Raw genomic sequence first — 133839 nt, 5'->3', positions numbered from 1 at the left:
TTAAGCGAGTTTAGGATATTGATCTGACGCAAATGTCGATAGTCGCATCTATCATCACTGCTTATGACTTTCCAGTTTGGGTTATTTTGGAAGGAAAACGAAAATAAAGGCGTCCGGATATTTTGTCCGTCATCAGACTGACTTTTGAGGCATATAATAAAGCCTTCCGTTCAAGACAGTTTTAAAATTACACATAATTTTCTTCAATACCAGGGGACAGGACAATTATTTTCGCGTCTTCCTATAAACAATGCGTCATACATATACTAGTACTATAAAGTATATTATAAATAAAGTGTATTTACTATCAATTCCAATAGTTTACTTTCCAAGGCGGTAACTGCTTTAATATTATATAGCGAGTCTCTATAAAATATATCAGTGACCGTTTATAGTATTTATAGTACATGTATGTTCATAGTATACAGAAAGCGAAACAAATATCGGTCTTTGGAATAAAGGGCTTAAAAAATTGTTCTGTTCCCAAGTACCTATGAATTTTAATACCTTTCTTGAAATTCTCCAGTTGTGTTTTTTTACAAACAATTATCCAACAACAGTTTACATACGCTCTATCTGCCCTCGATTTTATGGGTGTGTTCTAGTAAAATATTAAATATGAAAACTAAACATTAAAAAAAGATAAACGGAAGATATCAAAGTATAGTCAAACGCATACGTCGAAAACAAACTGACACTGCCATGCCAAATATCGAAAAACGACTAACAGACAAACAATATTCTACAAAACTCGACAAAGAAAACTTAAGACTGAGTAACACTTAACTCATCAAAAACAGTAGTTGATCACTCAACAGTAAGCAGATCTTGCTGCATATGTGACACATGTTGTGTTGCCCTTTGAAAATTAAATGATTAATTTGGAAAGAAAGTCGAAGAAAAGAGGATGGGTCTGTGAACTCGACAATTGGAACAAATCCGTCGTCATCTGTTTAACAGATATTTCATAACAGTCAACCGACTAATGATGGCCTCCGTAAAATGTTTAAAATGCTTTCAACATAGTCATGAAACTTGAATTTTGAAAGGACACCATCTATATAGTGGAAGTGAAGTTAAATAATAATCTACCTCCATCTCATATTTCTTTAGAATATCTTGTATAGCGTTGTCCTCATACGAATAAGGTGACAATTCTTCAATAAGAGAAGCACAGTTAGTTCCCATGGAAATGTCGATTGCATTTGAATCCTCTGAACGTAAGTAATATATTGTGAGTCGAGGAAAAAAGCATCTTGATAATGTCAAATTCAAGGAATGTGTGTTTTTTTATCATACAAAGATCACATGGTTGATCCCACACTTTCTCATGGATTTTTATGTACTAGTATTTCATCATGCATTGATTTGTTTCGAATGAAATTGCACAAGAAATCCAAGCAAACAAAAATAAATGTTGAGTTCACATTAAAAGTTCGCATTTCATGTAATATAAGGCGATTGTTTTGAACAGACTGGGAAGTCATAGCTAGTCTTGAGGCGAGTCTGTTTTTGTATTTCAATCAATACATAGCGATTTTTATAAGAAGACGAGTATCTTTTTACTTCACATTCCACTCTCATTTCATGAATCAGTATGTTGTCTAAATTTATCACAATGAACTTAATAGCAAAAAGAGTTACATCTTGTCTTTAACCTAGAAATTGATGGGATTCGGTTGAGAACTAAACATTAGCACACAAGCGATGATCTATGTTTTGTATTTGTCAACTTTCCTTTAATTTTCCTATATCAACATTACAGCCCCTGTAGAATATGAACTGGATATGTTCCCGTTGAGACGGTATTTCAATGCTAGAATTTCCCATTATGTCTTCCTTTAAAAGAGGATTGCAGCTTTCAAGGAACATAATGAACGAAAACGTCCTAGTTTTAATGCAGAAGTTTTCCCTTCGAAAAAAGTAAAATAAAAAAAATACTGAACTTAGAGGAAAATCAATTTGGAAAGTCCATAATCACATGGCAATATCAAATAACAAAACGCACCAAAAACGAATGGACATGGACAAGAACTGTCATATTCCTGACTTGGTACAGGCATTTTCAAATGTAGAAAATGGTGGATTAAATCTGCTTTTATAGCGCTAACCCTCTCACTTTGATGACAGTCTCATCAAATTCCATTTTTATTTATAAAGTATTTTTAGATTTTGTTGACCGTTAATGAATATCTGTTTCACAGATTACCACGGATATTCCATTTCACTTGATATATCTACTTCTTGTCAACTTTTCCGCGATCGACTTCACAGAGAGATACTTATAATCGACTTTGTATATACCATTATCAATTCGATGGGTGCTACTTACATGGTCTGCTTATCCATCTGAACCTCCTGAGTCCCAAAACGGGTTTTATGGGGTTGATTGTTAATTCTTTCATTTTCTGTGTTTGTTTTGAAGACAGTACATTGTCATTTTGACTTTTTTTTAGATTTTTTTCACTTGTGGTTTCTGTTGCTCCCTTGGTATCGCCATAATTTCGGCCGATATGTATGCAACCTATCAATTACAGCCGGCAATATTAATGCATACTTATTTATAACAACCTTGACCTAAAATGTTTTACTTTTATAAATAGTGACTTGGATGGAGAGTTGTCTCATTGGCACTCATATCACATCTTTCTATATATATTTACCTAGGGTTTTTATTGAAAGAGATATAACCAACTCACTCACAACTGGAATTTTATGCGACTGTCATACATGTGAGAGGTTTATCTAGCTATAAAATCAGGTTTAATCCACCATTTTCTACATAAGATAATGACTGTACCAAGTCAGAAACATAACCTTTGTTATCTATTCATTTGATGTGTTTTAGCTTTTGATTTTTCCATTTACTTAGGGACTTCCTGTTTAGAATTGTCGGGGTTTTTTTTTTGTTATTTTACTCACTTTTTTCGTTATTATTCATTGAATCAGAATAACAATTCAGAACGATTATTTAAGATCATCTGTTGAATCGATATTGAGTTGACTACATATATTGACTATATCAAGTAACCATTATTGTATCTAGAACTTTAAAAATAGTAATGACTATATCTTGTAGTGCATGTAATTTATTCCATGAACCCTGTCATAAAACTAAAAAGACATCAACATTCATTCAAAAAAGTACAAGATGATTTATTCAAATACACATTCGGCTGAAAAAATTTCATTCAAGAGAGCACGTTAAATAAGTGTGTTCGCCATTGCGATATGTTTATGAGAACACTCAATCTTTATTGCTGTCCTACCATTTTCATCCATCGAACCTAATTTACAACGTAGTTACCAAAATCTACTCCGACTGAGATAAATCAACTTATCAGGAATTACAACATTATTATCAGATTACACACTATCCGTATCGCCAGACTAACAGGCACATTCAAAGTAAATCGGGTATTATGGCACCAAATCGGAAAACAACATTGTGAGTCAAATTCATGTTACTATATTTAAATAAGTATAGATGTGAATGAATTGAGAGGCATCAATTGTTTTATCTGCTTCGATATTGTAGATTTATAAACTACATGTACAAAAAATATACTAGAATTCGCCTTGTAACTAGTAGTAAAGTCATGTTTGAGACAGATTAGTAATATTTGTAAAATTATTTTTTAGCATTGGGGTATACTTAAGTGACACAACAACCAAAAGCATACAAAAAATCGAGATTAGTAAAGTAGTGACTAAATTTAGTAGATACGATAAAAGCGCTTTTATTGACACCAAATTTCCTCAAGTGACAAAACATGCTGCGATAAATAAAGGCAACAGTAGTGTACCGGTGTTCAAAGGTTATAAATTGATTTAGATAAACAACCCCGGTCTACAAACTAAATTCAAGGGAAACACATCTACTATAAAAGGAAAATAAAGGAACAACATGAACAACAGGAACACTGAAGTGCAACAAAAATAAACACCAATATACATAGAAACGAACAATTTGATAACAATTTCCATATTCCTGACTTGGATGGTACAGGACATTTTAAGCAAAAATGGTGGGTTGAACCTGGTGTAATAGCTAGTCAAACCTCCAACTTTATGACAGTGTTAAATGAAATGACAACACTACGCGACAGAAATACAGCACAAACACACGCAAGAACATTCATCACAGAGAAATGCACAAACAAATGATATCATATTTGACACAATTTGCAAAACGCAGAATAACAACGAAAATATTCCATCAACGACAAACACAACAGGATATCAAAACAGTGACACACTTACGTAATTAACATTTAATTTCGAACTTTATACAATATTTTCCCAATACTCTTCAAAACAATGTTCATGACAATGGTGTTATTGAAAGGCAATTTTATAATTATTTGGACTACAAACGATAAAACATAACAGATTATTCAACAGAAACCATAACAAAAACATCAAAAATAAATACATGGATGTTTGTTGTACAAAATACAGAGACACGTGGTAAAGCAATGCAAATTCACGCTCGAACAATCATATTCGGAAAAAGGCAAAAAAAAAAAAATTGTCGACCAGAAGGGGTGCACAATTAGTAACAATTGAAATTCCGATTGTCTGTTGAAATGTCAATCCTCCCAATTCAACAAATATGTTGTCTATTAAAAAGTCCAGCATTTTGATAATATCATCTTTACGGTATTTTCTGATAGAATCAGTGTGGTTCTTCACAAAATAAGATTTATTAAGACCCAAAACAAGAAATTTATAACCACGATTCCCATTTTTATACAAAAAGCTCTGTTTAATGAGATATTGAAGTCAATCTTTGAATTGAGCATGGGGAATAGTAGTGTAAAGCGTAGAAAAACCAAAGGTCTTAATGTTACTGCAAAATTGCAGAGATTGTGATCTGAAATTTAGTAGTAGATCATTAGAATTTTTGAGAATCAACATCTGATTGACACCACTGGTCGAATATATCTCATCACATGTTTGAAGGCCATCTTTTACTGCAGAAAGAATAGTAGTCAACACTTTAGAAAAATTTTAGTCGAAAATCTTGATAAGTTATGTATCGTTCTTTATACGAAGTTTTGTACAGTTTTTGGTATCCAGTATAATGACGATAGATTTTCTTCGTTTTCTTTGATATTGTTAATACCAAATGAAAAAAAAAAATCATCCTTTGTAAGTGATATTAAAGGATATGTAGGATTGCTAGTTGTGGTGTTTTTACCAAGCTCTTTTGTGAGACATTGCAAATAATGTTGTTTTTTTACATATGAAGACAATATTATTGGAGGCTTTATCAGCTGGAACAACGACATACTTGTCATGCAAAGAGGAAACAGCATCCACAACCTCCGAGTTCTTAAATGGGTTAAAACCCCTTGTGTTCATAGAACATTGTAGTTTCTGAATTCGCTTCTGAAAGCATGATTGAATAGCTTTGATCCATTCAAAAAAGCGTCCAGTTCTGGTTCGTCTGGTACACGCTTTACCCATTTTCTAGCATAGTCCTCATTTGCGTACTTCAGTTACCTGAAGCTCAATTTCCAGTTGATGGGCTGGGGAATTCTGGTCCATTGGTTAACAACTCTTTCAGCTGTTCAATGGTGACGATGCCAAGGTCACCAGTATTATCATGTCCAGCTGGACTATCATTGTATTTTAACGATGCATGAACAATCCGGGGGTTATCTTTGAGGTTGAAGGCATCTTAGTCAGAGGTATTACAGACTAGGGGAATAGCTCTGGTAGTATGGATGGAGGCGGTTACATACGGACACATAAAAACACATCAGCTTCCATTTCTACATTTTAATCAGACAAAGATGACGTCACAAACATAAAAAAAAATACTTGTAAAAGGGGGACAACTTTCTCTTGCACACAGAAACATAATCCGACCATACATACTGATATATATAACATCCAGCCCACAAAAACAAAAATTTACTAAATTTTTACAATGGTCAATATGTTTATGTGTTAAAAAATATACAATGTATAATCAAGACAAAATTGAAAGTCCACATGAATAAAGTTAATCTCTCTACACTCTAGTAACCATTTTAAAACAAACGTATCAACGCTGCAAAACCGAAAGTCTGCATCTCGGACTCCTCCCTCGGATGACCTTATGCACGCATTACTTTCACACAAACACTTACAGTGATACACACATATTAATGGCATTTCCCACAAGACAAACTGAGATCATTATAAATAGCTGAATAAACATTTGATAGTATCATCAGAGACCTTAAACTCTTAAATTTAATCAGGTTTTATTTATGATAAATATCACACCGCTAAATGACAAACACATTCACATTAGCTTAATTTCAAAGTAAACAAATAACGTAGATCAAAATAAACATGAAAATTATCTGGATTCATAAAATCAACATAGTTAAAAATAAAATATTCTCGTACACAATAAATTTATCATCTTTTCTTAAAAATAGGTCTTCTTGGAAATCTGCAAAACCATGGCGCTATTCCACGATAACATAATTTAATTAAGTTTTATAACAGTCAATATAGGTTGCGGCGGAATGAAACACAACAGCAATACAGTCAACATTACGCAATACACATCACACGTGGAGTTCAACGGATAAAAATATATATATAAAGTGCCTAGAAAATCAACCTAACGATGTTAGAGTAGATTTGATTCATAACTTCCTCCCCGGCGCCGGGGCTGGAACCTGTACTTTTTATTTCTAACTTCTACAACACCGCCTAGCATTGCGCAGAGACCTTATCCCCTCCTCTAACTCTATATATACAAACAGGATCCAAATTTTACGGAAATTAAATAATGTATGATGCAAAGAGATAAATATCACGTGCTTTCTGGTTTAAAACGGAGCTATATGTAGACAATCACACAAATCACAACGACAGTACACGAGACGAGACGAGACATGGTCTTTTTCTTCAGTTCAAAAATCAGGGCCGTAACTACATTGAGGCAAATGAGGCAAATGCCTCGTGCTAGAAATTTTAAAAAAAAAAGTGAAACAAAAGATTGTCTTAATATCAAATTGTTTTCACGGAAAGTGTCTACGTAACAAGAAGCAAGTTCTCTTCACTCTCTGGTGTCGGCCCTGCATGTTTTTCGTGATCCATGTTTCTTTTTTACTTTTAGTTTTCAGAGTTGATGGTCTATTGTTTGAACTTCTGTGTCCCGGGTTTGTCTTTTGCTCATTTATTGTCCTACTTTATGACAATAGTCTGAGTGTTGATTTTCATTTGTAAACGTGTGGTTTTGCAATGTTGCATGCCCACCGATTTCCAGATATTGTGCTAGAAAATATTTTAAGAATATACAAGACACAGAAAAAAATGGTCGTTTCTGCATAAAAAAATGAATTTGATATCAAAGAATTCACAACTGGCTTCTTTTGGTTGATAAAACTAGATAGCTGACATGGTTTAAAGTAAGGTCACCAATTTTCCGTTATCAAATAATTTGAAAAAAAACAATAATGTATTGCCATATGACCATTTCCATTGATGGGTTAAACTTGCATTAAGTCATGTGCAGACCCTTTTACAGAAAATAAAGGAATATGGAGTAAATGTGCACGAAACCTAATCGCACACAAAGTCATTGCATAAAAAAATACTAATGATCAATCATTTGGTCAGAGTTGCTGGAGGGTCTTCAACAATAAAAAAATCATTAATACCGTAAACCAGGGTCAAGATGGTCCCTAGTGTCGACTTAAGCAGTACTAGTATTTAAAGCATAATACTGCTCTGTCACTATATTTCAATCTAGTCATAAAAATATCACCAAAGTGTAAGCAAAATACAAGACTAAACCAGACAGACAGATCCGGTATTAATGATTATGAGAATTACGAATTTTGCTTTGTCCTGCATATCGGTCTTTTAATGTTGTCCATAAAACCTTAACATCTTAAATTACAATGAATCTATGTTTTTGTTTTCAGACCAGAATATTGTCGAAAAAAGCAAAAATTAATTACGTTTCAATGTCAGAAAGATTCCGGGAAACCCTCAGAATGCACGATTTTGCGTTATTTTTCTCAGAGCTTCTGGGGACCTTGAACGGCCCCCAGTCACATCGCCAAAATTTTGTCGCCTCGCTCCGCTCGGCGATATATTTTGCCTCAATGTTTGAAGAGGCTAGTTATGGCCCAGAAAAAACATTTTAATTTTGGCACTATAATAAAAGTTCAGCTATAAATTTTTAAGAATAATGAAAAGTGTTCAGCATCATGGCGGCATATATATCAGAATCCATCAGGAACGGTCGGTTAACTTCACAAGTAATAATGTCCAAAATCCAAAGAAAGTAAAACTCAAAAAAATGTTTACTTCTTTATCCACCGATCGTTTAGGGTCTCCACCATGTTACAGACTAGGGGAATAGCTCTGGTAGCATGGATGGAGGCGATTACATACGGACACATAAAAACACATCAGCTTCAATTTCTACATTTTTATCAGACAAAGATGACGTCACAAACATAAATACAAAATACTTGTAAAAGGGGGACAACTCTCTCTTACACACAGAAACATAATCCGACCATTAATAAGTCTTTGAAAAATAACAAAGCATGTAGTGATGACATGATACTTAATGAATTTTGGAAACATGCAGCTTGTAAACTTATGCCTGTATTTTTGAAAATATTTAATATTGTATTTGGAAATGGTATTATATCGGACTCATGGTCAAAGGGTTTTATCTGCCCTATTTTTAAAAAGAAAGGTGATCCTGCAAATGTTGACAACTATAGAGGTATTACAAGATTGAGTTGTTATGGAAAATTGTTTACATGTATTTTGAATAATAGATTGTTCAATTATTTGTAAAGTTTAGGATTATTATGTGAAGAACATGCAGGCTTCAGAAAGGGGTATGGCACTGTTGATCATATCTTTAATTTGAAATGTCTCATTGATTTGTATTTATTTAGAAGAAAAAAATTGTATTGTGCTTTTGTTGATTTTCGTAAGGCTTTTGACTCTGTTAACAGAATAGTATTATGGCAAAAATTGTTACGCAATGGTATAGATGGTAAATTGCTGATTGTATTACAAAACTTGTATAAAAATGCAAAATCTTGTTTAAGAGATGGATCTAATTGTTCAGATTTTTTTGCAACTTATATTGGTGTGAAGCAGGGTGAAAACCTGTCGCCCCTATTATTTTCTATTTTTCTGAATGATTTGACTGAGTTTATGTCACATGCTTATAGTTGTCTGAATGATGTTTGTAATATGTCTCATTTACTGTTTGTCAATGATGATATTGAAGTGTATTTTAAATTGTATCTGTTGTTATATGCGGATGACACAGTCATTTTTGCAGAATCTGCAGTTGAGTTACAATCATCATTAAGGTTTATGTACCCTTCTGTAGCCATTTTTGTACAAATTTTTCAAACCTCAATTGTATCAAAACTAAAGATATAATAAATAATAGAGATAGGCCATTTAGTACATGTTCCAAGGGGAAACTTGATGCAAAGCATTATTTTTTACTGTTTCATTGCATTTGATAGAAAAAGAGGACTTTGTGGCAAATAAATCAAGATTTTTATAGAAAATCCACAGCCTTTAATACAGAGTTTTTTGTTATAAAATTTGAAACATAAATTACTCACTTGATTTTCTATGATGTGCTAGTGTTTATTTTTTACAAAAAGTTCTAAGTAACCTGTAAATTCCAAAACACCTCGTGCTGAGTCACTAAAGTCGAGCGCACCCTAAAAGGTGTACTTGATTTTGGCCATATTTATACTTGTCTTAACCAATAACTACATTTATAAACTTGTTTTAAGGAAATCAATGCTAGCACGGCATGCAATAATCCTATATCTATCAGTCATCAAATTGCCAAATATGAGAGTACAAGGATAAAGGCGGTGGATTTTCTATAAAAATCTTGATTTATTTGCCACAAAGTCCTCTTTTTCTATTAAATGTAATGGAACAGTGAAAAATAATGCTTTGCATCAAGTTTCCCCTTGGAATATGTACAAAATGGCCTATCTCTATTATTCATAATATCTGTAGTTTTGATACAATTGAAGTTTGAAAAGTTCGTACAAAAATGGCTACAGAAGGGTACATAAACCTTAAATGCAATGTATTTATATTGTGTAACATGGAATCTCAAAGTTAATACTGAAAAAAAAACAATGTTATTATATTTTCTCAAAGTCGACAGGCTGATAATGTTCATTTTATATATAATAATGACCGTTTATCTGTTATTAATGAATTTCAATATTTAGGTATTGTATTTTGTAGAAAAGGTACTTTTCATGTTAATAAATCTAGACTGGTTTAACAAGCCAGAAAAGCAATGTTTTATGTATTACGTAAGGAAAGAAAATTGTATTTACCTATAGATGTATTGTTACAACTTTTTGATGCTATGGTTGGCCCTATATTAATGTACGTTGCAGAAGTTTGGGGGTATGAGAAAAATGATGTTATTGAATCATTGCACATAGAATTTTGTAAATATATAATGAAAGTTAAAAAATGTACACCTAATTGCATTGTATATGGTGAACTAGGTAGAGTACCAATGTCTGTTAATATTAAAGCAAGAATGGTTGGTTTTTGGAAACGTATTGTTACTAGCAAAAAATAGAAAATTTCTCGTACATTGTATGAAATGCTATATAAACTTGATTCTGGTAATGTTTACCACTCTAAGTGGTTGAATTGTGTAACAGATATTATATCTGAATGTGGTTTTATTAATGCCTGGAATAATCAATATATAGATACAAATTGTCAGTTGTCTAACAATGTGAAACAGTATTACCACAATTTGTTTGTAAATGAATGGAAGGCTCAGATATTTAGTACCTCAAAATGTTTAAATTATAGAATGAAGATTATTTAACTACATTGCCTTTTGATCTAAGAACTAATTTGTGTAAATATAGGTCATTAGGTGCAGTAGTCATAGGTTACCTATTGAATGTGGTAGATTTTATAGCATTGATAGATCAGAAAGAATAAGTGATTTATGTAACAGCAATGTGCTAGGAGATGAATTTCATTATATATATAATTGAACTTTCTTTAATCCTGAAAGGCTGAAAATTTTGCCTGCAGATATTTGTAAAGTTAAAAATACTATGAGTTTCTCTAATTTAATGAACAGCAAAGATAAATTTGTTCTTGTTGGCTTAGCCAAGTTTTGTAAAATTGTAATGTCAATTTACAAATGCTATTTACCTTCCCATTTATTCATGCATTTGTAAATATGTTTGTTCATGCATTATATCTTATTTGTTATATTGTTGTACTATCATGCCTCATGTGAGGCCTTTAGTGAAATAAAATGTTTCAAATGTTTCATGTTTCAAATGTTTCCATACATACTGATATATATAGCAGAGGACAACAATAAACAGGTCTTTAGAAACAAACATGGCGGTGTAAAATCAGGTATCTATCGTTACATAACATTTAACTACATTATTTTACTATACATTGTATTAATATACACAGACCAAATTTTAACACTCTATTAAAGCAAAAAAATATAATGAGGCGATTCAACATCTTAATACACATTTAATAAGGATTTTGAAATGTCACAAGATTTTCAATTCTTTTTGTTTAGTAATTAGTTCTTGTGAATGTTTGCTATACCGGAATAACATTTAGAAGTTAATTCCATACCATTGATTCAAATTTCAAAAATCTTCTTTAAAGGTAGATTGCAATTAATTGCAGATGTATCAGATATTAAAATGTATACATACAGATGACGTGATACAGGCACATCATTTGAAGTAATCTGAAATTCAATATTTTTAAGATTCAAACATAGGTTATTGCCCGATCTATTATTTATATCAGTTTCGTTGCATACTCGATAACCCAAACATCTTGGTTTTTATGCAATTATTTATTTTTCGACATCACCAATCTAGGACTAAATTCAAAATGCTTGGTATGACGACAAGCAACTACATAAAATTTCATCAATGTAGTATGGTGTTCACGGCACGATTTAAATCAAGTGTTGCCATAAGGGAGACGCAGTGGCAGATCCAAAGGGGGTCCGGAGGTTGGACCCCCTCCTTTTATCATGGGTTGGGATCCCTCCTTTTCAAAATGGTTTGATCCGCCCCTGAGACGGTTTCATATAAGTTCTTCTTTCCGAATCCTTTTTTTTGTATAATTGTACTTCGTGTGCACTTTTGAAAATAAAATATTGTTTAAACTAAGTGTTGTCTTGAATAGTCGGAAATGAAATCCAGGATTATTTCCGATTCCTTTCAGATTTTTCCTTAACACTGTGTTGTTTTTATAAAGCGTTGTGGCATCTTTTTTGTTTTGAAAGGGAAGTAACTCCTTACTAACCCCATATGGTTGCTAACCTTATGTGGTAACTAACCATGTGACACCCAATATCAAATATACATAGTCACCACGTGTAGTCCATTAACCAATTATATCCCCACTAAATCTATTGGAGGTAAGATAATCCGAATAATTCAGTCCCTCCCCGTAATCGATCTCTCCTACTTGCGATGTTAATGTAGTAAACGGAATATAGGGAAAACGGTACTATTTATTCTGCCACAGGCGACAATATTAACATTTTCTAAATTTACCACTTTTTAAGATAAAAACCTGGATAAAACAGTTATATGTTGTGTTAGTACTTTATTATTGTGTTTTAAAAATTAAAGCCAAATAGTAGCATCAAGGAATTGTATATTTAAATATACAATTCCTTGGTAGTACGACCAACTTCCAACGGAGCTTGTTTATGTTATCCATGCCCACCGTCATTTTGCACCAAATTTATGAAATTTTGCAAGTCTTTTCGAATAATTCTCTAGAAAATATTTCAAGAGGTTTCAAAATGTATATTGTAAATATACACACTACAGTTATTCATAGATCAGGCGCGGATCCAGCCATTTTAAAAAGGGGGGGTTCCCAACCCAGAGTAAAGGGGGGGTTCCAACTATATGCTCCCATTCAAATGCATTGATCGGCCAAAAAAAGGGGGGTTCCAACCCCCGGAACCCCCCCCCTGGATCCGCCACTGTAGATAAATAAAAAATATATTGTACCCTTACATCCAATCACAGCGCTCTTAATTTGACTTCCTACGCCCTGTCTTGGGTACACAAAAGGCCAACCTAATGCTGGGAAAATTAAATACTACCGTTTTCCCTATAACGACTGAATTATTCGGTAAGATAAATATAAATATATATATATTTATATGAGAAGGTGGTACCACAAAGTTATTTAGTGCTCAATAAAGAATTTCTAGAATTGTACATGTCGCTTATGAATTTAATAATAATTCTAATCATATCAGTCTCACCACACATCTACAAAAATTTAAATCTTGCTTCATTAGTCATATTTAAAAAAGAGGGAACTATTTCACTAATTTCGGAAAACAATTGTTCCCTAATTATATTTAGTTTTGTATATTTTAAAGTGAAATGAAATTCATCTTCTACTTCTAAGAGACACAAAGGACAAATTCTTTCTTCTATAGTAGTTTTAGTGTGACGCCCTTGTTCAATTCTAAGAACACTATTACTAATGCGAATTTTGGCAAAATGTCCTATTACTTTTCTCTCAATATTTAACAATAAATAGGTTGAACCAAATTATTATTTTCTTTAAGCTGTCTATATGTTCTCAGCTTATTACCGTGTACTAATTTATGATCACAAAATATATTTCTCTCCAATAATTAAGATATCTATCATTAAGTTTCGCATGAAGTGCACATAATAAACGCCTTTTTGAAATAGTATCATGATTTTTCCAAACATGTGAAAAATTTAATGTAGCAAGTAACTGTTCAATCTTTTTAGAAAATCCATTGGTTAATTGCAGGTTTGAACTATATACATCTTTAAGTAACAATTGTTATCAGATTTTATTACATGCAACCAGAAGCCAATTGACAGTTTTAAAGCTTCTATAAAAACTAGATACATACCAAGTACAGTTAGTACTGCTAAATTGACAGCTGTTTTATTTACTCCAATTAAAGTTTTTGCAAATTTAATCTGAACTTTAATGGTAGCCAATGACCAATATTTTGACTCTAGATTTGTAATATCTTTTATCATATAAAGAGACCAAACTTCACTACAATAAAGAAGTATAGGTTTAACACAAGCATCAAACAGCTTTATGTGAGGTCATACATTGATATCTTCAGAAAATAACAGTTTTCTAATACAAAATATAGCTTTTGAGGCTTTTTTGGAGGTGTCCTTCAGCTGGCCCTTACACAAATATGTATACTAGTTCAGTGTTAATGGACGTCATACTAAACTCCGAATTATGCACAAGAAACCAAAATTAAAAAATGATACTAGACTAACAAAGGCCAGAGGCCCCTGACTTGGAAACCATTTAAATGAATTTTTTAAGTCGCATTTAGTAAATTGCTTGATTAACTTATATATATATATATATTGAATTTTGTTTTAGCAATGGTAATACCCTAAGGTGTTCTTTAACTATATACTAAATCTGGACAGTGTTCTATACAACTAAATGTGTATACCATAACATAAGCAAAGTTTACCAAAACTAAGATGGCGAAAGCAACTATGTCGATTCAGTCCAATCCATTTTAAAATGAAGTAAACTTAAAATTCATTCATATACCGGTTAGAATGACAAACGAAATAACGTAAAAAAACAGTGTGATAAGTATAGTCCCAAAATGACGATGGCCAATACGAAGACAGGAAATACGCACGTGCAAACATCAGAAAACACTGTAAACTTAAGCTTCGAAATATGAACTGGTATCAAAAAATGGAAAATTTAAATCTAGTAGCATTACATTCGAAATATAGTTAGACATATAGAGTGACAGTTCGTGTACAAATTATATCAATTGTGTGTACATAACAACTGTATCATTGACATTTAATAGAACTGTTGAAAGAGATTTCAACTTTGGCATGAAACAAAATTCCCTCTGTTCTTTTGTTCTTTGAGTTGCATTAAAACTTTTGTGTAAACTAAAAGCATCTTTTAGTATATATAAAATAGGAAAGGCTGAACACAGAAACTAGATGATGTAAACTATATTCAACAAAGACAATTTTCATTGTTAAAGCTATAAATTTAACATTTTTCTGATATTTCTGGATTTTTAGCAGCACAATCAATATTTATTTAACAAAGGCTTATTAATTCAAACACCTGGTTTGAATAACGTCTTGCGTGAGACCAACAGGTAAGGATTAATTTTAATAATTCCAACTAAATTTTCATTTGATATTTTATAAATTTCTTTTAAGTGAACAAATTTTCATTTAATTATTATGAACAATTAATGTTTCTAATTACATGCGTTCTAATGTAAATATGTATATTTCCATTTAATTTGATACGGAAAACTGTGACGTAGACATACTATAGATGTATCTCAGCCTCTCATTTCAGTACCTTAACATTCATTTCTCTGTATAAGGAGGAAATACGGTTACAACAATAAATATACATTCCCACTTTACTGAGGCGACGACCAATTGATTGATTTTTTTATGATTTTTTTTTTTGGGGGGGGGAGGGGGGTTGTCGAAAAATAAAAATCATTGCGCGGTAATTACTACTGAAATGTTACTAATGTTGATAAACTGGTCTTTTTCGTGTTAACACGGGATAATTCGTCAAATTAAAAAGCTCGCTAAGAGATAAATCCTAAGCTAGTCCATTCAATTTCATTTCGAACATCTCCTGAATGGCTCCGAGATTTGGAATTGGAATATGTTCTTCTATTGCAGGGTTGTAACGTTTTATCAAAATGAGTGTCTAATTTAACAAAAATGTTAGTATCAACTAGTCCTGGTTGTACCAACAACCTTTGAACGAGACTGCGTCATTCTGTTTAAATTGACGGTGGCTGCTCTTTGGTCGGGTTGTTGTCTCTTCGACATCTTCTCCTTTCTATTTTCAATTTTATGTATGACTATTTTTTCAACAGACATTATTCCTGCTCTTGGCAGGTGCATAGGTCGCTTAATCTTAATCGACTTCAATTGTCATTTATTCTGCCGAAGGTAAGTGTTTTTTCCGGGCACTCCGGATCCTCCACAAATAAAGACTGACCGCAACGAAATAGCAAAAGTGTTGAATGTGGCGTAAAACACCTATCGATCAGCAGACGTAAAAATAATTTCGTTTTGAATATAAATGCATAAATCCCTGAAAACACTCTAAAAAATTTATTTGCAAAAGAATTCAGCATATATATGAATGTTTTCATTCTATTTTATATGCTTCAATATTTTCGAAAAAAAATCTTTTTCTAATAATTTCTGTGCTTAGAAATGGTTCCAAATTAATTTTTAGTCAGCCGATTCGGATTAAAGTTTATTTCCGTTTCAAATGCCGAAATAAGGGATGAGGTAAACCAACAACATATCTATACAACGAGCAACCACAACGTATTATTGAAAAGAAAATTTCACCAAAAACCAACCAAAACTTTCAAACAACAAAGTATCACTTAAATGGCCTAACCCTAAATATTTGACTCTAAATTTTGAAACATCTAGTTCAACATTCGTAATTCATGTACTTGACAACGCAATTTTGAAAATAAACACAGAAATCCGATTCACACGATTCTAGTTGTTATGATGATGAATAGTCGGTATCTAACTGATATTAGAATAACACATTTGTAGTGTGTGAACCACGCAAGAATAATCAACGAAGATTTGATTCTTTTTTCAAACGATATTTCTTTTTTTTTTCTGATTACAACACACGATTCCTTTGTGTTGTTGCAAATTCAATGTATGACTTCGATGTCGGCATACGCAGATCATGTGTTTTTTATATATATGTGCACGAAATCAAATGTGTTGATAGAAAATTACATAAAACGCTAGTAAGGATAAACTAAAATTGGGGAAAAATGTCAGAGAGACAACATCCCGACCAAAAAGAGAAGAAAATAGCTCAAGGCCACCAATGGTTCTTTAGCACAAAGAACAAACATTATTCACCAGGAGGCGGGCTTCAACTGGGCCCTAAACAAAGATGTGTACTAGTTCAGTGAACATGGACGTCACACTAAACTCCGAAACATATAAATGAACTACAATTATTCAAACATACAAGACTAACAAAGGCCAAAATATTGTTATTAACAGCAAATAAACCATAGGAGATTGACGCATTTTTAGAAAAGATATTTTCAGATATATTTATACAAAAACCAAAGTTCTGTATGATGCAAAGTACACAAACATATTTACATAAATATGTTTAATTCTCAGTATGGTATTTTAACCTCTGACATTTTGCTATTTTATATAGTGTCATTTGATTTAATTGTTGATGTTAACCCATCAAAACCTTATTTGTAAAGGATTTCGGTAGCTTTAATAGCCGATATTTCACTAGTAAATATGCAATCTGGAAAAAAATTGGAATTTAAACTCTATCATAGTTTACAGTTTATCAAATAATTAACTGGTTGATAGGAGGTTGCTTAATTCCGGCTCCAATTCTTAATAAAAAAAAGACAAAAATAATTTAAAAGAAAATCTACAACAGAAGAAGAAGTTACTAGATATACACTGAATGAACAAATTGAGAACGCATCGGAAACAAAAAGAATTGATTCTTTCACTTTGAAAAAAGTTTCAATGTGAATGGGCAAAAACATCGATAAGGAACTGGCTATTAATCATTTGTTAAGGATTTATTTCTAATTTTATTGAAAGCATTTTATTCAGAAAGGAAGTAACAATAAGAGTTTGTTTTCTTTGAAAATTAGAGGGGAAATGATTACAAAACAAATTTTTGATTCTGTATGCTATTGAAAAACAATATTTTGTTTTTATTTTAAGTAAAACTAAAATATATCCTTAATGACAATCAACACCCAAACACAAGAAAAATAGTCGGTATCTAACTGCTATTACAAGAACACATTTGTAATGTGTGAACCACGCAAGAATAATCAACGAAATATGATGCATCCATTCTTGAACATGATGAACTGTCTAATGTTGACTCTTATGAACCTTGGTTGTATTAAGCTATAGTCTACCCAGTTCATTTTTTCTTGTTTACTTGCGTTAGATTTGCGGTAAGATTTAATGGTAATACGCATCATGATCTACAAATGGTGTCTACTATTTATCAAGGACTTACATCCAAAGATAAATAGGGGATTGAAGTAATAGAATAGACGGACGGACATCAGAAACGACGAAAAACCAAAAACTTGTTCAGAAAGAACTGGTATGAAACATTACTGAATTGTTGCTTGATTGATTGTAAAAGAATGGAACTAGATAACAAAACTCATAAGTCGAAACTTGTCAAAAAAGGTGAAAAGACCAAAGACAAGAACTTTCTACAAAACACAACAGAACTAAAGACATCTAGCTAGCTAAACGAACTTAACCTTAAGCAGGGGCATATCGAGGGAAAGGGTCTGTAAATCCTGCTTTACGTGTAATACCCGTCGTGATACGCCTCCAAAACACTTTGATGAGTTATCTCAGGTGATTAGGCATTAGACATTAGCGGATTGGTAATTGACTCTAATCTTTATCTTTTTGTGTGTATATTACCAAATTTTTATACCATATGCAGTTTCTTTTGAACAAAAAAGACCGAACCGTTCGTTTGACCGGTTCTGTTTTGACACTAGCGACATCCTATCTATTTGGTTAATATCTACAGATATTCATCCAGGAACTTTTAAAATATAAAAAATAGATAAAATACGAAAAATGTTTAAAATTTGTCTTAATATGCCAACTATGACAACGAGAAGTTTATAACAATTACATTTCCTGCATTGTTTACTTCAGTACGGTGTCTTTGTTATCGTGTCTTGTTTACGCACTTGTGGTGCCCGCGCAATCGACCATGCAGAGGATGACGCCTTATACTCGGGGTGTCTTTACATAATTTTTTAAAAGAGAAACATTGTATTACCAAACTTTAAATCAGTTGTTTTTAAAAGATTGTCCTAAACTGAGACATACCAGTATAATTTTTAAAAAAGTAATAATAAAAGGAAGGAAAAAATATAAGTTTTAAAGCATTTATCCTGCTACTGAAACAGCAATTCCTGAAAATGTTCAACGATTCCACCTTTGAAAACAGGATATTATATTATTGCATAGCAATATAATATTCCCCACAGAAAGTAACCAAAAGTTAGCGTGCAATAAATTCGCAATAAATCTTCAAAATTCATGACGTCATCAACGATAAAATCTTAGGTTAAACCAATTTTTACTTTCAAATATTATATTGATATACAATAAAAGGGTTATTGCATGAATATTGGTGAATATTGTCCCTCGTAGAACATATATTGCACTCGCAAGCTCGTGCAATATAAAATTCTACTCGGGACAATATTCCCCAATATTCATGCAATAACCCTATAATATGTTATAATTTTTCAGTATCGCCCTCCAATCTTTGCAAATTTAGACATTCTAATCAAGTTTATTTAAAAAATAGTTAAATGAAAGAACGGAATTATTTTTTTGAACTAGCAATGTGGAAATTCAATAATATGGTTGATGAATTTAACAGTTATATATATTAAAAATTAATCGAATAAGAATTTAAGTGAAATGTTTGAAACGTTTGCTTGACAACAAGATAATGTAATATTTTTTCTTCTTTCTTTCTTTCTTTTGTTTGTTTGTTTGGTTGTTTGGTTGTTTTTTTTTTTTGGTTCAATGTCATGTTCCTCCGAAATAATGTATTCAATTATCATATAAAACCTGTACCTAGTAAACAAAAACATGATCTTCCTCCCACCAAGTTGAAGCCTTTGTTCATTGAAGGTCGTTCACACACCGATGATATATAACACTAAAAATACAAGGTCAAGGTTCAATAGAGTTTGATGCCATCGTTTGACAATTGTTCTGTCAATGAATCTGTCATATAACAAGCTTTGTTTTGACAATTTTGTTATAGTTTTAAATATCATAATTGCACTAACACGTGCAAAACTTGTTCAGTCCGAAAGTACAACTGTACCATACCAGCAATGCATTTTCACGGAAATTCCAAAATTCAACGATAAATTAATGGACAGAGTGAAATAATTGATTATTTTGGTTTTGTATACACATTTCATACGTACAAGGTAAGATCTCAGCGCTAAAGCAATCCTTAATAGTTCATGTTTTGGGTCTATGTGTACCGAGTTAGTTTGGAAAATATTTGAAAATGAAAATTAAGAAAAAATAAAAAAACAAACAGCGTATTTGCAAAACTAGCAAACATTAAATAATTTGTTATGATCCAGGAATATTTCAAATAATTCCCGCTTATATAGATATTAAAAATGTTGACCATTTAATTTTTGTCTTATATTCTATCAATTTTAGGATTTCAAATCTTCGAATGTTTTGAATAAATGTTCACTCTTAATATGTTTCATGGTTTCATAAGTTATAATTCAATCCGGTAGACTTTTATCGCCAATTTTAGCTTTAAATTCCTAGGCGAAATCTTACGTAAAAACTCCCCGGTGCATTACGTTTGCGTGCATTACCATTACATTTGCGCGCAAAAATCATTACGTTTGCGCGCAGCTTTTGATTACATTTGCGCGTATTCTTTTAACATGTAAACTCAGGTAAAATACAGGTAATAATACTTATTCATTTATTAATTTGTTCATTATTTACAAGTATCAGTACCCTTTCCGTTAGTCTAAGTCTCCAAAGTCAGGGAAAAAAAGAGATAAAGCCGCATGTTTTTTTCGTTTTTCAGATATATATTCCAACAAATAAAAGGTTTATGCAAAATTTAAGAAAATCTGTGACATAACCCATTTATAACGGAGTTTATAGATATAGGAAGATGTGGTGTGAGTGCCAATGAGACAACTCTCCATCCAAATAACAATTTAAAAAAGTAAACCATTATAGGTCAATGTACGGCCTTCAACACGGAGGCCTGATTTTAGAATTCAATATGAATAATACATAACTTGAACTTACAAACTATTTTCAAAATTAATAATTAATAATTGATAATCATATCCGTTTTGAAAATACAAAAAAAGTATAGTCATTTATAATTTAACATGATTTTTATTTATATTTTTACCTGAGATTACCTGTAAAATGAATGCGCGCAAATGTAATCAACAGCTGCGCGCAAACGTAAAACATTTTAATCCCAACATGCGCGCAAACGTAGTGCACCCAAACTCCCAGGACTATTAGCTGCCACGTCTTGCAGTGTATTTTTTAATTTTATGATAAGGTGGTATTGAAGTGTTCAATGTTGGACATAAAGAGTAAAATCACAAAAATACTAACTCCGACGGAAATTCAAAACGGAAAGTCCCTAATCAAATGGACAAATCAAAAGCTCAAACACATCAAACGAATGGTAACAACTGTCATATTCCTGACTTGGTACAGGCATTTCCTTATTATAGAGTTTTCTTTTCTCTTTTCCTTTTCTCTTATTTGATTTTTTTTCATTATAGTCCCGAGTGATTATTAGATTTAAGATGCATAATAACGCGTCTTAAGGTTTGAAATTCTGACAAAAATAATTTATTTTAATTACTTATTAATAATAATATTACTTGTTAAATGCTTTCCTATGTGAATAAAAGAGCGGCAAATTTATTCATTTTTAAAAAGAACTTCAACATAAAGTATGTTCTTATGAATTGTTTTTATTTTTATCCGAATTCTATAGTCGATTTTCATTAAGCTTTATACAGTGTATAGTAACGCTTTGAGCGTTTCCTGATGAAGATTAATCCAGAGAAGCGCTTTAGACGCATAAAATTTACAAAGTGTTGTTTTCGTTTTTTTAGAATCAGTTTTTTTTTTTTTTTTTTTTTTTATCTTGAACCAAAATAATCACTGTAAATCCCATTAGAAGTCACCCAACATGTCATCTAGTTTGTCATCTTCGCTAGCCAAGGGTAACGATCCACTGTGGAGAGGAATGAAGTTGCTCGTAACCCTTGGCTAGCGAAGATGCTAGTTTGTGTTTCTTCATATTATTGCAGTGTTTGTATTTACACGAGGAACACGATGGGTGTCATATGTGGCACATGTGGAACAGGATCTGCTTACATTTCGTAGGCACCTGAGATCACTCCTGGGGCTTAACATTTAGTGGAGTTCGTGTTGCTCAGTCTTTATTTTTATTTATTGTGTTTTGTATACTGTGGGTTTTCTTTTAGGCTGTTTCTTTTTTGCCATGGCGTTGTCAGTTTATTCTTGACTTTTCATTGTATATGTTCTATTTCGTGTCATGGCGTTGTCAGCTTATTCTTGACTTGTCAATGTATATGTTCCATTTCGTGCCATGGCGTTGTCAGTTTATTCTTGACTTTTCAATGTATATGTTCCATTTCGTGCCATGGCGTTGTCAGTTTATTCTTGATTTGTCAATGAATATGTTCCATTTCGTGCCATGGTGTTGTCAGTTTATTCTTGACTTGTCAATATATATGTTCCATTTCGTGCCATGGCGTTATAAGTTAATTCTAGACTTGTCAATGTATATGTTCCATTTCGTGCCATGGCGTTGTTAGTTAATTCTAGACTTGTCAATGTATATGTTCCATTTCGTGCCATGGCGTTGTCAGTTTATTCTTGACTTGTCAATGTATATGTTCCATTTCGTGCCATGGCGTTGTCAGTTTATTCTTGACTTGTCAATGTATATGTTCCATTTCGTGCCATGGCGTTGTCAGTTTATTCTTGACTTGTCAATGTATATGTTTCATTTCGTGCCATGGCGTTGTTAGTTAATTCTAGACTTGTCAATGTATATGTTCCATTTCGTGCCATGGAGTTGTAAGTTAATTCTTGACTTGTCAATGTATACGTTCCATTTCGTGCCATGGCGTTGTCAGTTAATTCTTGACTTGTCAATGTAAATGTTCCATTTCGTGCCATGGCGTTGTTAGTTAATTCTAGACTTATCAATGTATATGTTCCATTTCGTGCCATGGCGTTGTCAGTTTATTCTAATCTTGCCAATGTAGATGTTCCATTTCGTGTCATGGCGTTGTCAGTTTATTCTTGACTTATCAATGTATATGTTCCATTTCGTGCCATGGCGTTGTTAGTTAATTCTAGACTTATCAATTTGAATGTCCATTTTGGTATCTTTTGCCTCTCTTTTATCGTTGTACATCATCGGTACATCTAAAAAAAAGTTTATACAATTTTGAATCAACAAATTGTGGTTGGTTGTTGTCAATAGGGCTTTTCACGGTTAATTCGGCCATATTGGATAGGTGTCAGATTTTCATGATGGAGGTAAAGATGGTGTGAAAAATACGGGAAAACATCATTAAAACAGAACAGTTGCTTAGAAACATGCATACGATTTCCAATACTTTCATACCATTTCCACCTCTTTCCAAAAATTCGGCCCCCTATCCAATATGGCCGAACTAACCGTGAAGAGCCCTAATATATTTGTTTTTTTTATAGCTCAGGTCATTGTTGTTTTTGTTTGTTTGAATTGTATTTTATTTTGTCATGTCGGTGCCTTTTATCTGAATAAACGATATTTATTTTACTCACTTTTGAAGGCTGACCAGTGACCTTTTTACTTAAACCAGTAGCTGCTTAAATATTCCTCAGTTTGACTCTGTTTGGTTTGATTGTTTGGTAACTGTCTAATTGGCCACATCCTCCTGATTTTAAAATGAAGAATTTAGAAGATAGGTGTTAGGTGTTAGACATGCATTTCTTTGTTTTAATATCGGTTATTTCATGTTTTGAAAAATATATCTCAATTTAGCATCATATTTACGATAATCATCTTGGGATTTATCATTAAGATAAAAACAAAAAACCATATCAGTTTATTTGGTTTATTTGGTTTGATATTTATGGTACCTTTATTAAGCATTACAACACTATTAAATTATAGATTTTTTTTAAATTAAAAAAAAAATGGTACCCTTGGCCATGAATTGGAGTAGAAAGTAAACCCTGGTATCATCCAGAGACGTATACACTGTTTTTCAAGAGAATTGGCAACTAGGCGCTATCTTGTGATATCTCTCGACCCTCATGATTTCATTGAAAATGTTTTCAGCACAAATTAAAATCGTATTCACCCAAAAACCACCAGAAAAAAAATGAACTTATACCTTCAATACCCTATCATTACATCACTTAGATTTCCACGTTTTATAACATTATAAATAAACTAAAAACAAGAACTATCTTTAAAAAAGATATCCGACGTATTCAAATTTCAGTATATGTTTAAAACTATCATTTCGATAACCTTCAGAAGCACAAAGATGCCATTTAAATAACGTTTTCTCTGTTTGTGTTCAGTATTCTCGGTCCTCGTATCTTTCCGTTTACATTCACCAAAACCCCGCGGAAATCTCACATGCGTAGGCGCGTTCTAAAAGTCATGTACGTTCGTACAACAAACTTTACATTAAAAATTATATTTTTGTCCCGAATAAATAGCTGTCACGGATGCAAAGAGCTATTGGAGAAACAATTATTTTAATAAAACTATAAATCTTTGTAAGATCTAATTCAAATATTTATAGTTTTTCACTTGCTTTCCATCACGATATAATTAACGAGACGTTTTTTCAAACACAACCAAATCACCCAGCATGACAGCATTTTTTCCAATCACAGAAAGGATTTTCGAGCATGCGTATTCTGTTGCCATAGTTAAGCGTCCTTAAGTTCAAATATTGATGACTTGTGAGTTTGAATGTCCCTATTGGTGTCTTTATCCTCTCTTTTTGGTATTTTTCGTGTCCATTTTTTGGTATCGTTCGTGTCCCTCTGGTAACTTTAGTCTCTCTTTGGGATCTTTCCTGTCCCTTTGATTTCTTTTTCATGTCCCTTTTTTGTATCGTTCGTGTCCCTTTTTGTAATCTTTCGTTTCTCTTTGGTATCTTTCGTGTCCCCTTTTGGTATCTTTCGTGTCTCTCTCGTATCTTTAGCCTCTCTCTGATATATTTCGTGTCTCTTTGGTATATTTCGTGTCTCTTTGGTATCTGCATCTTCTTGCTAGTATTTTTTTTTTATCTTGTTAAAGCTGTTGATTGTTCAACCGAATTGTCATTGAACATACCACAAAGTGAATAAAAAAAACTATAAAAGGCGTCTTATTCAAATGTGAAATTATGTATAAACCAACAAGTTTATCATTAATATACTTATTTTTGATTTATTTTAGAGAATGCACCGGGTTGAGATGGCACGAGTACCTCTGCATAAATACAGGTAATTAGGGTTTTCAAAGTTTTCAAAAACCGCATTCGTCCCGCGCTGGATGCTACACAGCCAACGAGCTTATTGGTCATATTGTATCCTATGATTATTAACTTTCATGCAACCGAATCATTCAGCCAGATATGATGCAAAACCGGTTGTATATAATTGTTAAATAAAGTTAACTGGTAATATAATGGAAAACTGTCTACAATGAAAAAGAGGGGATGATCCGTTTTCTTTAAGACTTTTCATTTTAGGTCTTTCTAAAAACAAAAATTTAATATATAACAAAAATTAACGAGAGACCAATTCGGTACAAGTATTTTATTAGACTGTATAATCATAATATAATCTAATGTTTGTCATTGTTTATGGATATCCCCTTTTTGAATTTACCTTGGAGTTACTGATATCTTTGTTATACTTTTTAACTAAATTTGGAAATAGGGAAACAAAATCGATTGACAAACACTGTTGTGAGTCTTGTCTTTTACTGGTAAAGTCTTTAAATTTTGTCTTATGTAGTCCTACGATGGTCGCCTACGTAGGCCATGCATTTACCTTAGGGGACGACCATTTGGTATTCTGGGGGGGGGGGGGGCAGGAGGATTTGTTTTTGATCGGTTATTTATTTTTGTAAACTAAGAGGACAGATTATTCATTTTCTGCACTATTGAAGCAAGATTTTTCATTTTCATTAAAGCAAGGGACTGATTATTCATTTTCACAACTAAATTTATGATATTTGAAAACATGCAATTTTTAAATGATTTGTTTATTATAAATAATACATGTATAGCCAAGTCATTTTAATCAGAATTAATAATCATCCTCTGCAGAAATGAATCTTTTATATTCCCAACTGCATATACATGTATTGCATACATACACAGTATTATAGTTTTGTTGTAACTAGCCTCTTTTAAAAGTATCATGACAAACATATTTCGCCGAGCGGAGCGAGGAAAAATTTTTTTTTGAAGGGTTTTGGAGCCACTGAAGGCCAAAGAAGCTATAGAATAAATGATGCAAAATCATGCTTTCCGGGTGTTCCCGAGATCCTTTCTTAATCTGAAAATGCATGTTTTGTTTTAATAATTTTTTGACAATATTGGTCTCAAAGCAAAATGTATAAATTCAGTGTAAGACTTTTAAAAGTTTCTAGGGACAACATCAAAAGACTAATGTGCATGATAAAGCAAAAATGGAATTCACATAGTTAAGTCTGTGGCTGCTGTTTTTTCAAGTTTTAAAACTCATTAAGTCAATAACAAAACTAATAGATTACAAAAGGAATGCAACACTAACAGAATACAGAAGGGCAATCAATGAACAAAAAACAAATAGATAAGAAACATTAATCCCAAAAAATCAAGTCTACGTCTGTGGGAAAACAGAACTTGCTTCTTGCAAGGCGCTCGCTGTGAACACAATTTGATATGGAGACAAGCGTTTGGTTTTGAAATTTCCTACAGGAGGCATTTGTCTCAATGTAGTTACGGCCCTGTTAAAATAAAAGTGAGGTAAGGTTTTCTGAGACAATATACCTCAAGTTAAATGAAACCAATTTTCAGACATTTCAAGTATATTTAAATAATATTTATACTTTTATGATTAAAAAATTGGGAAGTGATTCCAGATTTTTTTGGGGAAAAAAGTTGAATTTATGAAGAATCTAGTGCCATCTCATACTTTCGATTAGACCTGCTGAGTTATTTATTTTCAGTACATTGCAAGTCAGGTAATTTATTTTCAAACTACCACAGAACAAACCATTCATTTTTGAGATTATCAAGGCTGAGTTATTTATTTTCAAAATCCTCCTGCCCCCCTTCCAGAATATCAAATGGTCGTCCCCTTAGATGCTGTTGCCTCTAACATTTCGATTTAATGGTGTTTTTTATAACGTCTTTATTGTCGATATTGCAGTAGATGTGTAGACTAGTGTCAGTCGTAATAACGTCGATTTGAACAAATATAACCAGTGAAACATTTGGGTAAACATTTGACGAAGTAAAACTACGATCAACTACAATTAACTCAAACAGCCAATGAAGGAGTGTATATCGAAACATATTTTGTCTTCCATTTAATTAAAAATAGAACATGAATAAAAGCAAGTACGTAATAAATTGTATTTTGTGTTTTGTAAACCAACTTATTTTCTCGAGAAATTTATTTTTCGCGATTTTCGCGAGTAGAAAAATAATGCGAATATAAATCGTGGCGAATGTGTAAAACTCGGATCTTTCCTCTTTAAACTACATCCATTAAATTAGAAAATCGCGAAATTGAATAGCCGCGAAGAAGACTAAAAAGGACAAAAACGCGAAATTTAGTATCCGCGAAAATAAGTTGTTTTACAGCAGTATTCCTGGTACGCATTATTTATTATCACGTGATGATTGTTTATCTTTTATGAGTTTTAGGTCAAAACATAAACTGATAGTTCTGTTCACCATTGTAAATCCGGTTGCTGGGTTGCTGCTATGGTACTTAAGACTACGATTACTGCGAAAATGCTCAAATAGAACTGAATTATTGAGAGTAGAGAGACAAATGTCAACTTTAAGCTTTTTCGGAACGATAACTACATTTTTTATGATGACTCTGATGTGTCTCTTCCTGACTATAACTGTAAGAGCAGACCACAAAAGTCGCGTACCAAATCAACAACAACCATTATTTACTCCGAGCGTACAGATGAGTGAAAGGATGCAAGCTCATTTCGAAAGTTTAACTCCTGTACGTGTGACGAAAACTAAAACCGAAAGTGTTCCACTGAAATTGGAAGCCGATGGCGATATGCATAATATATTAGAAGGAAAGACATGCGGACTTAATATTACTAGTATTTTAGACCGTTGGTGTGAATTTAGACACAACACATCTACATTTTCCGTTCCATAGACATAATTTGTTTCTAGTTAGTTGTAAAAAAAAAGATATTTTGTAGAAAGAAGTATTTGTCTAGCAATTACGATAAGTGTATTTGTTTTATTTATGATGACTTATTTTTCCTGATTGCGTCTTTCTATTTCTAGAACAGAAAAGCATATTGATATGCAAATAGGTCTATAATCTTATGAATATACTTCGAAAACACTACCAAAATGCGTTACAGGAGGCTTGGTCAATATGCGCAATTCTTTTCAGATACACTGCAAAAATGATGTTTAGATCCTAAACACATTTCTAAGCACATCTTTTGTGCACTTTTTTTTTACATCTTTAGATCTAAACGTGTCTCAGTACAATGTGTTAAGGATTGTGTTTATAATCGTGTTTAGCTTAGAAAAATGAGTTTAATTTCTATACACTTTCATTTTTAAACGTGTTTACATTCACGTCATGTTTAAATATTAAGTGCTTACTGAAGAATGTGTTTATAAATTAAACACAATCCTAAACACGTTTAGATCTAAACATATATCACAAGTGTTTAAATTCCGAGCACGCTTTTTAGAGTGTAGGTGGTTAATAGCAAAATGTTGCTTTATTACTTTGTCCATAACCGTGTCCATAACAGTGTCCATATCGTGAACTTGAATGTAAAAGATGGTTCAGTTCTAGTACTGAGACACTTTCACTTGTCGTTCGATTTTCGGGTTACCATAACCATTTTGTGATATTCAGAGAGAGAAATCACAATTTCGCCAAATGAAATTGTTAGGGAAAATTAATTTCGTTTTATGACATACACCTTTTTGTACATTGTATTTTCTGATCATTTGAACTTTAAGATAGCACACTTGAATTGCCAAGATCAGTAACTATTTTAAAATAGTAACATGTACAATAGCATTGCAATGAAATATCTTGGACACTAGTTATAAGAATTAAAGCATATGGTCATGTGTCCACTTTTAGAGCCATTTCAACAAAATGCATTGACTGTGTAGGTAAAGGAAATATCATGGGTAAGCTTGCTTGTTAGCTGAACCGTAGGTCAGGTATACTACCCTCCTCGAAGTAGGTTAGTCCTATAGACAGATTTATTGGATTTCTGTCGGACTAGTCTGCTCTTAAAGGAGGATAGTATACCTAACTAAATAATGACTTCACGGTTCAAGCAAGCAAGCTGACGTATTACCTTTACACACTCAATGCATTTTGCTGTAATGAAAAGTAAAATTACAAAAATACTGAACTCCGAGGAAAATTTAAAACGGAAAGTACCTAATCAAATGGCAAAATCAAATGATAAAACATATCAAACGAATGGACAACAACTGTCATATTCCTGACTTGGTACAAGCATTATATCGACCTCATGAATGCATTTTATTGTTGTTGCTCGTCTTTTTAGTTTTTAAGTTTTTCGCAGGTTTTCAGCGATGATCGCATGTTCTACAACGCCACATTCTTCAAACAATAACAATTTAAAAAAAAAACTATACCAGAAAACCATTGACGAGTTTGCTTACATTCATAACATTTTGTTGAGGCAAACTAACTATTTCATTTATAAAGAAGCATTACCCTAGAACAGTACAAATGATCCCACCAAAATTCCAAAATGATTTGTGTTATGTGGTAATAAGCATTGTGTATAAGTTTCATAACATTTTGTTGAGGCAAACTAAAGTTAGATAACTGAAACGAAAATTCAGCAATATTTATGTTACTGAAGGGGCATAACTAAAGAACAGTAAAAGTGATGCCACACAGTTTCGAACTTGATCTGAATTATGTGGTAATAAGCATTGTGTATAAGTTTCATAACATTTGGTTGAGGCAAACTAAAGTTAGAGAACGGAAACCAACTTTGGGACGTACTAGCGGACGGATGAACAATTGTAAAACTTGACGCAATCGCACATAGCCGTGACATCAACTGAGAAACATACACCTCTATAACAAAGAACCAACCGTACATCATAATCCAAACGATTTTAGAACTCAAAGTTCCATCAAAGAACAGTATATTCAAGAGAACAACAGAATTTAATTGCAACAATAAACTTTACCGTAAAACCTTTGGCATGCCTATATAAATATATATGGATTGATCAGCAGCATCTGCGTTAGCTGTGGTTCATATGTGTTTTCCGTTTCTCGTTTTTTTATGTAGATTAGACCGTTAGTTTTCCCGTTTGAATGGTTTTACATTAGTAATTTTTGGGGGCCCTTTATAGCTTGCTGTTCGGTGTGAGCCAAGGCTCCGTGTTGAAGACCGTACCTTGACCTATAATGGTTTACTTTTATAAATTGTGACTTGCATGGAGAGATGTCTCATTGGCACTCATACCACACCTTGCTATATCTACTTACAATGTTTGTTGTTCTTGAAAACATTTTACAACACTTACGACAAAGATACAAAATGATAATGACTTCCAGATTTATGATGGCTGGATTATATATTCCAGACATGTAGAGGAAATACACGAGCTATATAACTGTGTACCGCACATGAAGTACACCTACGTATTTTCCCGTAAAGAAACAATATTCCCAGACACTGTCATATACAAAGGAGAAAGATTTTTAACCGAAGGCATACTAGACATTAAAACCTATATCAAACCAACTGACACATTTCAGTTTCTGCTCAGACACAGCTCAAACCCAGAGAGTGTTTTCAGTGGATTTATCAAGGGTGAAGTATTGAGGTAATGGAAATTGAAGTTTTTAAAAATACGCCTAATTAAACAAGGATATAAAATATCTGAAATCAACGAAATTGTTTATCAAACTCAAAATATAGAAAGGGAAAATTTGCTTTTTCACCGCCAAACGAAACGAGAGCAACCACTTGTTGTAATGTTAACACAATTCGACCCATATATACAGAAACCGTTAGTTACTATATATAACATATGATAATGAAACACAGAAATCTTATTTCACAATACCCTGACTGCGTGAACATGTTTATTCATCAGTCCATTATAGCTTATTAAAGACATAAAAACTTACAAGAACTATAATTATCGAAGCATTAGCTATTATAATCAGATCGACTTTTCACAATACAATACGATTTTGCGAAAAAAATCAACTTCTATTTTTATCTTACGACAACCGGTGTATGGTCCAATGTAACATACGAAGTAAAACAACAGGCATATATATACAACTTATTGAGTCGACAACTGATCAGTGGCGGATCTAGAAATTTTCATAAGTGAGGGCCCACTGACTGCCTAAGAGGGGGACCGCTCCAGTCACGCTTCAGTGATTCCCTATATAAGCAACCAAATTTGTTTCCCAAAAAGGTGGTGCCCGGTCCCCTGGGCCTCTCTAAATCCGCCTTTGCTGATGAAGCCAGACTCCCCAAAACGTGACAGAAGCACCGGGCGTTACATTTTTTATCATGAGTTAGCTCAGATGCGTCAATTGAAAGCGTTAAGTTAGCTCGGATGTGTTTATTTAAAACATTGTAAGCAGTAGCTTCAAATTCAGTCGTTGTTCATCTTGGTAAGTAAGCAGTAGCTTCTAATTTAGTCGTTGTTCATCTTTGTAAGTAAGCAGCAGCTTCCAGTGCAGTCGTTGTTCATTGTGGTAAGTAATCAAAACGTCCAGTACAGTCGTTGTTCATCTTTGTAAATAATCAGAACTTCCAGTTCAGTCATTGTTCATCTTGGTAAGTAATCAGCAGCTTCCAGTGCAGTCGTTGTTCGTCTTAGTAAGTAAGCAGCAACTTCAAATTCAGTTGTTGTTCGTCTTAGTAAGTAGCTACTTCCAATTCAGTTGTTGTTCGTCTTAGTAATTAAGCGACAGCTACCAATTCACTCGTCGTTCATCTTGGTAAGTAAGCAGTAGCTTCCAATTCAGTCGTTATTCATCATGGTAAGTAACCATTAGCTTCTTATTCAGTCTGTGTTTATCTGGTTAGTAAGCAGTAGCTTCCAGTTCAGTCGTTGTTCATTTTGGTAAGTGAACAGAAGCTTCAAGTTCAGTTGTTGTTCATCTTGGTAAGTGAGCAGAAGCTTCAAGTTCAGGTGTTGTTTATCATGGTAAGTGCACAGAAGCTTCCAATTCAGTCGTTGTTTATCTTGGTAAGTAAGCAGCAGCTTCAAGTTCAGATGTTGTTTATCATGGTAAGTGCGCAGAAGCTTCCAGTTCAGTCGTTGTTCATCTTGATAAGTAAGCAGCAGCTTTCAGTTCAGTCGTTGTTCGTCTTAGTAAGTAAGCAGCAACTTCAAGTACAGTTGTTGTTCATCTTGGTAAGTAAGCAGAAGCTTCCAATTTAATCGTTTTTCGTCTTGGTAAGTAAACAGAAGCTTCCGGTTCAGTCGTTGTTCGTCTTGATAAGTAAACAGAAGCTTCCAGTTCAGTCGTTGTTCATCTTGGTAAGTGATCAGAAGCTTCCAATTTAATCGTTTTTCGTCTTGGTAAGTAAGCAGAAGCTTCCAATTTAGTCGTTTTTCGTCTTAGTATGTAAGCAGCAACTTTAAGTTAAGTCGTTGTTCATCTTGGTAAGTAATCAGCAGCTTCCAATTCAGTCATTGTTCTTCCTGGTAAATAATCAGCAGCTTCCAATTCAGTCGTTGTTCATCTTGGTAAATAATCAGTAGCTTCTTATTCAGTCTGTGTTGATCTCAGTAAGTAATCAGCAGCTTCCAATTCAGTCGTTGTTCATCTTGGTAAATAATCAGTAGCTTCTTATTCAGTCTGTGTTGATCTCAGTAAGTAATCGCAGCTTCCAATTCAGTCGTTGTTCATCTTGGTAAATAATCAGCAGCTTCTTATTCAGTCTGTGTTTATCTTAGTTAGTAACCAGCAGCTTCCAATTCAGTCGTTGTTCATCTTGGTAAATAATCAGCAGCTTCTTATTCAGTCTGTGTTTATCTCACTAAGTAATCAGCAGCTTCCAATTCATTCGTTGTTCATCTTGGTAAATAATCAGCAGCTTTTTATTCAGTCGCTGTTTATCTCACTAAGTAATCAGCAGCTTCCAATTCAGTCGTTGTTCATCTTTGTAAATAATCAGCAGCTTCTTATTCAGTCGTTGTTCATCTTGATTAGTAAGCAGAAACTTCCTTTTCAGTAACTCTACTTTCACATCTTCCGTACTTTGCAATTTGAGATATGAAAGTACTATCGTAGTTTTGAATATTTAGGTATACACATGTATATTTAAACATCTAATAGTTGTCAATGGACGTTAATACGTAGTATTTGCGTCAAACAACGACAAAAGTTTTGGCTGCTTTGAAAGCTAGTGAAAATTAGATTATTTGATTTGATATTGTTGTATAGTATATTCGAATTATCAGTCTCATAATATTTCTACTAGGCTTTTTTTGTAGATTTATAATTTATGTGACTTCAAAGAACTGACATTTGTCAACACGACTGTGATATAAACTTAAGGGGAAAGTTTATGGAATCAAAATTAAAATATCTGATCATAAATTTGACTTCCTATCAAAATGGAAGAGCTATGTTAAAAGACATTCCTTGACCCCTGGAACTGCAAAAATAGTAAAGTTAGCTAGAGCGTTTCAAAAGTATGTCAAATATATTGATAAATAAACAGATTGGATTGAATGATTTCATATTTTTCAGGTCGGGACCTTTTATAGCCGACCATATATACGATATGGTTTTTTCTCATTGTTGAAGGCCTTGCGGTTGCCGATAATTGCTTACGTCCACTTTATTTTAACTTCGGTGGGTAGTTGTCTAATAGGCAATCATACCACTTCTCCTTATTCTCATAAAACAGGGAAATCACAACTGTCAACGGAGATGTATTGATCTTAAAATACGCAAGCTCTGTGTTGTCTTAACATATACTTCAGTCTAGATCTCTTATACTAGGTATACGGGAGATGTAGAAAAATCGGAGAGTATCCCTTTTTCGTAAAGTTAACTTTTTACAAGTTCTGTATTGACCCTCGTAGTAGTTTTATTTGCAAGTTAAAGCACTAGTATGAAGCAGGTAGACCTGTGCCTATTATGTACGATTGGAGAGGTGTTTAAGCGGCATATAGTATCCAAGAATTGATAATGATTGTTCCGTAGTGATGATTATGTACACGGGGATGGACCAATTCTATTGACGACAAGCAACTACATAAAATTTCATCAATGTAGTATGGTGTTCACGGGACGATCTAAGGTAGCACAATACAAAGACTTTTCAATCAAACAACTTTAAACTAATGCAATTCATTTCATCCTTCTTTATATTTTATAAATGAGGTACCAAAAGAAAGAAGAAAGATTAATCTTTAAAATTGTGATAATTTCATCATGACATAATTATTACATAATTAATTATTTTGTAATTAGTTGCTATATTGTGATGTCCACACTTGAATGAATTTAGCATCTTTGTGCTTCATAGCATCCCAGAATATTTTATAGATTCTTGTACAACACAGCTTGACCTCCAAAACCTTGTCTCAGATTTCCAAAAATCAAACATATAAACATATATCTGACCACATTCATAAACATTGTATATTATTAGTTACATTGGGTGAGAGCGAAGCTCGAATCCCCATATGGAATTTACTGACCCCATATATCTCGTATTATAATAGGTCACTAGCACACCACGGTGTAACGAATTTATCTTATCGACTATCTACACATGTTGTATTTTGACTAGCGCCCTATCAAAGTCTTCAATATTTAGTATTAATATCCTATACTTCCATTTGTTTATACGAAAAAATGCCAACTATAACAACTTTTTAGCTTTAAATTTATTATCAATTTATTTCAATCGTGTATTTCATGTATTTATTTAATTCTTCGTCTGTTGGATCCTTTCAGATTTCCTTTTTTTTTCCTTTATGCCAACAGTTACAACTTGTTAGCTTTAATTATGTTTTATGAACTTCGTCTTCTGTTGAATCCTTTCAGATTTTTCCTCAACACTGTGTTGTTTTTTTAAAGCGTTGTGGCATATTTTTTGTTTTGAAAGGGAAGTAACTCCTTACTAACCCCAAATGGTTGTTAAGGAACCCTATGTGGTAACTAACCATGTGACACCCTATATCAAATATACATAGTCACCACGTGTAGTTCATTAACCAATCATATCCCCATAAATCTATTGGAGGTAAGATAACCCGATATGAGGAGTTATTTAGTAAAAAAAATTTCTTGAAGCTTATGAATTTAATAATAATTCTAATCATATCAGTCTCACCACACAACTACAAAAAAAATAAATCTTGCTTCATTAGTCATATTTAAAAAAGGGGGAACTATTTCACTAATTTCGGAAAACAATTGTTCTCTAATTATATTTAGTTTTATATATTTTAAAGTGAAATGAAATTCATCTTCTACTTCTAAAAGGCACAAAGGGCAAATTATTTCTTCTACAGGAGTTTTAGTGTGACGCCCTTCTTCAATTCTAAGAACACTATTACTAATGCGAATTTTGGGAAAATGTCTTATTACTTTTCTGTCAAAATAAAAGGTTTTCAAATTATAATTTTCTTTAAGCTGTCTATATGTTCTCAGCTTATTACCGTGTACTAATTTATTATCACAAAATATATTTTCTTTCCAATAATTAAGATATCTATCATTAAGTTTGGTATGAAGTGCATATAATAAACGCCGTTTTGAAATAGTATCATGATTTTTCCAAACATGTGAAAAATTTAATGTAGTAAGTACTGTTCAATCTTTTTAGAAAATCCATTGGTTAATTGCAGGTTTGAACTATATACATCTTCAAGTAACAATTGTTATCAGATTTTATTACATGCAACCAGAAGCCAATTGACAGTTTTAAAGCTTCTATAAAAACTAGATACATACCAAGTACAGCTAGTACTGCTAAATTGACAGCTGTTTTATTTACTCCAATTAAAGTTTTTGCAAATTTAATCTGAACTTTAATGGTAGCCAATGACCAATATTTTGACTCTAGATTTGTAATATCTTTTATCGTATAAAGAGACCCAACTTCACTACAATAAAGAAGTATAGGTTTAACACAAGCATCAAACAGCTTTATGTGAGGTCATACATTGATATCTTCAGAAAATAACAGTTTTCTAATACAAAATATAGCTTTTGAGGCTTTTTTGGAGGTGTCCTTCAGCTGACCCTTACACAAATATGTATACTAGTTCAGTGATAATGGACGTCATACTAAACTCCGAATTATACACAAGAAACTGAAATTAAAAAATAATACTAGACTAATAAAGGCCAGAGGCCCCTAAATTGGAAACCATTTAAATGAAATTTTTAAGTCGCATTTAGTAAATTGCTTGATTAACTTATATATACATACATGTATACATATATATTTGGAATTTTGTTTTAGCAATGGTAATACCCTAAGGTGTTCTTTAACTATATACTAAATCTGGACAGTGTTCTATACAACTAAATGTGTATACCATAACATGAGCAAAGTTTACCAAAACTAAGATGGCGAAAGCAACTATGTCGATGCAGTCCAATCCATTTTAAAATGAAGTAAACTTAGAATTCATTCATATACCGGTATGAATGACAAACGAAATAACGAACAGTACTGAAAAACAGTGTGATAAGTATAGTCCCAAAATGACGATGGCCAATACGAAGACAGGAAATACGCACGTGCAAACATCAGGAGACACTGTAAACTTAAGCTTCGAAATATTAACTGGTATTAAAAAATGGTACATTTAAATCTAGAAGCATTACCTTCAAAATATAGTTAGACATATGGAGTGACAGTTCGTGTAAAAATTATATCAATTGTGTGTACATAACTACTGTATCATTGACATTTAATAGAACTGTTGAAAGAGATTTCAACTTTGGCATGAAACAAAATTCCCTCTGTTCTTTTGTTCTTTGAGTTGCATTAAAACTTTTGTGTAAACTAAAAGCATATTTTAGTATATATGAAAATAGGAAAGGCTGAACACAGAAACTAGATGATGTAAACTATATTCAACAAAGACAATTGTCATTGTTAAAGCTATAAATTTAACATTTTTCTGATATTTCTGGATTTTTAGCAGCACAATCAATATTTATTTAACAAAGGCTTATTAATTCAAACACCTGGTCCGAGTACACAGTTATCGTCCTTTGATTTTCGTTGTCCACGAATATAGTCCTTAGTGTGGACAGTGTGTTACTTGCCAATTTTTGTTATACCCCTTCCAAATTTATTTCTCCATGTTTTATGCCTCATATAGCAAGTTGGGGGGTGAAATGACACTGTAAAAAAAGTTGGGTCATAAATATTAATGTAAAGTAGTGATTAGGTCCAGCTGAAAAAGGTCAAAAATTAGCACTTCGGAAGCTGTCAAAAGATTTCAAGACCCCCTTAACATAAGATTGTTCATATTTTGAGTTAGAGCTGATGAAGTTTTCTATAATTTTGATATAATTTGTCCCAAAAGTAGTACAACACACTGTAAAAATATTATTGAGAAAGCGCAGGTGGGTTTTTTTTAATTTTCATTTATTGTCTAAAAGAAATGCACTACGAAATAACTGTGTACTCGGACCACCTGGTTTGAAAAACGTCTTGCATGAGACCAACAGGTAAGGATTAATTTTAATAATTCCAACTAAATTTTCATTTGATATTTTATAAATCGTTTTTAAGTGAACAAATTTTCATTTAATTATTATAAACAATTAATGTTTCTGATTACATACGTTCTAATGTAAATAATGTATATTTCCATTTAATTTGATACGGAAAACTGTGACGTAGACATACTATAGATGTATCTCAGCCTCTCATTTCAGTACCTTAACATTCATTTCTCTGTATAAGGAGGAATTACGGTTACAACAATAAATATACATTCCCACTTTACTGAGGCGACGACTATTGATTTATTTTTTTTATTGATTTTTTTTTTGTGGGGGGGGGGGGGGGGGGGGGTCGAAAAATAAAAATCATTGCGCGGTAATTACTACTGAAATGTTACTAATGTTGATAAACTGGTCTTTTTCGTGTTAACACGGGATAATTCGTCAAATTAAAAAGCTCGCTAAGAGATAAATCCTAAGCTAGTCCATTCAATTTCATTTCGAACATCTCCTGAATGGCGAGATTTGGAATTGGAATCTGTTCTTCTATTGCAGTGTTGTAACGTTTTATCAAAATGAGTGTCTAATTTAAGGAGGCTCGCGGGTATAAGATTTTTAGAAAAAAAAATAAACATTAAATTTTCGTTACAAGTTTTATTTATTACCTTTAGTAGTTGTTACTTTATCGTATGGTACAAAAATCATTCAAAAAAATCAATTCGTGTTGGCCCCAGGTGACTTTAAAAATGTAGATATCATTGAAAAAGCTCCAAATTATCTCCCTTTGGTGCAAAAATGCCATTTTTTTGGGCATTAAAATTGAATATCTTTTTTAGCTCATCGGTGACCTATATGTTTTATTGTTGTTTTCGAATAAGCTGTACATAAACTAAATAATTGTAAAAGGAGTAGGTCCGGTAAGGACCGATTTTGGCCTCAAATTTCAGGTTCATCTGACGAAAGATTTTGACCACTTTTTAAACACTCAAGTGTCTATTTTATTTGAATTAATTAGTACCGGATATATGTGCATTGTATTGTCAAAAACAGCCCATATTTATGTAGCAGAAGCATTCTACTGTCCAATAAATAACTAAAGGTTTACATTTTAACAATTTTGTAAAACTGCTATATTTTGGGGCCAAAAAGGGGTCTTACTGAACCTACTCCTTTAAGTGATTTTTGTAATTTAGTTCTTTTTTTATTTCGTTATTACCGCTAATTCTCCTATTTATTAAACAGAAAAAAATGACATTAACAAAAATGTATGCTTCGTTCGAAGGCAGATTGTGAGCGTAAATGAACGGTGACCCCATTTTTTATTTCATTTTTCTATATTATAAGATAAAGTTCATTTATAGAAAAATATAGAGAAATCCTATATTAAATAAAAAAAATTGGTTAAGACCCGCGAGCCCCCTTAACAAAAATGTTAGTATCAACTAGTCCTGGTTGTACCAACAACCTTTGAACGAGACTGCGTCATTCTGTTTAAATCGACGGTGGCTGCTCTTTGGTCGGGTTGTTGTCTTTTCGACATTTTCTTCTTTAAATTTTCAATTTTATGTACGACTACTTCTTCAACAGACATTATTCCTGCTCTTGGCAGGTGCATAGGTCGCTTAATCTTAATCGACTTCAATTGTCATTTATCCTGCCGAAGGTAAGTGTTTTTTTCCGGCCACTCCGGATCCTCCACAAATAAAGACTGACCGCAACAAAATAGCACAAAGTGCTGAATGTGGCGTAAAACACCTCTCAATCATCAGACGTAAAAATAATTTCGTTTTGAATATAAATGCAGAAGTCCCTGAAAGCACTCTTAAATGTTCATTTGCAAAAGGAACTCAGCATATATATGAATGTTTTCATTCCATTTTATATGCTTCAATATTTTCGAAAAAAAAAATCTTTTTCTGATAATTTCTGTGCTTAGAAATGGTTCCAAATTAATTTTTAGTCAGCCGATTCGGATTAAAGTTTATTTCCGTTTCAAATGCCGAAATAAGGGATGAGGTAAACCAACAACATATCTATACAACGAGCAACCACAACGTATTATTGAAAAGAAAATTGCACCAAAAACCAACCAAAACTTTCAAACAACAAAGTATAACGTAAATGGCCTAACCCTAAACATTTGACTCCAAATCTTGAAACATCTAGTTCAACATTCGTAATTCATGTACTTGACAACGCAATTTTGAAAATAAACACAGAAATCCGATTCACACGATTCTAGTTGTTATGATGATGAATAGTCGGTATCTAACTGATATTAGAATAACACATTTGTAGTGTGTGAACCACGCAAGAATAATCAACGAAGATTTAATTCTTTTTTCAAACGATATTTCTTTTTTTTTCTGATTACAACACACGATTCCTTTGTCTTGTTGCACATTTAATGTATGACTTCGATGTCGGCATACGCAGATCATGTGGTTTTTTATATATATTTGCACGAAATCAAAATGTGTTGATGGAAAATTACATAAAACGCTAGTAAGGATAAACTAAAATTGGGGGAAAATGTCAGAGAGACAACATCCCGACCAAAAAGAGAAGAAGCTCAAGGCCACCAATGGTTCTTTAGCACAAAGAACAAAAATTATTCACCAGGAGGCGGGTTTCAGCTGGCCCCTAAACAAAGATGTGTACTAGTTCAGTGAACATGGACGTCACACTAAACTCTGAAACATATAAATGAACTACAATTATTCAAACATACAAGACTAACAAAGGCCAAAAGATTGTTATTAACAGCAAATAAACCATAGGAGATTGACGCATTTTTAGAAAAGATATTTTCAGATGTATTTATACAAAAACCAAAGTTCTGTATGATGCAAAGTACACAAACATATTTACATAAATATGTTTAATTCTCAGTATGGTATTTTAACCTCTGACATTTTGCTATTTTATATAGTGTCATTTGATTTAATTGTTGATGTTAACCCATCAGAACCTTATTTGTAAAGGATTTCGGTAGCTTTAATAGCCGATATTTCACTAGTAAATATGCAATCTGGAAAAAATTGGAATTTAAACTCTATCATAGTTTACAGTTTATCAAATAATTAACTGGTAGATAGGAGGTTGCTTAATTCCGGCTCCAATTCTTAATAAAAAAAGACAAAAATAATTTAAAAGAAAATCTACAACAGAAGAAGAAGTTACTAGATACACTGAATGAACAAATTGAGAACGCATCGGAAACAAAAAGAATTGATTCTTTCACTTTGAAAAAAGTTTCAATGTGAATGGGCAAAAACATCGATTTAAGGAACTGGCTATTAACCATTTGTTAAGGATTTTTTTCTAATTTTATTGAAAACATTTTTTTTTTTCAGAAAGGAAGTAACAATAAGAGTTTGTTTTCTTTGAAAATTAGAGGGGAAATGATTACAAAACAAATTTTTGATTCTGTATGCTATTGAAAAACAATATTTTGTTTTTATTTTAAGTAAAAATAAAAAAAAAAATGACAATCAATACCCAAACACAAGAAAAATAGTAGGTATCTAACTGCTATTACAAGAACACATTTGTAGTGTGTGAACCACACAAGAAAAATCAACGAAATATGATGCATCCATTCTTGAACATGATGAACTGTCTAATGTTGACTCTTATGAACCTTGGCTGTATTGAGCTATAGTCTACCCAGTTCATTTTTTCTTGTTTACTTGCGTTAGATTTGCGGTAAGATTTAATGGTAATACGCATCCTGATATACAAATGGTGTCTACTATTTATCAAGGACTTACATCCAAAGATAAATAGGGGATCGAAGTAATAGAATAGACGGACGGACATCAAAAACGACGAAAAACCAAAAAACTTGTTCAGAATAAACTGGTATGAAACATTACTGAATTGTTGCTTGATTGATTGTAAAAGAATGGAACTAGATAACAAAACTCATAAGTCGAAACATGTCAAAAAAGGTGAAAAGACCAAAGATAAGAACTTTCTACAAAACACACAACAGAACTTAAGACATCTAGCTAGCTAAAACTTAACCTTAAGCAGGGGCATATCGAGGGAAAGGGTCTGTAAATCCTGCTTTACGTGTAATACCCGTCGTGATACGCCTCCAAAACACTTTGATGAGTTATCTCAGGTGATTAGGCATTAGACATTAGCAGATTGGTAATTGACTCTAATCTTTATCCTTTTTGTGTGTATATTACCAAATTTTTATACCATATGCAGTTTCTTTTGAACAAAAAAGACCGAACCGTTCGTTTGACCGGTTCTGTTTTGACACTAGCGACATCCTATCTATTTGTTTAATATCTACAGATATTCACCCAGGAACTTTTAAAATATAAAAAACAGATAAAATACGAAAAATGTTTAAAATTTGTCTTAATATGCTAACTATGACAGCCAAAAGTTTGTAACAATTACATTTCCTGCATTGTTTACTTCAGTACGGTGTCTTTGTTATCGTGTCTTGTTTACGCACTTGTGGTGCCCGCGCAATCGACCATGCAGAGGATGACGCCTTATACTCGGGGTGTCTTTACATAATTTGTAAAAAGAGAAACATTGTATTACCAAACTTTAAATCAGTGTTTTTTAAAAGATTATCCTAAACTGGGACATACCAGTATAATTAAAAAAATAATAATAATAAAAGGATGGAAAAAATATAAGTTTTAAAGCATTTATCCTGCTACTGAAACAGCAATTCCTGAAAATTTTCAACGATTTCACCTTTGAAAACAGGATATTATAATATGTTATAATTTTTCAGTATCGCCCTCCATCTTTGCAAATTTAGACATTCTAATCAAGTTTATTTAGAAAATAGTTAAATGAAAGAACGGAATTATTTTCTTGCGCCAGCAATGTGGAAATTCAATAATATGGTTGATGAATTAAACAGTTATATATATTAAAAATTAATCGAATAAGAATTTAAGTGAAATGTTTGAAACGTTTGCTTGACAATAAGATAATGTAATATTTTTTTCTTCTTTCTTTCTTTCTTTCTTTTGTTTGTTTGTTTGTTTGGTTGTTTGGTTGGGTTTTTTTTTTGGTTCAATGTCATGTTCCTCCGAAATAATTTATTCAATTATCATATAAACCTGTACCTAGTAAACCAAAACATGATCTTCCTCCCACCAAGTTGAAGCCTTTGTTCATTGAAGGTTGTTCACACACCGATGATATATAACACTAAAAATACAAGGTCAAGGTTCAATAGAGTTTGATGCCATCGTTTGACAATTGTTCTGTCAATGAATCTGTCATATAACAAGCTTTGTTTTGACAATTTTGTTATAGTTTTAAATATCATAATTGCACTAACACGTGCAAAACTTGTTAAGTCCGAAAGTACAACTGTACCATACCAGCAATGCATTTTCACGGAAATTCCAAAATTCAACGATAAATTAATGGACAGAGTGAAATAATTGATTATTTTGGTTTTGTATACACATTTCATACGTACAAGGTAAGATCTCAGCGCTAAAGCAATCCTTAATAGTTCATGTTTTGGGTCTGTCTATGTGTACCGAGTTATTTTGGAAAATATTTGAAAATGAAAATAAAACAAAAACAAAAAAACAAACAGCGTATTTGCAAAACAAGCAAACATTAAATAATTTTTCAAATAATTCCCGCTTATATAGATATTAAAGATGTTGACCATTTAATTTTTGTCTTATATTCTATCAATTTTAGGATTTCAAATCTTCGAATGTTTTGATTAAATGTTCACTCTTATGTTTCATGGTTTCATAAGTTATGATTCAACCCGGTAGACTTTTATCGCCAATTTTAGCTTTAAATTCCTGGGCGAAATCTTACGTAAAAACTCCCCGGTGCATTACGTTTGCGCGCATTACCATTACATTTGCGCGCAAAAATCATTACGTTTGCGCGCAGCTTTTGATTACATTTGCGCGTATTCTTTTAACATGTAAACTCAGGTAAAATACAGGTAATAATACTTATTCATTTATTAATTTGATCATTATTTACAATTATCAGTACCCCTTCTGTTAGTCTAAGTCTCCAAAGTCAGGGAAAAAAAGAGATAAAGCCGCATGTTTTTTTCGATTTTCAGATATATATTCCAACAAGTAAAAGGTGTATGCAAAATTTAAGAAAATCTGTGACATAACCCATTTATAACGGAGTTTATAGATATAGGAAGATGTGGTGTGAGTGCCAATGAGACAACTCTTCATCCAAATAACAATTTTAAAAAGTAAACCATTATAGGTCAATGTACGGCCTTCAACACGGAGGCCTGATTTTAGAATTCAATATGAATAATACATAACTTGAATTTACAAACTATTTTCAAAATTAATAATTAATAATTGATAATCATATCCGTTTTGAAAATACAAAAAAAAGTAGTTATTTATAATTTAATATAATTTTTATTTATATTTTTACCTGAGATTACCTGTAAAATGAATGCGCGCAAATGTAATCAAAAGCTGCTCGCAAACGTAAAACATTTTAATCCCAACATGCGCCCAAACTCCCAGGACTATTAGCTGCCACGTCTTGCAGTGTATTTTTTAATTTTATGATAAGGTGGTATTGAAGTGTTCAATGTTGGACATAAAGAGTAAAATCACTAAAATACTAACTCCGACGGAAATTCAAAACGGAAAGTCCCTAATCAAATGGACAAATCAAAAGCTCAAACACATCAAACGAATGGTAACAACTGTCATATTCCTGACTTGGTACAGGCATTTCCTTATTAAAGAGTATCTTTTCCCTTTTCCTTTTCTCTTATTTGTTTTTTTTTTCATTATAGTCCCGAGTGATTATTAGATTTAAGATGCATAATAACGCGTCTTAAGGTTTGAAACTCTGACAAAAATAATTTATTTTAATTACTTTATTAATAATGATATTACTTGTTAAATGCTTTCCTATGTGAATAAAAGAGCGGCAAATGTATTCATTTTTAAAAAGAACTTCAACATAAAGTATGTTCTTATGAATTGTTTTTATTTTTATCCGAATTCTATAGTCGATTTTCATTAAGCTTTATACAGTGTATAGTAACGCTTTGAGCGTTTCCTGGTGAAGATTAATCCAGAGAAGCGCTTTAGACGCATGAAATTTACAAAGTGTTGTTTTCGTTTTTTTTAGAATCAGTTTATTGTTGTTTTTTTTTATCTTGAACCAAAATAATCACTGTAAATCCCATTAGAAGTCACCCAACATGTCATCTAGTTTGTCATCTTCGCTAGCCAAGGGTAACGATCCACTGTGGAGAAGAATGAAGTTGATCGTAACCCTTGGCTAGCGAAGATGCTAGTTTGTGTTTCTTCATATTATTGCAGTGTTTGTATTTACACGAGGAACACGATGGGTGTCATATGTGGCACATGTGGAACAGGATCTGCTTACATTTCGTAGGCACCTGAGATCACTCCTGGGGCTTAACTTTTAGTGGAGTTCGTGTTGCTCAGTCTTTATTTTTATTTATTGTGTTTTGTATACTGTGGTTTTTCTTTTAGTCTGTTTCTTTTTTTGCCATGGCGTTGTCAGTTTATTCTTGACTTGTCAATGTATATGTTCCATTTCGTGCCATGGCGTTGTCAGCTTATTCTTGACTTGTCAATGTATATGTTCCATTTCGTGGCATGGCGTTGTCAGTTTATTCTTGACTTGTCAATGTATATGTTCCATTTCGTGCCATGGCGTTGTTAGTTAATTCTAGACTTGTCAATGTATATGTTCCATTTCGTGCCATGGCGTTGTTAGTTAATTCTAGACTTATCAATGTATATGTTCCATTTCGTGCCATGTCGTTGTCAGCTTATTCTTGACTTGTCAATGTATATGTTCCATTTCGTGCCATGGCGTTGTTAGTTAATTCTAGACTTATAAATGTATATGTTCCATTTCGTGCCATGACGATGTCAGTTTATTCTTGACTTGTCAATGTATATGTTCCATTTCGTGCCATGGCGTTGTCAGTTTATTCTTGACTTGTCAATGTATATGTTCCATTTCGTGCCATGGCGTTGTCAGTTAATTCTTGACTTGTCAATGTATATGTTCCATTTCGTGCCATGGCGTTGTTAGTTAATTCTAGACTTGTCAATGTATATGTTCCATTTCGTGCCATGGCATTGTCAGTTTATTCTAGACTTGTCAATGTATATGTTCCATTTCGTGCCATGGCGTTGTCAGTTTATTCTTGACTTATCAATGTATATGTTCCATTTCGTGCCATGGCGTTGTTAGTTAATTCTAGACTTATCAATTTGAATGTCCCTTTTGGTATCTTTAGCCTCTCTTTTATCGTTGTACATCATCGATACATCTAAAACAAAGTTTATACAATTTTGAATCTACAAATTGTAGTTGGTTGTTGTCAATAGGGCTTTTCACGGTTAATTCGGCCATATTGGATAGGTGTCAGATTTTCATGATGGAGGTAAAGATGGTGTGAAAAATACGGGAAAACATCATTAAAACAGAACAGTTGCTTAGAAACATGCATACGATTTCCAATATTTTCATACCATTTCCACCTCTTTCCAAAAAAATCTGCCCCCTATCCAATATGGCCGAACTAACCGTGAAGAGCCCTAATATATTTGTTTTTTTTATAGCTCAGGTCATTGTTGTTTTTGTTTGTTTGAATTGTATCTTATTTTGTCATGTCGGTGCCTTTTATCTGAATAAACGATATTTATTTTACTCACTTTTGAAGGCTGACCAGTGACCTTTTTACTTATACCAGTATAGTTGCTTAAATATGCCTCAGTTTGACTCTGTTTGGTTTGATTGTTTGGTAGCTGTCTAATTGGCCACATCCTCCTGATTTTAAAATGAAGAATTTAGAAGATAGGGGTTAGACATGCATTTCTTTGTTTTAATATCGGTTATTTCATGTTTTGAAAAATATATCTCAATTTAGCATCATATTTACGATAATCATCTTGGGATTTATCATTAAGATAAAAACAAAAAACATATCAGTTTATTTGGTTTATTTGGTTTGATATTTATGGTACCTTTATTAAGCATTACAACACTATTAAATTATAGATTTTTTTTTAAATTAAAATAAAATGGTACCCTTGGCCATGAATTGGAGTAGAAAGTAAACCCTGGTATCATCCAGAGACGTATACACTGTTTTTCAAGAGAATTGGCAACTAGGCGCTATCTTGTGATATCTCTCGACCCTCATGATTTCATTGAAAAAATTTTCAGCACAAATTAAAATCGTATTCACTCAAAAACCACCAAAAAAAAATGAACTTATACCTTCAATACCCTATCATTACATCACTTAGATTTCCACGTATTATAACATTATAAATAAACTAAAAACAAGAACTATCTTTAAAAAAGATATCCGACGTATTTAAGTTTGAGTATATGTTTAAAACTATCATTTCGATAACCTTCAGAAGCACAAAGATGCCATTTAAATAACGTTTTCTCGGTTTGTGTTCAGTATTGTCGGTCCTCGTATCTTTCCGTTTACATTCACCAAAACCCCGCGGAAATCTCACATGCGTAGGCGCGTTCTAAAAGTCATAAAATTGAGAAAGGAAATGGTGAATATGTCAAAGCGACAACCACCCGACCATAGAGCAAACAACAGCCGAAGGCAACCAATGGGTCTTCAATGTAGCGAGAATTCCCGCACCCGTAGGTGTCCTTCAGCTGGCCCCTAAAATATGCATAATAGTACAGTGATAATGGACGTCATACTAAACTCCGAATTATACACAAGAAACTAAAATTTAAAATCATACAAGACTAACAAAGGCCAGAGGCTCCTGACTTGGGACAGGCGCAAAATTGCGGCGGGGTTAAACATGTTTATGAGATCTCAACCCTCCCCCTATACCTCTAGCCAATGTAGAAAAGTAAAACAATAACAATACGCACATTACAATTCAGTTCAAGAGAAGTCCGAGTCTGATGTCAAAAGATGTAACAAAAGAAAATAAATAAAATGACAATAATACATAAATAACAACAGACTACTAGCAGTTAACTGACATGCCAGCTCCAGACCTCAATTAAACTGATTGAAAGATTATGTACGTTCGTACAACAAAGTTTACATTAAAAATTGTATTTTTGTCCCGAATAAATAGCTGTCACGGATGCAAAGAGCTATTGGAGAAACAATTATTTTAATAAAACTATAAATCTTTGTAAGATCTAGTTCAAATATTTATAATTTTTCACTTGCTTTCCATCACGATATAATTAACGAGACGTTTTTTCAAACACAACCAAATCACCCAGCATGACAGCATTTTGTCCAATCACAGAAAGGATTTTCGAGCATGCGTATTCTGTTGCCATAGTTAAGCGTCCTTAAGTTCAAATATTGATGACTTGTGAGTTTGAATGTCCCTATTGGTGTCTTTATTCTCTCTTTTTGGTATTTTTCGTGTCCATTTTTTGGTATCGCCAGTTCGTGTCCCTCTGGTAACTTTAGTCTCTCTTTGGGATCTTTCCTGTCCCTTTGATTTCTTTTTCATGTCCCTTTTTTGTATCGTTCGTGTCCCTTTTTTGTAATCTTTCGTTTCTCTTTGGTATCTTTCGTGTCGCTCTCGTATCTTTAGCCTCTCTCTGATATATTTCGTGTCTCTTTTGTATATTTCGTGTCCCTTTGGTATCTGCATCTTCTTGCTAGTATTTTTTTTTATCTTGTAAAAGCTGTTGATTTTTCAACCGAATTGTCATTGAACATACCACTAAGTGAATAAAAAAAACTATAAAAGGCGTCTTATTCAAATGTGAAATTATGTATAAACCAACAAGTTTATCATTAATATACTTATTTTTGATCTATTTTAGAGAATGCACCGGGATGAGATGGCACGAGTACCTCTGCATAAATACAGGTAATTAGGGTTTTCAAAGTTTTCAAAAACCGCATTCGTCCCGCGCCGGATGCTACACAGCCAACGAGCTTATTGGTCATATTGTATCCTATGATTATTAACTTTCATGCAACCGAATCATTCAGTCAGATATGATTCAAAACCGGTTGTATATAATTGTTAAATAAAGTTAACTGGTAATATAATGGAAAACTGTCTACAATGAAAAAGAGGGGATGATCCGTTTCCTTTAAGATTTTTCATTTTAGGTCTTTCTAAAAACAAAAATTTAAAATATAACAAAAATTAACGAGAGACCCATTCGGTACAAGTCTTTTTTTAGACTGTATAATCATAATATAATCTAATGTTTGTCATTGTTTATGGATTTCCCCTTTTTGAATTTACCTTGGAGTTACTGATATCTTTGTTATACTTTTTAACTAAATTTGGAAATAGGGAAACAAAATCGATTGACAAACACTGTTGTGAGTCTTGTCTTTTACTGGTAAAGTCTTTAAATTTTGTCTTATGTAGTCCTACGATGGTCGCCTACGTAGGCCATGCATTTACCTTAGGGGACGACCATTTGATATTCTGGTGGGGGGGGGGGGGAGGAGGAGGATTTGTTTTTGATCGGTTATTTATTTTTGTAAACTAAGAGGACAGATTATTCATTTTCTGCACTATTGAAGCAAGATTTTTCATTTTCATTAAAGCAAGGGACTGATTATTCATTTTCACAACTAAATTTATGATATTTGAAAACATGCAATTTTTAAATGATTTGTTTATTATAAATAATACATATATAGTCAAGTCATTATGTACCATTTAATCAGAATTAATGATCATCCTCTGCAGAAATGAATCTTTGATATTCCCAACTGCATATACATGTATTGCATACATACACAGTATTACAGTTTTGTTGTAACTAGCCTCTTTTAAAAGTATCATGACAAACATATTTCGCCGAGCAGAGCGAGGAAAATTTTTTTTTGAAGGGTTTTGGAGCCACTGAAGGCCAAAGAAGCTATAGAACAAATGATGCAAAATCATGCTTTCCGGGTGTTCCCGAGATCCTTTCTTAATCTGAAAATGCATGTTTTGTTTTAATAATTTTTTGACAATATTTTGGTCTCAAAGCAAAATGTATAAATTCAGTGTAAGACTTTTAAAAGTTTCTAGGAACAACATCAAAAGACTAATGTGCATGATAAAGCAAAAATGGAATTCACATAGTTAAGTCTGTGGCTGCTGTTTTTCAAGTTTTAAAACTCATTAAGTCCATAACAAAACTACTAGATTACAAAAGGAATGCAACACTAACAGAATACAGAAGAGCAATCAATGAACAAAAGACAAATAGATAAGAAAAATTAATCCCAAAAAATCAAGTCTACGTCTGTGGGAAAACAGAACTTGCTTCTTGCAAGACGCTCGCTGTGAACACAATTTGATATGGAGACAAGCGTTTGGTTTTGAATTTTCCTACAGGAGGCATTTGTCTCAAAGTAGTTACGGCCCTGTTAAAATAAAAGTGAGGTAAGGTTTCCTGAGACAATATACCTCAAGTTAAATGAAACCAATTTTCAGACATTTCAAGTATATTTAAATAATATTTATACTTTTGTGATTAAAAAATTGGGAAGTGATTCCCGATTTTTTTTGGGAAAAAAGATGAATTTATGAAGAATCTAGTGCCATCTCATACTTTCGATTAGACCTGCTGAGTTATTTATTTTCAATACATTGCAAGTCAGGTAATTTATTTTCAAACTACCACAGAACAAACCATTTATTTTTGAGATTATCAAGGCTGAGTTATTTATTTTCAAAATCCTCCTACTCCCCCCCCCCCCCCCCCAGAATATCAAATGGTCGTCCCCTTAGATGATGTTGCCTCTCACATTTCGATTTAATGGGGTTTTTTTATAACGTCTTTATTGTCGATATTGCAGTAGATGTGTAGACTAGTGTCAGTCGTAATAATGTCGATTTAAACAAATATAACCAGTGAAACATTTGGGTAAACATTTGACGAAGCAAAACTACGATCAACTACAATTAACTCAAGCATCATAAACCAAACAGCCAATGAAGGAGTGTATATCGAAACATATTTTGTCTTCCATTTAATTAAAAATAGAACATGATTAAAAGCAAGTACGTAATAAATTGTATTGTGTGTTACTGTAAACCAACTTATTTTCTCGAGAAATTTATTTTCGCGATTTTCGCGAGTAGAAAAATAATGCGAATATAAATCGTGTCGAATGTGTAAAACTTGGATCTTTCCTATTTATACTACATCCATTAAATTAGAAAATCGAATAGCCACGAAGAAGACTAAAAAGGACAAAAACGCGAAATTTAGTATCCGCGAAAATAAGTTGTTTTACAGCAGTATTCCTAGTACGCATTATTTATTATCACGTGATGATTGTTTATCTTTTATGAGTTTTAGGTCAAAACATAAACTGATAGTTCTGTTTACCATTGTAAATCCGGTTGCTGGGTTCCTTTTATGGTACTTAAGACTACGATTACTGCGAAAATGCTCAAATAGAACTGAATTATTAAGAGTAGAGAGACAAATGTCAACTTTAAGCTTTTTCGGAACGATAACTACATTTTTTATGATGACTCTGATGTGTCTCTTCCTGACTATAACTGTAAGAGCAGACCACAAAAGTCGCGTACCAAATCAACAACAACCATTATTTACTCCGAGCGTACAGATGAGTGAAAGGATGCAAGCTCATTTCGAAAGTTTAACTCCTGCACGTGTGACGAAAACTAAAACCGAAAGTGTTCCACTGAAATTGGAAGCCGATGGCGATATGCATAATATATTAGAAGGAAAGACATGCGGACTTAATATTACTAGTATTTTAGACCGTTGGTGTGAATTTAGACACAACACATCTACATTTTCTGTTCCATAGACATAATTTGTTTCTAGTTAGTTGTAAAAATAAAGATATTTTGTAGAAAGAAGTATTTGTCAAGCAATTACGATAAGTGTATTTGTTTTATTTATGATGACTTATTTTTCCTGATTGCGTCTTTCTATTTCTAGAACAGAAAAGCATATTGATATGCAAATAGGTCTATAATCTTATGAATATACTTCGAAAACACTACCAAAATGCGTTACAGGAGGAACTTGGTCAATATGCGCAATTCTTTTCAGATACACTGCAAAAATGATGTTTAGATCCTAAACACATTTCTAAGCACATCTTTTGTGCACTTTTTTTTACATCTTTAGATCTAAACGTGTCTCAGTACAATGTGTTTAGGATTGTATTTAGAATCGTGTTTAGCTTAGAAAAATGTGTTTAATTTCTATACACTTTCATTTTTAAACGTGTTTAAATTCACGTCATGTTTAAATATTATGTGCCTACTGAAAAATGTGTTTATAAATTAAACACAATCCTAAACACGTTTAGATCTAAACATATATCACAAGTGTTTAAATTCTAAGCACGCTTTTTACAGTGTAGGTGATTAATAGCAAAATGTTGCTTTATTACTTTGTCCATAACCGTGTCCATAACTGTGTCCATATCGTGAACTTGAATGTAAAAGATGGTTCAGTTCTACTACTGAGACAGTTTCACTTGTTGTTCGATTTTCGGGTTACCATAACCATTTTGTGATATTCAGAGAGAGAGAAATCACAATTTCGCCAATTGAAATTGTTAGGGAAAATTAATTTCGTTTTATGACATACACCTTTATGTACATTGTATTTTCTGATCCTTTGAACTTTAAGATAGCACACTTTAATTGCCAAGATCAGTAAATATTTTAAAATAGTAAACATGTACAATAGCATTGCAATGAAATATCTTTGACACTAGTTATAAGAATTAAAGCATATGGCCATGTGTCCACTTTTAGAGCCATTTCAACAAAATGCATTGAGTGTGTAGGTAAAGGAAATAGCATGGGTAAGCTTGCTTGTTAGCTGAACCGTAGGTCAGGTATACCCTCCTTTCGAAGTAGGCTAGTCCTATGGACAGATGTATTGGATTTCTGTAGGACTAGTCTTTTAAAGGAGGAGAGTATACCTAACTAAATAATGACTTCACGGTTCAAGCAAGCAAGCTGACCATACATACGTATTACCTTTATATATATATATTTTATTCTGAGGAACCTATGTTGATACAATGGTATACAGAAATACATAGACATACATAATAATACTATAAAACACTCAATGCATTTTGCTGTAATGAAAAGTAAAATTACAAAAATACTGAACTCCGAGGAAAATTTAAAACGGAAAGTACCTAATCAAATGGCAAAATCAAATGATAAAACACAATGATAAAACACATCAAACGAATGGACAACAACTGTCATATTCCTGACTTGGTACAAGCATTATATTGACCTTAATGCATTGTATTGTTGTTGCTCGTCTTTTTAGTTTTTAAGTTTTTCGCAGGTTTTCCGCGATGAGCGCATGTCCTACAACGCCAAATTCTTCAAACAATAACAATTTAAAAAAAAATCTATACCAGAAAACCATTGACGAGTTTGCTTTCATTCATAACATTTTGTTGAGGCAAACTAACTATTTTCATTTATAAAGAAGCATAACCCTAGAACAGTACAAATGATCCCACCAAAATTCCAAAATGATTTGTGTTATGTGGTTATAAGCATTGTGTATAAGTTTCATAACATTTTGTTGAGGCAAACTAAAGTTAGATAACTGAAACGAACATTCAGCAATGTTTATGTTACTGAAGGGGCATTACTAAAGAACGGTAAAAGTGATGCCACACAGTTTCGAACTTGATTTGAATTATGTGGTAATAAGCATTGTGTATAAGTTTCATAACATTTGGTTGAGGCAAACTAAAGTTAGAGAACGGAAACCAACTTTGGGACGTACTAGAGGACGGACGGACAATTGTAAAACTTGATGCAATCGCACAGAGCCGTGACATCAACTGAGAAACATACATCTCTATAAGAAAGAACCAACCGTACATCATAATCCAAACGATTTTAGAACTCAAAGTTCCATCAAAGAACAGTATATTCAAGAGAACAAAGAATTTATTTGTAACAATAAACTTTACCGTAAAACCTTTGGCGTGCCTATATAAATATATATGGATTGATCAGCAGCATCTGCGTTAGCTGTGGTTCATATGTGTTTCCCGTTTCTCGTTTTTTTTATATAGATTAGACCGTTAGTTTCCCGTTTGAATGGTTTTACATTAGTAATTTTTGGGGGCCCTTTATAGCTTGCTGTTCGGTGTGAGCCAAGGCTCCGTGTTGAAGACCGTACCTTGACCTATAATGGTTTACTTTTATAAATTGTGACTTGGATGGAGAGATGTCTCGTTGGCACTCATACCACACCTTGCTATATCTACTTACAATGTTTGTTGTTCTTTAAAACATTTTACGACAATTACGACAAAGATACAAAATGATAATGACTTCCAGATTTATGATGGCTGGATTATATATTCCAGACATGTAGAGGAAATACACGAGCTATAATATAACTGTGTACCGCACTTGAAGTACACCTTCGTATTTTCCCGTAAAGAAAATATACAAAGGAGAAAGATTTTTAAAAGGCATACTAGACATTAAAACTTATATCAAACCAACTGTAACATTTCAGTATCTGCTCAGACACAGCTCAAAAACAGAGAGTGTTTTCAATGGATTTATCAAGGGTGAAGTATTGAGGTAATGGAAATTGAAGCTTTTAAAAATACGCCTAATTAAACAAGGATATAAAATATATGAAATCAACGAAATTGTTTATCAAACTCAAAATATAGAAAGGTAAAATTTGCTTATACGCCGCCAAACGAAACGAGAGCAACCACTTGTTGTAATGTTAACACAAGTCGACCCATATATACAGAAACTATAACATATAATAATGAAACACAGAAATCTTATTTCCCAATACCCTGACTGCGTGAACATGTTTATTCATCAGTCCATTATAGCTTATTAAAGACAAAAACTTACAAGAACTATAATTATCGAAGCATAAGCTATTATAATCAGATAGACTTTTCACAATACAATACGATTTTGAGAAAAAATCAACTTCTATTTTTATCTTACGACAACCGGTGTCTGAATGTAACATACGAAGTAAAACAACAGGCATATATATACAACTTATTGAGTCGACAACTGATCACTGGCGGATCTAGGCAATTTTCATAAGTGGGGGCCCACTAACTGCCTAAGAGGGGACCCGCTCCAGTCACGCTTCAGTTATTCCCTATATAAGCAACCAAACTTTTTCCCAAAAAGGGGGGACCCGGTCCCCTGCCCCCCCCCCCCTAAATCCGCCTTTGTTGATGAAGCCAGATTCCCCAAAACACGACAGAAGCACCGCGCCTTACATTTTTTATCATGGGTTAGCTCGGATGTGTTTATTTAAAACAATGTCAGCAGTAACTTCAAATTCAGTCGCTGTTCATCTTGATAAGTAATCAGCAGCCTCTAATTTAGTCGTTGTTCATCTTTGTGAGTAAGCAGCAACTTCCAGTTCAGTCGTTGTTCATCTTGGTAAGTAAGCAGTAGCTTCCAGTTCAGTCGTTGTTCATCTTGGTAAGTAATCAGCAGCCTCCAATTCAGTCGTTGTTCATCTTGGTAAGTAATCAGCAGCTTCCAGTTCAGTCGTTGTTCATCTTGGTAAGTAAGCAGCAGCTTCCAGTTCAGTCGTTGTTCATCTTGGTAAGTAAGCAGCAGCTTCCAGTTCAGTCGTTGTTCGTCTTGGTAAGTAAGCAGTAGCTTCCAGTTCAGTCGTTGTTCATCTTGGTAAGTAATCAGCAGCCTCCAATTCAGTCGTTGTTCATCTTGGTAAGTAAGCAGCAGCTGCCAGTTCAGTCGTTGTTCGTCTTGGTAAGTAAGCAGTAGCTTCCAATTTAATCGTTGTTCGTCTTAGTAAGTAAGCAGCAACTTCAAGTTAAGTTGTTGTTCATCTTGGTAAGTAAGCAGCAGCTTCCAATTCAGTCGTTGTTCATCTTGGTAAATAATCAGCAGCCATTTATTCAGTCGCGTTTTATCTCAGTTAGTAAGCAGTAGCTTCCAATTCAGTCGTTGTTCATCTTGGTAAATAAACAGCAGCTTCCAATTCAGTCGTTGTTCATCTTGGTAAGTAATTAGCAGCTTCCAGTTCAGTCGTTGTTCATCTTGGTAAGTAATCAGCAGCTTCCAATTCAGTCGTTGTTCATCTTGGTAAATAATCAGTAGCTTCTTATGCAGTCTGTGTTTATTTCAGTAAATAATCAGCAGCTTCTTATTCAGTCTGTGTTTATCTTGGTTAGTAAGCAGAAACTTCCTTTTCAGTAACTCTACTTTCTCATCTTCCGTACTTTGCAATTTGAGATATGAAAGTACTATAATTTGTTATCGTAGTTTTGAATATTTAGGTATACACATGTATATTTAAACATCTAATAGTTGCCACTGGACGTTAATACGTAGTATTTGTGTAAAACAACGACAAAAGTTTTGGCTGCTTTGTCAGCTAGTGAAAATTATATAAAAAAAAAAAAAAAACGTTTTCCTAGATGATTTGATATCGTTGTATAGTATAAAGATGTTGTCGATGTGGTATAAAGTCATTTTGCAATGTTTTATGCGATTATCAAGAAGATTCTTGTGTTTTTCCACCCAGCTACTTTCATATATAAGGTGGATGATATTTCAGTTTTTCTTTAATCATAACCTTTGAGTCTTGGACACTGTTCAGGTTCCTGTAACAACATGAATATAAAGATCTCAACTGTTTTGAATTATCAGTCTCATAATATTTCTGCTAGACTTTTTTGTAGATTTATGATAGAACAGGTTATTCAGTATAATCAAAATGTTCAGGCACACATTTTAGAAAAATGCAATTATTCTTGATAAATTCGTCTATATAAACATAATTAATTATGTAACTTCAAAGAACTGACATTTGTCAACACGACTGTGATATAAACTTAAGGGGAAAGTTTATGGAAACAAATTTAAAATATCTAATCATAAATTTGACTTCCTATAAAAATGGAGGAGCTATGTTAAGAGACATTCCTTGACCCTTGGAACTGCAAAAATAGTAAAGTTACCTAGAGCGTTTCAAAAGTATGTCAAATATATTGATAAATGAACAGATTGGATTGAATGATTTCATATTTTTCATGTCGGGACCTTTTATAGCCGACCATATATACGATATGGTTTTTCTCATTGTTGAAGGCCTTGCGGTTGCCGATCATTGCTTACGTCCACTTTATGTTAACTTCGATGGGTAGTTATCTAATTGGCAATCATACCACATCTCCTTTTTCTCATAAAGCAGGGAAATCACAACTGTTAACGGAGATGTATTGATCTTAAAATACGCAAGCTCTGTGTTGTCTTAACATATATTGCTAGATCTCTTATACTAGGTATACGGGAGATGTAGAAAAAACGGAGAGTATCCCTTTTTCGTAAAGTTAAAGTTCTTTATTGACCCTCGAAGTAGTTTTATTTGCAAATTAATGCACTACTATGAAGCAGGCCGTAGACCTGTGCAGGCTATTATGGACAATTGGAGATATTTTAAAGCGGCATTTAGGATGCAAGACTGATTGTTCCGTAGTGATAATTATGTACACGAGAAGGACCACAGTAATTAAGATATATGGGGGATCTGAGACAAGTGCCTGAGGGAAGGACTTGCTCTATTGCGACTGAATTCATATCAGCTCCGTTCAACGTTATCATTTTTTTTTGGTAAATGTCTTCCATTGCTCTGGTATTTCTTCTGTTTGTTTTAAATAAATAGTCTTTTATAGTGTGTTTTCAACGCAATGCAGAGACATACATTTAAGAGAAATTTCGCAAAGTAAATAAACTCATCTTGATACCAGTATACTAGGATAGAAAAATGTCTTGTTGGTGAATGGGAGACAACTCTTTCGTTCCTGAAACAAATACGAATCATCTAGTACGAACAATTGCTTTTCAATTACGGCGACCATTATAAAACTAGTTTGACACTTAATGACTGTAAAATAGTATAAACAACTGTAGGGTACTTTGTTAAACGCATCTTTATTAGTTGATGCCAATGGTTTGTGTCATTTACATAGCCTAATGTTTTGATGTTATTTGGAGAATTTGGTATTGATGGCAATGGTCCTTCCTGCTATAGACTAGGAGATAATTTAGAGTTTTATACGTTGTATAAACACTTGTCTAGTTTTAATACCTACATTTTGCCCCCGAGATGTCTTTTGGCTTTTTATCGTTGGGTGTCTGTCACATTTATGTTTATCCCAAAATCTCACTTTATTGAAATGTCGTCTCAATAATGACGTGTCCTGATAACAATCTATATGGGTAGGCATTTCAACTGTCGCAAAAAAACATAAAAGTCCCATATGGCTCTAAACAACCCCGATTCTTTAACAAACTTGTATAAATTTTACAGAGGCTATAAATGCCATGTAGTAAATGCCAAATCAGAAATAAAATAAGACCCAAACCATAAGTCTTGGACGGTAAATAATCAGCAGCTTCTTATTCAGTCTGTGTTTATCTTGGTTAGTAAGCAGAAACTTCCTTTTCAGTAACTCTACTTTCTCATCTTCCGTACTTTGCAATTTGAGATATGAAAGTACTATAATTTGTTATCGTAGTTTTGAATATTTAGGTATACACATGTATATTTAAACATCTAATAGTTGCCACTGGACGTTAATACGTAGTATTTGCGTCAAACAACGACAAAAGTTTTGGTTGCTTTGTCAGTGAAAATAAAAAAAAAAAAAGGTTTTCCTAGATTATTTGATATCGTTGTATAGTATAAAGATGTTGTCGATGTGGTATAAAGTCATTTTGCAATGTTTTATGCGATTATCAAGAAGATTCTTGTGTTTTTCAAAGAAGGAATTCAGAGATTTTTTATCAGCTTTCGCTCTTTTGATCCAAGATTTGCAGTAAGGTAAAAAGAAGTTGCTGATTCCACCCAGCTACTTTCATATATAAGGTGGATGATATCTCAGCTTTTCTTTAATCCTAACCTTTGAGTCTTGTACACTGTTAAGGCTCCTGTAACAACATGAATATAAGGATCTCAACCGTTTTCGAATTATCAGTCTCATAATATTTCTGCTAGGCTTTTTTTGTAGATTTATGTGACTTCAAAGAACTGACATTTGTCAACACGACTGTGATATAAACTTCAGCGGAAAGTTTATGGAAACAAATTTAAAATATCTGATCATAAATTTGACTTCCTATCAAAATGAAGGAGCTATGTTAAGAGACATTCCTTGACCCCTGGAACTGCAAAAATAGTAAAGTTACCTAGAGCGTTTCAAAAGTATGTCAAATATATTGATAAATGAACAGATTGGATTGAATTATTTCATATTTTTCATGTCGGGACCTTTTATAGCCGACTATATATACGATATGGTTTTTCTCATTGTTGAAGGCCTTGCGGTTGCCGATCATTGCTTACGTCCACTTTATGTTAACTTCGATGGGTAGTTATCTAATTGGCAATCATACCACATCTCCTTTTTCTCATAAAGCAGGGAAATCACAACTGTTAACGGAGATGTATTGATCTTAAAATACGCAAGCTCTGTGTTGTCTTAACATATATTGCTAGATCTCTTATACTAGGTATACTGGAGATGTAGAAAAAACGGAGAGTATCCCTTTTTCGTAAAGTTAAAGTTCTTTATTGACCCTTGAAGTAGTTTTATTTGCAAATTAATGCACTGCTATGAAACGGCCGTAGACCTGTGCAGGCTATTATGGATAATTGGAGATATTTTAAAGCGGCATTTAGGATGCAAGACTGATTGTTCCGTAGTGATAATTATGTACACGGGAAGGACCACAGTAATTAAGATATATGGGGGATCTGAGACAAGTGCCTGAGGGAAGGACTTGTTCTATTGCGACTGAATTCATATCAGCTCCGTTCAACGTTATCATTTTTTTTGGTAAATGTCTTCCATTGCTCTGGTATTTCTTCTGTTTGTTTTAAATAAATAGTCTTTTATAGTGTGTTTTCAACGCAATGCAGAGACATACATTTAAGAGAAATTTCGCAAAGTAAATAAACTCATCTTGATACCAGTATACTAGGGTAGAAAAATGTCTTGTTGGTGAATGGGAGACAACTCTTTCGTTCCTGAAACAAATACGAATCATCTAGTACGAACAATTGCTTTTCAATTACGGCGACCATTATAAAACTAGTTTGACACTTAATGACTGTAAAATAGTATAAACAACTGTAGGGTACTTTGTTAAACGCATCTTTATTAGTTGATGCCAATGGTTTGTGTCATTTACATAGCCTAATGTTTTGATGTTATTTGGAGAATTTGGAATTGATGGCAATGGTCCTTCCTGCTATAGACTAGGGGATAATTTAGAGCTTTTAAAATACGTTGTATAAACACTTGTCTAGTTTTAATATCTACCTTTTGTCCCCGATATGTCTTTTGGCTTTTTATCGTTGGGTATCTGTCACATTTATGTTTATCCCAAAATCTCACTTTATTGAAATGTCGTCTCAATAATGACGTGTCCTGATAACAATCTATATGGGTAGGCATTTTGACTGTCGCAAAAAGAGTCCCCGAATATATGTATATAATGATATGGCTCTAAACAACCCCGAGTTTTTGACAAACTTGTATAAATTTTACAGAGGCTATAAATGCCATGTAGTAAATGCCAAATTAAAAAATAAAATAAGACCCAAACCATTATTAACTTGGGACAGTCATGACTTGGTACATCCACATTGAATTTGAATTGTGTGCTAGCTTGCACATTTATATTAATGTATCATGATATGTTTCTGATGTTACTTATGATAAAAACAATTTACAGATACCAAATTCATAACCATTTAATAAAAGTTGTGAAACCTTTTTCATCGGACGAAAAAATAAATATCTAGGTTTAAAAAAAAGGGGGGACAACGATCTTTGGCATAAATCATTTCCTTACAGAATTTAGGTAAAGGCGAGTTTCTGTCGCAGTTAATAAAACAAAAGTAAATATCTTATCATTCATAGTACTTAAAAAAATCCTTGGTCTGATAAGCCTTATATGAAGATGCATGCAAGCATCATTTAAGATATTTTTTTTAAGTGTAGCATTAATTTGTTTGGTGTTACTTTTGAAATCGCTATTATTATATTATTATTATATATCGAGAATTTTTATACTAGTAACCCTTCTTGTCTTTAAATTTCCTTGTTATTTTTGGGACTATTAGTATTTTTTGTAATAGTCCCAGCTAGTTATTTCTATCAATTTCAAAACTGAAGAACGATAAAAATGTTCTCGGAAAGGGTGCAAAGTTATAAATTATTTTATTTTGATGCTAGTTTTAATGAGATTCGCGTTAATCCAATTATCTGTTTCTCTATATAACTAAGCTAATTGGATTTACGGATTATAGTAATAAATGAATATTGAACACCTTTGTTTGATCACGTGATGACACTTTTCTATTGATACGCCATTCCTTCCTGCGCCCAGGTAAAATTAACACATATAAAAATCGGTTTATTACTTTGTTAATGGGAATGACATTTCCAACATGTAACCATCTCCTTCTGGGTTTGAAATTAATTAATAAAAGAGGACTCAATCATTTCGATTAAAATATATCTCCGGGTAGGAGGTCAATTGAACAGCCGTCAATTTCTTTGATGTGTGTCTGCCAGCCATATTTTGTAGTGATTGGAACTGATCAGTGTATTTCTGTGACGAAATGGCGGTATTTATGATCAGTGACACATTCTATTGGGACAAGAAAATGTGATAAGGTAACATTTCAAATATAATATTCAACATCCAGATGATAATTCTAAACCAAACATTATTTTTCATTCACGCTTTACATCGGATTTACCTGTAAATTATTAGACACGCTAAATGTGCATAGTGAAGTAACGGTAGAGACGCACCGGTAAATAATTCAGCATGGATGGCTTTTCCAATATCTTGAAGAAATGTGCATTATACATATTTGTGAGTTTGATTTTAAACACATCTTGTATTTATTGTGTTCTTATTAAAGTGTCGGATCATTTAATACCTGGAACAAAAGTATTTGATTCACAACACGGGAAAGGATGGACTTACTCTATTTACAATGAAAATTTAAGAGATTTTTCAAATGACCTTCTTGTCATAAATTCAAACACAGGTGCAGTTTATTTGAATAAACCTGTAAATTGTGAACAATATGACAATCCAATGTATTATAGTATTTTATCCAAAAAGAGTTCATATTTATATAAGTCATCTAATATATCTAGAACTCCCTTAAAGTTAATATTGGAAGGACAAAAATGCAAAGTTCCAAATCACAGAAAATTTGGAAGACGGAAAGTTAGTGATGTTCATCAAATTGAAATACAGAAAAAATTTAAAAAGTGCTTTTCACAGTATCAAAATATATTAACCCTGATGGACTTAACTTCATTCAATCATCAAACTTGTAAAATTTTGGATGTCAGTTTTGACAGCCCGTTTTATTCATTCAACACAGACATTGGTGCTATTTTAACAACTAAGGAAATTTGCTTCAAATCCTGTAACATAACATTATTTGGAAATGTTCTCTTATCTTGTCAAAACGAATTGGAAATGGTTCCAATAAGCATTCTACTTCAAAATATGCAAGATTCAGGCAACTTTGATGTAATGTCGTTTGAAGAAATTAATATGAAGTTTAATGTTCATCGACGATTTCGCAGACAAACTCAAAATCAAGAGCCTTCATTTGCCCAACAACAATACATAGCAAATGTAAAAGAGGAGCAGAATCCAGGAGTAACGGTTATATCAATAATAGCTACCGACCCAGACTCAGGAGACGCAGGTACTTTAACATACACAATGAGTGCTCAGTCAGACCAGAGAAGTGACGAAATGTTTGCAATAAATCCAATTACAGGAACTGTTAATACAACCAAAAAACTTGATAGAGAATCAATCCCTACTCATTATTTTAAAGTTGTGGCAACAGATAATGGCCAGCCTCAGAGAAATGCCTATACCTTGCTTATTGTTAAGGTAATTGATGTAAATGACCATAAACCTGCTTTTGATCAAAATGTATATTACCAGAATTTACAGGAAAATGTACAACTTGGAACAACGGTAATAACAATACGGGCTACGGATGGAGACCAAGGAGACAACGCTGTCATCACATACAGAATTATAAATCCAACAGGCAATAATGACGCTTTTATGATAGATCCTTCATCTGGAAGTGTAACAACAAAACAAATGATAGACCGGGAAAAAATAGATGCTTATCAGTTGTTGGTTCAGGCTATAGACAACGCTGATGTAACATCAAGAATGTCATCAACAGCAACACTCAATTTAAAAGTTTTAGACGAAAATGATAATAAACCTGTGTTTAATCAGTCGTCCTATACTGTAACCATTTCTGAAGATCACAATTATAGTAATGATCCAGTGATTGCTACTGTGCTTGCTACAGATATGGACTCCGGAGTGAATAAATTAATCACATATGACATCATAGGAGATACTGGAAATACTTTCAGTGTGAACAGAAATACTGGTCAACTGTCACTTCTTCGGTCCCTTGATTATGAATCAAAAAAGGAATATGTTGTAAATATACGAGCAACTGATGGAGGTTCTCCCCCAGAAATAAGTACAGTTACTGTTACCATTGACGTGAAAGATGTTAATGACAATGATCCTGAATTTTACTCTGCACCTTATCAAGAATCTGTGTTGGAAAATGTAGCTATAAATTCTTCTGTTGTATTTGTAGCAGCACATGATGCTGATTCTGGCGAAAACGGAGAAATTGAATACAGCATTATAAACATGCCTGTTAACTTTCCTTTTCGAATAAATCCCAAGAATGGCGAAATAATAGTGAAGTCTGCATTAGATCGAGAAGCTGTTGAAAATTACAATTTTGTTGTTATGGCGAAAGATAAAGGAAATCCACGACGCTCTGCAACAACAAATGTACAGATAACCATTCGAGATGTGAACGATAACAATCCAGAGTTTGTTAAGAAATCTTACAATGCAAGTGTTCCAGAAGATGCACCAATAACACATAGGATACTGAATGTGATGGCCACTGATGCTGATGCAGGTGAAAATGCTCTCATAACATATTCTATTTACAGTGGGGATAATCTAGGGATGTTTAGAATAAGCCCATCAAATGGAGAAGGATTAATAACACTAGCTGGGAAATTGGATTTTAAGGTCCAGGGTCGGTACATATTGACCATTCGAGCAACAGATTCTCAAGGACTGTTTGACACAGCAGAGGTTGAAATAAAAGTACTCGACACCAATCAGAATCGTCCAGAATTTCAGGGAACACCTTACACATTTCAGGTTGATGAAAATACACAAGTTGGTACATCAGTATACAAGGTCTTAGCCTTAGATAAGGACAGTGGTGAAAATGCTAGAATTTCATATCAGCTTCATGATACAACAAACTTTGCTATAGAAGCCAATACTGGGGTTATAACCACCAGGGTTACCCTAGACCGTGAAGTAATGCAGGGTACAACATTTGTTGTCACAGCTAGTGATCATGGAATACCTGCTCTTACAGCCACAACAGATATTCAAGTACATATTGGAGATGTCAACGATAACGCACCAATATTTAACAAGAGGTCTTACATTGCTGCTGTTAGTGAAGATGTCACTGTCGGGACTCTAGTGGTTGAAATTTCAGCAAGTGACAAAGATATTGATCAAAATGCTAAGATTCTTTATACATTTGATAATGGCAATAGTGGCAATGGAGATTTTGAAATCGATGGTGGATCTGGAAAAATAAGAACGGCCAAACTTTTAGATCGTGAAGTTGTTCCAGTTTATCATTTAAAGGCATATGCAAAAGATCTTGGTGTACCATCTCAATCCACTGCTGTAAATATAACCATCAATATCCAGGATGTCAATGATAATAGTCCAGACTTTGGCCAACAAGAGAAAGAAATATATGTTCCAGAAAATACTCCCATCAAAACTGTAATTGATTATTTTTCTGCAAGTGACCCTGATGAAGGAGCTAATGCTATAGTAGAATATGAAATTCAAAACACGTTGGATTATAAATTCTTTGAATTGGAATATAAACATGGAGAGCAAGCAAAGCTAAAAAACTTAATAAAGTTTGATTATGAATCTAACCGAAAACGCTATCAAATTGAAGTACTCGCTACATCTACACCTTTTTTTAGCCGATTGAAGATAAATATAAATGTTCAGGATGTCAATGACAACAAACCAGTACTAAAAGACTTCTCAATTATCTTCAACAATTATAACGAAAAGTTCATAACTGGAGTTATTGGTCGTATACCAGCCTATGATCCAGATGAATCTGACCGAAATAAATTAGTGTATAATTTCACAATGGGAAATGAAGCCAACTTTCTACATCTTAACAGTACTACAGGGGAAATAACTCTGGATGATCGTTTAAATTCTGATATTCCAAGGAATGGTACCCTTAAAGTCAAAGTTTCTGGTGAGTATTAAAAGTATTTACAATCATTTCAAGAATACATATAGCGATTAATTACAATGAATTAGCTGCTCTTAATGTCATTTACATGAAGTGCTGAAAAAGATGCTTTTTTTCATTTTGCAACCGCATTCTATGACATATTTGAATTTTAAAAAATACAGTTTAAACAATTGAATAATTTTTCAGTTGATTTTGTATATATATATTGCAAGTGAGACAGGCTCATTAAGCTGTGTTTTATGTTTCATTTTAGTTGGATGATGAAATTTGGTATAATTGTGGTGCAAGAAATTCACAAAAAATATGGCTGTATGATTTTCAAATCATTCTGATAATTTTGTATTTGCATGCATGGTTGTCAAAAATTACAAATATGGCACAACATTTTAGATCTCATATGGAAGTATCAAATTATTTTAGTCAGAAGCAGACTATGTAATATTTTACAGCCTTATCAAATCTATTAACTGGTTGAACAAGTTATCTAGTCAAGTGAGCCGTTAAGATTGTAAACAAACAAATTTATCATTAAAATTTGATTTCTCAAACCATTGAGACAAGAAGATTTACACAGGAAATATTTAACAGGTTAAAAATTCAGGCAAATATTTAAATATTGACCCCCAGAACAATTTGGCATGAAAACTGTTGACAGCTATATATAATGTTGATGACCCCTTCAAAGATAGAGTACTTTATCAAAGTGTATTTCAATGTAGTGGGATGTGATGACAAGTAAAATGATTAAAAGATTTGTCTATCAATAATTTTGTACAGATTGAGCAAGGTAGACAAACTTGCAGTTGATGATATTTGAAAATAATAACAAAAATGCATGTTGTTAAGGACAATTACCAAACAATATTGTACAGCTTGATTTCTGATTAAATTTTGATATATACATGTATAAAATGCTATTTACCACCTCAAATTATTTGGACATTAATGACCTACATGTAGTAACATTGATATTGAAGGAAAGTATATAGTTGGACAATTTTAAACTGTGTATATATGTACATGTAGTATATTTACAGTAAACTTATGTTTTGAAAAATATTTTTACATCAATTAACAGATACATTAATTGTTTGAGACCTTCTTGATTTTGTTGACATAAATAATTTCAATGTGTACCTTCTATAAATTCAATATGCATATACAGTTTTATATACTTAATGGCCTTTATAATTAGTTGATTTTAAAGATTAATATAAGAAAAGCATACAGTCATATGGCATTTACTTTGTTTACATTTTTGAATGGTGGTTTTTAATTGTATTCCAATCTTGAGAAATAATTGTTTACCTATATTGTAGTTCAAATGACCGTGACAACCCTTTTATAATATTAATAAGGATAATAATAAAATTAAAAGTCATGTCTTTGTCTGACCTGGAGCCACACTGATTTAAATACAAATGTTAAACAATTGACAGCTCATTTTGACATGTTATAAAGTCTACAGTATCTAGTTAAAGCCTTCAGCAAAATTTGTAATAATTTAATTTTCTTACTTAGTATATGTCTGCTAATTGATTTTTTGTAATAAATTTAACCTTGTTAAGCGAGTTATGTCAGAATGTTGTATAGTTTTATTTGCCTGTTAGTAATAAACTGGCAGACAGACTTTGTTTTAATTAAAAATTTTAGTTTTGCTAAAATCAGAAGTTAAATTATGGCATTTTATTATTTCGATCGAAACTGTTAACAAAACAAATAAACATGAACCATGATTGAAAAAAGGAATCATTTTCTAAAATGCACAAAATCTACATTATTGAAAAAAAAAAGCTGATGATATTTTTAATCGAGGCATAATTTCCCAATGCAAGTGCATGACAGTGGGACATAGTAAAAATGATTTCCCCTGTGTGTACACTCATATTCAGGTGACCATATGATGTGTTTATATTGATTTAAAACCTAATAAGACCTAGAAACTGATACATGAATCAAGTATTAGTGGATAATACCACAATTTATATCCTTAAAATGCTCAAGAAAATTGATCGACCACTGTTAGCCTACATAAGGATCAACAATTTTGTGGGATTCTTGTGGTGTCATGATTCATTCTACTTTCAAAGGAAATTGATTTTGAAGATCAACGAAATTGTAATATTAAATCCCTGTGATAATGTTAATTTTTGTAGGTTTAGTGTAGAATTGATATATAATTTTGAACTTTTTATCTAAATGGTTGATAAACTATCTATGTTCACAATTGTTTCCTGTTCTTGATCTCCTTTGGTTGTGCAAGAAATACATATTCTAAGCAAGTTTTGTGATTGTCTGTCAGACCCTATTACATTTTTGAACAAAACTGAATGCTACATTGTATACACAGTGCATTTACATTTCATGAGGCAAAAAATGTCTGTGAGAAAAAAGATAATCATTATTCTAAACCTCAAATGTTAAAGAAACATTAAAAACTTTACACCTCTTTCTAAATTTGAACCAAAACTCAGAAGGCACTTAAAGTTTCATTTGCATAAAAAGTCAATTATGCATATTTTGTCTGCAATTTGATCATATTTGTAGAGACAGTACATGTTAAGACATATGTAAACATTATATCAAAGCAACTTGAAGTTGAATAAATCTGCTACATGTATTTAATTCTTATAACCCTCGTATCTCTTTGGAAGCAACCACTATGCTACTCTTTTTGGTATTTTTGTACATGTAAAAATGAAGCTTACACCGTCAATTTGAAAATTTAATTTGTATTTGGTTGATTGAATATTGTGTCTACATGTAGCTCTTTTTAAGGAAATCAAATTGTGTCCTTACTCATGATTCAAGATTTTAAATTAAGGCATTAAATTTTATTACAAACTTGTTATGATTGGAAGAACCTATTGGATTGTTAAAAGTTTCAAAATTTGCTTAACTTTGTCTAATTTGAACAATAAAAATCAAATAGGTATTCATCCAGTAGAAATGTAATACTATTGAAACTTAAATTTAAAGAGATTGGTGGCATTTTTATTGAAATTAGCTGATGGTGATATTGTTAGATTCTATATCAGATATTGTTTTGGTTGCATTGAAAATTCAAGTCTGCTGTACATTTTTCCAGAACATGTCATGTCATACTTATTCAGATCATAAAATAAATAGCCCATAGGCCACTGACTGTCATACCTTCTATTGTGCATTCACATATTGGGAGTCTTTTTGTGCTCAAAATTGTGGACAAAAGTTTAAATTACCATTTTTGAAATTTTCACAAGTATTTCAGTGGTTTTATCATGTTTATTATGCTCTAACGAACAAAATCTTTTGTCACAATTCAAACATATTTTACTAGTCTGTGTATTTAAATGTTTGCGAATGCATGATTTATCAATGTATGATAAATAGAAATAAAATTTGTTTCTTCAGACCGTAAATCTATATGAATATATATATATATACCTGTTAATGTGAAACTCGATCTGACTTGCAGTTTGTTCCTTAAACAATCAAAAGCCTAACAATTTCAATTATTTGCATTTGATAGCACTATACACAAAAGACTAATATTTCATTTTTATTTATTTGATAGTAATATGAAACTTGTGCATAAAATTTAATTAAAAGTTTTGTTATTGATACAGTTGGATACTTGTTTGTAATTAGAATTATATTTTAAAAAGGACATTTAAAAGGGATTTTTAATAAAAAAGATAATTTATCTTAAATATGAAAGATATACATGTACATGTATGCGAACATTAAGTTTGTTATGGCCACTTCTTTAAAATCAAATTGACTCAAGGATGGGTTCATGTAATAGGGTTCAACCTGTAATAGCTTAAAAGTTTATGATTTACAAAAACTATCTGGTATTATAAAGATAAAAAGCATAATTACATTCTTATAATCCTATGAATTTAAATCTTAAAGAAGCAGTTTACAAACATGTACAGGATATACAAGATATTGGATTTTTTTCAAAGATCTATGAATATTATACTTCTAAGGTAAAATAACACAGATAAAAAAATGGTGATATTTATTTTAGAAAAATGATGATGCACTTGAATTTAGTTTATAGATAATACCTTTACAATCATGTGACTATAAAAAAATGGTCTAGACTTGATTTTACAACCATTTTGGTAAAGTTGGTTCTGTCTTTTGAGGATATGATTTATAGAATGCTTACATATGAAGAATACATTGTATATAAGGAAATGTAGTATAATTGCCAATGAGACAACTATCGACCAAAGTCTGAACTAAATAAAGTGGTGAATTAAAAACAACTATTGAACAATTGATAGTGTTAAACATAGAATAATACAGTCAGTATCGAATGGTCCGCTATAAAAGGCACCAAACATTGACTCTTAATGCATACAGCCTTTTAGAGTTGTTACGAAACATGATGATGAATTTTTCATTTCACTCACTGCATGCATGTATAAAAAAAATAAAGGTGTTAGTTAAATGACAATAGTGGGTCTCTCAGCTACCTTCAAGGGTTGTAGATGTCAATCTTGAGGGAATTTTACCAAAAATTTTATTTTTGGAATCCATTTAAACATTGAAGAAGTGGTGGTATAAATAATTGAAACCGGTGCTTTTCATTTGCGCCAATTGGCATTTCATTTGCGCCAAAAAAATCTTTCATTTGCGCCACAAACCATATTTCATTTGCGCCAAAAACTAAATCTTTCATTTGCGCCAATATTACAGGTGAGTACAGGTAAATACAGGTAAATACAGGTAATAATAGTATAAAACATAAAAATTTTCAAAAAGTCTTTTAATAATGAAGAAACATACTCCTCAGAAATACATGTAATAAGAGTATAAAACATCATACAAGTTATGCTAAAACCTCGATAACAGTATAAAACATCATACAAGTTATGCTAAAACCTCGATAAAATCATACAAGTCATGCTAAAACCTCGATAAAATCATACAAGTAATATTAAAACCTGAATAAAACCTTGGTAAAATCATTAAAGTAATGTTAAAACCTTGATAAAAAATAGAAAAGAAAGCACTATACACTGGAGAACATTACTGAGACATTTGTTAGCACTATAGTAAAGTTACAAGTCTGTTCTGGCACAAAATTTATATGCAACGGTCTTGATGTAGTCATGCCTTGAAATTTCCCCTCTTAGGTACATGCCATGTTTCTCCATAAGATAGTCAGTTTTCTCTTTCTCCCATCGTCGAACTGCAGCCGGTGTGTCCATAGATCGGATTTTGATGTATGTTGTAGCCTGAATCTTCTTTACAACGTCAACATAAATAAACATGTTTGGATGTTTTGAATAAAATTGTTCATTAAAATGTGCATGGAATGACTCCGGTCCATTGTTGGTTCGTTTAATATCACCAGATGCTTTCCGAACTCGGACTCTGAGTTGTTGAGATTCTACTTTCTGCTGGTTTACTCCATGGTTGTGCTCGTTTAAAGTTTTTATAATTGTTTTGCTGTCCGCATCAGTCGTAATCCTGGCTTTACAGGTTTTTTTGGTACACCTGAAGGATTTGTCTCCATTTTTTAAAACATTTGATAACCTATATATGTGGTCATCAAATATCACAGAATTCTTTCCTCTGTTTGTCTCAGATTTGACTATGTCCATCTTGACACCTCACACTGGACTGGTCATGTGAACACTATATATATAATTATAACCTTAGTGACTCTCAGTTTTGTATTAGAAATGAGTATGAACTCACACATATATCCAGGGGGAGTTATGTACAAACAAAAAACAAAATAAATCGTAAATAATATTTAACTTTTCCGTTATATTACCTGTCATACCTGTAAAATGGCGCAAATGAAGGTTTTTTTTTTTTGGCGCAAATGATATATAACCTTGTGGCGCAAATGAAAGGTTTGATTTTTTAAAAATTGGCGCAAATGAAATGCGCCCATTGAAACGCTGCTTCCAGGAAATCTCTGATATTCTGGATAGGATTTCCAATCACAAATGAAATATTTAGCTCCTGAAATTTGGTAGTAGTGATTCTTCCTTAATAATTCTGTTCAAAATTTTGATCTAGACCCTTTTTTTCAAATATATTTATCTAGATGGTTTTTCAGATGATTATATTTATAGTCAGTATGCACTCAAAAGATTTTTTAATTTTGTAAATAGCATTATACAGCTTGATATGCAACATTTAAATATTATATTCATATATTTATCAGATGAAGACCTATTTTCATATGACTCAAATATCTTTCATAAACCTTAAAGAATGTAGAAATAAAATATGTGAAATTTTAGTTGGTACAAAGGAAAATATCATGCATCAAGTTTCAGTCATGCTTTTCATTTTCTATAATTATTAAATGCTCATTTACAGTTTTTAGACTGTCACATTTAAAAAGCTAATGCATTTGTCAAATGTATTTAAACCTGAATCCTTTCATCAATCTTAAAAATAAAAATAAAAAAAGAGAGTTTTAACCTGAAAATAAGCAGTCAGTTGGTGAGGAATATTAAATAATTGTGTTATTTTGACATTGAATTTAATTGTCATTTTGATAATTTTCTCATTGAGTTTTAATGCTCTCTTCGTCCTCCTTTAAATCCTGAAGGGGCTACATGTCTGCCCTGTCTAATTGGCTTTATTTCCTTTGGCAGTGTAAATTTCCCAACATATATCTGGGTGGACCAACCTATTATAATTGAATTGTACTGTCCTGAATATGCATACCCTTAAGCCAAGAGACATTAAACTAGCAACAATCAACTCCTCCATTCTGGAAAGTAAAGGAAGAACTATGCCTTACTCAATGCATTCATATTCAAACTTTAAATTCGGTTATTATTTGCCATAAGTTGTTTTTCCTGAAATATGCTTGTGTCCCATTCAAAGGTCAGGTCAAGTGTCAAGACACCCAACAGTGGTCATTGAAAAGGCAGAATTAAAGCAGGTGTGCCATATTGTCAAAAATATCTGAAAGTTTTAATCTTTTTCACCCATTGAATTTCCATGGATTTTAACATGTAAGATTTAGTACTAGACTAAGTCAATAAAGCTGATAGTGTAACAACTTAAACAAGTCAACACAATAAAATATATTATGACAGGATCAAAGGGCCAATAATTATAAACAAATATATGTAAATAGGTCTATCACCTTTTATAAACATTTATAGTAATACAGTCTTCTCCATGATACAGTACATTGCTTCTAAAAACAAGACTTATAAACACATAAATAAAGTATTAGATGATTTTTCAATTGAAGTATATACCCTAGAATGAATACTTCCAGTTCACATGAAAAAAAATCACATTTCTTATAAGATATTTAGGGTCATTGGCATGGATTGGTATAATTCTTTTTTGTCAGATTATATTGCCAGTAGGCAGTTAAAACACTGTGCTGTATTGGTCATCATCAACTTTTGCATTTGGATAACTTATAATTATACTCCATGCTATGAACATAATAAAAAAGTTTTGTTTGTTATTTTCAATCCATCCATCCACCAACTCTTTTTGCTTCTAAGTATACATACAAGGGTAAAGTAATTTGATATAGACCAAACTTTGTGCATAAAAGTGGTTTCTGGATGCTAAACCAATTATTTTTATGCCTCTGGTGGAAAATTTTAGGAAACTTTTAAACAATGTTTATTACTGCAAACTCAGATCAAGTACAAATTTGTGTAGCATCACTTTTACTGTTCTTGAGTAATGTCCCTTTATAAGATTATGTGCAAGCACTGGCATCAGCTGTGTCCAATGCACACTTTTCCCCATTTGTTTCTTCATTAGTACCCTAGTTTAACTCTTAAAAAACATTTTATCCCCCAAATTCAAATCAGTTCAGTTATATTGCATAAAATTGTCAATAGAAAATTTGAAATCGATTTTTTGGGGAAACAAACAATGTTGTTATACATGTACTGTGACTGTTAACCTGCTGTATCTTGTACATATCTGCATTTTATTGATATAAACCGTATGTATCTTTTCAGATGGTAAAAATGAGGCAAAAGCAACATGTTATTTGTATGTTAGATATGTTTCCATGGAAATGCTACAGAATAGTGTAACTATAAGACTCAGCAATGTGACAATAGCAGCATTCATGTCACCTTTGTATGATTTCTTCGTTGATGCTTTGGCCAACATTTTAAAGACGGAGGATAGATTTCTATATGTTATAAATATTGAGAACGATACAGATGTTAAAAGTCAGGTGTTAAATGTTAGTGTGTCTGTTAAGAAGAACGATGGATCCTTCTACAATGCTGAATACATACAAGAACAAATCTATATCCACAGAGTAGTACTTGCTGAACTCTCTACATTAGAGGTAAGTAAAGATGTGCTCAGGCAAATATTTACACCTTCAAAAGATTTTTTGTGTTGGGTTAAGTAGCTATACAGAAATGGGAACTTATGTGTATGAAGTCCAGATTTAGGGTTTGTAGGACTTCGTAGTTGATATATACTTTTGGTTTTCTCCTCTTCTCATTAGAATAAGCTGTTCATGCAGTAGATATAAGAAGATGTGGTATGGATGCCAATGAGACAACTCTCCATCCAAGTCATAATTTGTAAAAGAAAAAAAAAAACAATATAGGTCAAAGTACCTTCTTCAATACAAAGCAATGGCTCACAACGAACATTAAGCTTTAAAGGGCCCCAAAAATGACTAGTGTAAAACCATTCAAACAGGAAAAACAACATTCTAATGTATAAAAAAAGCGAGAAACACTTATGAACCACATCAACTAACGAAAACTACTGAACAGTAGGTCTGATAGTTCCAATGATTTTTAGCTGCTCCTGAAATCAAGTTGTTTGAGAAACAAAATACACTCATGACACTGTAGCATTACATTTGTAAAAAAGACTTTTTCAAATCTATTTCTTGCATATTTCTACCTTTTCATTCATTCATTCATTTACTTGTCATTTAGTTAAATTATTAAAATTATTTATGAGCATTCAAATTGCAATTATTTGTCAACAGTTTATTGAAATAAGAAATGATTAGTCATACCAATTAAAAGGGAAATGTCAGATTTCAATACAAATCAATTTGTCGAAACCGTTAATTACAGCATTCTTTATTGGAATTATATGGGTGTAAATTTTATATAGTTGGTAGGTAATGTCACTATTAAATTGCATGTTGTTTGTTGATAAAATTGTCAAGTAATTGCCAGGTAGCCACTCTACCTGTAAGTGTTTAGATACCAGGACAGTTATATACTTGTCTAAATGGTCATAAAATCAAAGGGCCAGCTGAGCTAAGCAATTAAAGGACACATACATTGTTGTCTCATTTCAGAAACCTTTGAGTTGAGTTGATTCGGGGATTTAATAAGTCTTAAAACTGTTGCATTAATTAAAATTTGGGTCAAGATCAATATATATGAGACCGTTGATAAAAATATGTTTGTCTGTGCTCAAGTAATGCTTAATAGAACAAATTGTGTATATTTTAATACACTTAATAAAAATCACTAAACAGTGCCTTAAGTTTGATAGGTAATACACAAATTATTAAATGGAACTAATTTTAAAGAATTATGATAATTTCAAATAATTAGACTTTGTTGTTAAGGTATCAAATAATTTGCAGTTTAAACCAAGGCCAGGATTTTTTAATTTGTTGGTTTACGGATCCGCCGACCTGATTTTGCCTATTTCCAGAATAAAAATAAAATTGACTTTTCATGCTTTTTCATTCCCGCCGACCCTAACAAATGCATTATCCCTGAAAAATAAATAAATTATCCTTTTTTTATAAAATGAAATGCATTAATCACTAACAGAATTGATAACACTTTCTGTTGTGAAAAAATGAAACTTCCAGTTTACGTTTCTAAAAATAGATAAATCGATTATTAATGACCTTGACATGTCGTTTGGACAAATATTTTTGTGGAACGAAACCCTTGTTTAAAACCAATTACACAATAAGTTCGTTTCTCTTATTTGTCAACAGTCCGTAAGATGCATCTTCTCATAGAAATAGACTTGTCCAAATGTGGACAGGTGGAAGTTCAGGACATCAAGTTAAAGTACTGAATATTAACAGATCATTTAAAATTTTCTTGTTTCATAGATAATAAAAAAATTTCGTCCATTTGGATAAAAACGGGAATGCGTGACAACAGATTAACCCGATATTCTCGTTTTTTCCAGTGGACGAGTCTATTACGTTTTTGACGCGTGTGTTGAAAATTATACTCTTACCACGCTTTTACATTTATTTCTTTATCAGTTTTCGTTCTTGAAGATCATTATTCACCAAGTTTTCTGGAATTGATTAAGAGCTATGTGAATTTGTCTTCCTTTATGAAATTTAATTATGTCTTTGTCCGTGCACCCCCTTTTTTACGGGAAATTATTAGGCAATGTCATGCAATTTTTATTACAACTGAGCAATAATATTTCATTAAACTAAAATTTAAGAAATGATGACAAAATAGGATAACAAACATATTATTAGAAAGGTGAAATATATATTTATTTTGCATATCAGTTTTCTGTCTTGAAAGGTATTTTTTTTATTTTTTTCCCGACCGACCGACCCGACTTTTTCATGGAGAAAATCCGTAAACCAACAAATTAAAAAACCGTGGCCCAACCGAAATATGCAACAAATTAAAAATAATGATCCCAAATCTATAAGGATATGCATTGAAAATAGTTTTTGACAACAACAATTTAAAAGGAATAAAAAATGGATGTAACTGTCAATCAATAACATGCAATTTAGTTACTATGGTTTTTTGCCACATCACTAAATCTGCAACTTAAGGATTTTCCGAGTTATTTTCTCAAAGCAGTTTCTTTCAATGGCTTGATGATGAGTTGTTGTCATCATTTGATGTTCATCATTGTGTATCAACTGTTTTATCAAATAAAAACAAATTGTTTATCACAAAATTTAACAGTAAATGTCATATTGAAAGAACCTCCTCTATGCAATTAGGAAGCTCCCCTTCAAATGTATGATCATTGAGAATGTCCCTGTGTTCAAAAAGCTAGATACAAGAACAGAATCTGACAGCTTTGCACAGAAATCTTGTCTGTGACAAATATTGACCTAAGATCTATCTAGCTGCTTGAGTTACAATGTACCTAGTAAATAAGGCATCAAGAGCGTTTACAAACTAAAGGATCAATATTTTTTATTTCAAAATAGTATTAAAGAATCAAGAATTAATGGTAGTTTAAAGTTTATGAACATGGAGAGGTAGATATGTAAATTGAAAAGTTTTTTTGTTGTAGAGTATTGACTCAGGTTTATGACTTATCTTTAGATAGGTATTTAAATTAAATGAAATAAATCAGATGGATTTATCAGAAATTATTTCTAGTTTATGTTTGGTAAAGCCATAAAATATCTAAACACACTACTTTTCTAAAGAAGTTGTGAGAAATCAAATACATTTATACCCCAAAGTTTTTGTAGGAGGTAATACACTCAAGTTCTAGTTTCTGACACCTATATCCTGTTTTATACATATAATGTACGAATGTACGAATGTAGGACAGAAAGTCACAGGACAAAAAGTCACAATTCATTTTTTCTGATTATTTTCTTTGAATAAAAAATGTTTATTTTTACAAAATTATTTTTGTATTTTTCTTGAACTATTGTATATAAACCAACTTTGTAAACAAAATTTTTCAAAAAAATATCTAAGATGATCAAATAATTGTTAAAAAAACAAAATGTCAAAGTGGCTTCGCACTTAAATGGCTTCATGGTGCCAAGAAATCTTTCTTTTGCATGATTAAAATTAAATAAATCTTCATTTTTCAAATATAATGACACACTTCCTAAACTTTAATATAAATATATGTATTAAAAAGTTAATATTTCAAGATATTTCTCTTATGTATTCAAACAATTGTCAACAGATTTTTTGTGACTTTTTGTCCTACCAAATTTGTGACTATGTCCTGTGACTTTTTGTCCTGTGACTTTCTGTCCGTTTACCATAATGTACATGTATCTTGCAATATACCATTACAGCTGGAGTTAATTTTGAAAATTACATAGACAAAATATTCACTTTATACTTACCATACACCCGCTTATCTCTTTCAAAAGAGGCCATTTGATTTCAGCTTTTATGTTCAGCAAAAATCTAACTTTCTGACTTTCTACACTGAAATTATCTGAGAAATATTTAACAACCCTAAGTTTGCGTTGACTTTGTATTAGATTTATGATATATATCTTGTCATTAAATTCCCCATCATTACAATTCTCATTATAAGGGTTAATCAATTTAAAGTTGCATGAAAAAAATAATGTTTTTATATTATATTTATTTTCCATTACATAGTAAACATATTTTAATGCGTTTATATTATACAATTCTTGTTCTTTTCAGGTTCTACCTTTCGATGATAATGAATGTTTGGTAGAAATGTGTCCCTACTTTGACAACTGTATATCTAGTCTATCCTATGGAAGTGCAGAACCTTTCATTAGTTCAGATATGATGTTGTTCAGGCCTATACGACCAGGAAATGGATATAAATGTGTTTGTCCGTCAGGGTTTGCAGGTAAGTTCAATTTAAGTCTTTCAACATCTAATAGAGCAATCTAATAGTGGACCATTTTGAACTTGCAGACCTAACTTTGATTTGTTGAAGGTACTCAGTGCGACTATGAGTTGATGACAGCAATGTTTTTTGCTATTCTATGTTTAGTGCATGGCAATTTTGTCAACAATTTGAACACCATATCCTTCCTTTTAGTTTCATAATCTGTAAATATAATATCATGTAAAACTACTTATTCAGCCACATATATACAACAGCAAATTACATGATTGGAATTAATTGTCATCAGAATATTATTAATTGTTCATAAGTATGCTTGTGTTAAAATATCTTTATTTTCATTGTAGGTAACAGCTCAGCTTTCTGTAGTTTGGAAGTGGACTTGTGTTACAGTAATCCATGTAGGAACAATGGCCAGTGTATAAGGAAAGAAGGTGGATTCACATGCAAATGTGCACAGAACTTTGCAGGTACAAAAAATAAAAGATTTGTTGAGGGGTCAATCTTAAAGTATGTGGCCTACAATTATGAACATGACAGCCACAAATAAGAAAAACTCTCAATTGTTTTGCTATAATAGGTTAGGGTTGGCCACTTTGGGCAGCTGGATACAACGTGGGTTTCATCCATAATTTCAGAACTATAGATGATTAGGTGTTTGTATGGAACCCAGAAAACAGGCTGAATAACCTGACAGGATACATTTTCAGAAAACTCTGAAAAAAAGAAATGGTGAAACAAATTATGATAAAACATTATCTATGGTAAATTTGCCACAATAGATTTTTAAGATATTAAATTAAACACTCTTTTAATTTTGTAAGGATGTAAAATCAACCAGTTTCCATGTTGAAATGTCAGTTTATTGTAACTGTATTAGTACCACAATCATCTACTTCTATGCTGTAATAAAATATCCCAAGTGCATATTAACTTGACTCTTGTATTATGGACGCGCAGAGATAATAACTATGTTAATTAAAATTTACAAAGCATAGAACTTAACTAGAAAAAGTCTTTCATATGAGCACATCAATTTCATTTTATGATTGATTTAATAATTTGATAAGTTTAATACATATGGACTGTCTCTCAAAGTAAAAGTCCAGATAAATTTTAAAATACTATTGGTTTTATTATTTTCTAGTATTTGTTAAAAGCAGTAAAAAAAATATTAGAAAAGAAGGCTTTCTAAAGTGAATTGATTTTATTAAATTGTCTGTAAAATACTTATCACCCAAACTTATTTAATGTCAAGGGAGATCAATGATCTATTCTGACAGAGTCATCTTGATCCTGTAAGACTCAATGTTTCACTATTGATATTCTTGGTGTAGAGTAATTCCATTACAGTTGTACATTGATTTTTGTGACATAATTATTTCAATTGCATAACATGTACTACTCAAAACATCTGTAACTTGGTGATCATTAGGCTAGTTGGAGGAGAAATAGGGTTTCTATGTCCGTGATAGACAGCTCCCTTCACACTTATTACTGAGGATTTTTTGTTCTTCTAAACACGGAAAGCAACAAATACTAAAAATTTTAAAGTAGTGTCATCCATACTTTTTTTTCGATATTCTTTGGTACAAATATAAATACAGTAAGAATTTGAATGTCAAAATAACTGCAGCTGATCCATTTATAGACAGTCCAAGTAAAGAAAACCTGTTGACACCATAAAAATGTTGATTCATGCTGTGTTTAAGAATACCTATAGCACTTATATACGATAGTGTCAATATTCAATGTTATAAATCTCCAAATTTATGTCACAGATATAAGCTATCAGTATGCATATCCTGACTGAAATACAATAATCCTGTTGATTCGTTTGCACATTTTTTACAAAAAAAGCGTTGAATATTTATGTTGTTTGGGTGTTTGGGTTTTTAGTAATCTGTCTTGTACACAATGGACTAGAATAATTTTTCCTTGTATAATTACTTAACACAATATCATATGATATTATAGTCCTACTCACATTGTTACTATTACCCATTGTTCAATATTCAATGGGCCATTTATCACACTGCTATTTCAATACAGCATAAATTGAAGGAAATTTGGTACATTCAAACAATGAGAAGAGAATTTAGGTAATCAGAGATGAGCCCAGGTTATTTTAAGATTGTGGTTGATAATATTTAAACCTTTTGATATACATCAGTAAAAGAAATCCTATATTATGGCAGGTACTTTGGGACATGTAAATACAGCGATTGTGGTTACTCAGACTGACTTATCTAAATTTCTGTAAAAGAATTATGGACGAAGTATAAAAATTGTAAGGGTTGTCAAATAAGGCTATTTGGGTGTGAACTGGTTTTTGTTGTGGTTGCACCCCTTTAGTAAAAAAAATAGATTTGGAGCCCTAAAAAAGAGACAGTTTTCAGAAGATTTTCTGACACAAGGGATCGGTATCATCAGTGCCTCTACCAAATTTATTTGATTTGATAAATTTCAATTTGTTATCTCAATTAAACGTTTTCCTACTTGCATCATTTTTGACTTGAGTACAAAGGATTTTTTTTTTATTTTCTTAGCTTCCAAAATATTTTTGCTGTGATATTTAATGAATGGTCTTAAATGTATGAATGTGTTTGGCTATGGTTGACAGATTAGAGAGTGAATGTTTATCTCGTCTTTATAAATGAAAAGCAAACTGTGGTGAACTTTTTTGTTATGGTGTGGAAATATTAAATGACATCTTGTTTACAAGCACATTGTCAAATGTTTGGAACAATGCAACAAGTATATTTCAATGATTTCCATGTTTGGTAGGTGTTACATCATGTCATGGGAAAATCAAATACATCATAACATCTATCAAAATTTACAGTTGCACTCCAGCAAAATAAAATATATGAATTTTATATGATGTGAAATTAAGATGGTTTATATCATTTCCATATTATTGGCAGTGTTCCTAAGGTTTCATCATACAACAATAATATCTACCGAATTATAGATGGGTTGCACAGTGTTACATATTTTAATCTATTAATAATTGATATGATGTACAAAACAAGAGATAGAATATAGTGTTATTGTCATTTAGTATAAATATATATATTGATATTTTGATGGGATATAATTCCTCATCTTTAAATTTTCATGGAAAGCTTCCTTTCGTTGCATGAATTAAACCTGATTCTGTGTAATTCAAGGAATAAAGAATAAATTATTCAACTGTTTTAGGCTGTTTATGATATAAGACCATAAGGCTAAAGCATCCTCAATGCTTACTTGATAGGTAACACACTGAACATCAGATGTTGCTTTGATTCTGATGAGGTTCCCATGCCATCTTGAAATCTGGACATAGTAGGGACTATTATTACATTGTTCAGAAGGCCTGGAAATTTCATTAAAATTCATGAAAATGACAAACATCCTTAGAAACCCCTTGACTATCTTACATATCAATTATACATGCAGCAGGTTTTGTAATTCAAGTTGTTTCCTTATCCCAATTCTATTTCTGGTTATGGTACTTGTAGGCTCTTTCAAACATTTGTAAATGGCCACATTGTTCATAATTAGGGCCCCGCCTTTAGGTGGGTCGCCCTATAGTGATCAGTCTGTCCGTCCGTCCGTCCGTCCATCCGTCAGTCCGAAGTTTACGAAATAAAATGCAAAAAAGAAGAAGAAGTCCATAAAAATAATGTTTAATTCATTCATTAATGTAAGAAATACATCATTAATAATTAGGGCCCCACCTTTAGGCGGGACGCCCTATAGTGATCAGTCCGTCCGTCCGTAACACTTTAACTTTGTGTCCGCTCCATATCTAGAGAACCGTTATGATTTCATACTTTATACTTTACATGTTTATTAACCACCACCAGAGGGCGTGTCATGATGTATGTACAACTTACTAGGTCAAAGGTCAAGGTCAAAAAACTTTGGTTTCAGTTGACAACCCTGTGTCCTGTGGTGAAGATTGTGTCCGCTCTATAACTTGAGAACCATTATGATTTCAAAGTTTATACTTGACATGTATATGAACCAACACCAGAGGGTGTGTCATAATTTATGAACGACTGCCTAGGGCAAAGTTCAAGGTCAAAAACTTGGGTTTCAGTTGACAACCCCATGTCCTATGGTAAAGATTGTGTCTGCTCTATATCTTGAGAACCGTTATCATTTTAAAGTTTATACCTGAAATGTATATAAACCAATATCAGAGGGCATGTCATAATTTATGTACAACTTCCTAGGTCAAAGGTCAAGGTCAAAAACTTTGGTTTCAGTTGACAACCCCATGTCCTATGGTAAAGATCGTGTCCGCTCTATATCTTGAGAACCGTTATCATTTCAAAGTTTATACTTGACATGTATATAAACCAACACCAAAGGGTGTGTCATAATTTATGTGCAACTTCCTAGGTCAAAGGTCAAGGTCAAAAACTTTGGTTTCAGTTGACAACCCCATGTCCTATGGTAAAGATCGTGTCCGCTCTATATCTTGAGAACCATTATCATTTCAAAGTTTATACTTGACATGTTTATAAACCAACACCAAAGGGTGTGTCATAATTTATTTACAACTTCCTAGGTCAAAGGTCAAGGTCAAAAACTTTGATTTCAGTTGACAACCCCATGTCCTATGGTAAAGATCGTGTCCGCTCTATATCTTGAGAACCATTATCATTTCAAAGTTTATACTTGACATGTTTATAAACCAACACCAAAGGGTGTGTCATAATTTATTTACAACTTCCGAGGTCAAAGGTCAAGGTCAAAAACTTTGGTTTCAGTTGACAACCCCATGTCCTATGGTAAAGATCGTGTCCGCTCTATATCTTGAGAACCATTATCATTTCAAAGTTTATACTTGACATGTTTATAAACCAACACCAAAGGGTGTGTCATAATTTATTTACAACTTTCTAGGTCAAAGGTCAAGGTCAAAAACTTTGATTTCAGTTGACAAACCCATGTCCTATGGTAAAGATACAATTTTTTAATGCACATTATTCACAGCGGGGCCCACAGAGATGGCTCCCATCTCAATGATATCTAGTTTGTTCATGTCTATGTGCATGATTACAACACTAAATCACTGAACATGACTTAGGTCCAAAGAGTGATGTTAGAAAAGGGACTGATTGTAAATCCCTTACATGATATACATGTTGAAAAACTATTGACTATCTTTCAGAATATTTTTTTACTTTTTCAGGAAAATTTTGCGAGATCAATACCAAAGAAAAATTTGATGTAACAAATTGTCCAAATGACTTGTGTCAGAATTCTTTCCCATGTGTACCTCTCATCAATGGAGGATTTAGATGTGATGGCTGCCAGCAAATACATTACAATGAATTCTGTCAACTAACAACTCGGAGGTTCACCAAAGGATCTTATCTGACATTTCCATCGCTGAAATCCAGGAACCGATTTAGTATAGAATTAAGGTAATAAGTAGAATTAAATATTTCTGAGGAGTTGATCTGTAGGAAAAGATTAGTCCAGAAATGGAGTATTGAATTATTGAATAGGTTGGTCTTGGCAAAGATTATGAATGATAAGACTAATTGGATTAGTTAGTCTTTTATTCTCCGGGAATCTCCTGAAATCTCCTAATAAGTATTGAGTTATCGGTAAGTTCATATTGGATGGTCATTGTTCCAGGGCCAGCAGTATCTCTAACTGGAATCAACTAGTCATTCTCTTCTTGATTGGAAAGCAGAAAATTGAGGATGTAAAGTAATTATTAGAAGCTCTTGGGAAGAAATTTATAAGTAGAACACTTTTTATGACTGGCTTCATTGGGCAATCTATTTTTTGCAAGATTACAGTTTTTAAAGTGTTTTGATCACATATAAATGGTTTAACTATTTAGCTATACTTCCTATGTTCTACATGATTATTAAATTACACAAAAGCGTTTGTTATAAACATGTATTCATTTTACTAAAACTTCCTTACAGCTAATTTTCTAATGCTTGTAGAGTAAAACTGACTTGCTTGCTTTGTTTGTATAAACATTTACTCAGGCTTTGTAATTAAAAATTGACATCTTCAAACAATATAATTATGTGGGCATAGTTGAACCTGTATATATTATATTTAAAGTTAATTGGAAGTTATCCCAATTACAATTGTGCCGAATGATATAAACAAAGCAAGCAAGCTAACCAAAGTCTTTCTCTACATGCATTAGGAAATTGGCTTTAATGTATATTGTTACTTTTACATATCACATTGTTATGCAGTACCAACATAAAAATTTCAGATTGATGAAATGATTGCATTCTATTTCTTTAAGCAGATGGTTAGTTCGTGTAGCGATGCATTTTGTCTTGCACCATTATATCATTATAACATCAATCTACAGTTCTGGATGTCATATAACTGAAGAAATGAATTTATTTTAAGAAAAAATTTACACATTAATGTCTAGATTTTATAGAGAATACATATTTCAATAGAGTTTAAAACTTAGGTAGTCTGACATTGATTACTTCATAAAGAAATCAGGATTTCAAAATTCTGTTCCATTGATGAGTCATAAAATAAGAGTAAAAAACCAAATATTTTTCTGAACAAAGGAAAATTTTACCTTTTTCAGTGATTCTTATATTGTTTTGGTAAATATTTTGCCATCTAGTGACAAAACATTGTCAGCTAAGTAAATTGTTTTGATAAGAAGAGTTTAAATGGATAGATTTAAGTTTAAAGATATTTTTGAATTGTTCACTCAGACCCTTTACAATGGAAAGAGAAACTGTTAAATTACAGTGAAAATTAACCTATTATTTTTCACTTTTTGATGACCCAGGAACCTGACAGAACAATCAAGGCTTCAATTAGATCATTTTCTTTTAAATCTTTTTGGCAAGAAAAGTGTGAAATACCTCTATCTTCTATTAAGAAAGGTTAAAAAGCAATTGTTCACTTATTATATATTGTCTTTTGAAATTTAAAAGTTCTATCTCATAAATTTCTTTTTGGCAAGTTAGTTAAAATGGAATGCAGAGGGCATGCATCATGTTAAACTAACTGATTTGTTATTTGACCATGGACAGGATTTTATTACAATTTTACTACTTCTAGACATGGCTTAAGACTCTCTTTTCTTTATAATGTTTATTGTGAGTAAACAAATGAGTATATCCTAAGCTTTATACCCACCTACTGGCTAGACTCAAACAAGTTTTAAACTGTTTGATCAACATTTTAAGTTAGAATAAAAATGTAATTTATACTAAGTTTCAACAAGACTAGAACCTGGGTGTTGTAGCTTTAAATATAAATTAAACATGAAAATTTAGAGTTTGTTTTTTGTTTTTTGTTTTTTTTTGGGGGGGGGGGGGAGGGGTAGGGGGGTTGATTTCAATGCACAATTTGCGAGGGGATTGAATTTGCACATCAGTTAATAAGTGTGCTCTTTACATCATAATGGTATATAGAAACTATTCACATGGCAGATATTTATAAACATTTTATGTGATCTATAGATAAGGGAATATAACCACCCAAGCAAATTTCAATGTTTACAGAAGACGGGTAAAACAAAAAAAATGTTGATGAAATTATTAATAACTAGGAAACCAATGTACAATAAATGTTTCAAATGACCATTGAGGATATAATTGCAATATATAAATTGCAATTTTGTGAGGAAAGAAAGTTAAATTATTGATTATTCTTGTGGGAATTTAGTATGAACTTTGTAAGCCATTATATATTTTATTGTTTTATTGCCCATTACTGTGATTAATATGGGAAGTTTTCCCAATATGTCAATATTGTATTTAGTCTCAAATATTGTAACTGTTTTTTAACATCAAAATGATGTTAACTTATATCTTGAAAAACTGACAGCAAAAATGACATTGTATTTATTGAATATGATTCATATCATGCTTTATTTGTAGTCTTCTTTATGAAACAATATAGTAATTCAAAAATGAAATAATTTATTGCTGTAAAGGAGGGGATAATTATGTATGTTGAAACCATGAAAACCATGAAAATATTTGTCCTTGCAAAAATATTTATTGTAAAAAGATTACCTAGAACTTAAAACACTATATTTGACAACTGCTTTTGTAGTACTCCACAACAATGATTTTGTTCCCAGTATATATCGCTCCATCATTTTCTAAAAGTTTATATATGTAATCCTCTCATTTGTTTTCAGATTTGCTACACAAGCTAAGAATGCCTTGCTCTTCTACAATGGACGCTTCAATGAAAAGCATGACTACATTGCCCTGGAGATAATCGATGAACAAGTCCAGTTCTCTTTCTCACTTGGCAATAATACAATCATAGTTAATACTAATGTCCAAGGTGGTGTCAGTAATGGTCAATGGACATGGGTCAGGTTGGACTACTTAAACAGAGTAAGTAAAAAACAAGTGGTTCCTTTCAGATATTTTAGGCAAGTTCTGATGTGATGAACTTGTCTTTCACAAAATGATTAATGTTGTCTGGAGAGGCAGTTTAATGTTGTCTGGAGAGGCAGTTTAATGTTGTCTGGAGAGGCAGTTATATATCTATCATTTCACCATTCTTCCAATTTAAAATATCAATCTCAAGCGAACTTGTTAGCATTTGGAAAGGACGTTTTGATGTCAAAGGTTAAGGTCTTTGCTGGAATAATTTTGGGTCCTGGATCCCATCTATAGAAACAAATTTATACAATGATTTTCATTTTTGCATTTTTTATCATTAAAAAAATCATATAAAGATACAATCTAAAAATATGTTACTACATGTATTAAAACAACCTACCTATAGTTATTTTTCAAATTTTAGTAATTTCTAAAACCTAATAGATGTACATATTGACTTAGTTTTCCTTCAAAAATACAAGCTTTAGTATATTTCACTCCAAAAATATGAGTATCAGTAGATATATTATCAGTTTTGGGTGAGGAACATTCATCACAGAATTACTAAATCTGTCTAAGAACTTTTTCCTTGTGGAATGTATTTCATATTTACTTCAGTGGTTATTATCAATAATAAAAACACTTTGTAAGAAGTAAAAGTTTTTTTTATAACCACATGCTAAGATACTAATAACATCAAGTGTTGTTCATTACATGGCATTAAAATCATGACATTATTACTAATGAAACGTACTTTGTGTTTCTTTGTAAAAATGTGAAAATATGCACTTATTATGTAATCGCTTTTGGCAATGACTCTGTACATATTATAATTGAATTTCGGTATATATTTAGTTGTATGTAAATTTCATAACAAACAGAAATTGATCGGTATGCATGTAAAGCTATTAGGTCCAACATTTTTCTACATAATGACATAGTTAATGACAGCAACACTATAGTTCCTCAGGATGTCAATATTGAAAAAATGATCAGACCCAGAGATTAAGTTTAGATCACGAAAAACTTCATTATAAACATGGTTTAGCCTGATGTCAAAACGAAAATGTGATTTATAATGAATTATAGTGGAAAACAACAAAATGGAATGGACCTTAAGTGGAAACTTATACAAAATATCCAATGAAAGTCTGTCAGTTTAATTAATTTACCTCTAATTGATGTATGATATCCAAGTTTGTTATGATAAAGATTCAATTTAATATTGATTTGTTCTTAGTGGACACATATTGATTTAGCCATTAAGCAACCAAAGGTTATGTTGAGGAATGATGGGAAAATATCATAGAGTACTTTTGTGTCTCAAATATTGTTATGAATAATTAAATGCCTAGAGTAAAAAACAATAGTCTGGAGGGAAAAGGGTCTATAAAGTAAAAATAGTTTCCTTAGATATGATTTGAAAACAAATATTTCCAATAAAATGTAGCACTTTTATAATCTGATAATTTATATATAGTTGGATGAGATTGCATTGAGGAATAACTTTAGTTCATCTGAGATGGAAAATCCAGTTGGGACAATGTTACTGTGAGACAACTGAAAACAAATTTATTTGGGATATACTTACCTTAATTGAACACTTCCAAGTATTGATTGATTTCCATAGTTTTCAAACCTTAAGTTTTTTGTCCAAACACTTAGTCTTTAATTTTGATTTGGTATGAATTTTTGGTGTTTTACCCTTGTCTCTATTTGAACACTGTAGTTTAGTTATCTAATCTTATTAGATGTAAAAATATATTACATAAATCATAATAAACCAGAATTGAAAACAGAATTGAAAAAGAATTTAGATAAAATGAAGTGGTGTTTATTTCTTTTTCCTTTTGAAAGCAACCTAAGGTATTTCAGTATCTGATCAAAATTTTTTACACTCAAAACATATACAAAGGCCTATCTAGTGTGAGAGGAAACATTGATTCCCGGTCATTATGTATCAGTTTTAAGCTATTGAGGTGGACTGAAATGTAAATTGTCCAATGATGGAACTACAGTTTTTGTTATTACAAATCCGTCTATAGAATTTCATTTTACAAGCCAGATGAGTCTGTAGAGAATGATTCACATTTAATTAAAATTCATTCTGTATAATTATTGGAAATTCACAAAGCAACTTTCTTCAGCACACACTTTTAAGCAGACTAGTGGAATTGATCCTTAGTCCTTGTTTATAAAGAAGCGTCTCTTATATTTACTAATTGAAACTCTAATTGAAATTCTATAATATAGATATGTAACTGTGATATCAACCGTGAGGTTTATCCATTTATATTTGTTTTATTTGACAAATTCTTTTTAATAATTCAAAATTAGTTAATTTTAAAAGAGAACACATCAGCTGTGTCAGTTTGAATAAATATTCAGCTATAAAAGTTGAGCTACAGAATGGTACACATTTGTTATTCAGAATTGTTTAATGATCAAATAATAGTTAAATATTGAAATTCAATGAAACAGAAAGAAATTTCTTTGCTGAAAAATGATAAATTTGCTGATAACGTACACTTCTTCAATCTCTAGAGAGATGATTTATCAGATTATTACTAAAAAGTGAATTGGCACATTGCTATAAAAAAAAAATATGAAAACAGCTGCATTGATTATAGAATTAGATATTATGTAATAGATGTACAAGCAATGTTTTGTTGGTTTTACCTCAGTGATGATGATGCTTTCTAAAACACATTTCAATAAACAAATTAAAAAACTAAATGAAGTGTTTCAGTGTATTACTATGTATAGATGAAGTCAATTATTTTTTTTCTTTATTTAGTGTACTGGTAATTAATTCTTTTATGAAATTACAAAAAAAAAACGTAGAAATTCCTTCTGCAAATGATTTTATATTATAAGCTTTAATTTGTGTGCAAAACTATTCACAATAAATTTTGTTTGGTGAAATGTTCATCTCTAAAGTGGGACAAGTACCTTGAAAGTTGATAACAAAAGACCTAAAAGACTTGAATTTGAATGTCTTCATTTATACACGAAATTTGTACAAGTAATTGTGTTTTACAACAAACTTTTCCATTCATTATTACGACTTGGATGGATGACCTGTTTATGTTCATTTCAAAAGGCCATTTTGATTTTACATAAGTAGGCTGTTTTAATATTTGTGCTGAATTTGAAAAGCGTCATAGATATTGAATGAGTACCCATGTGTCACTATAAAAAAGAATAATTATAATAATTGACATATACTATGGGACTTTAAATTCCGTGGTTAACTGATGGTGATGCATTCTACTTTAGCAACAATCAAGAGAGAAAAAAGGGCATGCTTTCATAACTAAATAAAATGAATTTAAATACCTTAAAAGGCTGCCAAGATTGTAAATCAGTATTTACCGTTTTATAAGTTATTTATCACGAAAACATATTTACATTTACATAGTAGTTTCAACATACATAATTAACTATTGAAGCGATAATGTCATCTAAACACATTAGAATTAGACATATCTTTTATGGATAGGGTTACTTGCTAAACCGTTGTAATCATAGGGTTTTACCTGCAATCAATAGTCACAGGTAGAAACCAGGTAATTGACGGGTTGTAAATGTGTCTCTTTAGTGGCATAGAAAACTTCTTATTGTATTCCTAACTTATGATCACCAGAACTTAAGAGGGTACGGTTGGGAAACTTGTCATAGTAAGGTGATTAATGATAACAATTTTTAATATTTATGATATTAAATTATGAATATAAAGGTTTTTGCATATATTAAAGGGAAACTTCGCAAAAAAATCAAAAATTGATATTATGTTCATTAGGCATAAAAATGCTCAAATTCATAGATATTATAGTTTTATTCCGCTAGATAAGCGATCACCATCGATTTTAAATTTAGAGAATCATTTCCATCCGTTCAGCCATTTTGTCTTCGTTCCCGGTTAATAAAATCGATATGTCTATAAACCCAAAAGGAACAAAACTACAGTAACCGATGTAGTCGTAATTGCATGTCGATATCTTGGCAATCGTACGGTTGTTTTATCCGACTTACTAACTTCAAGTTGATACGGAAAATATTCTTATTTTTTTTAAATTACCACGGTCTTTTGTTTTTAAACTGTTGATATTGGAATTAGGTAAAAAGTCAAAGTTGAAATCATAAATAAGTGATCCGTGAAAATTGTTTTCGAAAATCTAATTTGTTCATAATTCTTTAAAGTAATAAACTTTTTTCAAATAACTTTTAATCTTCCCTCATCTGATCACCAGCATGGCTACAGGTATTACTTTCAAAGGTATTGGGAGGGGTGTGAGGTGACACGTCCAGGTATTCAAGCGATTTCCTGTCGGGCTTGCAAGTTCATGCATCGTTTCACTTCTGCATGTATTGATCAGTGTACACGGCTGATAACTTATAACTTTCCATTTTGAACTATCAGATGTATAATATACAACTCTGTCTTACTTGTCATTACTAAACTCATACGCTTGTTTATAAATAACATTTCTGGTGTAAAGAATATTATTCATAAAAATATAAATAATACCCAAAAAATAAGATTTGATGGAATTAAAATCTATTTAAATATTTTTTCCAAGGGTGAATTTGGGAAAATGTAATATATACTCATTGTCAATGGTGAAGGACAGATTGGAACATACCAGAAATATTGATTTATAAAATGTACGCACTTGCCGATGATTCGTTTATACGACTGGGTTGAAAGTTATGGAACTAAAGCGCAATTTAAAATATATACATGTATACATTAAACATAAGAAAAAAAAACATATATTTTGAATAAATTGGGGTAAAAGTTTTGTAAATAGACTAGTCCACGTATGCCAACAGAAGGTAATCATCGAATGTCGATAGACTATTGTATACCAGAAGAAGAAGAGAACCAATTTGATTTAAATACAGGTCGATGTATAACTTTTGCTTTGGTTCATTGAAGTTGTCACGGGAAATAGTAAAATCACAGATTTATATTTCAATAAGATTGTTCTCGAACAAAGGAAGGAATTCGTCATCACAATTGTAATATATGCCACTGGACGAACACTAATTATCCCCAAGGGATGTGAATATTTTGCTGGCAAACTTTTGAGTATCAAAGTTTCAAATTAATTTCGGGATTTATTTTCTCTCTTGGTATTCAATAACAGAAAAAAGAATAAATTACTTGTCCGCTAAATAGGGGTATTCTTGTCAGATAAAAGACTTTTAGTTACATTTAAAAAAAATATGGAAATATGACATTAAATTGGTTCTGTCGTTTTTTTTAAACATCGTTAAAAAGATGTGTGTCTAAGGTGAACGCCACAAGACAAGAACCCTGTAATACTAGTACGAGAGTATAGCATTTAAACCTTGCTTCTCAATAATATGGTTGTATCGGAAATCTTTTCATACAAATTGACAACTCATGGTCCGATATGCATGTACTATTTGCCACATAACGCCCATAGATCTTTCTACCATCATCATCTTATTCTTTGATATTGCTGTAAACATCGATGGTTCACACCCAAACAAAATGGGAGTAATGGACCCTCAGAGCTTCTCCGTGTTATACACTTGTGGAACTTAATTCATAGACGAAATTTCTGTATTGAAATGAATCTACATCTCACAAACAGGATTTTCAAATAATGATTTTGAGTAATCACCTTACAAACCAATATAAAAGTATGGCAAGATATAACCATGAAGGAATTTAGTTTTTGTCAGTCGCAAGAACTCATCACAATCATAAACATATACGTATATATGCATGCAGTTTCAAATATCAAGAACAAGCGGTCGATGTCGATAGTCCGTTTTCTAACTGTTCAGAGTTAGACATGTCACTAGTTCATTCTTGGAAGCCTTCATATTCCCTGTCCAACGATGGGAACTCTTTCTGTTTGTATTGACTATAAATGCTTGTATGGTAATTCTGTCGTTTATCTGTACAAGTGGTTGCATTTCCTCTCCTTTCCCAACAAACAAACGAACGAAACGCTACTATTTTGCTTTCTCTGGAACTCATCCTCAGTGGCGCTTATACGTCAGGAAACTTACATGTATGTATACTAATAATGATTGTTGCAAGAACAACGATGTATGGACAAACTATTCTAAATTCGTCAATATCAGTTATGCATGACTAAGATATAAGTTTTATTACAACTACTGTATTACTTATTTGGATTAATGATGGCTATCATGTTCAACATTGCACAAAATATTATCATAGAATTTAAAAAAAAAAATTGTCAAAAAAAATAATGCCTTAGCTTAGATAATTGGTATTCTTTTCATAAAAAGTTCGTGTAAATGATTGTCAAATGAATTTAATTATGCAAGAATAAAATGTTAAAAAGAAACTAAAACAAAAAAATCATGCATTTTGTATGTTGTATTTTTTTTTCAATTAAAAACTTTAAAATTGCTATAGTTTTATAAGAATTTAAACACAGCCAGATTTGAATACAAGTTAAAAAATTCCGGTAAAGTCAATGATATCAAACAGATTGGCAATGGTATAACAAATTGGGTAATATTGCATTTAGTTTTTATTAAAGATTAAAACTACCATTTTTTACTTCATTTACGCCAATTACCGCCAAGAAAGTAATCAAAAATTGTTTCCTTTTATTTTTATACACTTTCGGAATTACGAATCTGAAATTTTATTTTCAATTAATTTACACAATTTAATTATTGTATCTTTATTCTCATCGTGTATTAAACTCTTAGTGTATTAAAATCGTGACAGCATACTCTTTCTAACCCTTTCTGTTTATCCTTTCCAAATAACAACATTTATACCTGTGTACGCTTGAACTCACACCTGCGGCTAAATAGCTACAAGGTAAACAAATTGACCTCAAGCCGAGAAATATACAGTGACCTTTACAAAATAATATACACACTCTGCTCACACTTTAGTTGCATTGAAATGATTATCAAAACAATAACGGTAAATAGAACTGAAATAATTTCAGTTCAATATCAGTAAAAATGTTCAATAAATATTTTATGAAAAAATTCTCAACAATAATTAATGAAATTTATTCGAAAACATTTACTAGAGATAATTTAATAGGAGTTTAATTCATCAAAACAAAACGGTATATGCATATTCATTTTCGTTCATTCTTGTATTGTGGTTAATGACTACGACCATTCGTCAGCTGTGCGCTTTTAATTACGTATATTGTCGATAAGCTATAAGAGTTAAACAGATTTTATTTTTTCCCAGAATTCAATAAATCGGGCTAATACGTCACGACCCACTCGAGAATTCAACCAAAAAAGTTTCAAATACTTGATTTTCTCCGTTATTAGAAGGAATATAAATTTAAAACTTTGCAAATGTGTTTTTTATGTTAAGATGAACATAATTAGATGATAAGTAAAAAATCGCGGAATTTCCCTTTAAGATTGAAAAGTGAATTGTTGTCCATCCTAAGCCATTATTTGGTCAGTGTAGCTTTAAGGACACCTTCTAGGTTTCTCAATTTGTATGAAAGGACCCAACATTCAATTCACCTTAAATTGAAAAGCTCAAAGATTTCAATTTCTGTATTAACAGGGGACTTTAAAATATTTATAACTTCTAAGTGGACAATTATAGTAACTTGTAGGTGGTCATGGAGTCAAATCATTTTGCTGTGTTATAGGGAACATTGAATGTCAGAAATTCACAACTTCAGTGGTACCTAATTCGGCAAAAGTCGATATATTAAAGTGAAGTTTCAAAGGACAGAGGCAGATGACATTGATCTATTTAAATGCTTGTAGACCCCCTTTGGCTATGCTTACTTTATACAATAGCTCACGCTTAAGAAATTCTGGTGTGGGATACATGATCTCAAATGTAAGAATATGATGAGGATTTAACTTCAAATTTGTATATTTCATTTCATGCCTACTTAGGTTCTGTGCAGGTAGATAGAAAAACTTTGTACCAGTCGCACTGTTAGAGAACCTATAATATTATATGACCTGTACTTAGAACGAATTTATTTGGCATTAACATTCACTTTTGTATTGAGTAGGAGACATGGGTATTGTTGTCCTAAACAAGGGTATTGAAATGTAGATTTCTTATAGATGATATATGTTCTTGTCATTTTCATTGGCTGCATATATTAAATAAATTTATGTTGAAATATTTTAAATTGAACAAATTAAGATATCAATCTATTATCTTTTTAAAGATTTAAGTATAGGAATCAGTCACTAATTATTGCAATTAAGCTTGTTTATTTGGGACTAATGACTGATTTTGTTAATTACAAGAATTTCTTTTTAAATAAGATTAATTGCTTTTTTAACTATTCTTTAAACAAGATTATAAGCAATTATATATTTCTGAAGGTAACTGTCACCAAATGGTACTCTGAACTTTCAATACTAAAACGGAAATCATTTAAAAATGAAACAGTTGTAGGAAAACATTTTCCTTTCTATAATGGCTCTATAGTTATTTATATTTAGTGCTGATTATAAATTTTTGATGAAGCATGTATAAAACTGATAAATCTCATTATATGTATAAGCTGCATGGATTCAGATGTACATTTAACCGCCTTTACCAACTAGTTTTCGTAGACACTCAAGTACTGCTTGGCTCTACCTATACCATAAATGTGTAAGCTGTTGTATTGAATGATTTCTTCTTTTTTTTTAACTCAAAAACAAGACCCCCCCCCCCCTTTTTTTTTTTTAAGGATTATGAATATTATATATGAGGGTCTGGCTAGAGGGATGGGGTTTTCATTTCTTTAATTTTTCAAGCTCTTTGAGTTTTTTTGTCCATTATTCTCTATTCTTATTTTAATAGCCCCCATTTTTCTCTTCCTTATTTTTTCACTATTTTCTCCAACTTTTTAGCCCTGTATGCTCTTTACAGTAAACCCAATCCAGACCATCATAATTTAGCAGTAAACCAGTCCATGTCTCATGCAGCTAATCCTGTTTAACAGTTCAATATATTCATATTCTGTAGACAGGGGTCTTATATTGCTTTGTCTGCTATATGACTATAGTTTGATTATGCATTGTACAGAGGAAGATGCAATGTTTCTGTATTTTGATCGAATAATAACTTGGCTAGACAAGAAAACCTGTAATATGAAGTTTTGAAATAATATTTCTAGCATGTTTTTAAAATGTGAAAACATTTGTAATAGGTGGCTTTGCAGTTAGTAAATGACATCCCATATCTAAAAACATACAATTTTTGCATGAAAAAAGAATTTAATGCTAATGTTTGGTGTTTATTCTTTTCAGACTGCAACATTAACAGTAGGTGAAGATTGTGATACAGCAATAACTGTCAAATATGGACACAGATTATCATCAACATATAGGTGTGCTGCAGAAGGAAAATCAATACTCCCTTCTATGTAGGTTTCATATTTTTAAATTTAAGAACAACTGATTTGTATGCACCTAAAGGATTTAGAGACAATTTAATGTTTATGTTGGTTTAAAATTGACCCATTGCAACAGAATGTGCATGGTTTACTTGTCTGTATTATTGGTACATTTTCAAACAGTTTGGGTAGGGAATATTTTCCATACATTATACATGATTGCTGATTAGGCAAAATTTACAAGTTTACAGTAATTAATCAGGATAAAGTAGAAAGCTGAAATTACCAGAGAATAATGGACAGTAAAACAGACAACAACAACATAAACTCTACCACGAAAATAGAATCACGAACAATGTAAAACATACAAACATGGTCCAGATAGTCGGGACTTAGTACAGGCTAAAATCTGGTGGGTTTAAATCAGTTTTATATTCATACAAGACTCCCCTTTAAATGTGTGCTTTACTTAAGGAAGGTAGTGAAGGTTGTCACAGCTGATGGTTAAACACTGATCTAAAGAAAACAAACGTAAAATAAACAATATTGTTCTTACTTGAACATTTATTGACTTCATTAATTAAAAGGATAGAATATACCAGTGTTTTGTTTAAATCTATTTATAAATTATAACTGTAAAAATTGTTTTATCTACTTTATGTTGTTTACAGATGTGACAACCCATCTGAAAGTTGTTTTAGACTGTTTGATCTGACTGGTCCCCTACAAATTGGTGGCTTACCCAAGTTACCAGCACAGTTCCAGATACAAACCAAAGATTTTGATGGATGTATTAAAGACTTTTACTTAGACAATGCACTACTAGATTTGAACCAGTCAGTAGCTAGTGTTGGTACATCTCCTGGATGTGATGCTAAGAAACACTTTTGTATTGGAGATCCTTGCAAAAATGGAGGTTTGTATACCTGATTTGAGTTGATTTATGATTAACTGTGGACTTGGAAAACCACGAAATTCAATATCCATGAAAATGAAAGTTTTTCTCAATCCCCGATAATTGGTAGCCATGAAAATAAATAAAACCACAGTAGATGTACATCAGACTTGCAGTATCTAATCATTCTGATTAATGGGTCTCAGGCACGGATCCAGAGGGGGGGTCCGGGGGTTGGAACCCCCCTTTTTTTGGACGATCAATACATTTGAATGGGGACATGTAGTTGGAACACCCCCTTTGTCCTGGGTTAGGACCCCCCTTTTTTAAATGGCTGGATCCGCCCCTGGGTGTATTTTTTTTTGCAGTTTATCTTCTACACAGGCAGATCAAGACTCCTCCTTATTATAAGGTTGTAGGTTGAAAGTATTGAATAAACTCATAATTGTGGGAATTTAAGAAAAAAAAACTTTTTAGCTATGAATTCTGTTGAATTTTACTAGTAAATAAGGCAGTTGTAGCTTAGTTCCATTTTAATGGCTTGATTTTCATTGAAAACTAAATTCATTCAAACTATTTCTTGAGCTATAAAAAAATCCATGCAACAAATGCACTGATTCAGACCAAAAAATATATTAATCTTGATTGCTTTAATTTTCAGGAACTTGTTATGAAGGATGGGGGACATATATTTGCCAGTGTGGACCAAACAAAAAAGGCAAAGACTGCACTGTTGGTAGGTGATAGACAGATTTTTTTATGTATGGAAAATTAAATCTTTAAAATTATTCTTCCAAAAGGGTTAGTTAGAACCACAGGTTTTAATCAAATTTCCTAGTAGAATTTGAGGAAATTATCAGAAGTATTGATTAAAGTATTAGGGTCAGACAATCAATCTTATTTATATCTTGTTAAGTCTGACATTATTGATTCATACAGTCACATACCAGTCTTGTTATAATTTTAAACATTAATTTATTTTATTTTATATCTTTTACATATGTGTGTAGACAGTAAGTAGAAAATTTGCATACTCATTTGGAAAATGGAATTTTTATTTTTCTTGGATAGCTTAAACCTTATTACTTGTTCTGTTTATGTTCAGATTATCATATATAGATATAGACCCTACTGATACTATGTATAATATTGTTTTATTTCAATATATTCGTTATAATTTTTAAAAAAAAGGTCAGAATAAATAAAAAGTCCATTCCAATCGCAGCTACAATCTGCTCTTGCATAAATAGCTGCTTTTAAAAGGTGGTGCTAAACACTACAGGGAGATAACTCTGTAAAATCACCAAAACGTTTTAATTACGTTGTGTCTTGAGGGAAGATTAAGCTTCTCAATGATCAAAATTAGTATTTGTCAAACTGCTATAAAACCAGTGTAATTTTTCTGATAAAATGGTTGGTTCAAATTTTTTTTTTAATTTTATATTTTTGTCAAATTGTCAAAGTAAGTTCCTTTTCAAAATTTAATGAAAATTAAACGAGCCAAATTAATTTTAGTGAAGGTGTTGGGTACCACATTAAAGTATATTTAGGGTTTTTTTTACATTCCATGTTCATATTAATTGAAACATATTGTAAAGTTGGTTTACAATTTTGTATTTACAGATATTTAAAGTATAGTTTAATTATTTGGACAACTCATTTTATGCAGAAAATGGCCCACAATTAAAACACTCCTTTAGTCTTTGAGGTTTGGTGATTTTTATATCTTCACCCAGTTTTACAATAGATTTTTTGTTTTTTTTTTTTCTTGCGACAAAATGATTTTTTTTTAAATGTCTTGTTAAGTACAATTATAAACATTTTATATGGGTATTTGGTGCATGAACTTCCTCAAAACTTGGTACATTTGGACTGCTTCCTATAATAGCACTCATCTTTGAGTCATTTCCTCAGCATTTTATCTAAAAGCAAAGCTGATGTCCTGTTTTTGCATTTTTCTTTTTCAGTTTATAAACTATATTCATGAAAGCTGAGAAATTCATAAAGCAAAATGAGTATTTCCTTCATGTACTAACATTTTCTTAATGGAAAGTTAAGTTCTTTTTTCGAAATAATTTTTGCATCATACATGAATGCCATTTGAAGACATGTTCTGAGATTTGTTTTTAAGCATTTGTATATATTTTCAGATATATCTGAGGGACCAAGGCGACTTGAAGGAACTGGTTACTTGTCTTACCAACCCTCTTCACTACCAAGCCCTACCATTTACTTGGACTGGCATAATGGTATATCTTTCCGTACACGTAGTACTAATGGTGTCCTGATGCATATAGCGATAACTGGTGGAATATCTGTTCTCATGCAGGTATGTCTGACAATATGATGTAGGGTTAGATTGGTGTATTCAATTTCAGTTCTTTGATGATATTTACTTGGAACGGGTAAGAGATAAATTTATGTAACTTGAACAAAGACAAAAACAATTTAATTATTCTAAGCATGAGGAGTTTTGTCAGAATCTTCAAGAGTTTCAAAATTTTGATGGTTGTTGGAATAGATTTAACCATGTAAAGTTAAACAACTTTTATTTTTAGGATTTTGTTGCAAATACATGGACCTTGTTATTTATGCAAATGAGCAAGTCTAAATGCCAAGTCTCATACTGTTCACATTGGAAATCTACTCATTACAATGTCTCTGAAGATTGGTATATTGTAATGTGTTGATTTGCTTACTTTACTATACTCCCACACTTGTGTAACTATGCTTTAATATATGCATCAAATTAGATGTAAAAAATTGCAGAGAGAGAAATAACGAAGACATTTGTTTTAAATTTTTGTAAACAATTTAACTATGAATTTTTATAATATTTGTATTTTTAATTTCAGTTGGAAGATGGCTACATCCACTATAATTATACAGACAATAATGTCAATGTAGGATTTGTGTTTGATCATGTCAAGGTTAATGATGGTACCTGGCATTATTTTGAAGTTCGCTGGCTGAAAGTTTCATCAGAACTGATACAGATCTTGGACTATGGCCATTGGACAGTAAGTTTAAGAACATACATCAGAAGATAGTTGTTTTTATAAGACCACAAAAATTAAAAATGTTTTGGTCATATATTGGTATCACGTCTTCTTCGTCGTCAGCATCGTCCAAGGATTGATGACTTCCAGATAATAACTTTAGTATGAGAAAATAGAAATCAATAAAATTTTAAAACAAGGTTTATAACCACTAAAGGAAGGTTGGGCTTGATTTTGGGGTTTTTGGTCCCAACAGTTTTGGAATAAGGGACCAAAAGGGTCCAAAATTAACTTGGTTTTATTTAATCAAAAATTGAATTATTTGGGTTCTTTGATATGTCAAATCTAACCGTGTATTTAGATTCTTAATTTTTGGTCCTGTTTTCAAATTGGTCTGCATTAAGGTCCAAAGGGTCCAAAATATTAAACATAGTTTGATTGTAACAAAAATTGAATTCTTGGGGTGTTTTGATATACTGAATCTAACCATGTCTTTAGATTTTGGATATTGGACAATAACAACAACAACAACAACAATACTTTAAGAGGGTTACACAGTTAGATATATAACTAATCTTCCCTGAGTCCCTCATCATGAAAAATCAAACAAAATGCAAACATATACATTGCATACATTAGTATAAAAAGTCAAGTATGATAATAATGTTCAAAACAACTTATGAGATGTGATGAAAAAATAAACATGATGACATAATCAGTTTTTAATATTATTTATACAGCTAGGTTGATTTCAATAAATGATCTGTTATTTTGTATTTGATAAGAGATAAATGTCTAATTTAAAAATTTTAAGTTCTTATACCACTTTTATTCTGTGTCGGAAACCTATGCTGTGTCAACTATTTAATTTCAATCCAAATTCAGAGCTGTAACAAGCTTGAATGTTGTGTCCAAACTGTTCAGGGTTCAACCTCTGCGGTCATATCACGCTGGGCCCTGTGGAGCATTTTATTAACATTGTAAAGGTATTGGATTTCAGCAGCATTCAAGTTTGAATTTTTTAGGATACCTTTAATGTGTTATCATCTCTTCTTACTGTTTTCATCTCTTGGCCTTCAATCTTTCTATAATACTTGTAATTATGAAGATTAAAGATATGCCTTCTGTTTTTGTACAGTTTGGGAAAGAATTACAGATTGTCTAAATGGTGAAAGTGAATTAATTTTCAACAACTTCCTCTGCAGAGAATACCATTTTGGGTCATCAACTTCTACATTTTCAATCATTTATTTAAAATTCATAGAAAAAAGCCTACATTTTTTTCTAACCCAGTGAACAGTAGTTGCCTATAATATCTCATATCCACTTTCACAACCATACCACATCACCTTATTTTATATTTATGTTGTATTTCTTTGCAGAAAACATTTACAATCCAGCCCACCATAGCAGGTAAACAGATCCAGCAAGTGATTGTAGGTGGCCAGAGACTGGGAACAGGACCAGTCACCAATCAGTTTACAGGCTGTGTTCAGGTAAATATTTTTTACTGTAAGTTTAGTAAGATGACATCATATGGGTTTGTGATATAAGCTCATAAACAATGAATTGAGTAACTGCTACTATATTTTGTGTCTTTATTTAAACATCATTTGATACTGTTCATAAAATGATAATATAGAAAAACCTAAACACATATATATATATATATACTGTGAATTCAGAAAATGAAATTAAATGTTTTAGTTTTGCAGAATTGCATCCGTCTGTTGAATCCTTTTTCCTGTATCACATTAAATATTGAAAAAACTGTGGATTCATTATTGTTAGTTGGATACCAATTTTCGTTGGTTTTGAGGGTACAGGTGAAGTACGAATTTTAATGTACAACGAATTACACATTTTATATACTCTTTACATGCAGATATTAGCAAAACCAAGAAATCAAATATTCATATTTTTTAGGAATGTATGCTAAATTAACAAGGGGGGTTACTGACTATCCTTTCAGGTATCTTAAACAGTTAGATAAGCAATCCTGTTCTATACAAATACTTTGCTTTAAAAAAAAAAGGCCTTGTTCTCAGCAGCAGGGTGTGAAAAAGCGACCCTATTCTAACCAGCAGGACATGAATGGGTTCCTGTTCTAACCAGCAGGGCATAAAAAGGCGACCCTGTTTTGAGGCACATTCCTAACACTAAACATATAGGAAGTAACCCGCCTGGCAAATTACCCAGATAATGCATCTCCTTGAACATGATGTGAAAGGAATCATAGATACAAGATAAAAAGTATATACATGTAATATGTTTGTATTTGTAGAATGCCCTGGTAGGAAACAATGGTTACACAGGTCTGACTAAACCTGATGTTCACCAAGCACGTGAGGGATGTATAGTTGACAATCCATGTTCCAATAACCCCTGTAGTAATGGAGCCACATGTGTAAATAAGTGGGAACAGTATTCTTGTAAATGTCCACCAGGTAGGTTCATTTATTGGTTGTTAGTTGGAAATTTGTCTTCTTTTCACTAAAAATAAATAATTCAGTAATACACTTAGTAAGTTGGAAATACTAATGAACACACATGTGAAGGACTGTGAAACTCAGATCAGGAGATTTAGAAATTTTGGTCAGGAGATTAGGACTCAGATCAGGAGGTTTTTTATTGACATAAATTTTGTCGTAAATGTAAAAGTATAATGTAGAAATTGTCTTTTTTTCTTCAACTTTCCATTAGAATGTAATGTTTATAGTACCCTTGTTGCCTTTCTATTTGAATGATATATAGCATTATTAAAAAAATATATATATAGAAAAGATTCTGTTTCTTTGATTTTGTTTTGAGACCTTTTCTTTGTGTATATATTTCTATTCATCTCCATCTCCTTATCATTGGTATGGACAAGTAAGCTTTCCATGCTTAATTGGTCATAAATTTTAAGCCTTATGATTGACAATGGACTATCAACAAATTGAAGTTTTAAAAACCTTGACTGGCTGTTTGCACGGTCAGTTTGTACAGTCGGTTTACAATGGACTATATCTGTATGTCAAACATTATACATTAATTTCAATTTAAGTCTTGAAAAGAAGTCTTGATTCCTCAAATAATTTTTAAATTTATTTATTCTTATTTGTTCCTAGACATTTTAATTCATTTAATTACCATCCTTATATGATAATTTGATTAAGATAACATTCATTTCAATTATTTTTACAATTAACATTATTGAAAGAAAACTAATTGAAAACAGAATAAATCAAAGGGATGAACCAAATAATATTTTTTCAATAGTGAATACACAGTTACACCCAATGTAATGGCGGCTGAAAATTTTAATTCATGAAATATTTCATACACGGGATTTTTTTCTCCTTAACGGGAGGAGACCCCTGAAAACCGGATTATTGGCCTCCCGTCAGGAGATTCACATGTATGAATGAAATATGACAAGTGTTATTTTTGAGTTGACATATCGGTATAAGTATTTGGTGGATTTAAATGTTTACTTTTTACATAATAAAAAAAAATTAGGAGTTGATAACAAAAAATCAATATATTTACTTGTTCTGATTCATATTTTCTTGTCAAGTTACAAATATGTCTAGAGTAATACTGTAGGCATGTTCGATACTCAACCCCATCTCTGAAAAATACTCATGGTTATAAAACCTCCAATTATACACAACTGAAAACAATATGTAAAGGAACAGAATGTTGTTTTAACATGTGCTTTTGTCCAGTAAATATGACGGGTCATCAAATTGTACATTTGTGTATAGCTATTAAACATACATAAAAAACTCAATCAATATAGTGTGTTGTAGTTCTGAAAGATTTTTGAAAAATGCTGTGACAATGTTTAAACCATTTAAACTTTAGTGGTTGTTAGATTATGAGGTACATTAAATTTGGCCTCATTTATAAGAATATTGCACATTTTTTTAAATAAGATCTACAAAAACGTATAACAATTACTAGTTGCAAACACCTGCCTTGTAGACAAACATACTTTTGCATCATAAGATGTATATCTGATTATTGACTTACCTTATTTTAGGTACAATTGGACCAAATTGCCAGGATATCTGCCAGAATTACAATCCTTGTGAGAACTTTGCATTCTGTAGAAGTCCTTCACCAAATTTATATGGCTACCATTGTGAGTGTGGTGAATTACAGAGTGGCCAGTATTGTGATGAAGTTCTCTTACAGCCATGTCCAGACAACTGGTATGGCTTTCCAATCTGTGGACCATGTAACTGTCCTGAGGACAAAGGATTCTCTGGTCACTGTGGTACTACCAAGAGAGAGTGTCGATGCAAGGTTAGTAAATAATACCTTTCAAGTAGTTATTTTTAAAAAATACACTTTATATTTGCATTTGTCATAAATGAACTTCATTAAAGTTGCAACATCACAACATAAGTAATATACAGTGTAAATTTAGTTGTGATTTAATGTCAATAGGTAGGTATCAAATTATTGATTCCGTCAATTTTGATGAAATATATTAATGTTTTAGTATTTTCCCGTTTTTAAGACTTGAATGATAATAATAGAAAAGAATGAGTAAAGAAACATACATTGTGTTTTATAAAGATTTATAAACAGGCTTGTAATATTTTTTCAGTCTAACCATTATCGCCCAGTTGGCAGTGATAGATGTTTGCCGTGTGACTGTTACATGAAGGGTGCCATTAATGACACTTGCCATCCTGTGACAGGCCAATGTCCTTGTATGGAGTCGGTGGTTGGTCGACAGTGTAATCAGTGTGAAAGTCCATACGCTGGTATCACTTTACAAGAAAAAGAAGAAGGCTGTAAAGGTAATAATATTACAATTTACCAAATAATTCAATTAATTTGTTACGAAAATGTAAAACTTGGATCTTTATTACTTATTAAACTACATCAAGTAAATTAGAAGATCTCAAGATTGATTAGCAGTGATGTGGACTAGAAAGGGTAAAACACAAAATAAAGTATCCCTAAAAAGAAGCTTGTTTACAGTAATTTAGTTCTACCTAACAAAATGTATTAGTTTTATCTTGAACACTTTCATCCAAGAATTCATAAGGGAATTATCCCCTAGAAAAAAGAAATTGTACTTATAATAGGCTGATGATAAGTTGATAATATTTTGTGATGTTTAATTTATCTTTCAGTGATGTTTGATGTCTGTCCCAGAAACTATATAGGAAATGTATGGTGGGACGGTACACAGTATGGTTATGTCAGAATCAGAGACTGTCCACATGGAGGCAAAGGTTAGTAAGATTAATATATTAGGTAGATCTTGGAAAGAATGACACATTAGGTTGGTTCATAATGTATTGTATATAGGTTTTTAGTATCTATACTATTAAACAAGAAGACCTCATTTTGTGTGTCGCTTCTCTTCCTCTCACAATAAATTAATCATCTGTGTCCTATAGATACCATGCATAGTCGCATTTGTCATCCATTCTTATGACTATTCAGTTTGGGTTATTTTGGGAGAAAAACGAAAATAAAGGTGTACAGATATTATTCCGTTATCAGACCGACTTTTAAGTCAGACATGACTACTGGTTTTAACATTGAAATCCAATTGTATGATAGATTACAAAAATGAAAAATAAATAAGCCAATCAGAGCGTTGTCAATAGGTATCATGATATGTTTTTCCTCAGTTTTAACTTGCACATAATTTTCATAAGTACTCGGACGGGGACAGGATAATTATTTTCCTGTTTAACTGCATGTATACTATGATTAATATACTACTATAATATAAAGAGACTCTCTATATAATATAGCAGTGATCGCCATGGAGAAGAACCTTAGAATCAATATATTTAAAATTAGATCACTTTAATATTAATGATATAGATACGTATGTTCATAGTATCCAGAAACGCATAAAAAATGGAGAATAACAGAAAAAAAATAATAACAGACTTTGGAAAAAAGAGAGAGGTATTCAAATTATTGTCCTGTCTCCATGGACATATATGACTTTTGATATCATTTCTTAAATTCTCCAAACATAAAATCTTTTACAAAATTTCATCCTATATAATAGTTAACATACTTTCAACCAAGCTTAAATTGCCCGCGATTTCGCTTTTAAGTAAAACAGGCTTCCGGTTTTAAACTTTATATAAATTTCATAAGAGTATTCAGGGACAGGACAATAATTATCGCGTTGATAGAGATAATATAGCAGTGATTGCCTAGGAGAAGAAACTTGAAATTAGTAGTTAATAGCAAATACACTGTATTTATAGTATACGTATCTTCATAGTATACAGAAAAGCGAAAATAATGGAATTTAACAGAGAAAAAAAATAATAACAGACTTTGGAAACAAGTGGGTGGGGTTAAACTGTTTCCAAGTACCTATGAATTTTGATACCTTTTTCTGAAATTCTCCAGACATGAAACCTTTTACTGAAATTCTCTAGAAACAAAATCTTTTACATGTACTAAAATTCTCCCTACAACAGTTTACATACTTCAACCAAGCTCTAAATGCCCACGATTTCGCTGGTGTGTAAAACTGAATTTTGGTAGATTGATGGATTCATTACATGAGGATGAAGATTAAATATAGTATAGATTTTAAAGAACAAAGTAGAATAAAGCACAAAATAATTCTGCAACTATTCAAATATTGAAAAAAATTTCTGCGTATAATTATATTGTGTGATATCAGCCTACCATTTATTTAGTTAACTTGAAAATGAAAATATTGAACAATTAATTGTGGATAAATTATTATTTGTTGGATACCAATTTTCGTGATTTTCGTGGGAACAGATGAACTCCCAAGTTCAAATGTCCAACGAAAAACAAATTTTCTTTCTGGTTGTATGCAGACTTTGGCAAAAACCCTGAAATCAACTATATATAAATGTTAGTTTTCAGTAATCCTTAATATTTATTATCTAAGAAAATAAAGGAATCCACAGTAGTTATTTTGCCAACCTTAAGAAAATGATAAGCAGAACTACTAGACTGATCACCAAGATGAAATACGTTTTAGTATAAATGTTTTTTGTTAGGTGATGCTAAAAGAAACTGCAGCCATGAGACAAGACTTTGGGGTGAACCAGACTTTACTAACTGTACCAGTTCAGGTTTAACAAAGTTATTGGAACAGGTTTGTTTTAAGATATTGATTGTTTAAATTTTCATCTGGTTTAACTAACCAAGAAGAACATATTCCTGAATATTCTTCTTCAATTTGCCAATATATCCGTTATTCAATTACACAATAAAATTATTTTATTTTGTTTTGAAATAATATAAGTCAGTATTGGGATAAGGTGGAGTCTACTGGAAGTGTATATTCCTTTGATATGCATACTGCAAGCTATTTACCAAATATAATTAAGTTTAAGTTAAAAACATTGAAAACATGTAATTACTTTACAGCCGATTGTATTGATTGTGTAGGTAAAGGTGATATCTTTGGTTAGCTTGCTAGCTAGCTGAACTGTGAAGGCATTATAATACCCCCGCTTTGAAAAAAAGGAGGGTATTCTGTTTTACCTCTGTCTGTCCTTCCATCCATCCATCCATCCTTCTGTCAGTCCATCAGTCGTGCCGTCCATCCGTCCCATGAATATTTTTCGTCACACATTTTTCTCAGGAACTACACTACAAGGATTTCTGAAATTTGGTTTCAGGCTTGATATAAGTGAGCTATACCGTGTGATGCATTTTCAGATTCATCACTCGCCAACTTCCTGTTTACCGAACACTTGTATGATTTTACACATGATAGCCAAGTTGAAAATTTTCATCACAATTTTCTCAGGAACTACAATACAAGAATTTTTGAAATTTGGTTTCAGGGTTTATATAAGTAAGCTATACAGTGTGATGCGTTTTCAGATTCATCACTTGTTAACTTCCTGTTTACTGAACACATATTTTTACACTATTAATATTATCCACTTGCAGTGGGAGTATCATCAGTGAGCAGTAGCTCGCAGTTCACTTGTTAGGTTAGTTATACTACCCTCCTTTAAGAGTAGACTAGTCCAACATATAACCAATCTATCTGTTTGTAGGACTAGACTACTTGGGTAGCATACCTTACATAATTATGACTTCACGGTTCAGTTAGCAAGCAAGCAAACCAAAGACATTACCTTTACCTACACACTCAATCCAATGGGCTGTTAATAAATGAAGTTTCATAGTATATTTGTTGGTTTAATGAACTATAGATACTGTTACCCTTGCTTTACAAATCATCAATATACAAAACATATAACAACTGTTTAAAATTATTGCATGTTTAACTAAACCATTCATACATTTTATCATTTGTTACAGATTAGACTAATAGAAGAAGGAAAGTTGAAACTGAATCCATTTGTAGCCAAGACCACCATGAAAACATTAGCTGAGTCATTACAAGCTGCACAAATATTGTTTGGTCAGGATCTAGATATAAGTTACAGGATTATAATGACTTTACTGGACTATGAACTAAAGCAGACAGGCATGAACCTTACATCAGAACAAGATGGCAAATATGTTCAGGTATAAAATTAGGATATAGAAATGTGTATAGATTATCAGGTTTTCTAAACATTAATATCGTAAACTAATAGCTGCAAGACACAATGTGATCTTTTTTGGCGAGTGAGGGTAGTGAACAAGCTAAATAGGATCACATTGTGTCAAGTCGCTGATATTTAATGATACAAAGAAAACCTGATAATCTGTGTATTGTTCTATAACTGGTCTTTTCCCCTCCCTAAGGCAGTTTTATGCTTGACAAAACAAGCTTGATAACATCTCCTCACACATTGTGATGTCGCTGGTAACTTACAAAACTAAGGTTATAATATATATTATAGCCATGCTAAAATGTGGAGCAGGACGATGTTAAAAATTTCACAAGTTGTTTTTGAGAACCATGCCTACTCAATGTATCTTTTATTGTTAGCCATATTCATTACTTAGAGAATAATTTATATTAGATCCCATGGATGTAACATGTAAACAAGACTCACAACTCTAGGATCTTTCATGTATTTGATACTGTGTCATCCATTCTTACTTTTAAAGTTCCCTTCATGACAGAAATTTCATGCTCTTCTGAAGACAATACTTCAATTATTTTTGTAGATTATTTAATTTACCTTTTATATAAAATCAAAAAAGAAAAAGAAAAAGAATAAAAACAACATTAGTTAAACAGAATTTAAAATCAAAATGCTGCTTTTTGAATCCTAAACCTGATTGTTTTATTTTTAGAATTTACTTGATGCTTTGAGTGTTATTTTGGATCCCCAATACAGTGAGGATTGGAAAAGACTGCAAACATCAGATGTCCTCTTACAAAAATTAGAAACTTACACTGAAAAGTTACTGACTACTTTAGATGAGTTACATAAAATACCATATAGTGTTGTATCTGCTCGTGTTGGTGAGTTGTTCTAGGTTAACTTTAATGCTGGTAAACCAATAGATAAGTTAGGATTATTTTTACTCTAGACTCTAGGTTAACTTTAATGCTGGTAAACCAATGAATAAGTTAGGATTGTTCTTACTCTAGACTCTAGGTTAACTTTAATGCTAGTAAACCAATAGATAAGTTAGGATTGTTTTTACTCTAGACTCTAGGTTACTTTAATGCTTTTAAACCAGTAGATAAGTTAGGATTGTTTTTACTCTAGACTCTAGGTTACTTTAATGCTGGTAAACCAATAGATAAGTTAGGATTATTTTTACTCTAGACTCTAGGTTACTTTAATGCTGGTAAACCAATAGATAAGTTAGGATTGTTCTTACTCTAGACTCTAGGTTAACTTTAATGCTGGTAAACCAATGGATAAGTTAGGATTGTTTTTACTCTAGACTCTAGGTTAACTTTAATGCTTTTAAACCAGTAGATAAGTTAGGATTGTTTTTACTCTAGACTCTAGGTTACTTTAATGCTGGTAAACCAATAGATAAGTTAGGATTGTTTTTACTCTAGACTCTAGGTTACTTTAATGCTGGTAAACCAATAGATAAGTTAGGATTATTTTTACTCTAGACTCTAGGTTAACTTTAATGCTGGTAAACCAATAGATAAGTTAGGATTGTTCTTACTCTAGACTCTAGGTTAACTTTAATGCTGGTAAACCAATAGATAAGTTAGGATTATTTTTACTCTAGACTCTAGGTTACTTTAATGCTGGTAAACCAATAGATAAGTTAGGATTGTTCTTACTCTAGACTCTAGGTTACTTTAATGCTGGTAAACCAATGGATAAGTTAGGATTGTTTTTACTCTAGACTCTAGGTTACTTTAATGCTGGTAAACCAATGGATAAGTTAGGATTGTTTTTACTCTAGACTCTAGGTTACTTTAATGCTGGTAAACCAATAGATAAGTTAGGATTATTTTTACTCTAGACTCTAGGTTAACTTTAATGCTGGTAAACCAGTAGATAAGTTAGGATTGTTCTTACTCTAGACTCTAGGTTAACTTTAATGCTGGTAAACCAATAGATAAGTTAGGATTGTTTTTACTCTAGACTCTAGGTTAACTTTAATGCTGGTAAACCAATAGAGAAGTTAGGATTGTTTTTACTCTAGACTCTAGGTTAACTTTAATGCTGGTAAACCAATAGATAAGTTAGGATTGTTCTTACTCTAGACTCTAGGTTACTTTAATGCTGGTAAACCAATAGATAAGTTAGGATTGTTTTTACTCTAGACTCTAGGTTACTTTAATGCTGGTAAACCAATAGATAAGTTAGGATTGTTCTTACTCTAGACTCTAGGTTACTTTAATGCTGGTAAACCAATAGATAAGTTAGGATTGTTCTTACTCTAGACTCTAGGTTACTTTAATGCTGGTAAACCAATAGATAAGTTAGGATTGTTTTTACTCTAGACTCTAGGTTACTTTAATGCTGGTAAACCAATAGATAAGTTAGGATTGTTCTTACTCTAGACTCTAGGTTACTTTAATGCTGGTAAACCAATAGATAAGTTAGGATTGTTTTTACTCTAGACTCTAGATTAACTTTAATGCTGGTAAACCAATAGATAAGTTAGGATTGTTTTTACTCTAGACTCTAGGTTACTTTAATGCTGGTAAACCAATAGATAAGTTAGGATTGTTTTTACTCTAGACTCTAGGTTAACTTTAATGCTGGTAAACCAATAGATAAGTTAGGATTGTTTTTACTCTAGACTCTAGGTTACTTTAATGCTGGTAAACCAATAGATAAGTTAGGATTGTTTTTACTCTAGACTCTAGGTTAACTTTAATGCTGGTAAACCAATAGATAAGTTAGGATTGTTTTTACTCTAGACTCTAGGTTAACTTTAATGCTGGTAAACCAATAGATAAGTTAGGATTGTTCTTACTCTAGACTCTAGGTTACTTTAATGCTGGTAAACCAATAGATAAGTTAGGATTGTTTTTACTCTAGACTCTAGGTTAACTTTAATGCTGGTAAACCAATAGATAAGTTAGGATTGTTTTTACTCTAGACTCTAGGTTAACTTTAATGCTGGTAAACCAATAGATAAGTTAGGATTGTTCTTACTCTAGACTCTAGGTTACTTTAATGCTGGTAAACCAATAGATAAGTTAGGATTGTTCTTACTCTAGACTCTAGGTTAACTTTAATGCTGGTAAACCAATAGATAAGTTAGGATTGTTCTTACTCTAGACTCTAGGTTAACTTTAATGCTGGTAAACCAATAGATAAGTTAGGATTGTTCTTACTCTAGACTCTAGGTTAACTTTAATGCTGGTAAACCAATAGATAAGTTAGGATTGTTTTTACTCTAGACTCTAGGTTAACTTTAATGCTGGTAAACCAATAGATAAGTTAGGATTGTTTTTACTCTAGACTCTAGGTTACTTTAATGCTGGTAAACCAATAGATAAGTTAGGATTGTTTTTACTCTAGACTCTAGGTTAACTTTAATGCTGGTAAACCAATAGATAAGTTAGGATTGTTCTTACTCTAGACTCTAGGTTAACTTTAATGCTGGTAAACCAATAGATAAGTTAGGATTGTTCTTACTCTAGACTCTAGGTTAACTTTAATGCTGGTAAACCAATAGATAAGTTAGGATTGTTCTTACTCTAGACTCTAGGTTAACTTTAATGCTGGTAAACCAATAGATAAGTTAGGATTGTTCTTACTCTAGACTCTAGGTTAACTTTAATGCTGGTAAACCAATAGATAAGTTAGGATTGTTCTTACTCTAGACTCTAGGTTAACTTTAATGCTGGTAAACCAATAGATAAGTTAGGATTGTTCTTACTCTAGACTCTAGGTTAACTTTAATGCTGGTAAACCAATAGATAAGTTAGGATTGTTCTTACTCTAGACTCTAGGTTAACTTTAATGCTGGTAAACCAATAGATAAGTTAGGATTGTTCTTACTCTAGACTCTAGGTTAACTTTAATGCAGGTAAACCAATAGATAAGTTAGGATTGTTCTTACTCTAGACTCTAGGTTAACTTTAATGCTGGTAAACCAATAGATAAGTTAGGATTGTTCTTACTCTAGACTCTAGGTTAACTTTAATGCTGGTAAACCAATAGATAAGTTAGGATTGTTCTTACTCTAGACTCTAGGTTAACTTTAATGCTGGTAAACCAATAGATAAGTTAGGATTGTTTTTACTCTAGACTCTAGGTTAACTTTAATGCTGGTAAACCAATAGATAAGTTAGGATTGTTTTTACTCTAGACTCTAGGTTAACTTTAATGCTGGTAAACCAATAGATAAGTTAGGATTGTTCTTACTCTAGACTCTAGGTTAACTTTAATGCTGGTAAACCAATAGATGAGTTAGGATTGTTCTTACTCTAGACTCTAGGTTAACTTTAATGCTGGTAAACCAATAGATAAGTTAGGATTGTTTTTACTCTAGACTCTAGGTTACTTTAATGCTGGTAAACCAATAGATAAGTTAGGATTGTTTTTACTCTAGACTCTAGGTTAACTTTAATGCTGGTAAACCAATAGATGAGTTAGGATTGTTTTTACTCTAGACTCTAGGTTAACTATAATGCTGGTAAACCAATAGATAAGTTAGGATTGTTCTTACTCTAGACTCTAGGTTAACTTTAATGCTGGTAAACCAATAGATAAGTTAGGATTGTTCTTACTCTAGACTCTAGGTTAACTTTAATGCTGGTAAACCAATAGATAAGTTAGGATTGTTCTTACTCTAGACTCTAGGTTAACTTTAATGCTGGTAAACCAATAGATAAGTTAGGATTGTTTTTACTCTAGACTCTAGGTTAACTTTAATGCTGGTAAACCAATAGATAAGTTAGGATTGTTTTTACTCTAGACTCTAGGTTACTTTAATGCTGGTAAACCAATAGATAAGTTAGGATTGTTTTTACTCTAGACTCTAGGTTAACTTTAATGCTGGTAAACCAATAGATAAGTTAGGATTGTTCTTACTCTAGACTCTAGGTTACTTTAATGCTGGTAAACCAATAGATAAGTTAGGATTGTTCTTACTCTAGACTCTAGGTTACTTTAATGCTGGTAAACCAATAGATAAGTTAGGATTGTTTTTACTCTAGACTCTAGGTTACTTTAATGCTGGTAAACCAATAGATAAGTTAGGATTGTTTTTACTCTAGACTCTAGGTTAACTTTAATGCTGGTAAACCAATAGATAAGTTAGGATTGTTCTTACTCTAGACTCTAGGTTACTTTAATGCTGGTAAACCAATAGATAAGTTAGGATTGTTCTTACTCTAGACTCTAGGTTACTTTAATGCTGGTAAACCAATAGATAAGTTAGGATTGTTTTTACTCTAGACTCTAGGTTACTTTAATGCTGGTAAACCAATAGATGAGTTGAGGATTGAGGAAAGATAACTGAGGAAGTATCTGTCAGTAGAATACATAAAGCATAGATTTCATGATTCTAGTTTTACAAATTTAAAAAATTACTTTTATGGTGATTTTAATTTGGTACTTAGTAGCTAGTGCTATCTTAAAATCTGTTACAGATCCTAAATGTACAAGTATTCAGTTAAAATTTTAAACTTATGGTGTGAGTTAGAATAGAAGATCATTTTCATACATAAAACTCAAATATGGTAAGAATTTAGAATAATCCAAGCTATATGTAGTCACACATGGCTTAACTATAGTATATCACCATTTGTCTGTTGGTCCAAACATGTGTATGTGGTCTATCTCTTGATAGCCTTCTCAAACTGTAGGCGATACCTGGTTTGAACTTTTGCAGAATAGTCATCTTGCTGCACCCACTGAAGACTACATCTTATCTTGTGATTTAAACCTGTGAATAGGACTAATCTTTGTTGCAAAATTTATTTTGATGCATTTATGAATTGGCATGCATTATGCATGACATCATCATGTGATTTTTTTTGGTTACAAATTCTGACTAATGCTCTTTTTTTTCAGTGCTAATGATGGATACTGTGAATAAAAGTAACTTCAGCTCATTAGAAATTCCTAAGTTTGACAATATTGTACAGAAGTCAACTTATGATGATGAAACACATGTAGATCTACCTAGTGCTGTCCTGTTTTCTGAACAGTCTGTTTCAGGTTAGTTGACATTAAAGATTTAGGATCTTACCTGCATTGTGAATGAGATCATGTTTAATACATAGAATATACAGAATATCATTTTGTTTGAATTAAATGAAATATTTATGCAGCTGAGTTAAATTATTTTGAAATTATGATTATTTTTGTGTTACTTGAAGCTTTTTTCACTGCGATTAAAGCTTTATGTATATCAAATGCATCAGATTTTATTTTTGAGTTTAGTGAATGAATTGGTTTCATTTAATTGTAACGTCACAGCACTTTTTTTTTACAAGCATGAATTAATATTAAGTGGGGATTTGGAAAGGTTGAATGTCAATGTTGTTGAATGATAACTAATTTTAAAGGTATATCTAAGGTGGACATTATGGAAGACATTGAAGCCTTAGATCTACCATTTTAGTAAATACTTGATGTAGCATGTTGTAATAACCGTGAATTGTGTGTTTTTAGCTGAGGAGAATCCTGGTAAGATATGTGTACTGTGTAGTTCTAACAATGTATTAATAGATACCCTTTACCAACTGGAATGTAGCAACATGTAGTTTACCAAGGATAATTATTTGTGGGATAACTGATAGAAAAACAAAAGATATGGGGTGTCCATCTTAACGACATTAAATTTTATTGGCAAATAAGAAATTTGAGTATTTATTAAAATGCTAACACATGATGCAAGCTTTGTTATTTCAAAATCTCAAAAAATAAAGACCTATTTAATAACCTGAAAGTAAGAATGCAATAAAATCATTACACAGTCTTAAACACTATCCTGTTGATATTGATTTTGAACAGGATCTTGTTATCTAGAATATCAAATAGACTTTCTTGTTCATGCGACTACTGATCACCCATTGAGATTTTTTAGGACAATTTCTGTTTTATAGTTTAATAATATGAGTTTAGACACATATTTTACAAACATTTAAGTACTGTATTGGTATATATCAATCCAGCAAGAAGTACTCTAATTAAGAACTAAAGATATGCATTTATTAACCCTACATTTCATTGAATTATTTATTCTGTTTTAAGTTTTGATCCTTTTGTTATTGGTTAACTTGTATATACTCATGTTGCTTCATCTCCCATAACTACTTAGACCATGGATGTAGTAATACATAACTAGATATTAAACCTTAGCTTATAGTGAAGCTAGTTGCTTCTTTTAGAAATCTGGTGATTATACATAGACAATTTAACATGTAAATGAACCTAATGACTCTTTTATTGTACCTTGGATCTTTGAAATCAAATCTGATTTCAAATATGAAAATTATACCACATGTGAGAAGCTTCAAAGCATTCTACTTCTGTTACAACTTTCTTACGTATTGTAACATTTCTTTCATGAAGACCGTAAGAAATATAAATTTTTTTAATATCATTTTTGAAAACCTTGGAAATTTCTGCTACTATTGAAATTTTCCTGAAATAATGAAATAATGTCACACAATTAATTTTTAAAAAAGGCAAAGTCCTTGTTTGGTAACTTGTATTGTTTTAGATAGAGAAATTAACTCCATTATTATAGCACATCAGATTCAAATTTTTTTAGAACCTGTTTTAATATGCTTGATTTTCAAAAGCTTTCATATGGCTTGCTTACCTTCTTATTGTAGACTTGCTTTTTTATTATTTTTTATAATGTTTATAGATTAACATATTACGAATAAGTATTTGCTAACTTTTATAGAAATTATATGGGGGAAAAAAGATAAGGAATGAATATGTTTTAATTTTTAACTTTTTTTCCTTAACATAATCTTGATTATTAAGAACCAAACATTTTCCCATGTCAGCAATAGTTTGCAGTGGTCATTTAACAAAAATTAAAAAATGATTGTTTGTGTGAGAAAATATAATTTTATTTTTCAGCTTTGTTATCTCAGATATTTGAGAACAGACATGTGCCACAGTCTCATATAGCTTTTGTAATGTATAAGACCCTGGGGAACTTGTTACCCAACAGATACCAGGAGGATGTCAGGTAAATCAATTTAACTTATACATATTTGCTGGGTTGCACTTAGTATTAACCTACTTTCTGTAGGATGGTGTAAAGTGGGTTGGCAGAGAAAAGTGGTAACCTAATAACTCCTGCAGTTATCAAACCTGATCTTTGAAACTTCACTGAAAGAAAACAAACAATTTGAATTTGTACACCTGATATTATGGAATGAAACCAATGACACACAGTTCAAGACAACTTTTAAAAGAGCAGAGAGGTAACAAGATCCAAGATCAAATTCTCTAATAAGCAAACAAAAAAAGACTCACAACAAATTGCCCTAATCCTAGCCAAGGGCAATATTGAAATTTTTCAGAACCTCTTTTAAATGGTCACCTCTCTGAGCAATCTCTTTTAATACTTTTCATGAGTAACTACTTTATACCAGTTTGACTATATTTTTTTTACAAGTTTACTTATTCACTTAGTTTATATTCATTTATTTATAATTACAGAATTGTCAGTGATAGACCAGTCAACCTAAATGGTCCATTAGTTACAATTAAGATACGGGATCAAGGGCAGATTCATAGTGGTGGTTTAAAACATCCTATTAAACTCACTTTCAAACAAGCTGTCAATAACAATCGCACAGATCCTCAGTGTGTTTTCTGGCAGTTTAGTGGAGGGGGTCAGTGGTCAAACCAGGGTTGCATGGTAGAAAGCAGATATGAACTAGATTTCAAAGAGGTCAATCCAGAAGACCCTACAGATGTCAAGGTCATCAAACAGATGTATGTAGTCTGCTCCTGTAATCACATGACCAGTTTTGGATTAATGATGGATGAAGCTGAAAAAGAGGTTTGTTCTCTATTAGAAAGAAGTACCATATAGCGGGTTATTTAAGCCTGGGGTAAATTTTCGCTTATTTTTGCAGATAGAACACAATCGCCCAAAATAAATTCTGCCAATTTAAAAGTGTACATGCAAAGGTATTGATAAAAGTTTTGAATCCGCCAAAATTTTTCGTATACCTTATTCAATGAAAATCTCGAAATTTTACACCCACAAAAATAACCCACTATACAGTATATTACAATGTTTGTTTTTATGAATAAGATTTCTTTGCTCTTTATGTTCAAAGTTTTCAGGCAATGATGGCAAAACAAATTGTTATCAAGTTTTCAATACAGTTTTAGAATGATGCACTTAGTTTAGAAGCTTGGTGTATATGCAGTTTGTGTTTATTTGGTTTGTTTGAGTTTTTAGCTTTAAGTATGTAAGTATGTAACAGTTGCTGATGAGGTAGCACCATTTCAAGGTATAAGTACCAAGTGAACATTCATATAACATACTCTTGTGTAATTATATATCTGCAGAGTCTCACTTGTTTCATTTTCAGTATGTTGCAGAAGGAGCTGTGTCTTTAGAAGTGGTCTGTTTTATTGGTGTTGGGCTGTCCATGCTCGCTCTCTTAGTGACATTTATCATTCTTGTGTCATTCAAACATATTCAGTGTAATTCCAACACTATCCTGATCAACCTAGTGTTTGTTATCTTTCTCGCAGAACTAGCATTTGTTGTTGGAGTGTATCGAGTAGAAACTAAGGTAACTACAATTTTGTATTCTTACATATTTTTTAATGATTTGAGTAATAACTATTTACTTGTTTTTCTTTTGTTCATATTACATCTCTTATGCTGAAAAATATTTTGAAGTGTTGTAAAAATGCATTACATGGAGAAATCAATACATATATCTAAATTCTAATATTGAAAAAACGTATTATGAATCCAAACTAATTATACAGTTATTTTCAGCTACATGTATGGTGTAAACTGGTAGCCATTGCTCTTCACTTCTTCCATCTGTCAGCATTTTCTTGGTTGTTTGTTGAAATGCTCCACCTTTACAGAAGACTTGTAGAGATTAGAGAAATTAATTATGGTGCTATGAAATTTTACTATCTCATTGGTTATGGTGAGTTTCTAGTCTTTATAGATATTATTCATTTCTTAATATTGAATATGATATTATACAAATATAGCCTTTGTATGAGGTCGATACAAGGATATATTGACTTAAAAGAAGTATATTGATTGAGGACGAAGTCAGAAGTCGATATACTTCTTTGGGTCGATATATCCTGTATTGACCTCATACAAAGGCTATATTTGTTATATTATTAATATCTGACCATATTTGTATCAAAATTGTCATTTGATTTTGTACGAATTTTAAAGATATCATATTGTCTCCTTGACAATAACAAATGATTAGTTGTTATTTCATTTACTTTTTTTTGTTTGTTTGACATCTTATGTATTTGAAGATTTTTTTCGTCAAATAATCAATCAGATATCGTTTGTTTCAAAACGTTTAACAATATCCTGAAATTCATTACATGATGTCACAAAGTATATCGGTTTTTAGATATTCTAAAAATAACTGTGCTATTTGCTTTTTGCTATCCGCCGTTTTCTCTCTACCTTTGAAAATATTGTTTAACATGTGACTATCCCTAAACGAATCAAATTTATTAAAATATACGAATTAATAATATTAAGTTTTACATTCATTGCATCATGTTAGTAATAATGTAAGTTGAATTGGAATTGCATTCTTAAATGAACTTTAATATTTTCTAATCCATATAATTTATTAAAACATTTCAATTTTTCAGTTGTACCAGGAATTGTGGTTGGATTTTCTGTTGGGTTATACACTGATGCTTATGGTACATCTCAATTGTAAGTGTTAATAGATCCAAAGCAATATAATATATATTGATGGGAAATTACAAAAAATATTTGTTTTGAATACACAAAACTGGATAATCGTTTAATTTTGTAGCATATTAAGTACTTTTAAGTAAGAATTTATTATCCGCAAATGTTCTTCCAAAAAGTTTTCTGCTGGTTGGCAAACAGCAAAATACTGCATTTATATAATAATGAGGAATAAATTATTGGAAGATTGTCAAATTAGTCCATATTCCTTTTGTGTGTATTTATTTTCATATAATTTATAAAAGAATTCAAAAGATTTGATCCTTACATTGAATATCTGGGATTACATTGAATATCTGGGATTACATTGAATATCTGGGAAGATTGAAACATATGATTACTTTGAATATATTTGATTACTTTCAATATATATATGATTACATTGAATATCTGGGATTACATTGAATGTATATGATTACATTGAATGTATATGATTACATTGAATATATCTGATTACATTGAATATCTCTTATTACATAGATTATCTGGGATAAGTTTGTCTACTGTTTTTTCTCAAGACTTTATGATCATATACATATTATTTTGTCAGCACTGTCAATAATTAGGTACATTTTGTTGTTAAAGGTTGTTTATCTGAAATAACTTTGTCAAACCTTCATGAGGCACAAGAATCTTGTTGATAAAGAAGTACAACCTTTTTCATTTCAATAAACGGACATAGTTTTTACACTTGCGCATCGATTGCAAGCAAGACAATTTTTTTTACATTAATACATGTAGCATAGCCTTTCATAGAGGTATATTTTTATTTTTAGCTGTTGGTTAGACATCACACAGCCATTTATATGGACATTTGCTGGACCTGTCATGGTTGGTGCACTTGTAAGTATATACAATAGTTTGTAATAAAGAGAATTGGGTGTTCATTAGTTTATTAAAAAAAACTTGTATTTATTATTTGAAGATGAAAGGGTATGGGTTTTGCACCAAACAAGAAAACAAAGTGATATTTTTTTTCCTTAGAAGATCTTCAGATTTCATACATTTATTGAGTTTTTTCCAGACTATGGATCAGTGGAAAAATTATTTAAACAATTGATGCCCCAAGGTAAAATTTTCAGGTTGCTACAATTTTATAATGAACAATGAAATTTTATTTCTAAAAGGCAAGAATATTGAAAACCATCTGTTAATTTGTCAATGATAGAATAACTATGAGATGTTTATTCTGTTTATATTATGATAAACTTTGGATTGTATTATATCAAGAAGATTTTAGAATAATAAACATCAGTTTGGATTGATTATTTTTTCTTTCCAGAGCTGTATTGTTGTTACCATCTTGGGATTCCATGCAACTACAAGAGAAAAGGTTCATGTCTCAAACATTTCATCACACAGGTTAGTGGATAGTACACATTATAATTACTTCATCACACAGGTTAGTGGATAGTACACATTATAATTACTTGTTTTATCAAACATTTCCTCACACAGGTTAGTGGATATTACACATTATAATTACTTCATCACACAGGTTAGTGGATATTACACATTATAATTACTTGTTTTATCAAACATTTCCTCACACAGGTTAGTGGATATTACACATTATAATTACTTGTTTTATCAAACATTTCCTCACACAGGTTAGTGGATATTACACATTATAATTACTTGTTTTATCAAACATTTCCTCACACAGGTTAGTGGATATTACACATTATAATTACTTGTTTTATCAAACATTTCCTCACACAGGTTAGTGGATATTACACATTATAATTACTTGTTTTATCAAACATTTCCTCACACAGGTTAGTGGATAGTACACATTATAATTACTTGTTTTATATCCTGTGAAAACAAAATTAATGACAAAATAGAATCACAAACAATTATATTCAATTAAATGTCATCTAACAATTTGAAAATTTGCTTTCTGGTAGATATCTTCATTCAACAAGGCTTCCCTATTGATCATGTATATTTTTCATGTAAATAAACCTCTTGACCTCCCTTGTTTAAAGTCAATTGAGAATATTTATTGGTATCTTTTCTTCTGTTTGATGTTTTTTGTTGTCATCAAACCATCAATTTGTAATTTTTGTTGATAATTTTTCAGATGTAGAATATTATGTGGAGTATTTCTGCTATTGTTACTAGGATTAAACTGGATAATAGGACTGTTGTCAGTAAACTATGATTCTACTGCCCTATACTATGTCTATGCTGTAGTTGTAATGGCTCAGGGATTGTTCATGCTGTTGGCATATGTTATAGGGGACACAAAGGTAAGCAAACATCTAAAAATTAAAGTCAGCTATCGTAAACCATTACATGTGCACTGTATTTTTCTGGTCATTGCAATAACATCTATTTTAAAGAGCTGAAAGTTCTTTCTTTCCTTTTTGTTTAAATACTTAACTGTAGCTATTGTAACATTAATTGCATAAATTAAAAAACCCTAGTCAAAAGTTCAAAATAAGCCACTAAATTAACTTCCCTTATTTAAAGTGTATTGTAATTTCTACCCAAATAGTCATATTTATGAGATTGCTTTTGTAAATGAGAATTTATAGAATCTGTTTTATTTATATATGATTGATAACAGGTGAGAGCTCAAGTAAGAAGACAGTGGCTCAAATGTCAAGGTAGAAATATCAAGTCACAAGAAAATCTCGTTGGAAAAGGTCTTCCTGTTTCTGTAAGTTCAATGGATATTTGTAACGAGTTTTTCATTGTTTATAACTAGATTTAAGTGTGAGATGCATTATTTATCATACAAACAATTATCTTCCTTCCTCCGTTATGTTATGACTGTAACATGTAATTGCCACTTTTAGTTAAAGTGTACTATAAAATACATTATTATAAATTGGGGAAGATAGAAATTACAGATATACAATCATATACCATAACGATAAGATAAAAATTTCATAGGACAAAGGAAAATCATGTCATGAATGCACTTGCATATGTCTTAGAAAAGATGAATATTTGCATACATGTAATTTGGTTGTCATACCATGTGACTTGGAAACTGCTATCTATAAACATGTCGAACAAAAAATCATTGCACTGTAGATTAGAAAAGTTATACAGGTTAAATTAAGGTGGTACCCAACACTTCCACTAAAATTAATTTGGCTCGTTTAATTTTCATAAAATTTTGTCAAAGTATTTACTTTATGACTTTAATAAAAATATAAAAATTAAAATTTTTTTGAACTAACCGTTTTGTCAGAAAAATTACACTGATTATATAGCAATTTGACAAACACCAATTTTGATCATTGAGAAGCTTAATATTCCTTTTACAACACAACATAATTAAAACGTTTAGCTGACTTTACAGAGTTATCTCCCTGTAGTGTTAGGTACCACCTTAAATAAAAATATACTTTTCATGATTCAGAATTTCACCGTAGAAAGTTTTCGATTTATTTTTTGTTCATTTTGAATATGTACTATTGTATTATTGGTTTCATAAGTCTATTATTGTTTTATTTTCCAGCGGTCAGCTTTAGCCTACAGAAATGAAGCATCATATGAGGGCAATATAAACAGAACCAGTGTTGGTATAACAGCCTCCTCTACCACTAGTCGCTCTACGAGTAAGAATAGTGGAGGTTTATATAAAGGTGAAGATTACCTCTGTAGTACTACCTCCACATCAGGACACGTCCCCGGGGCATTGTATCCCAACAAAAAAACAGCATTGACACCATATGCTTATGATCCAAAGGCTTACATGCAGAAAAGATCGAAGGGTGAGACGTTGGTGATGGGTGATGTGTCAATGTTAATATTTGTGTGGTGCTGGCTTTTATTTAATTTCCTCCTACCTTTGATGAGGCCCCTCATGGGGGGGTCCTAGTAATCACATAATCACCATTTTTTTGCCAATATAATCACATAATCATTAAATATTTGCTTATCTTTAGTAATCAAATAATCATAAACTAAAAATACAGTCCTAGGTAATCAAATAATCATGAAATATTTGGCTTAATAATCAAATAATCATTAAAAAAACGGCCAAGTAATCACATAATCAAAAACCCCATGAGGGCCCTCTTTGATTGACAGAATTTAACCAGAGTTGGTTTTTCTTCTACTGATTTTTTTTCTTCTTGATTATCTCCTTTTCAGTTTTCCGTCCTTGTGTTGTGTTGTACTAAATTTAATACATCAATTTTCATTTAATTTTCACATTATTTTTCTTTTTGTCTTTTTCTAGAACATTATTTTGTGTAACTTATAACATGTTTTAAACAAAAGCTAATTATTTTGACCACAGTATAAACTTTTGTAATGGTTGTTTTTGTGCTAATAAATGCATTATACAAACATAGCAGCTAGATATTATAGAAATATTAATATTATTCTATAGATGTTTTGTAAATGCAATTTATTAAGGTAGGATGTTAATATAAAAATTGATATTTTTGTGATTTTAACAATTGAACATTTTGGTGTCAGTATTAAGTGGCATTTTATGTGTGGTTTATTAGAAAACTAGTGACATTGATGTTAGAGAACATTAGTCTCATGCTGGAACCTGATCCAAGTATTAGTTTTACACTTTTCTAGTAAAATAAATGTAAACAAAATAATACATTACAAAAGTGAAAACTCTGACCATTGAGAGCTTGACATAAAGTGAAGACACCTGTCTATATTACAGACTATGTTTGACCTCTAAGACACCTGTCTATATTACAGACTATGTTTGACCTCTAAGACACCTGTTTATATTACAGACTATGTTTGACCTCTAAGACACCTGTCTATATTACAGACTATGTTTGACCTCTAAGACACCTGTCTATATTACAGACTATGTTTGACCTCTAAGACACCTGTCTATATTACAAACTATGTTTGACCTCTAAATTGCTGTCTCAATGATATTTAACCCACATATTTTTTTTTATGAGTACCAAGATTGCAAATTGATAACACAACTGTAAGAAAAACATAAATGATAGATAATTAAATTGAATAATGTTAATTGTATATCCTTCTTCAGGAAAAAGGTATAGATTTATTCTGTTAAATAATTATGTCTTCAATTTACTTAACCACATTTGGATATTTTACAAGATTAAAATAAAATGACTATAATGATTTTGCAGAACAAGAAATTGATGAAACTGGGAGAGTTAAACATCCAAATGATTCCGATTCTGACAGTGATGCATCCGAAGGAAACATTAGTTTGGAGTTAGCATCGAGTCATTCGTCAGACGAAGATGACGATGATGATAACATTACCTCATGGGAAAAACAAATGTCCAAAAATAAAACTGTAGGCAAGTATAATTAATGTATGCATATTTGTTCATCCTGTTTTTGGAGAACTTTGTGTTCTTTTCTGGTAGAATTTGTTTATTTAGTATTTATTCTGTGTGGTGTTTGTTTGTAAAATCTTTTATCATCTGACTTCTTTCAGGTTAATTTTGAAAGTCAACGACAAACAATATTTTTTTTAATTTTTATTGTTAAACCTTTCAGAAGATGCTAAAGAACAAATAAGAAAAAAGAAAAGAGAGAAAGAAGATGCAGATAAACAACTACCAGTAATAGGTATGTAATGTATTTACATACTTAATAAGGTTTAGGAAATACTGCTTCAGGAACCAAGTATGAATATGAGGGGCAAAGAGTAATAAGATGAAAATATATCAAAAACAAAAATGAATGTATTTTTTTTCTTTTTTAATCTAAAGATTAATTATGATTGCAATAATAATAATATACCTTTAATTCTAAGTACAGGTTAGAGATTAATTTTTATGACTGTTAATAATAGTTTTTCAATTTTTCAAATTTATAAATATTTTATGTTTTTTCTTCAGATAATGCACAGATGTTTAATAATAACCCACAGTTTAACCATTGGCCTGGAGATCCACATCTGGCAAATCATCAGATCAACGAGTCAGACTTCCGTCCAGCTGACCCATATAGTATACAACACACGATGTCCAGTGTTCCACCAGATGTGACCTTACATGCTCAGGAATTCCAAGGTAGCCGAGACTACTTAGCTAGTAGCCATTATACCAGTAGTGACTTTGCTAGTACAAGCAATGATTATTCTAGTTTGTATACAGGCAGTCATGATCAACCCAGCAGCACAGTTCAAAGTAGCAATGACTATGAAAGCATTAAGGACTATCAGCCTCCCAAAAAAATAGGCTCCATAAGAATGGGGGTATTTTCTAGATAAAATTAAGATTGGGATAGATATTCATGAAAAAAACCCATATTAAAATGGTTTACTAGAAATAAGTGTAATGGTTGACAGTATCAACAATCAAATTTGTATTCAGAAGTATAGGGCATTTGATGCAAATGATAATCATAAAACAAGGTCATGTATTATAATAGCCATGGTAATGGATTTGTTATCTCCTCTTGATAATCACATGACAAAAAGCATTATTTTGAAACATGCATATTCCATTTTCATACAAGTTCTCTCACACAAAAAGTGCTTTAATATGTGTTTATATTTATTTACAACTTATAAATGCATGACAGAATATATTGGCCTTAGATATTCAAAATACATTCCTAATAGGTAGGCTGTAAATATTGCCAGTATTCCTCACACATTGCAGAATAAGTGTCTTTGTTGTCTGTTGATCAGTGTATATAAAATAATTATTTTGTTGACTTTCTACATGTGATATATTCTGTTGCTTTTCCATTGAATAGTTTAATGTTTATGCTTTTGCATTCTTTTTTTGTTGTAAATATGTTGATAAATGTTGTAATTTATATTATGTACATACCAGTATCTTATGTAAAATAATTCTTGACAAAAACTGACAAAAGTAAAGTAAGGAGGAGGATTTAGGTAATCTTAGTTGGTTCATGAACTGTAAATTTAAAAAAAAAAATTGACATAGTTTTAACAACATTGTTTGCCTTTATAAATTTAGGTCACAGGGACTATATTATACCTCCAACTCGAACAGACAGTTTATTGAATGACTCTAGCAGTATTAGTAAAGTATCGTCTGTCATGGCCAATCTGCCATCAGAACGAGTCAAAGTTCAAGTGCTAACTCACAATGGCAGTATATCATCTGACTCTGAGTAAGTGTAAGTGGAATATCAAATTTTCCCTAACCAAAGTCTTGGGTTCTGTATGATGTCCAACTTTACGTGTTGGCCAAAAATGTTGGAGAAATAAAGACATTAAATGGTTGAATATGAATTCAATAAACAAATAAAAAAGATCTAGATATTGCACTGAGTTATGCGAAATACTCTTTAAGATTCAGAAATTCATGAATTCATTTATGTAAATTTTATCAAAAAAGGGAACTGTTGTCAACAATTCAAGATTAATACATGTCATTTCAGTTTGATATTGTATTGGAAATTTCTATCAAAGAAGAACAAATGTGATGCTCTTATGATTTCTGAATCTATAGACTATATTATCTGAAAGTATCATACAATTATGGTGATTTGAAAGTTTGGAATAGTGTTCAACAAAACATCAATATGCTTCAGATATTGCAAATTAGTATGATATTTTCAGATTTATTTATTTGCTTTCCTGAAACACACTATTTGCATGCTGTTATCCAATTCCTGTTAAATGCATTTGCTGTTGTTCAACCTTGAATGTTCACAATGGTCTGAAGACACACACAACTGTACACACAATTGTTACACTGTCACTCACTTCAAGTATTAGAAGGCAACAGTGATGAATTTACTTGGTTTTTATTTCAATACATATTTGCATGTCAATTATTGTTCTTAATTGTAAAATGGTAGCAAACACAAGACAGTCTTTAAATATTTGGCTAAATAATTGGTACATTGTAACAATAATATGTTAACAAAATTCAGAACCTCTCGAAACTGGGCAATTGAAAATAAACTTTATTTACAGATATTTTTTTCTTAATAAAAATACTTGCTCACAATAGATCATTGTGTCTCCATAAATTTCCAATTCTGATATTTTTAGCATTGAATAAACATATAAGTGAAAAGAATATTCTGGTAAAGTTGAAGTTGACTTTGAATTTCTTCCATGTTCAAGTTGAGCATAAGTCAGCCTTAATGATCATTTTTTAACATTTTGTTGTAGTAAATACTTATCTAACCCAAGATTGCAAAAAAGGTTTCAAAAGAAAAATCCTAATATTGGATATATCTGGAAAATATCGATATGTACAAAAAATCATTCAAGCATTTTTATCAAAATACGATACACATTAAAATATGAATAAACCTCTGTTTAATTTGTCTGCTACCATATTAGTTTTATTTGAATCTTTTTGCATGATAGCATGAATGCATGATGTTTTGTTTCGTAACTTTTTGTTCTGTTTATTTTGTAGATGCAGCAATGAGACCACAGTATAACAGTTAAAAGAGACTTAATGCCAAATCAAGTGTCATAAACATTGATCTCAATGATAATTTTATTCATTCCCATTTCAAATGAAATCCTCTCATGTTAATCATTCCATTTTTAATGCTCATTTAGATAGAAATCCAGTTTTGATTGTCAGTTTCATTTCTTTGCTCTATACTGCCTTTGTGAGAGCTGCAACATAAATGGTGCTCCCAATCATTTATTTTCCCGGTAATACATATCATTCATCAAAATACATAATCAATTTTACAAATATGAAATGTGATAGAATTGTTTTTTTTTGTTTTTTTTTCGTTATACAAACCTGCAAGATAGCTTTATAGGTCGATCATTGAAATCCAAAGATAAAAATCCAGAATTGATGTGCTATGTTTTTATTTAGACTTTTTTTTCAATGATCTCTTTATATAATTTATACTTAGTGTTGGAGTATTGCTACTCTATCATTTTAACTATCAATGCTCACTTTTAAAAGGAACAATTTAGATAATTCTGCAAAGAACTTTTTTTTTTTCCTTTTGCATTAATGCAAACCAAAATAATGGTAGTTTTTCACCCTTTAAATTGACATTCTCACATCCATTTAATTAATCATATTTTTTAAATGATCCAAACTTTATATCTTGTGTTGTTGTTTTATATTGTACTCAATATCCACTGGCAATAAATAACAAGTGGATAGTTGGAAGTCTGTGATTTATATATATTATAGGTTGTGTATAAGTGTAATGTATGTTTATATTGGAGAATGTGTGAATGAATTATGTGAAAGAAAATAAATTGAGTGATATTTTTGAATGTGATATTTAATGTGAAATGTAAATTTTTATATATATGATTTTTGCTTTGTATAAGGAGTTGTCTTTATATGAGCTGCCTTTTATACAAAATACTTCAAAAGTAATAAAAATAATAATATGTGTATGTGTCTTCTTATTCCGGGACAGCCAACTAGAATTGAGGAAGAATTTATAAAGATAATTCGGCTTAATTGTGGATTCATTAATATTCTTTGGATATAAATTTTCAAGGATTTCTTGGGAACAGGGGAACAACAAATTTAAATGTTCAACGAATTACAAATTTGCAAAATTCATGTTTGCAGACTTTGCCAAAATCACAAAATTAAATATCCACAAAAATTGGTACCAACAAAAATAAATGAATCCACGGTAGCTTTTTAGCTCACCTGGCCCGAAGGGCCAAGTGAGCTTTTCTCACCACTTGGCGTCCGTCGTCCGTCGTCGTCCGTCGTCGTCCGTCGTCGTCGTCCGTCGTCGTCGTCGTTAACAATTTACATTTTGAACTTCTTCTAGAGAACCACTGAATGGAATGGAACCAAACATGGCATGAATGTTCCTTATGAGGTGCTGACCAAGTGTTGTTACTTTGTAGCCGATCCATCATCCAAGATGGCCGCCAGCGGGGGACTTAGTTTAACATAGGACCCTATGGGAAATGCATACAAATGACTTCTTTTGGAGAACCACTGAATGGAATGAAACCAAACATGGCATGAATGTTCCTTATGAGGTACTGACCAAGTGTTGTTACTTTGTTGCCGATCCATCATCCAAGATGGCTGCTAGCCGGGGACTTAGTTTAACATAGGACCCTATGGGAAATGCATACAAATGACTTCTTTTAGAGAACCACTGAATGGAATAAAACCAAACATAGCATGAATGTTCCTTATGGGGTGCTGACCAAGTGTTGTTACTTTGTAGCCGATCCATCATCCAAGATGGCCGCCAGCAGGGGACTTAGTTTAACATAGGACCCTATGGGAAATGCATACAAATGACTTCTTTTAGAGAACCACTGAATTGAATGAAACCAAACATAGCATGAATGTTCCTTATGAGGTGCTGACCAAGTGTTGTTACTTTGTTGCCAATCCATCATCCAAGATGGCCGCCAGCGGGGGACTTAGTTTAACATAGGACCCTATGGGAAATGCATACAAATGACTTCCTCTAGAGAACCACTGAATGGAATGAAACCAAACATGGCATGAATGTTCCTTATGAGGTGCTGACCAAGTGTTGTTACTTTGTTGCCGATCCATCATCCAAGATGGCCGCCAGCCGGGAACTTAGTTTAACATAGGACTCTATGGGAAATGCATACAAATGACTTCTTTTAGAGAACCACTGAATGGAATAAAACCAAACATAGCATGAATGTTCCTTATGGGGTGCTGACCAAGTGTTGTTACTTTGTAGGTGATCCATCATCCAAGATGGCCGCCAGCGGGGGACTTAGTTTAACATAGGACCCTATGGGAAATGCATACAAATGACTTCTTCTAGAGAACCACTAAATGGAATGAAACCAAACATAGCATGAATGTTCCTTATGGGGTGCTGACCAAGTGTTGTTACTTTGTAGCCGATCCATTATCCAAGATGGACGCCAGCGGGGGACTTAGTTTAACATAGGACCCTATGGGAAATGCATACAAATGACTTCTTTTAGAGAACAACTGAATGGAATGAAACCAAACATTGCATGAATGTTCCTTATGCCGTGCTGACCATGTGTTGTTTCTTTGTAGCCCATCCATCATCCAAGATGGCCGCCAGCATGGGACTTAGTTTAACATAGGACCCTATGGGAAATGCATACAAATGACTTCTTTTAGAGAACCACTGAATGGAATGAAATCAAACATGGCATGAATGTTCCTAATGTGGTGCTGACCAAGTGTTGTTACTTTGTAGCCGATCCATCATCCAAGATGGCCGCCATCAGGGACTTAGTTTAGCATAGGACCCTATGGGAAATGCATACAAATGACTTCTTTTAGAGAACCACTGAATGGAATAAAACCAAACATGGCATGAATGTTCCTTATGAGGTGCTGACCAAGTGTTGTTACTTTGTAGCCGATCCACCATCCAAGATGGCCGCCAGTGGGGGACTTTTGAATGAAATTAAACATGTTCCTTTCCTTATCAATGAGGTTGTGTTGTCACTTTTAGCCAAATTTTATATTTTTTCATATGATTTCAAAAACCCAAGTAGAATCAGGTGAGCGATACAGGCTCTTGAGAGCCTCTAGTTTAAGTCTTGATGACTTCCAAAGAGATGCTTCCTAAAGCATATACAGAGTCTAGTTTCATTACCATCATGTGGCCTTTTGAATTGCAAGCCATATACTTGTTACCTTTATTCAAGATATGTTAAAAATTCACACAAAAATTTGGTGACGATTCATAGGCTTCACATACCTTAAAAACAGTATATCAAAAAGCCACCATCTGGGAATGTTGTCCCTGCTTTACCGATCATGGTCGACTTTGTTGGAAGTCATTTAAGGAGGTTTCTCTACATGCATCACATTAAAGAACTTCCCATTTTCAATAATCCATGAAAATGGTGTCAATAGATACAAGAAGATGTGGTATAAGTGCCAATTAGACAACTCAACATCTATGTCACCTTTGTAAAAGTAAACCATTATAGGTCAAAGTACTGTCTTCAACACAGAGTCTTGAATCACAACTAGTAGTAAGCTACATAGGGCCCCAAAATGACTTGCATGAAACCATCAAACGGGAAAACCAACTGTCTACTCTATAAAAAAATTCGTAAGGGTTCCATGGAACCCAGTGTCTCGCCTACTTTTGCTGTTAATCGCAGACTCAACAAAAATGAGGAAAGACATCAATAAAAATTTCCCTCTTAATACTGTCTTTTGATTGAAAGAAGCTTCCAAGTTTGGTAAAAAAATCCAGGATAGTTTATGAATCTAATAAATGTTTTATAAACTTTAACTGCAGACTGTATATAATGTTAACTGGAAGAAAAAGTCCATTTATAAGTAGAATACGGAAAAAGTGAATTTTTTTTTTACAAAATTTACTTCTGAATAATATCTTATGATCAGAAACAAGCTTTTGTCTAAGTTTGGTAGAAATCCAGGATAGTTTAAGAACATTATAAAAATTTTAAAAACTTAAACCACAGAGTGAATGTTTTGTTTCTGGCAAAAAAACTAAGTCCATTTATAAGTAAAATACGGAAAAGTGGAAATTTATTTTTACAAAATTTTCTTCTTGACACTATCTTATGATCATAAACAAGCTTCTGTCCAAGTTTGGTACAAATCAAGGATAGTTTATGAAAGTTATTAAAATTTTAAAAACTTTAACCACAGAGTGAATGTTTTGTTTCTGGCAAAAAAACTAAGTCCATTTATAAGTAAAATACGGAAAAGTGGAAATTTATTTTTACAAAATTTTCTTCTTGACACTATCTTATGATCATAAACAAGCTTCTGTCCAAGTTTGGTACAAATCAAGGATAGTTTATGAAAGTTATTAAAATTTTAAAAACTTTAACCACAGGGTGAATGTAATGTTTCCTCGCAGAAAAACTAAGTCCATTTATAAGTAAAATACGGAAAAAATTGAATTTTATTTTTAAAAACTTACTTCTGGATACTTTCTTATGATCATAAACAAGCTTCTGTCTAAGTTTGGTAGAAATTCAGTATAGTCAGGGGGTAGCTAGAAAGAAATGATGTGCAAGCAACTATCGCCGAGCGGATCGAGGCGAAATTGTTTTGGGGACCCTTTTATGCAGAAACATGTTTTTTTCTTCTTCGGTTTTCGGTCGTAGGACGGTTAAAAGAGGAGCTATATGTAGATAGGACTTATAAAAAAATTATGAATGTAAAACTATTAATAAATCTTTTGAATAGAGTAATACATAAACAACACATATTTGTGATACAGAATTTACTCAAAATTGTCCAAAATCTGCTCTTCGGGTCTAGGCAGAAACAAACTTCTCTAGTACTTTAATTGTCAACATTCACACTGAAATCCCGATGAATATGCAGTAATGGTTGTAACTGTCGTTGTTCATTGTTGATCATACATTTGTTTTCAAAATACGTAGTACACTGATAGATCTCCATGGTAGCACTCGCGAGATGCCGTTATAAACCAGCGTACGTGTTCGCCATCGATCGCGAGCGACCTCCCAATTGAATTCGTCAAAATTACATGCCATGTCAGTTTCGTATCTCAGACCATAGATGTAATGGGTATTACATCTATGCTCAGACAATGTTGAGATTTGTTCGTTGGTTATATTTCTTACAACACGTTGAAGCAGATACAGCGCAAAGAAGCGATTTTCTGATAATACTAGACGCGACTCCACTATCCAGTTCCCTTATTATATGGTCTATGAACGCAAAAAATAATGAAACTTTCCAATACTGTTTTGGCGTGTTTGTAGGGTCACTGGCTCTTGTAGTCTGTCGACCACATCGCCACGGCATATTTACAACGATATCGAAGGGTTCTGATAATTCTAATGCCGATTGGTACATCTCATTCCAAACTGATGAACCGTACACTGTAAAATGTGCTCCAAAGAATACATGTCTAAGACTGAGTATTACAAATTCAAATCTTGTAAAAGATACAAGTTACTGTCCGATTTTGTGATAATCTCCAATAAAACTTTTATTTTGAAACCAAATGCCGTTATTTAATGATATTTTATCAATTTAACATTCAATCTACAAATTTTTATTTTGCCATTTTTTTTTTTTTGCATGCCGAATCGATGTGCACGCAACTGCGTGTTAGCATATAGGGAGCTATGCGCCTGATAGTTTAAGAAAGTTATTAAAATTTCAAAAACTTTAACCACAGAGTGAATATTTGTGGACACCGCCGACGACGACGGAATGTAGGATCGCTTAGTCTCGCTTTTTCGACTAAAGTCGAAGGCTCGACAAAAACGAGAAACACTATATAGATGAAGCATGCCAGACCATCAACTTCACCTTACAACCATTAAATATACCAAATTTTGTTGGCTTTGCTTTTAGTATTTGAGAAACAAGCCAAAACCACAAAAATCAACACGACCATTAAATCATGAATTTGAGATCACTTGATTTGAACCCTGATATCATTTCATACACCAAAAATATTTGACCTATTGCTGATGAGTTTATTTATAATATTTAAGAAAAGAAACCAAACAATAAAACAAACTTGTCTAAAGAACCATATAACAGGACAAGATCAGTTGAAACCTGTTAGATGGACATGTTCCCCAACACAATTAAATATTGTGTTATATCAACTGTTTATAGAAGCTGAGGAACCGAACTAATCGCTGTTACATGAAATGAAGTAAAGTTTGGTGATCAAGTGAACCCTGACTGACAGACATTTAGATTTTGCAAAGAAACTAGTTTTATTTAGCAGTTGCTGATGAGAATGAAAATGAGGATAGAGACAATTAAATTACACAAGACCAGAACTTCATTAATCGGCATACATAATATGAACGTATAAAGAACCATGTCAGGCAGGCATGTACAGCTAACAATTCTTCCGTACAACAAATATAGTTGACCTTTTGCATATAGTTTAAGAAAAACAGACCAAAACACAAAAAAATAACACTGAGCAATGAACTGTGAAAATGAGGTCAAGGTCAAATAAAATATTTCCAAACACCAAATATAGTTGACCTATTGCAATTAATATTAGAAAAAAAAACACTCCTCTAAAAATTTACTTTGACCACTGAACCATGAAATTGAGGTCAAGGTCAGATAACACCTGCCAGCTAGATATGTACACCTTTCAATCATTTCATACACCAAGTATAGTAGACCTATTGCATACAGTATAAGAAAAACACATCAAAACACAACCAGATGCTCCGCAGGGCGCAGCTTTATACGACCACAGAGTTCAAACCCTGAACAGTTGGGGCAAGTATAGACACAACATTCAAACTTGATACAGCTCTGAATTTGGATTGTGATTAAATAGTTGACACAACATAGGTTTCTGAAATTCTGACACAGAATGAATGTGGTCTAAGAACTTAATCAA

At 32.0% G+C, this 133839-nt stretch overlaps 2 protein-coding genes and 2 long non-coding RNA genes across 6 annotated transcripts; all 4 read left to right on the top strand.

The window, feature by feature from the left end:
* Nucleotides 1-19961: 19961 nt before the first annotated feature.
* LOC143076897 (uncharacterized) lies at nt 19962-28206 on the top strand. The gene is made up of 3 exons (XR_012978831.1): nt 19962-20137; nt 25207-25253; nt 27674-28206. It is a non-coding gene; the product is annotated as an uncharacterized LOC143076897 (long non-coding RNA).
* Nucleotides 28207-43026: 14820 nt separating this feature from the next.
* LOC143076891 (uncharacterized) lies at nt 43027-51577 on the top strand. The gene is made up of 3 exons (XR_012978830.1): nt 43027-43188; nt 48549-48595; nt 51045-51577. It is a non-coding gene; the product is annotated as an uncharacterized LOC143076891 (long non-coding RNA).
* A 9579-nt stretch (nt 51578-61156) lies between these two features.
* Nucleotides 61157-124137, top strand: LOC143076863 (cadherin EGF LAG seven-pass G-type receptor 2-like). 3 transcript variants are annotated; one of them, XM_076252765.1, is made up of 32 exons: nt 61157-65168; nt 73133-73473; nt 77525-77699; nt 78047-78169; nt 82891-83125; nt 85858-86062; nt 95324-95439; nt 96081-96325; nt 96966-97040; nt 98455-98633; nt 99160-99324; nt 100686-100799; nt 101588-101750; nt 103331-103596; nt 103904-104099; nt 104439-104540; nt 106320-106417; nt 107602-107811; nt 108532-108703; nt 113694-113840; nt 114297-114311; nt 115722-115833; nt 116310-116655; nt 117197-117403; nt 117616-117775; nt 118479-118545; nt 119361-119427; nt 119867-119946; nt 120671-120839; nt 121160-121252; nt 122063-122189; nt 123687-124137. In XM_076252765.1, the coding sequence occupies exons 1-32, from the start codon at nt 61589-61591 to the stop codon at nt 123875-123877; spliced, it is 8541 nt and encodes a 2846-aa protein (XP_076108880.1). In that variant the 5' UTR covers nt 61157-61588; the 3' UTR covers nt 123878-124137. The 3 variants fall into 3 exon arrangements, with proteins under 3 accessions (XP_076108880.1, XP_076108870.1, XP_076108878.1); XM_076252755.1 differs by having other exon boundaries at nt 61158-65168; nt 122063-122318; XM_076252763.1 differs by lacking the exon at nt 114297-114311 and having other exon boundaries at nt 61158-65168; nt 122063-122318.
* Nucleotides 124051-127883, top strand: LOC143076882 (uncharacterized). Its single transcript, XM_076252774.1, has 4 exons — nt 124051-124137; nt 124410-124583; nt 125502-125658; nt 126924-127883. The coding sequence occupies exons 2-4, from the start codon at nt 124421-124423 to the stop codon at nt 126946-126948; spliced, it is 345 nt and encodes a 114-aa protein (XP_076108889.1). The 5' UTR covers nt 124051-124137; nt 124410-124420; the 3' UTR covers nt 126949-127883.
* Nucleotides 127884-133839: the final 5956 nt, after the last annotated feature.

The sequence above is a fragment of the Mytilus galloprovincialis genome, chromosome 1 (genome assembly GCF_965363235.1).
Source record: "Mytilus galloprovincialis chromosome 1, xbMytGall1.hap1.1, whole genome shotgun sequence".
Taxonomy (NCBI): domain Eukaryota; kingdom Metazoa; phylum Mollusca; class Bivalvia; order Mytilida; family Mytilidae; genus Mytilus; species Mytilus galloprovincialis.
This window is presented reverse-complemented; position numbering and strand designations above follow the sequence as displayed.

Excerpts from the sequence above, each read along its gene's own strand:
- LOC143076863 (XM_076252755.1), top strand. The coding sequence starts at position 61,589 with ATGGATGGCTTTTCCAATATCTTGAAGAAATGTGCATTATACATATTT. Across the intron at positions 78,170-82,890 it reads ATGTGCACAGAACTTTGCAG|GAAAATTTTGCGAGATCAAT; the intron begins GTACAAAAAATA and ends TTACTTTTTCAG. Across the intron at positions 117,776-118,478 it reads TTACTATCTCATTGGTTATG|TTGTACCAGGAATTGTGGTT; the intron begins GTGAGTTTCTAG and ends TCAATTTTTCAG.
- LOC143076882 (XM_076252774.1), top strand. The coding sequence starts at position 124,421 with ATGTTTAATAATAACCCACAGTTTAACCATTGGCCTGGAGATCCACAT. Across the intron at positions 124,584-125,501 it reads ACATGCTCAGGAATTCCAAG|GTCACAGGGACTATATTATA; the intron begins GTAGCCGAGACT and ends TTATAAATTTAG. Across the intron at positions 125,659-126,923 it reads AGTATATCATCTGACTCTGA|ATGCAGCAATGAGACCACAG; the intron begins GTAAGTGTAAGT and ends TTTATTTTGTAG.